The following is a 141,369-nucleotide window of genomic DNA, read 5'->3' as shown; positions in this document are numbered from 1 at the left end:
CCATCAGGTGCGGATTCTGTCCCAAGAAAGTGACAGAATCGCTGGTTCAAGCAGCGATTCACGGGTGAGACTGTGAGGCAGCCATTTGTAAGGAAGTACTGAGTCTGGGGACTAAGTGCAAGCTGAGGTCAAGGGTTACGGGCCACAGGGGTCCAGCAAGAAACAAAACTGCAGCGCAGTCTGTCGATGCAGCAGAACTTAGGAAGGGCTGGAGGGAGATGTTCTCACTCGCTGCTGAGATTGAAGTTCAAAAGCCATGAGGCAGAACCAGGCAGGGTGGGGCAGCTCATGGCTTCCGTGCATCTTAGCTGCTTAGACCCACTAATGTCATGCTCCCTTGTTTTCTCGAGACAGGATTTCCTGTAGCTCAGGCTGTCGTTGAACTTGGTATTGTAGCCACATGTGCCCTTGAACTTCTTTTGATCCTCCTGCCTCTACCTCTTAAGTGCTGGCATTATCGATGTGCATCACTATGAACCCAGAGAGTTCTGCATGCTGAATATGTACTCTACCAACTGAGCTGATAACATTAGTTTTGTGACAATTGAAGTATTTATGTGGGCCACAGGGTATCCCCAGCCTTTTCTTGGCTGCTCTTTAGAGAAAGGCTGGCTATAGCAGGAAAGGCTTCCCCAGAGCTGGGAGCACAGGCCTTCCTAATGATTGACAACAGTTCCTCCTACCGCTCCACGCACGGGATGAGCTTCATTTCCTCCTCTAGGGCCTCACGATGTTTTACACGGGACTCACCAGCCATTCATCTCTTTGTAGTCAGAGAGAGTGTGAATTATGTAGGACAGTATATGTTGAAATAAGTGAAAGGATTGTAGAAAGATGGCGTATGCAAATGTGAACCTGGAGGCCTGGGTGTTTTGAGTCCCTCAGACTCAGGCTCTGCACACCTGGTCTCCTGCTACTGTGAGATTTAGGGGGAAGGGAGGCTGTGACACCTTCAGGAGGTGGGGACCTCGCTGGCAGAAATCAGTCACCAGGGACCACTGTCATAAACTCCTCCGCTATGCCTTCCCTCCCATGGTGAACTAAAACCCTTCCAAAGTATAAGCCAGGGCCAGTAAGATGGCTCTGTGGCTAAAGGCACTTACAGGATAACTTGCTGACCTACTTCAATCTGTCCCTGGGGACATACATAGTGGAATGAGAGCACTGGACTCCCAAGAATTGTCCTTAGACCTGAGGCACACACACCAACACGAATAATTGGATAAATACATGTCAAAAAGTTATAAGCTCAAATAAATCTTAGTCGTCTGTGGTGGATAATTTGACTGTAGCACCATGGATGTAACTTGTATACTGCAGCTGTACAGAGGCTGATGAAAATGGAATCCTGGGAAGGAAACAGGCCCAAGACAGCCAGGCCCCCAGGGTAGAGGCCAGACCGGGCCTGGCAGAGAGCTGAGACAGCAGGACTGACCTATAGGCTCCACTTCCCCAGCATACTCAAGACCCCACAACACAGCTGTGGGACCCGGAGAGTGTGTAAGAAGGTGACTCCATGGAAGGCTTCCTCTGAGACTGTCAGTGCCTGAGAAGATGAAGGCCACTGCGTGGCAGATGAATCTGTAGGGAGCTGTAAGTCCAGGGCCCTGGTGACTTGTCTTGAGGGACCCCGTTGCAAATTGACAATGGACAAGAGTGGCAAAATTGATGGGGCTCGACTTGTATGACTCTTGGCCTGACCTTTTCCAAGCCTTCGATAAATCTGATCCATATTCTATTACCTTCGGATAAGCAGCCCCTGCCTGGCTACTGAGGTAGTGACAGTTAGTAAGCTGTCTGGATTACACTAGTCTGTCTTCTGGAGTCTTCCAGGTCATTCCCTGAAGAAAAATGAGAGCAGGGAAGATTCTTTGGCAGTACTTTTGGGAGGATTATTTTAGGCAAGAGACTTTGAGACCTTTCCAGACAGTCCAGATGAATCCTCTGAGGCCAGTTGAGTCAGCTCATGTGTATCTATGGGATCCAGGGGCACAGCTTGCCCATAAAGCAGCCCTCTGCCTAGCCTGATGCTGCCTTTACAGAGAAGAAAGAGGAACAGAGGGACAGTGGGCTTGGAGTCTTTGTCTGCTCTGCCACCAAGAGTGAGCAAAATGTTGTGCAGGTCACAGCATGGCTGACACAGTCTGTATTTATGTATGACCATACACTTGACTGCCACTGATGGTTGGATATGGGGGGTGGCAGCAGTTGAATTTGAGGACCTTCACCATCTCCATCAAGACCCCATCTTTCTAGGCCCCTCTGGTGTTAGGCGTCTCACCACTGTGTAATCCCAGAGGCCTAACTGGTCTCCTGTTCTGTGGTGTTGACTGATGAACAAGGAATCACAGGAAGCAGATGAGGGGCTGGGAGAGTCCAGAGCTTTGAGTAAGACTGGGGTCTGGGGCTAGAGAGATGGCTCAGTGGTTAAGAGCACTGACTGATCTTCCAGAGGTCCTGAGTTCAACTCCCAACAACCACATGGTAACTCACAACCATCTATAATGTGATCTGATGCCCTCTCTGGCCTGCAGGTGTACATGCAGGCAGAGCACTGTGTACATAATAAATAAATAAATCTTAAAAAAAAAAAAAAGACAGGGGTATGTTGGGGTGTGGCCTTGGAAAGCCATCCCTCTGCAAAACAAGGTCATGTCCTGTTTCAGCAATCTTCTTTCAAAGAGGGTTCTTTGGGAGGCAGGTCTCTGTCAGTTCGAGGCCAGCCTGGTCTACAAAGTGGAGTCCAGGACAGCCAAGGCTACACAGAGAAACCCTGCCTCAGGGGGGAAAAAAGAAGTTGCTGCTCTTGCAAAGGACATGGGTTCAGTTCCCAGCACCTATGACAACTAACAGCCACCAGTTCCAGGGGATCTGATGCATTTTTCTAGCCTCCTTGGGCATAGCACAAATCGCAAATGTACACACATACAAAACAAAGATAGTGGAGGTGGCACATATCTCTAATCCCAGTATTCAAAAGGAAGAAGCAGGCAGATTTCTGAGTTGGAGGCCAGCCTGGTTTATAGTGTGAGTTTCAAGACAGCCAGGGATACACAAAGAAACTGTGTTTCGAAACCAAAAAAAAAAAAAAGAAGAGGAGGAGGAGGAGGAGGAGGAAAAGGAGGAGGAGGAGGAGGAGTAAAAGAAGGAAGAGGAGGAACCAAACTAAACTAAAAAAAAAAAAAGGCAACTACCAAAGGAAACTAACATTACTCCTATTCTGTCAACCTTAGTTGACAGCTAGCACCGGCTTTTCTCTTATGACTCATTCTCTCATGCAGTTACCCCTGTATTCCAGGAAAGACAGGACTGGTACGTGACAAAGGAGGACACTAACCCCAACAACACCCCCAAGGAACAGCTGAGCCTCTGGGATGAGATCATCACCCAACAGCATCTCAAGATGGGAGCTGACCGTAGAGCAGGGGTGAACACCGAGAACACGATCATCTCACGGGAACCAGAATGTTCCATTCAAGTGATGAACAACTTCTCTAGAGCCCTTTGAAACATCAGAGCTGAGATGAGAGGTCAGATCACAGGCCTGGCTGGATGGCCTGTTGTCACCTGTGCAAACCCACTCCCTCCCTTTCCCTTTTCCATAAAAACCAGAAGTTCTGGCTAGCTCCTTGAAATAGCTTTCATGCATGCACAGGGTGTGTGTGTGTGTGTGTGTGTGTGTGTGTGTGTGTGTGTGTGTGTGTGTGTGTGTAACCGAAGCCCTTTGTCTGTTTTCCCAAACCTAATCACAAGTCCTGGTTAAAGGGACAAGAGAAAGGTCAAAAGCCCATCGTTTCCCAGCTCTGGTTTAGGTCTCTCACTGGCCAAGAGTCAAGAATTTCAACACAGCTGACCACACTGCTTGCAAAAGAATCTCTCAAACAAGATTATCAACTAAGCTGAGAGCGCTGAGATTAAAGGTATGTGCCACCACACCCAGCAAAAGGCTGGTTGTTTTACTTTTTTTTTTTTTTTTTAAAATACAAGGTTTCTCTGTGTAATAGACCTAGCTGCCCGGAACTCTTTGTAGACCAGACTGGCCTCGAATTCATAGTGATCCGCCTGCCTCTTCTGGGATTAAAAGGCGTGCGCCACCACACTTGGCCCTACATTTATCTATTTTGTATATGTGTGTAATTTCATGTGCGCACATGTGAATGTGGAGGTCAGAGTCAAGTCTCAATTGCTCTGCACTTTTTCAGAAATTTATTTTGTGTGTGTATGCCGTGTGTGATCTGCACGCACTCCAACATGGTCAGAGCTCACTGACCTGCTGAGGGAACGGAGGCAGATGTCAACAGACCAGCACAGCTTCTTCATGGTATCTGGAATGGAATTCAGACAGGAAGGTTTATCAGGGGCCGAGGGAAGTGAGGGTGCAGGGGAAGAGTGTTTAATGGGAGCAGGTTCTTTGGAGTGACAATCAAATCCTAGCGTGGATGGGTGGGGTAATGGGCACACACTAGTCTACATGTACTTAATAATGGTGGAAATTGAGAAGCTTGAGGCAGAATTTCAAGTTCCAGGTCAGCCTCCCCTACCCAAAAAAAAAAAAAAAAACAATGGAAAACAAAAGACAAACAAAAAACCAAGTGATGTGGCAGAAGACAAGGTGGCATACAGCCCTCACTGACACATAGCCATGAGTTTTACCCACACACATAAGTTTTCTTTTAACTTCTATTTACCTTTATGTGTATAAGTGTTTTTGCCTGCACGTGCATACACTGTATGTATGCCTGGTGCCTGTGGAGGGCAAAAGAGAGCACCAGATGCCCTGGGAGGGCTTAGGTAGTAAGCGGTTACATGGCTGCCATGGGTCCTCTGTAAAAGCAGTGAAGACTTAACCAGAGGCATCTTTCCCACTTGAGACATAGTCCCACTATGTATCCCAAGCTGGCTCCTGTCTCAGCATCTGAGTGCTGAGGTTACAAGTGTAGCTACAATACTGGCTTTTGGTGGAGGGGGCTGGTGGTCTCTAACAATGTAGCTCAGCTGGCAGAATGCTCTCGGAGTACACACACACACACACACACACACACACACACACACACACACACACACGAGAAGCCCTGGCTTTGGTCTTCAGTACTGCATAAAACTGGTACTAGTGGCACATGCCTATAATCCTTCCATCCAGGAAGTAGAAAGATCCAAAATTTCAACGTCATTCTTGGATACTTGATCAGCTCAAGGCCAGCCTGGGCTACATTCAAAGTGAGAGCATGTTTCAAAACATAAGAAAAAGGGGGAAAACCCACCCAACCTGAGCATCCCTCAGATTGTTGGTGCTTATCCGGCCTGTGTGATACACTTGCCACATTCCTTATGAAAACAAAGTGTGTTCTTGTCATGGAGAATTTGAAAACTCTCTAGGTACAGGGAGAGGGGGAAAAAAAGCAATCTACCGACACAAAATATTAGCCATCTTACCACCCAGAAATAAACAGCACTCACATTTTAATCAACAGAGTTCCCATTTTTTACATGGCATACTCATAAACACGACTTTACAATATGTAGTTTGTAATCTGGCATACAACTACTAGTATTATAAACATTTTCTTTTTTCTACAACAATTTGATAGAATTGTATAGGTTAGAGAAACCCTTCACAATTTTGCAGAAGAGATTTAGCCTTTGCTAACCTGGTATCCAGCATGTAGCCCAGGTTGGCCATGAATTCTTGGTAGTGCTTGTCTTAGCATCCTGAGTGCTGTGCTTACTAATGCATGCCACATTTGACTGAAGGACTGAGCTTTTTAACTCACTTTCTTTCCTGTACCCAAATAAGCATGGGTCAAACCTTCCCTTCTGCTCTCCCCAGTCTGCCTTAGTTGCTTCCCTCCTATCTGCTGCTCCCTCTGCACAGACCCTAGTTACTTCTGAAACTTCCCTGGAGGATGTTTTTTCCTTGTTGAGATAGGTGTTCACTATGTAGACTAGGCTGGCCTTGAACTCAGAGATCAGCCTACCCCTATTTCCTGAGTGCTGGGATCAAAGCCCATTGCTTTTTTTTTTTAACATTAATTTATTTAGGTATTTTATGTATATGAATGCTCTGTCTTCATGTACACCTCCAGGCCAGAAGAGGGAATTGGATCCCATTAAAGATGGTTGTGAGCCACCATGTGGATGCTAGGACTTGAACTCGGGTCCTCTGGAAGCAACCACTGCTCTCCAGCCTCACTTTTTAACTTTTTATTTTAATGAAGATAGCCTATCTATCTTTCCTTCTCTCCCTTTCTCTTTCTTCTGAGACAGGGTTTCTCTGTGTAGCCCTGGCTGTCCTAGAACTCACTCTGTAGACCAGGCTGGAACTTAGAGATCTGTTTGCCCCTGCCTTCCAAGTGCTGGGACTAAAGGTATGGGCCACCACCGTTTTGCCTAGAGAAAATTTCTTAACTGATTTTTACCTACTCTAAATTTATTCCCAATTGCACATTAGAAATTTAATAATCTTCAAAACTGTTTAAAAGTATTGGCAAGAAAAGTAGGAGTTACTTTTATCAAGAAACAGGATCTGGCCATGTGGCAGACACCACATTTTAAAATAGGGTAGCTTTTAGAGCACTTGGCACACACCGACCCCAGCTTTGACCACCAGCACTGTCACAAACGGCCAGATCCACGAAGAGGTAAGACCTAGTTAGTGTTTTGAGGGGGAGTGTTAGGAATCACTGCAAGCATTATTTTAAGATGAATGCCGTCTTTGTTATATGACTCTGGTTGGCATCAAATTCACAGGACACCTACACTTTCATTTCCAGAAAAAGGCAGACGCCAGCTAGCATGAAAGTGGTCGTCACGGACGGTGCTTGCCCCGCAGTCCTTGATGCTGTGAGATCCTGGTCCATCACATGACCATCTGAAAAGTAGAGATGCTTGGTCATTAAAGGAAGGCTCTCTAGCAGTGTACCCTGCTGCTGTCACTGCCTGAAGGCATGCCTGCCTACAAGATCCAGAACCCTGCTGGGCTCTAACTTGATGAGGACTGCGCGCGTGCGGGATCAGCAGCACCAGCTGTGTGATGCTCTTTCTTGCCTTCTTACATCCAGGCCACAGACAGACCCTGTGTACTCTCCATTCTAATGTTGGTGCAGACCTTGGCTAGGCTCTGGTAGGCTCCAGGAAGAAAATATGGCCCCCATTCATCTAATCATTCCAGCCTCATTTGCTAATATCTATTACCTATGCACAAGACCCAAGGTGCAGTGGTAAAGATACAGACCCTAAACTGGGGGGTGGGGGCTGGGGGAGGGGAGAGCAATAGGGTTCCATCTTGTACCAGGTGAAGCTATGCTTTCATTCGCTTTATGAACTTGCACATTCAATGATAAGAGTCCAGACACGCATTGCTCGAAAATAAAAACAAACAAACAAAACAAGAAAACCAGCCACACGGGGTGGGAACATCACTTGGCTCCCCTGTTCTCTATGTCCTGACCCCCTTGCCATTGCCGGTGCTGTGACCAACTACCATAGACTTTTAGGTTCGGGAAAACCAGTCATGGTGGCTCACGGTTTTAAACCTCAGCATTGGGGGCGGGGTGGGGCAGAACAGGCCAATCTCTTTGAGTTCCAGGCCAGCCAGGGTTACATGGTGAGACATTGTCTGAAAGGGAGACCAGTGAGGCCCAGGTGGCTGTTCAATCCGATGCTAGTGAGTGGTACATTCCTGTAATATCAGCACTGTGAAGGCTGAGGCAGGAGGGCTGATGGGAGACTATCAGCCTGATGGGGGCTTGAGGGAACTCTGCAGGTAGCACGACAGTTCAGGTCGAGGGAGCATCTATCACCATGTACCCCACGCATCCTAAAGATCCCTTGTACCAGGGAGCACCCACCAACAGCCTTGTATCCAAGGCCCCTCAAAGCTCATGCTTCAGGAACATTCATCAAGGGCCCCACATCTGAATGACCTGTGCCCCAGGGAGCACCCCCAGGGATCCCACATGGAAGAGAACACCTCCTAAGGACCTCGTATGTTTATGGTAGCATCCACCAATGTCCCTGAGTCACCATGACAATACATCTAAAGAAAACTCTTCCTAAGGACCAAGTGTCTGAGGGAGGACCCACCAAGGATCCCTCGGCTCTGTGCCCTCCGGAGCCCTGAGGCTATTTTAAAGCAAAGATCTGGCTGGCAGGTCCTGTCTGGCCAAGAAGGCTCTGGCAGAACAGGAGGTAGAAAGGGAGTCCCTTGGGCATCTAAAGGGCCTGACATGACTAAAGAGGGAGGGACGGTTCCTTACCACAGCCAGGTAGAAAGGTCTGAGGCAAACAGTAAAACTGGCCGTGCCAGCACCTGCACAGGGAACACCTCTTGGGTAGCCAGGTGCCATGGAGGACAGACCCACAGTGCCTGCGAAAGAAGAGACAACGCCGTCAGTAAGTGCCTTCCTCCCTTTCTCCTCCCCACCGCCCAGTCCTGTCCCCTGCAACCGCTTACTCTTTGCGTACATCACGTTCACAGTTGCGTCCGTAGAAGGAAGGAGGGCAGGCACAGAAGGACCCCAGGATGCAGGTCCCTCCATTCAGACAGCAAGTTTTATTAAGCACCTTGCCTGAAATGTAACAGAAGTCATGGAGCAGGGTGGAGGGCGGAAGCGCCCATTAGGAAAGGTCCCTCTAGCACTTGGGTCTTCCCCTCCCCTGAGTGCTCTGCAGAGCTGGTAGCATAAGACACTATACCTTTCAGGGAAATAACATTCATGTTCAGACAGTGATAGTTACGGGGCTCCAGCATGACTCAAGAGAAACTGAATTTCAGGGATGTGGCACACACACACACACACACACACACACACACACACACACACACACACACAACCTCTATGCTCCAGGCTAGCATAACCCACCCAGCTGCTAGCTCACACATTCACTCTCTTAGGTTAAGTGCTAAAGGGTTAAATTAGAAGTGTGTCGGGGGCCAGGATAGAGATGAAGGAAGACAAGCAAGTCTTACTGTTCTGTATACTCATGGAAGGCACAAACTGTCTTTCTCGAGCATGTACTGTAGGTTCTTCCCGGTCCAGAATGCTGTTTTCTCTAAGGTCCAGGCCTCTCGGAGACAGGGCAGACAGCTCTGGGTGGCCCAAGCCTATATATTATGTATTTCAGGCTACATATTGTTGGTTTTCATAAGAAAAAGTTCACTCGGCCTGGTGGCAATGGTGCACGCCAGTAATCCCAGGACTCAGGAGGCAGAGGCAGGAAGAGCTCTGTGAGTTTGAGGCCAGAAAAAGAAAAAAAGAAAAAAAGAAAAGGAAAAGGAAAAGTGCTCCCGTCTCAGCACTCAGGAGGTGGAGGAAGGATTCTGTGGTAGAGGCCAGAGAACCCCGGTTTCAAAGCACTAAGGGCTGAGGATACAGCTTAATGGCAGTGTGTTTAGTGTGCATGAAGTTTAATCCTGGCACAGAGGAGGTGGGCGTGTGGAGGGTAATCTGGGAGTCTGTCCAAAAGGTGCGAAGCCCAGGTCAAACCCCCAGTACCTCAGAAGCAACAGCAGTTGGTGCTCAAAAGGAAACAAACAAATTAGCCAGATTTGATAGTGAATTTGGGAGGTTGAAGGCCAGAGAATCAGGAGTTCAACGTCAACCTAGTCTATATTGTGAGTTCCTAGGCAGCCTGGCCTACAAGGCCTTTACCCCGCAAAAAAGCAAAACAAAAATGTGTATTGTGAGCTGGGTGTGGTGGCACACGCCTTTAATCTCAGCCCTTGGGAGGCAGAGGCTGGCGGATCTCTCTGGAGTTCAAGGCCAGCCTGGTCTACAAAGCAAGTCCAGGACAGCAAAGGCTACACAGAGAAATTCTGTCTCGACGCCCCGCCCCGAAAAAAAGTGTATGTGTGTGTACAAGGCCCACTGGGTGTGGTGGTAGCACTGGATTGGTGAAAGCAGAAGAGCAGGGGTCCCAGGACAGCATGGGCTCAGGGACCCCCAATTTAAAAAACCTGGACCCCTGAGGAGGTGGATCTCTGAGTACAAAACCAGCCTGGTCTACAGCGTGAGTTTCAGGGTAGTCAGGACTACACAGAGAAACCCTGCTTCTCTCCCCTCCCCCCCAACCCGGAAAAAACCAAAAGCCTTGAACCCCAAACAAAAGACAAAAACCCTTACCAGCCACGAGTCCAAATTCAAATGCGTTGGAAACGGCCACAAGGAAAACCACACTAGGAAAAGGAAATTGGACAACAGTTAGCAAAACAAAGCGAAGCTGGGGTCGCCAGCACAGACCACAGGGCACCAAGGAGAACGTGAGCACCTTCCTTCTGGTGCTGCCTTCATTAACAAAACGAACAGAAATTCCCTTAAAAAAAAAAAAGCCATTTGTTGATGACTCTATGGAGGAGGACCATTTGCAATTGTACAGAGCTGGGAAGCTGCAGATTAGCAGCCAAAAGAATCCTGGGTTATGTTTAAGGGCCATATGATGGCTGTTGAACCTCTCTCTGAATGTGACTTAATATCCTTTAGGCTGTCAAATAAAAACCACTGGAGGGCTGGAGAGATGGCTCAGAGGTTAAGAGCACTGGCTGTTTTTCCAAAGGTCCTGAGTTTATTTCCCAACAACCACATGGTGGCTCACAACCATTTATAATGAAATCTGGTGCCCTCTTCTGGTACGCAGGCACACATTTGGGCAGAATACTGTATAATAAATAAATCTTTAAAAAAACAAAACAAAGTAAAAACCACTGGAATGAAGCACTGTAGATCACTGGCTCCTGAAAAAAACTAAAGCTGGAACCTCCCTACCTGATTTCTTCACTGACACAATTAACGCATACATTCATACCTTTGTTCTGTGACTGCCAAGGGCTTCTTCTACGGCCACTCAGGGCAATAGAGTCCGTGTTCCTAAGCCATGGCCATTTGTACATGGCTCAGAATAAACTGTCTCTTAACTCTTTGCAACAAGGGCTGTGTTTTCCATTAATTATTTAAAACAAGTCCCCAACATCCAATATTTCATCATGTATATTTCTTAAGCTCCACCCTTAGAGAGACATTGTTTTAAATAGCCTTAAATTCTATTTTGCATAAGCTGCATTTTTCCATGGTACAGTGTGCACATATGAATTTTTAAATGGCTGGATGGGCTAGGGGTAGAGCGCTGTGCCTAGCATCCACCACCAGCACCACAGGAAAAGAACCTGTTCTGTTGAAATGAAATAATGTTAATATTACTTATGCAGGAGAAGAAAAGCAGTATTCTCTGGCAATCATTAGCACGACTGATGGACGTGATGGGTTAGCCAGGAAAAGTGGTTGCCTCTAAGCTTTACAACCTGAGTTGGATGCGCAGCCACGTAGCGATCTGCTCCCTGTGAGACATCTTTTCACCTCTATTCACAGGCACACTACACCCTTGTGCACACACATACACAAATTATGAATGTTAAAAAAAATTAACATTTTAAAAAGTCAACGGCAAAGCACTCGGGAGGCAGAGGGTTAGTTCAGGGCCAGCCTGGTCTACAAAGCGAGTCTAAGACAGCCAAGGCTACACAGAGAAACCCTGTCTCGAAAAACAAACAAAACAACAACAGCAAAATAGTATTAAATACAAAGTTCCATATTCTTCAGAAAAAGCAGTGGCGCTGCTGGCAGCGTTTTAAGGTTCAAACAAGATAGAATCAGTGAGAGGCGAGACATGATTTTCTGAAGAGTCAATCTCTAACTATTAAAAATTCAAGGGTAGTTCATACCTGGACGAGAAATACGCCATCTTCCACGCTTGGAAAAAAAAATGTTGGAGGAAAATAATATCAGCCAATGGCTTTAACTCATAAAGTAATTCTCAAAATACTCCAGCGGTTAATTTCACGAAGTAAAAATAGCAGATTAAGATATCCCAGGTGATAAGCGCGCCTGCCTGTCTAGGACGGTCTGTGAGAAGCTAACAGCCGAGATCTCTGTGCAGACTAGGGGGTGGGGCCTCTCCTTTCAATAGAAGGTTTGACCTTGAGAAAGGCCTTCTTAGGGACCGCCCTTCCTCCACCAGAAACCCTTGGGGTGATGGGGAGGACCCTTTGGTGGGCGGGAAGACTGGAGCCCCACGCCCCCCTTGCTAGGCCGAGCGGGGAGGCCTGGCGGAGAACTTGGCTAATTAGCGCTATCAGGTTAGATACAGCTTTTCTTTTCTTTTCTTTTCGTAGACCAGGCTGGACTTGAACTCACAGTGCACCCGTCTTTGCCTCCCAAGTGCTGGGATTAAGGCCTGCGCCAATACAGGTTTTCTTTTCTCTTGAAAAACGGAGTCGAAGAGTCAAATTATTCTACCAAGATGATGCAAACATGAAAATCATTAATTAGGAAAGTCTAAACACCATGTATAAATATGAAGATATCTGACACTTCATTATCAAAAACTTGTTGTTTGTTTGTTTGTTTGTTTTTCGAGACAAAAGTTTCTCTCTGTAGACCAGGCTGGCTTCGGACTCAGAGATCCACCTGCCTCAGCCTCCTGAGTGCTGGGATTAAAGACGAGCGCCGCCACGGCCCCGCCTCAATACCAATTTTTAACTCTAAAATTGCGTTCATCTTTTTCCAAGAACTTAGGGTGCTGGTGGCTGGGGAAGCGTGAGTGGTTAGAGAGGAGGCTCGGTCTGCCTGGAGGATTTGTTTGAGTGTAGGGCAAGGTCCAGGTCGGGAGCGGTTTGGGTCTCTGCAACAGCCGCAGCGTTAGAATTGCAAGCCCTGGTCGGGAGCCTGAGAGCGGGCACGGAGGCAAGTGTCTGCCTGAAGGTTAAGGCAGTGGCTTCCAACTCAGTTTTGTAGGTCACTTGCTGCTTCCGGGTTCAAACCAGCCCATTGTGCTAAGTGGACGAGCTGCCGTTTACTAGTTTCTTTTCTTTTTTTCTTTTTCTTTCTTTGTGTGTGTGTGTGTGTGTGTGTGTGTGTGTGTGTGTGTGTGTGTGTGTGTGTGTGTGTGTAGGGAGGGCCTTGACTTGCGTGTGGAGTTGTATCTTCCTGTTGTTGGATGCTGGTCTCTGGCACAGCCCACAGAGAGACAGACACAAAGCTATGCCTGACACTCCCTTCCTTGAAAGTGCTCCAGCCGAGCTCTTACTGCGGAGCGGCCTCGTCTCTGTTTCAGAGAAAGGGACTGAGGCGACTATTCTGGTGAGATGGTTCAGCGCAGAGCTGGAGGAAGGCCAGCCTTTCGGCCTGTTGCCCAAGGGCCTGTCCCATCGGAAACCTTTTGCCTCCAGCGGACAGAGGGGACACGTGTGTCCGTCCAGGGTGGAGTGGCACGGGAAAGGGCTTCAAGAACCCGAAACCGGATGCTCACTCTTAGGTAGTGAAACAAGGACCATCCATTATTATTTTAGATTTATCCTCATATTCCCCTGAGCTGTTAGGTATCATAAATTGGGGCAAGGGCTGGAGAGATGGCTCAGAGGTTAAGAGCACTGGTTGCTCTTTCAAAAGTCCTGAGTTCAATTCCCAGCAACCACATGGTGGCTCACAACCATTTATACTGAGATCTTGTGCCTTCTTCTGTCTGCAGGTGTACATGCAGGCAGAACACTATACATAATAAATAAATCTTTTAAAAAACTGGGGCAAGGCAGATGTGTGTGTTCCTGTGATATGTACACACACATATATATGTATGTATGTATATGTATATATTTTCACAATGTCTGATTCTAGGACTTGGGAGGTAGAAGCAGGAGGCTTTAAGTGAGTTCGAGGCCAGCCTGGGCTTCACAGTGAGGTTAAGGCCAGTCTGTGGCACAGGGCAAGGCCCTGTTTTTTGTTTCTTCTCACCCTTCCTTTGAGAAGGGGTCTCACTCAAAGTCAGGCTGGCCTGAAGCTCTCAGTTATCTTCCTGGGTCTGTTTCCCCTAATTCTGAGACTAGACCCATCCACCGTCAAGTGCAGCTAAGACCCAGACTCAGAACACAAGAGCAACAACCCTCCCCCCTGCCCCCCACTTTCGCCTTTGGCCTCAGTGAAGACCAAAACAGCAGGAGGTCCTGGGACTTCCGTGCACTCCCAATTCCTCTCTCTATCCCCCGCCACACTCCAGCTATTTCCAGCCAGGTCTCCAGGTCCTGAAACGCTGCCGGCATCTGTTATTTTCCCCGCAGGCTAGGGCTCCTTCATTAACAAGCTAATGGCTGTTTTCCCTGAGAAAGTGACAAACAGAAGTCATTCTGCATACCCCATTAGTCCCCTGTCGGGATTTGAGAGACCAGATTCCTGCATATAGACGGGAGACTAAAAGTGTGAGGAGGAGGAGGAGGAGGAGGAGGAGGACAAAGGGATTTGGAGGGGAACACCATTTGTTTCTGGGTGGCTTATGTTACTTTTCTACTATGTGGACATACCAAGAATTATTTTATCCTGGCGGGTACAGTTTTCTAGTGTCCTCCCTTACGTGTATCTCTTGGGGACACACTAGAAGGGTGTGTTTCGGTAAATAGTGAGCCCTGAAATTGCTTGCTTAATCCGTGAACGCTTCCAAAATGTTTTCCCAGCATCCCACCCAGTCCCTTTTCTTTCTCCTTTCACTGCGGAACTGTGTAAACTCCTCCTCTCCCTGGACTTGTCCACGCAAGCTGCAGCTAACGTCTGAAGCTTGGCCTCTGTTGATTCCTGATGTGGAAAATTTAGTGTTTTGTCATTTCGTTTGCCTATTCACTGTTACTGGGTGTTCGTATGGTCTGCCTGGTGGTTCTTACTGAACTCAGTTGGAATGTCCTTTGCTCTGGGAAGTCCTTCCGGCCACCTTTTCTCCCTATCCTGGCTTCCCGCTGGGGCCCTGAACTGTCGAGCTGATTGTGGTAGCCGCTGCCCCGCCCCAGAGTTTACCTTTGCTAACACAGCTTCAGGTCTGGTCTTTCACTTCCTGTCCCCTGAGTCCCACTAGGAGGTCCAAAGCCTGGTCTTCCAGCACTCTCGCCTTCTCTAGCCTTGATAGCAGTGTCTCTCTGAGCCAAGTAACCTGGGGAAACCGTCACACATGGGCCACCCTGTGGCAGACAGAAGCATTAAGACATAGCCCTAATGTGTAAAACAGGCGCTAGAGAGAGAGAGATCCGAGAAGCTAGCCAGGAAGACAGCATTCCCTCCCAAACCTGAACCTAGAAAAAGTAACAAAGAACGTCGCTCTCCTCCAAAAGTGAAGGAAAGAAACACCGATCTTGCTGGCATTGTTGACAGGCTGGGCGCCTTATTCTAAACAGTTTGCCATACACAAGACAAGATGATTTGGTGCAGTTGCTGGGAACTGTGTCAGAGGAGGGGTGGTTTGATTTACACTTTAGGTGTGTGTGTGTGTGTGTGTGTGTGTGTGTGTGTGTGTGATTTACAATTCTTTGTTTTTTCAGACTGGGTTTTTCTGTGTAGCCTTGGCTATTCTGAACTCGCTTTGTAGACAAGGCTGGCCTCAAACAATTCTATCATCTATCTATCTATCAATCAATCAATCAATCTATCTATCTATCTATATATCTATCTATTCATCTATTGTGTGTGCATTTAATATGTGTTTGCACATCCCTGGCATGTGTGTGGAAGGCAGAGGCCAACTTCAGGAGTTGGTTCCCTCTTTCCACAATGTGGGTCCTTAGACTTGTTATCTTAGCAAGCTCCTTTGGCCACTGAGCCACTTTACTCCCTCCAACTTTCTCAAGTCTTTTCCACAGATATTTCTTTTGCCAATCAAGTTGATTAGCTATTTACAGACCAGCCTTTTTAGGCTGAGCGCAGCCAAGCAGGCAGAAATTGCCCAGCGGGGCAGGCTCTGGCTTCCTTACCCCATCCTAGATAAGACAAGGCAGATACCAAGCCCCTGATGAAGGAAAGGGACAGTCATATCTTGAGTGCTCACAGACATTGCCAGAGGTAATTGGCCTCAGCAGACAGGCGGGCAGACAGGGCCCAGGAGACAATTGGGAAGGCAAGCTGGGCTGCCTGGGATTGTCACAAGCTCTAGAGAGGATGTCATTTACCAGGGAGCCTTAAGTGGATTTGTATTTTCCTTCTCACGGGTCTTTTTCATTCTCTCAGGGATTTAATTAAATACTGACCAGGATGGAGTTTGGTCAGGACTATTCCCCAGAGTGGCAATGAGACAGGTGTTGTAGGACCTTTTAAGGACAAACCAATAGGCCCTCCACAATTTTGTTGTGGCTTTCTTATTTTCCAAGAACTACAATTCTCGGCATTCCAGAAAGCTGCCTGGTCCTTGGGCAGGTGGGGTTAACATTGGGTCTTACATTTCCCCTTGAGTTGCATCCTGAGTCAAGTGCTCTTAACTGCTGGCCCATCTCTCTGCAGTTGCCTTCTTTGTGTCTCATTTGCTTGTTTGTTTATTAACGAATTTATTTATTGAGACAAGATGGTCTTAGCTTGATGAAGTAGAGGGTGACCTTGAAATTCTAACGCCGCTACTAACTTCCTGTCGGTGCTGGCACTTCAGGGGAGTGCCATGGCGCCGGTGATCCTGGTAAGTAGTTTGGTGGAACCAGGTTCACAGACCTGATCCTAGGTCACAATCATCCTGCAAGGGGCAATGCTTAGTGTTTTATCCCACTGCTAGTGGGCCAGATACCAGCGTGGTCAGGTCAGCTTTCAGGATACAGTGACATTCACCTGTCCTGCTCAGAGTGGTGAAAAGTGCTTCATTCTGATTCTGGCCTCCTTAAGTTGAATACGATGCAATCGTAAGGAGGTTTGGTACGGATCTGGAGGAAAACTACGCACATTCTATAAGAGCTTCCCACTGTTCAGCTGGCATCGCCCACTGCTCTCCCCATCCCTAACGTGGTCTGGTCAATCTCACTCCCTCAGCAGGGGTGTGGCCTCAAATGCCTTTAATCCCAGCACTCAGGAGGCAGAGGCAGGCGGATCGCTGTGAGTTTGAGGCCAGCCTGGTCTACAAAGTAAGTCCAAATAGCCAGGGCTGTTACACATAGAAACCCTGTCTCAAAAGCAAAACAAATAAAAAACAAAAACAAATAAAATCCCACTCCCTCTCCAACCCTGCCCTTTCAGAGGAAAGCCTGCACATTCCTGGCATTCCTGAGGACTGCCTCCCCGCCCCCCCCATCCCCAACCTGGAGCCACCAGCTCCCCAAGTCCGGCAGGTGGCAGACATGTCATCTTCCTTTGCCTACAATCCTTAAAAACCTCCACCCGCCATACTTGCCAGCCATAGCCAGGGTGCCACTTCCTCTGGCTGCTAAACTCGCCCAAGACCCTCAATTCTCAAATAAACCTGTCCTTTTTATACTTTTAATCTTGCTTGGATTGGCTTAGTTCATCAGCAGAGATAACCCACTACTCACTGTGTCTTGCCGGTGTAGCTCCTCTGACTTGTGGTAGTAAAGCAAGCTGAAACAACACACTGGCCTTATGCATGTGTAGATTTAAACTCTCTGGATGTCACTCAGCAAAGTACAGAACCAGTGAATTAATAGTAAGGTGTGGTTACATTTATTTATTTATTTATTTTAGACAGGGTTTCTCTGTGTATCCTTGGCTGTCCTGGAACTCGAGCTGTAGACCAGGCTGGCCTCAAACTCACAGAGATCCGCCTGCCTCTGCCTCCCAGAGTGCTGGGATTACAGGCGTGCGCCACCGTGCCGGGCTTGTGGTTAGTCAAGCTTTTTTTAGTTGGTGTTGCCAAAACACCTGACAAAAGTAGCTTAAGGAAAGGAGAGTGGCAGCAGGTGGTCATGTCACGTGCCCTGTCAGGAAGCGAAGACTGATAGACTTATGACTCATTCTTTTTTTTTTTTTCCCTTTTCTGTACATTGGTATTTTGCCTGGATTTCTGAGAGATTGAATCCACTGAAACTGGGGCTACAGATCCTTGTGAGGAGCCATGTGGACGCTGGGACTCGAACTTGGGTTCTCTGGTTCTCTGCCAGAACAACCGATGTTCATAACCACTGAGCCATCTCCCCAGCCGTCACTCATTCCTTTTTATGTAGTGCATGGGATGGTTCCACTCACACTGAGAATAGAGGTTTTCTTCTAGCTGGACGCCTTCATAGACACCCCCAGAAGAGGGTTTCTTAAGTCCTGTCAAGCTGACCATGATGAATGGTTCAGTGCCCAGAAGCTGTGGCTGCTGACTTGCATTGGTGCACCGCTCTTCAGGGGCGTGGCCAGTGACCTCTGAGGACCAACATCAGGTCAGGGTGTCCTGATCTTTAGCCTGCAGATGTGAAGCAACAAGCCAGGAGGCCTTGCCGTTTGCCTCCACACCAGCGGCAACCATTTGGTTATGGTCATTGAAATGGAAGGCAATGTTTACAACATTTTTTTTTTTCATTTTTCTGTACCTGCATCATAAAGGGAGGGAGGGCAGGTGAGTGACATCAGGGATTTTCCTGGAAGAAAGCTCTGCCAAGCATGAGGCCTATCTTCCGGTAAGAACCGCTGTCTCAGATGACCTGAATAAAGTTTTGGGTTATCTGGGTGTGCTTGTGGGTAGAACCCCTTTGGAAGGGGGGATAAGTATGGGTGTATCCTCACAGAGAGGCAGGAAGTTAGTCTGCGGACAGTGTTTCAGCAGAGGCTGTGAGCAGGCTGAACGCCTGAAAATAGTGGCTTTCAACCTTGCTAATGCCTTGGCCCTCTGATACAGTTTCTCATGTTGTGGTGACTCCTAACCATATGATTTTGTTGCTACCTCCTAACTGCAATTTTGCTACCGTTATCAATCATAATGTATATATGTCAGTGTTTTCCGATGGTCTTAGATGACCCCTAGGAAAGGGTCATTCTGCCTCCAAAGTGGTCTGGAACCACAGGCTGAGAAACCTTGCCTTAAAAGGTGCTGTTCTTTTCTACCCCAGCTGGGACTAGTCACAAGAAAGCTGTGTATCAGGGTATATTTTGGGATGTTTGTGGTTTTGAGGACACTTGTGGAAGGGAGTACCGTAGGGCACATGGGAGCTCAGAAGGTGTCTGTGTGTGTGTGTGTGTGTGTGTGTGTGTGTGTGTGTGTGTGTGTGTGTGTGTTCATGTTCCTTGACAGGGTCCTATATAGCCCATGCTGGCCTCACACTTCCTAAGTAGCTTAGGATAACCTTGAACCTCTGACTCTTCTGCCTCTATCTCCTAAGAGTTGGAGTTCCTGACATGTGTAAGTATTCTGTTTCAGTCTGCCTACCTGTGATGTCACTGCTTACCTGCCACGCAGGCATGGCCTTGCCCAGGGCCATATAAAAGACAGACCCTCCGCGTGTGTGTGTGTCTTTCTCTTTCTCCTCTTATTCTGTCTCTACTTTCTCTCTCTCTCTCTCTCTCTCCTTCTTCCTTTTTCTCTTTGGGGTACCCTTTCCCCCTTTCCTTCTCCCCCCATGCTCAAAGCAGCTACCCATAAGTGCTCCTATCCAGCCTCAGAAGTGGTGCCAGCGGGATCTGCATTGCTCCTCCTAGCTGGACCTGCATTGTTCCTCCTAGCTGGACCTGCATTGCCCTTCCCAGCTGCAGATGTTCTCAGACCCTGGACAGCAAATCAGCAGCCTGTTCTTCTGGAACCTGGCCAACATTTCAACCTTTTAACTCCATATCACGCCCTACTGTCAGCAGGAAGTAGTTAAGATGATTACTTCGCCCCTTATCCATTTGCAAAAGGCTGAAATGCTGTGCTCCAGGCCTGGGACAGCTCCAGGTTCCCCCAGCATTCCTCGGTCCCTATCTGTTGCAGGACATGGCTAACATAGCCTGCCCTCCACCTTCAACTTTCAGGGCACAGCTTTTCCTTCTCATCTACTATATAATTTGGACATTTTGTTGCTATTGGTTTTTTTCTATCTCTTTTCTCCATTACCTACATTTATGCACTTTAACTTGCCCTATATAAAAACAATCCAACATTCCTCATTTTTTAATTATAGGAAAAAGTAGAAATGTTAGGAGTCTGCTTCAGTCTGCCTACCTGTGATGTCACTGCTTACCTGCCATGGAGGCGTGGCCCTTCCCAGGGCCATATAAAAGACAGACCCTCCACGTGGCGTGGCTCTCTCTCTCTTTCTACTTTCATTCTGTCTCTACTTTCTCTCTCTCTGTCTCTCTCTCTGTCTCTCTGTCTCTCTCTCTCCTTCTTCCTTTCTCTCTCTGGGGTACCCTTTCCTCCTTTTCTTCTCCCCCCCATGCTCACTTAATAAACTCTAAAACATAATATCTTCCTGGGACCTTGTATTCTATCATCTGCCTCTACTTTTTATATATTACAGCATGCGCTACTGGGCTCACCTTGGAAGGCCTTTCTGGATCTGGCCAGGCCAGCGATGCAGTGATCTGTACAGAGGAGTTTAGAGCTGTACCAACAACTCTTTACATACATGCAAACATATTTTGTATTTTAAAGTACCTCTTGGCTGGGTGTCAGAAGCAACTTCCAAAACCTCCGACTATGAAAACACTGACCCTAGGGCTCTGCCCAGGTGTTAGGACCTGGCAGAGGTGCCCAGTCAGGTCTATGCAGTGAGGAGCTGTCCTCACTACCACCCGCAGAGTGTGCTAATTCCTGCTCCTCACCACGTGGTCATGAGCCAGCAATGTTGGCACCTGGTAAAAGCCTGTTAAAAGATATAGCTATCTGGCTCTGCAGTTGAGCCAGATGCTGGCAGCAGCTTGGTGTAAAGGTTAGCAGGTAAAACACAGGACATTCAGTTAGATGAAAATTTCAGATTAATGACTTTTTTTTTTAGGATAAGCATATTCTCAAAATAGTATTATTATCATAATGTTCAGGATTGAACCCAGGGCCTCATGCACACCAGGAAGTGCTGAGATTAAAGGGCTTGAGACTCCACACTCAGCTCTCAGGAGTTTTTGTTTGATTTTTGAGACGGTGTCTCCAAGTAGCCCAGGCTGGTCTTGAACTCCGTATGTAGCTGAGGAGGACCCTAAACTCTGGATCTCCCTGCATCCACCTTCCGAATGCTACGATTGTATGTGTGGGTCACCTTGCCTATTATTTGAGTTGGGTGGGGGATGTGGGACAGGGTGTTAATTGGCCTGGGTTGGCTTTGAACCATTCCTGGATGAGGATGACCTTGATCTCCTGACTCTCTGCCTCCCAAGTTCAGGTATTATGGCTTTGATGCGGGACTCCAGGTTCAAGCCTAGGGGTGTGAGGAGCCCTTGCTGTTATAACAGGTTGGATTCCTGGGAGCAGATTGGAGTTCCGTTACTTACAGGGTGTCATCCCCCTGTCTGCCACCAGAAAGTCTATTTTTCCCCACAACTATCGTGTTAAAGGATATACTGAGCAAGCAAGCAAACAGACAAACGTGTATAGACTTTCAGCGTATTGCTTCAAACTTTGCAAAGAACATTTACAAATTCTTGAACCCTTCCTAGGGCCTTTCTAATCCCGACTCTTGTTTGGCTCCTAGCCGTAGTCCCTCAGAATGCTCCCCGCCCCCGCCCCCCTCAACCGGGTTTTGTTCTGTTCGCCCTAGGTGTTCTGAGTTGGAAGAACCAGCCCTCTGTGGATGCCTGCGGGAGATCGTGCCTGCAGGGCTCAGTCTGTAAGCCTGCCGTGTCCGGATGCCAAGCCCTCCCCAACCAGATCTGTTTTGTCTCCTGCTAGTCTGAGTCACATAGAATAGATAGATAGTTTATCAGCACATGTCCTCCAGATCATATTATCCGCTTACAAATATAGCCTGTTAGCGCACACGCACGGTAGCCCTCCCGCCGGGGGTGTTGCTCTGAGGGTGTAAACAGTATCGAAAGCGGATTACAGCGTGGCGGCCGCGGCTGGCCGGGGACTGTCAGCGTCCACTCTCTGAGGGAAGGTGAGCGGCGGGTGGTCTCGGGCCCCAGGGGCGGAGGGGTGGGTGTGAGCTAGCAGGCGGGAGCGCCTGATGTGCGACTGCGCAGAAGCTGAGTCGGCCTGCTTGGTGGGGACTGGCTGCGGTGCCTAGGTTGTGCGCTTTGGCTGTTTACGACGTCACCAGGTGTGCGGTGAGCTCCAGCCAGCCACCATCTAAGCACACGGAGAGGACTGGGCTTTGATCGGGGCTTAGTTCAAGGACCACCACTGAGTCGGGTGACAGAGGTTGCTGGCGGGACAAGGTCCTCAGGAATCCTTCTAGTTCCTTCGAGAGGACCATCCGGGTGCCCAAGAATGAGCTCCAAAGTGCTGTCCAGGGAGCGATAAATCAACTTTGTTTGTGCCCTCTTCTGGTCCTTGAAAAATATGCTTGACATCTAACAAGGAGGGAGGGGGGGGGGAGAGGACGGGCGGGGGAGGGGGGAGTGGTCCTTCCTTTCGTAAAGCTTCGTGCGCCCTCTTGTGTGAGTGGAGCCGGGGTTGGGACTGGGTGGCAAAGTGATTGGAGACACAAAAGAGAATTGTCCTACACTGTAAACAGCGCAGGTGAGGTGGCTTCTCAGCTGGACAGACACCAGAGCCTGGGGCGTAGAAGTCGAGTGGGGGAAAAGCCCTTTAATGCCCACGGACCTCTCTCGTGGGTCAGTTTGGTTGCTGGTTTTGAGACAGTGTCTCAGGTGGCCCAGGGTGGGGTAGGAACCTAGAGTTACCGAGTGACACCTCTTCTCTCATCCCTTGTTAAAACCTTACATTTAAGTGACCACCAATGGTCTGTCTTCATTTTTCTTTAAGTAATAGGTACTTCCCTCCCCAAACCTTACTGATGTGGCAGGTCCCATCTTCAGCAGCCCTTGACCTACTGATCACAAGGCGCTCTCTCTCACCAAGCCTGGGAGCTGCGGTTGTATCTTGTTCACAGGAGAACCCCCAGTTCTGGCCAGTAAGCCAGGGGCAAGAGTCCAGCCTGGGCCATCTCTGACTCAGTCCCTGTCCCCTTAATCCTTTCTGTGCCCCTTTGTGTCTCCTGACTGGAGGTTCCAGCTTAACAAATTACCATGACAATAATCAAATGTCCCAAGGGAAACTCAACATCAGACAGCATAAAATGTGATGCAGTTCAGAATTCAGCTGAGATATAGCGGTAGCTATTCTGACCTCACTCTAAACGATAGCCTCTGCTTACCCTACTGCCCCATTGGGACCCTCATTCTGCCTTCCAGTGGTGGAGTACAACCCCCACCCCCCGATAGACAAAGGAAAGAGGCACAAGCATCTCTCCCTTGAGGATATTTTTATTTCTGCTACATAGTCACAGGGAGCTGGGTCCGCCTCTCTGTAGCACATAGGTGTTTCCTGGCACCTGAACCCTAACCCTAACCTCAACTCCATGCCATTCCCTCTCCCTCCTTTGCTCTTGGCATCACTATGGGGACTTTTTTTGCCTCTCCTGACTCCTCCAGATCTTTCCCATGATGCTCTGAGGTACCCCCTTAGCTTGGTACCAACTCCACACCTCCAGCCCCCTAAGCTCTCGCCAGGCCCAACTTATCATTTGACCAGGGAGAGGACTGGGTGACCTGAATGTTCCCTTCCTCTCTCTTGGCATATGACTTCTGAGTGGAGACCGGAGCCCTCGTGCCAGGGGACACATTTTTCCAGTCATGCCCTCTGGCTCCAGGGAGCCATTGCTTTTGTAAAGCAATTCTGACAGACTGGCTTGTTGGGGGAATATGGAAAGTTTGTCAAGTAAATTTGCACTTATGGTTGTGCCCCCTTCCACTCCCAACAGCAACCCACCTGGCAACTTGCCAGTTCTCCACACTGTCTGTGGGGGTGGGGGGATGGGGGTGAGGGTGGCGGTGGGGTTCATGGGGGCATGGGTTCTGTCCTTTTGTGGCTCCATGGCTGCTAGTTTGTTCAGCCTCAGATGTCTGACTCATGTGCTGAGCTGAGCTATATCTCTGTATGCAGATGTTTGGACATTCTCCCTGATAGCCTGGAGACTTGGGAGGCGTGGAAGGGACCTCATTCATCCTTTTGCTTTCTGGTGTCCATGGGCACTACACGTGCATTGTGCACAGATGTAGATACAGGCAAAACACTCAAACACATAAAACTAATAAAGTTTACAAATCTGATCTCTTAATATAGCCTTGTGTCAGGCCAGGTCGTGATGGTGCACGCCTTTAATCCCAGCACCCGGGAGGCAGAGGCAGGCAGATCACTGTGAGTTCGAGGCCAGCCTGGTCTACAGAGGGAGTCCAGGACAGCCAAGGCTACACAGAGAAACCCTGTCTCAAAAAAAAGATATATATATATACATACACACACACACACACACACACACACACACACACACATTTCCTTGTGTCATTTCTCACCCCCACTCTCCACCTCCACCTCAGGAAGCTTCTCTAGCTTTTCTGTCTAGGTGCATGTAGCTTTACTTTGACATTATGGTTGACACTTTGAAAGTTTTAATTTTAATTAAACATTTTTTTTATTATTGTTTTTATTGTTGTTGTTGTTGGTGGTGGTGTGTATGTATGTGTGCAGGTGACACATGTGTCTACCATGAGTGTGAAGGTCTGTTTTGGGGAGTTGGTATTGAGCCATGGACCCTTCAGGGTGGAAGAACAAAACGAGGAGTTTATGCTGTTCTTGTTTTTCATGGCTTTTTGCCCCCCAGCAGTAAGTTTCTAGTTCTTGAAATGTAGATCATTTCTCCTTGCCTTTGTCCTGTCTCCCTGTACCTGTCACACATCAAGAAACAGAAGAGGGTGAGGTGCCCACTCCTACCCATTCAATTATCTCCATGGAGGGATTGTACCAGTACCCAAGTCAGGTGGCTCACAAGCATCTGTAACTGACTCCATGGGAATCAGAAGCCTCTGGCCTCCTCTGGTACCTGTACTTATAGCCACTTATACACACACACATACACACACACACACACACATGTTTCAAAAACCCAGTCTTGTGCCTATGGGGCTGACATGGATACTCTTTTATAGGTAACTTTATGCTGCTCCCCAAATGGGACACAAAGTGGTCGTGTTTGACATCTCTGTTGTCAGAGCCTTGTGGGAAACTCGCGTCAAGAAGCACAAAGCATGGCAGAAGAAGGAGGCGGAAAGGCTGGAGAAGAGCGCTCTGGAGAAGTACATCTTGGTGCCTGTTACTGCCGCGTGGTGGGAGGGGCCTTCAGGCAGGCCGCTGTCTACTGAGGATGAGGATCTCTTTCCCTGGGACGTCACACTGTCAGGGCCATTTCGCCCATAGACTTCATAACCCTGTGCTGGTGCCATATAAGCACTTTAACAGTGACACCCAAAGTTGTGAGGACACCGTGCTAGACACAAGGAGAATAGAGAGGGCACAGACACACACACACACAAACACACACACAAAATCCTTCTACACTAAACACCGTAAAGGTCACTTAGCTGCCCTTCACTGAACTCCCTCACTAGCCCACCCAATGCTCCCGCTAAGCATTTTCTTCATGCATTTCAGCTTTTACCCGCTGAGCTGACGTCTAGGTGAGAGTCACTGTGTTCACTTACTTGAATTGAAATGATGCAATCTGACTATCAGAACTGTGAGTAAAAGAGTTCTGTACAAATGCTACACCAAGGGCCTGGAGAGATGGCCCAGCAGTTAGGAACCCTTACTGCTCTTGCAGAGGACCAGGGTGGAACTCAGCCACCTTTAGTTCCAGCTGCAGATGCTGTCTTTTCCTCTGTGGGCACCACATACACTTGGTCCACACACAGATGAGAAGGCTCCACACACGCTGTACACACACACACACACACACACACACACACCACACCACACCACACACATAGACACACCCATACCTCACACACATGCACATACACATGTACACACAGACATACACACAGGCACCATACCACATACCACACTACACCACAGACATACCTACACCTCACACACATGCACACACCGCACACACCACACACACACACATACACACACACACACACACACACACACACACACACCATCAAACTGAGGGGGGAAAAAGCTTGCCATATACAAGCATATATAAGCATGTCATATACACACATAAAGAATAAAATACCAAAAAATAACCCATAAAACCCACTAAGACTCAACTAATGGTGGAGCTTCAAAACCTCTATGGTGAGTGTGAGCAAACAGTCACATCGACACTGTTTGACATCCCTCTGACATCTCTGTGTGACCTCTTGTTGCTCTGCCTCCACCTGCCTAGTGCTGGCATTATAGGCTGTGTTTACCTACATCTGCAATTGTGGTATAGGAAAGATACAGGCCTTAAATGCTACCCCCTTATTATGTTGTTGGATCTGCCTTCAGATTCCATTTCAGAACCAAGAAAAGCCGAGGCAGGGGCATGCCTCATCAGGAAGAGGCCATTACTGCTCTGTCTCGCATAAGCAAATACATAAGTCATTTAGGTGGGAGGGTTACCTAAAGACCCCATCTAACTCAACTCATCTTTTTTAGTCATAGTGACAAGCGATGCACAGGAGGGTCTCAGATTTCTCAGCATCCCTGGTGGCAGGAAGGAAAGGTCAGGACAGGGCCTAGGGAGCCCACAATGGGAAACCAGGTTCCAGGGAACCAGAGGACTGAGGCTGCTTACTTCCCCAGGAAATAACTAGTCTTGGGTTTCCTGTCTTAGGATAAAGGAGGAGTGGGACTTTGTGGCTGAGTGCCGGAGGAAGGGTGTGCCGCAGGCCCAGTACTGCAGGAACGGCTTCGTAGACACCAGCACAAGGCTCCTGGAGAAGATAGAGAGGAATTCAGTCGCCACTCATAGAGTCAAGGACAGAGACAAACGGAGCAGCCCATTTGTGTTTGAACTTTCAGGGGCACAATGGAAGGTGAGTTGAGGTGTCTGTCTGTCCGTCTGTCTGTAGGACGTGGGCACTCAGGGTTGTGCTATACCTGAGGTTGAGCCTTAGCCTTGGCTAAATGAATGCTCCATTTGTATGCACTGAAGAAAATCTGTTCTTTTTGTAGTTCCGGGGATTGATTCCCTGGCTTCGTGTCTGAGCCACACCCCCAGCCCCCCTTGTGTGCATCAGGGCTGTGGTGAGAATTAACTAGGGGACTGTTCTGCGTGCTAGATCGGGTAGGTGCACAGACAGTGCCTAGTTACTGAGCTCAGGGCATCAAGCTTGGTCTCAAGTAGTGAGATCATCTTTCTGAACCAGGATGTGTACGTGCAAGTGCGTGTGCATGTGCGTGTGTGTGTGTGTGTGTGTGTGTGTGTGTGTGTGTGTGTGTGTGTGTGTACATGTAGAGATCAGAGGACAACTTTGGGGGATTGGCTCTCCTTCCCTAGTGTGGGTCCTGGGGATTGGACTCTGGTTGGTAGGCTGTGGCTTACTTGGTAAACCATTCCACTGGCCCTTCACTTTATTTTATTTCATTTGTTTTGCTTTTTTTCTTCCCTTTTCTTTTTTTTTTTTTAATGTTTTTTTGAGACAGGGTTTCTCTGTGTAGCCTTGGCTGTCCTGGACTCACTTTGCAGACCAGGCTGGCCTTGAACTCACATCGATCCACCCGCCTCTGCCTCCCAAGTGCTGGGATTAAAGGTGTGCGCCACCACGCCCAGCTTTTTTTTTTTTTTGAGACGGGGTTCTCTGTGTATCCTCTGCTGTTCTGGAACTCACTTTACCTCTGAGTGCTGGGACTAAAGGCATGTGCCATCACATCTGGCTGACTTTATTATTATTATTATTATTATTATTATTATTATTATTATTATTATTATTATTATTATTATTATATGTTGTTCGCAGAGTCTCACTATGTATCCTTGATCAGTCTGGACCTTGCAATGAAGACCAGGCTGGCCTCAAACTCAGAGAGACTCACTTGCCTCTACCTCCTGAGTTGTTTTTTGTTTTTTCTGAGACAGAGTTTATCTGTGTAGACTTGGCTGCCCTGGAATGGCTTTGTAGACCAGGCTGACCTCAAACTCATAGCGATCCACCTGCCTTTGCCTCTTCAGTGCTGGGATTAAAGGTGTGCACCACCATATCCGGCTTTCCCTTACGTATGTATGTATGTATGTATGTATGTATGTATGTATGTATGTATGTATTTATTTAATATGAATGCTTTATCTGCAGAAGAGGGCATCAGATCACATTATAGGTGATTGCTGGGAATTGAACTCAGGACCTCTGGAAGAGCAGCCAGGGCTCCTAGCCTCTGAGCCATCTCTCCAGCCCCTCTCCCACATTTTTAAACTCAATTTGTGTAGTTCTCAAGAGTGAAATTTGTAGATGACAATGTCTGTCATAATTTCAAAGTTTGTACATGCCAGAGTGGAATATATAGGGCAGATTTTATTTTTAGAAGATGTTTGAACCCCAGACCTCCAGACTTAAGGTTTCAGTGCCTTACCAACTTAGCCACCTGATGTCTCTCTTTTTTTTATTTTTTATTTTTTGGAAGATGTTAAAAATATGCTGTTAGGCCGGACGTGGTGGCGCACGCCTTTAATCCCAGCACTTGGGAGGCAGAGGCAGGCAGATCACTGTGAGTTCGAGGCCAGCCTGGTCTACAAAGTGAGTCCAGGACAGCCAAGGTTATACAGAGAGACCCTGTCTCAAAAAACCAAAACCAAACCAAACCAAACCAAAACAAAACAAAACAAAAATATGTTGTTGATAAATATTGGGAGATTGGTCGTCTGTGTTCACTAGGATTCATATATATAACATGTGTGTATATATAATATAACTGTGTTAACTATATGTATTATATATGATGTGTCTCTCTCTCTCTGTGTGTGTGTGTGTGTGTGTATTGCCTATACTTGTGGGAGCTCAGGGGAGTACATTCGGTGTGCTGCTTAGTTACTCTCCCCCTTATTCCGATGACTATATACACTAAATAGCATAGTTAGCTAGAGTCAGAGATAGGTTCTTACTAAATTGTCCAGGCTGGCCTTCAGCTTGTGATACGCCTGCCTCTGCCTCCCAAACAGCCGGACTTCCAGGCCTGCACATTAGGCCCGACTAGGACTTGATTTTAACATCACGCATCTGAAATAAGGCTGATCTGCTATTGAGAAATTAGTGACAGCCACCACCGGCTTCTACAGACATGGCTGTGGTTTTGCACACCCCCGCCCCCCCCATGACGCTCCCGCATGCCTTTTATACTTTGAATGAATCCTTGGCCTCTCAGGCTTGTGGGCGCTGAGGGGCTGCCTCTGAGGGATGCTGGTCCCTGTGTTTCAGGAGCTGCCGGATTCGCTGAAGGAGCAGACCCACCTCAAAGAGTGGCACATTCGCAGCACCCTCATTCAGAGCATTCCTCCGTTCATCAAGCTGTTTCAAGCGATGAGAATTTTGGATTTGCCAAAAAACCAAATCACGTGTCTTCCAGCTGAAATCGGTAGGTTCCTCGCCGGGAATCTTGGGCCGTTTCCATGGTGAGCAGACAGGTATCCGGCAGCCGACACAGGGCAAACACCCTGTTTCTTCCTCCCCCTGCTCCTGGGTGTCCCTCAGCTGTCTCCCTGGTTCCAGAGCCACTGGTTCACAGTGGCTTTGTCCCCTGTGGGAAATGAAGTACCACGGTTTAACTGCATGATTTAGCACCGAGAGAAATGTGACCGTTGCTTTGAAACCTGAAGTCAGGTGAGTGGGCAACGCTTTAAGAATTTTTTGTTGCCGGGCGTGGTGGCGCACGCCTATAATCCTAGCACTCGGGAGGCAGAGGCAGGTGGATCACAGTGAGTTCGAGGCCAGCCTGGTCTACAAAGCGGGTCCAGGACAGCCAAGGCTACACAGAGAAATCCTGTCTTGAAAAAAGAATTTTTTGTTGCTGGCTGTGGTGGTACATACCTGTAACCCCCACACTTGGGAGGCAGAGTAGAGACACAGTAATAACAAGACTATTGTAATGGTAGAATAAAATATATTGTGTCTGTCTAGTCGTCCACTGGCAAGGTTAGCTGAGCTTACATTGTTTTGATTGATCAGCATTTAATAATTTTTGATCACTTCATTGTCCGGTTGAATCTTCTTAGAATGAAGATTACGACGATCACTGATGTATTTTTTTCTCTTGGTGTCTGAGTTAGAACCCATGGCATCTGAGCTACACCAGGCCCAGGAAAGCTATGAATGTGGTCTAACACAAAATAAAACACTGCGCTTTAAAAAAAAAAGTATATATACATATAAAACTTCACTGCTTGAGTCTTGAACTTTGCAGATGACAATGTCATGTCACAACGTCAAAAGGCTGAACATTCCTGGTACAGCTGAATAGAGCTCCACTCTCAAGTGTCCTAGGACACTAGACTGGCAGTCATTGGACAGTTTTGTTCTACGGTACTCAGTGTGGCAAGACTACAAAGGTGCCCTGGTAAAATGATTCAACAGGCAGAGATATTTGCTGCCAAGCCTGCCAAGCGGCTTCAGTCCCTGGTACCCACGTTGTGGAAGGAGAGAACTGACCTCTGCACGCTGTCCTCTGACTTCCACATGCCCGCTGACCCTCCTGCCTCAGCCTCCCAAGGACTGAGCTAGCAAGCATGTGCCACCACAGCTGGGTTAGACACTGGTGTTTTAAAAGCTTCCCTATAAGACTTCCCCCATGTGCAGCCGCCAGGGTTGACGAACACTGACAGGGGAGGACAAAGGAGCTGCAACTGAGGGCAGCATGGGAAGCCAGTGTGTGGAGTTGGGGCCAAGCAATGCTTCTAGTTCCATAACTGTAGCATGGAGATCATAGTGTGCTTTGCTCTCTAGTGCTTATGAGGCTGGGTAAATCAATCAACACTAAAGTATTGGGCACCTAGTTCTGTTATTCAAAGGTGCTCATGTCTTATTGGTGCCACCTCCACTTGCCTCATTCCTGTGCAGAGCATAACAGTCAGCATTTTGCACAATGTATTCATTTATTTTCTTCTTCTTCTCCTCCTCTTCCTCCTCCTCCTCTTCCTCCTTCTTCTTCTTCTTCTTCTTCTTCTTCTTCTTCTTCTTCTTCTTCTTCTTCTTCTTCTTCTTCTTCTTCTTCCTCTTCCCCTGTTACTATAACAAAAGACCTGATACAAATAACTTAAAGAAAGAAAGGTTAGTTTTGGCTCCATGGAACAAGAAAATATAGTCTATGATGCGTTCCAGATCTTAAGATCAGCTCAGCATTAGAAAAATGTACAATTGGCAGTAGTAGGAGAGAAAGATCAGGGCTGGAGAGATGGCTCAGAGGTTAAGAGCACTGGCTGCTCTTCCAGAGGTCCTGAGTTCAATTCCCAGCAACCACGTGGCAGGAAATGTGAAGACTGTGGGGCTATTCTGCAAACGTAAGCAGTCATTTTTGGTTTACTAATTTAGAATTAGCTTAAGAATGATAAAGTATTTGCTTCCTTAGGATATTTATGATGTGATTTTTTTATTTTATTTATTTATTTATTTATTTATTTATTTTTAGTTTATTCTTGTGCTAGTTTCTAGGTTGGAGCTAGTTGCATATTTTTTCTTTTTTAAAATATTTATTTATTTATTATGTATACAGTGTTCTGCCTGCATGTACACCTGCAGGCCAGAAGAGGGCACCAGATCACATTATAGATGGTTGGGAGCCACCATGTGGTTGCTGGGAATTGAACTCTGGACTTCTGGAAGAGCAGTCAGTGCTCTTAACCTCTGAGCCATCTCTCCAGCCCCGCTGCATATATTCTCAAACAAGAATCAGAGCTAAGGTGCTGTAGAGATGACTGAACCGCTAAGTGCTTACTGCTCTTGCAGAGGACCCAGGTTTGACTCCCAGCACCCACACAGCATGGCAGCTCACAACTGCCTGTAGCCCCAGTTCCAGGGGGGAATCCGATGTCCTCTTCCGACCTGTTTGCATGTGGTGCACATAAATACACATACAAATAAAATAAAAATTAAAAAAGAATCAGAACTAGAATACGGTATTTTTTTTCCCCAATCATTCTGACAATTTCCTGCTCTCCTGGATGTGCTCACACCTCTCGTGACTTATATATTTGACTTATATATTCTTTGGGAAGCATGGCATGTCATAATGTAAAGAATGAAGATGTGAAAGTTGGATGGTACACTACACGCGATCTGTAAACTGTTCCCTTTGGTCATTTTTCACGCATACAGTACTTCGTGTGTTGCCTGTACCTAGCTCATTCCTGTTAGAGCCCATCAGCAGGTAGCAGCCGTTTCTGCCATCCCTTGGAGCTTCACCCATCTTCAAAATCATGGCCTATGATTCGACTCCTTATGGGGTGCGCACACTGTGGGTACCTGACTTGACCCTTCACACCTTGCAGTGGTTGAGTGAGGAATGTTCCCACAGCCTCTTGTATTTGACCGCTTGGTTCCTGCTGGTGACGCTGTTTGGGGGATGTGGAACCTTTAGGAAGCGGAGCTCTGCTGGAGGAAGGGTGCCAGTGGGGCGGCCTTTGAGAGGTGACAGCCTTGTTTCTCCTCCTGCAGGGAAAGGACTTGCGATCAGCTAGCTTCCTGCTTCTGCTTTCCATGTCATGCTTTTCTGCCATTATGGACTCTCCGTTTGGAACCAAAAACCAAAATAAACTTTTTTCTTTTGATTTTTAAACATTGATTATTTATTTATTTATTTTTGCCTGTCCTTGTGACTGTGCACCATGTGCACGCAGTGCCTGAAGAGGCCAGAAAAGGATGTTGGATGCCCTGGATATGGAGTTACAGTTGGTTATTAGCTGCCGTGTGCATGATGGGAGTTGAACCCAGCTCCTCTGGAAGAGCAGCAGCCAGTGCTCTTAATCACCAAGAGGTCCCTGCAGCCCCAAAGCATCCTCTCTCTAAGTCCCTTTTGGTCGCTGTATTTTATTGCAGCAACAGAGAAGCAACCAATACACACTTTAGTATGGTGTCACACAGGATGACTAGAGAGGTGAAACCCACCCAACAGCACGAACAGTGGAATGGCGTGACCCAAGCCTGGCATGTGTAAGACACTTAGTGATGTGAGCTAACTTTTTGTGTTGCCAGGGTGCTTAAAGAACCTGAAAGAACTCAATGTGAGTTTCAACCATCTGAAGAGCATCCCCCCGGAGCTGGGAGACTGTGAGAACCTCGAGAGACTGGACTGTTCTGGGAATCTGGACCTGATGGAGCTCCCCTTTGAAGTAAGACATGGAGTGCCCTGGACAGTGAGAAGCCTTTACTAAAGGCTCTAGCGCTTGTTTGTATGTTTTCTGGTTGCTAGGTTGCTCTTAGGCTTTAAATGAAGATTTAAGAGTTGTCAAACAAAACCAGATAACTTATACTATGCAATTTCAAAACATACTATAAAGTTACAGCATAAAATTCACATAAAGACAGACAGACAGACAGACAGAAGAATGGGACAGAACTGAGATTTCAGAGATAACCCTCTATAATATATTTATATATTGTAATATGTAGGCATATATATATATATACTTTTATTTTGAGGTTGAGTTTTACTATGTAGCCCTGGCTGTCTTGGGACTTGCTCTGTAGACCAGGCTGGCCTCAGACTCACAGAGATCTTCCTGCCTCTGCCACCTGAGTGCTGGGATTAAAGATGTGCACCACCATGCCCAACTATGTTATATTTACAATCAATTGATTTTTCACCTAAATCACCAAGATTATTTGATAGAGGAATGACAACAAACTCAATAGAAGGTCTTGGGGGAAATTAAGACCCTTGCCTAATTCTTAAATATATTTATTATTTAATAGATGTTAAATATGACATAAGTGTAGAATTTGAAAAACACCATAGATGAAAGAAACCAATCTTAAAAGAATGTTACATAAACTTTCCAAAAAGATAAACTTGTGGATTAAAAAGTAGATTCAGGATTTCCTCACGGTAAGGGTGAGAGCACAGAATAACAGTGGGAAGACGTAAATCTGAGCATAGGTGATAGATCCTGAAGGTGAGCTCTGGTCTTCTGTGTGTCTGAGAGGGGTGTGTTCTACGGCATGCAGACGACTGACAGCGCCGTCTTGAACCTGGGTGTGAAGGGGGTGACGCAGGATCAGATACAGAGTGTTCTCTGAAGGATTTGTCTAAGGATTGCTTATGCTTAAGGTCATGGGACCAAGACAGAACGACGACCTACCTCACTCTCCACTCTGAACATCTGAGTGAAGATAGAGTTCCGGGTCTGGGAATTAGAGCATGCGCAGTTATGAGCGGGGGGGGGGGGGGGGGGGGGCGGGGCGCTGGTGAGTCCTGGCTGCACCACTGCGGAGCGCGTTCACCGGGAGACCGGTGTTACCAGGCAGCGCTTCGTGAGAACTTCGCCAGCAGCAACCCTCTCCAGGGGCCTGCGGCAGTCCTTACCTCTGTTAGCACAAAATATTCCTTGAGTTTTATTTGGTGATTAAAGACTGTTCACGTTTCTCTGTTCTACTTTATCAGACGATCATTTAAAGTCACCTTTTCCATGAATACAGAATGAGTCTAAATGACTATTTTTAATGTTTGTACATTTCTGAAGTTCTATCTGCAGCACCACATCAGCCAGTCATAGCCATATGAAAAAAGATTTATCCCTTCATTTCCAGCTTTGTCTCAGTAACAAATCCTGAATAGTAAATAGGATCTTCACTCTAGATAAGAGACATCATCTATTAAATAGGCATAAAATAAAAATATATTGGGTGAAATTGAGATATTTCACTTCATCTGCTTTTAATAATATTTCTAAGGCCAGGGCTATTGCTTAGTAGGTGGAGCCCTTGTCTAGGGTGTGCAAAGCCCTGAGCAGGTTTGACCCCAGAACTTCATGAAAACTGAGTTTGGTGGCACAAGCCAGTAACCTCAGCACCTACGGGTAGTTGTGGGAGGATCAGGAAGTTCAAGAGTATCCTAAGCTACACAGAAAGCTCAAGACTCACCTGGGCCACATGAGACCCTGTCTAAAAAATATATATATATATATATATATGAATCACATAATTTCTATCCTTAGATTAAGGTCTTTGTCTAATGTATTAACATTTTCATAGGCCTTATAATAACAGGTACAAGGTGCTTGAGATGGCCAGAAGATATTATAGATTTCATCTTTAAAAAAAACAAAACAGAAATTGTTTATTTATATTTATTTATTTATTTATTTATTTATTGGTTTTTCGAGACAGGGTTTCTCTGTGTAGCCTTGGCTGTCCTGGACTCACTTTGTAGGCCAAGCTGGCCTTGAACTCACAGCGATCTACCAGCCTCTGCCTCCCAAGTTCTGGGATTAAAGGCGTGCGCCACCACACCCGGCTTGTTTATTTATTTTTAATGTATAAATGTTTTGCCTTTGTTTATTATATGTGTTGGGTTTGTGTATTATATGTGTGCAATTCCCATAAAAGCCAGAAGATGGCATCAGAACCCCTTGGAACTGGAGTTTGAGATGCTTGTGAGCTACCATGTGGTTGCTGGGAACAAAACTCAGGTCTTCCGCAAATCAGCAGGTTCTCTTAGCTGCCAAGGCCTAAATTTCATGTCTGTCTGTCTGTCTGTCTGTCTGTCTGTCTGCCTGCCTGCCTGCCTGCCTGCCTGCCTGCTCTACTTATGTGTAGAAATGGTTTTGTCTATATGTATCTATGTGTGCCACATGCATGCCTGGTGCCCTTGGAGGTCAGAAGAGAGCACCAGGTCCCCTGGAACTGGAGTTACAGATAGTTGCAAGTGTGGGTGTGACCAATTGTACCCCAGTCCTCTGTGAGAACAACACATGTTCAAAACCATTGAGCTATCTCTCTACATTTCATGCGGATTTCATCTCCTGAAACCTCTTTAGGCTGGATGGCTTCTTTGGCTCGCCTTTCAGCTCTCTGATTCTTCTGCTGATTTGAATCTGATGTTGAACTCTTCTGCTGGGTCTCCCCCACCTCCACTTACCCTCACCCTTACGCCCCCATCTCTCTGAGAGACTAGGTCTTCCTGTGTATCCTTTCTTGGCCTCAAACAACCTTAGCCTCTTGAGACTAGATTGTTTTGGGAGGAAGGGGAATTTCAAGACAGGGTTTCTCTGTGTTGCCCTGGGCTGACCTAGAACTCACAGAGATCTGCCTTCCTCTGCCTCCCGTGTACTGGGATTAAAGGAGTGCGCCACCACTGCCCCATCCTGAGATTGGATTTTTAGGTTAGCTGTTTTAGTCTTTAACTCTAGGATTTATTTGTAATTTCCATAATCGTTTGGGCCCTTCCGCATCAATCACTAGTTAAAAAAATGCCCTACAGGCTGATCTTTTTTTGGGGGTGGGATGTCTTCAAGACAGGGTTTCTCTCTGTAGCTCTGGCTGACCTAGACTTACTTTGTAGACCAGGCTGTCCTCGAGCTCACAGAAATGCGCCTGCCTCTGCCTCCCAAGTGCTGGGATTAAAGGCGTGCGCCACCACGCCCGGCTTCTACAGGCTGATCTTATGGAGACATTTTCTCAATTGAAATTCTCTCCTTTCCCATAACCCTTGCTTAAAAACCAACCAACCAACCAACCAACCAACCAGCCAACCAACCAACCAAAAAAGCATGTTATTCTCTTTTGTTATGAAGACAGCCTGTCTTAGTTAGGATTTCTGTTGCTGTGAAGAGACACCATGACCACAGCAACTCTTATGAAGGAAAATGTTTCACTGGGGCTGGCTCCTAGGTTCAGATGTTTAGCCCCTTGTCATCATGGCGGGAAGCATGGCAGCATGCAGGCAGACATGGCGCTGGGGAAGGAGCTGAGAGTTCTACGTCTGGGTTAGCAGGTAGCAACCCAGGAAGAGAGAGTAAGCCTGGAACTTCAAAGCTCACCCCTAGTGACACACACTTCCTTCAACAAGGCCACACCTATTCCAACGAGGCCAGACATCCTAATCCTTTCAAATAATGCTACTTCCCATGAGCCATTTTCATTCAAAATACCACACAAGCCTAGACTGGATTATAGGCACCCAGCAAGGCTCCCTGTTCATTCACTGTCACACGCTGTCTTCACATTCACTTCTCCGGATCCCAGGCAAGCACATAATCAGTGTGTCCCTTCTGTACAGTGTATTTGACAATATGAAGGTGGGGCTCATGTTAAACTAAATACGGGCAGAAGCCCAGTGCTTCTTCCTTCTGCTTTTCACTACCACTCTTTATTGGTGCAGTTAGCTCTGTGTTTCTAATCATTTTGAAAAACTGTGTTTTCAATTTCTTTATGAAATTATTTGTTTTGTGCCTGTGTGTGTGTGCCTGTGTGTACCTGTGTGTGTGTGTACGTGTGTGTGCCTGTGTGTGGGTGTATATGTGTACCTGTGTGTGTGTGTCTCTGTGTGTGGGTGCGTGTAGAAGTCAGAGGACAACTCTTGGAGGCTGGTTTCCTTTCCATAGTGTGAGCCCTGGGGATCCGAACTCATCATGCTGGGCTGCAAATGCTTGTATCCACCGAGCTTTCTTGGTGGCCTGCAAACGTGCTTTGAGAGGCAGCTCTAATTTTATTCACAGATTCTCAAATTACATACATTAGTAAAAAATAGCTTCTTTTATGTTTCACAACAGCTACCAAACATTCATAAACAATTCTAGGTATAAAATGTTTGTTCAGGTTTGTTCAAAATTCACAGATCTGCACTGAAGTAGAATATATCTCCCATGTGTTTGAGTTGGCATGTTGCAAATAAGACTTAAACTTTCCAGCTGGCCTTAGTGGCACACACCTTTAATCCCAGCAGAGGCAGGCTGATCTCTGTGAGACCAGCCTGCTCTACATAGTGACCTCCAGAACAGCCAGGGCTTTGTAGTGAGACCCTGTCTCAACAAACAAACAAACAAACAAACAACAACAACAACAGAAGAAGAAGACTTAAACTCTGTCTTCTGTAACTTTACACAAGCTGCTCCTCAATCTGGGAGACCCAATTTTCTGTGCCCCATGAAATCTTTTTGGACCCCTGACCATTTCCTCATACTGCTGGACACATTCCCTCTTTATTTCCTGAAAGTTGAGACTTGTCACAAGCTCTAACTACTTTGCTTATTTATGGAACTGCCAGCTCCCCAAGGGCAGCCATAGTATGTAGCTTATTTTAGCATCCCCAGCAGGAAGTACAGTGGATAGTAGGTGCTCCAAAACAGAGTGAGTCCGGTCTTTTTTTTTTTTTTTTTTTTTTTTTTTTTTGGTTTTTCGAGACAGGGTCTCTCTGTGTTAGCCTTGGCTGTCCTGGACTCACTTTGTAGACCAGGCTGGCCTCGAACTCACAGCGATCCACCCGCCTCTGCCTCCCGAGTGCTGGGATTAAAGGCATGCGCCACCACGCCCGGCGAGTCCGGTCTTTTATACATATATTCATGGATGCTTTTGAGGAAGAAACATTATTCTGAACATTATTAGTTGATCTTAATTCCCATTTTCACTAGGTGTATTAGTCACCTGCCTTTTTTTTTTTTTAAGATTTATTTATTATGTTTACAGTGTTCTGCCTGCATGCCAGAAGAGGGCACCAGATTTCACTATAGATGGTTATGAGCCACCATGTGGTTTCTGGGAATTGAACTCAGGACCTTGGGAAGAGCAGCCCATGCTCTTAACCTCTGAGCCATCTCTCCAGCCCTGGTTACTTGTCTTGATGCCATTTTAAAACACTTGACAAAAGCAACTCATGGGAGGAAGGCTTTACTTGGCTCACTCTTGGAGGGTACCGTCCATCGTAGCAGGAAAAGCCATGTCAGCAGGAGCTTGAGGTAGCCACTCAACACGGCATAGTCAAGAGAGTGATGGATGCTGCTGGTGCTTAGCTTGCTTTTCCATTTTTGTGCAGCCCTGGACCACAGCCTAGGGAATGGTGCTGCCCACGGTTAAGGTGGGTCTTCCAAACACAGTCAACTCAGTCTGCATAGTCCCTCCAGGATGCTCCCAGAGAGACTCATTTCCATGATGATTCTAAATCCTGTCATGTTAACAACCAGGGTAATTAGCATGTTCTCTTACTCTTTCCTAGTTGAGTAACTTGAAGCAAGTTACATTTGTAGATATCTCAGCAAACAAGTTCTCCAGCATCCCCATCTGTGTCCTGCGGATGTGTCGTCTGCAGTGGTTGGACATCAGCAGCAATAACCTGAGTGACCTGCCGCAAGATATAGACAGGTAGCTACTTGCACTCCAAGGTGAGGTATATAAACTGGTTACTAACACACTGAGACTGTTAGCACAGAGATGTGCTAGCACATAAATAGTCTTTGAAATCAACTAAATTTCCAGAGTTTGTTTCTAGGAAATGATTGAAAAAGCAATTTCCGTTGTGTGCCACACATACATGTATGTATGTATGTATGCATTTGAATGCATCTTCATTGTCTTGGCAAATTTGATTTCTTTCAGTCTTTATTTACCTATTTGTGTAATGACAGATTCTCCTGTTATAGTCCTGGCTGGCCTGGAACTCATTATACAGACCAGGTTGACCTTGAACTCACAAAGATCTGCCTGCCTCTGCCTCCAGGTGCTGGGATTAAAAGTATACGACACTACACCTGGCTTTTAAAAAAGCCTTTTCAGCCGGGCGTGATGGACACCTTTAATCCCAGCACTCGGGAGGCAGAGGCAGGCAGATCTCTGTGAGTTCGAGGCCAGCCTGGTCTACAAAGAGTTCAGGACTATTGTTATACAGAGAAACCCTATCTCAAAACACACCCGCCCTGGGTGGGGGGGGGAAAGCTTTTTCAAAATGGAGTGTTTGTGCATGCTTGGGAAGAGAGGTCAGAGGACCGCTTGTGGGAGCTGATTCTCTTCTGCCACACGGGGCCAGGAGATCAAATTCAGGCTGTTAGGCACCCTTACCTGCAGAGCTCTCTTACTGCACCTTCCTTGCCCCCCTTTTTTGGACACAGATCCTGCAAAGTAGCCCAGATTAGCCTCAAACTCATGATCTTCCCGCTTAGACCTCCTGAGTCCATGATACATACACATGTGCCACCACAAACAGCTTTGAAGAGATTTTTTTGTCTTGCTTATTTTTTGATTTTTGATATAGGGACATACACTGTAGCCTAGAAGGGCTCAGAACCCACAATGCTCCTGCCTCAGCTTCCTAAGTGCTAAAATGATTGATATGAGCCTCTTTTTTTTTGTTCGTTTGGTTTGGTTTTTTGAAACAGGGTCTCTCTGTGTAGCCTTTGCTGTCCCAGACTCACTCTGTAGACCAGGCTGACCCCACAGTGATCCACCTGCCTCTGCCTCCCAAATTCTGGGATTAAAAGCGTGCACCACCACCATGCCCAGATGAGCCTCTTTTATTTTATTCAAGACTTATTTATTTATGTGCATGAGCATTCAATTTGTATGTGTGCCTGCATGACAGAAGAGGGCATCACATCCCGTTATAGATGGTTGTGAGCTACCATGTGGTTGCTGAGAATTGGACTCCAGACTTCTGGAAGAGTAGTCAGTGCTCTTAACTGCTGAGCCATCTCTGTAGCCCTGGTAAGAGCTTCTTGAGTAGGCGTCAGTCTTTCATAGAATAACATGGTTAATTTTATTTCACAGAAATTGAAAAGAAAATTTATTATGTATAGAGAAGCATCACTCTTCTTTAGAAGAACATCAAATGAAAAAAAAATTTTTTTTAACTGTGCACAGACGTTTATTGAGGGAGGGGGCGTCAGTCCTTCCTGGCCGCCGCCTTCCTCATGGCTGCCAGCACGTTGCTAAGCTCCTCCCGCTTCCTCTTGGCCCGGATGTGCGTGCCCACCCGCTTCTTGATGAACTTGAGTGCGCGCTTGTCCTTGGACACCTTGAGCAGCTCCATGGCGCGCCGCTCGTAGGGCGTGAAGCCGCACACCTCCCTGATCATGTCCCAGACGAACTTGGTGTGCTTGGTGAGGCGCCCGCGGCGCCGGCTGTGCCTCGGCTTGCTGACGTTCTTCGTCACTTTGTGGCCCTTGTTGAGGCCCACGGCCATGGGGTAGCGCAGGGCCATGCCTGCTGCTCTCCGATGGCTGCCGCGACAGGAAGCGAGAAAAATTTTTATTACTATTCACTTACTATTTAAGGTGCATAATCTTTACATAGAATTGACATGTTAGTTATGTCATTAAATTACATCTGTGTAGCTATTTTGTTTTTTTTTTAGATAATTTATTTACCTTTATTTGCGTTATTGTGAAGATGTCAGATCCCTTGGAATTGGAGTTACAGACAGGTGTGAGCTGCCATGTGGGTGCTGGGAATTGAACCCAGGTCCTTTGGAAGAGCAGACAAGTGCATTTAACTACTAAGCCATCTCTCCAGCCCCTGCTATTTTGTTTTTAAAAGCAATTATTATGGTCTGAGGAGATGGCTCAGTGGGCAAAGTGTCTGGTGTGCGAGCATGAGGAAGCATGTTGGAGCCCTCACAGTCTTGCCCAACTGTGACCCTAGTGCTTGTGTGGGCAAAGACAGGAGGGGCCAGGGAGCTTGTAGCAGCCAGTCTAGCCAGCTGGTAATCACCAGATTTGGTGAGAGACCCTGCCTCAAAGATAAGATGGAGGGGGTTGGTGAGATGGCTCAGTCGTTAAGAGTCTTTCAGAGGACCCAAATTCAGTTCCCAGAAGCTGCATCAGATGGCTCACAGCCACCTGCAACTCCAGCTGGGGTTTGGGGGTGGGGGTTGGGGTTGGAGGTGGTGGGGGTGGTGGGGGATCTAACCTGACAGGCACCTGAACTCATATGTACACAAATACACACAAGTACACATAAGCATATGTAATTTGAAAAAAAATTAAAGATAAAGTGAAGGGGCTGGAGAGAAAGTTCGGTTATTATGAGTACTTAGTAGCAGGTGTGGTGGCACATGCTTTTAAGTTCCAGCAGTCTGGAGACAGAGGCAGGCAGATTTCTGTGAGTTCAAGGTCAGTCTGGCCTACATTTCAAGTTCCAGGACAGCCAGGACTACATAAAGAGACCTGGTCTTAAAAAGACAAAACCAAACCAAAACAAAACAAAAAAAGTTTGTACGTTTGTTTTTGGGTTTTGGTTTTTCAAGACAGGGTTTCTCTGTGTAGCCCTGGCTGTCCTGGATTTGGCTTTATAGGCCAGGCTGGCCTTGAACTTGATCTACCTGCCTCTGCCTCGAGAGTGCTGGGATTTAAGGTGTGTCCCACCATGTCCAGCTAAAAAAGAGTATTTAACTGCTCTTCTAGAGGACCTGAGCTCAGATCCCAGCACCCACCACACTGGGACGTTCACAACTGCCTGTAACTTTTGCTCCAGAAGATTCAACACTTTGGCCTTCTTTGGTACCTCACTCAGGTACATGTAATTAAAAAATAAAAAGAATTCTTTTTATTTATTTTTATTATTTATTTATTTATTTATTTTTTGAGACAGTGCTCTTCATATAGTCTTGGCTGTCCTGGTCTCGCTTTGTAGACCAGGATGGGCTCGAACACAGAGATCTACTTGCCTCTGCCTCCCAAGTGGTGGGATTAAAGGTGTGAGCCACCATGCCCGGCTTAAAAATAATTCTTAAACTGAGTGGTGGTGGCGCACGCCTTTAATCCCAGCACTCAGGAGGCGGAGGCAGGCAGATCACTGTGAGTTCGAGGCCAGTCTGGTCTACAAAGTGAGTCCAGGACAGCCAGGGTACACAAGAAGCCCTGTCTCAAAAAACAAAAGAAAACAAACAAACAAACAAAAACCACTGAAACATGCAAGCTAGTTTGATTCATTCATGCCACTGATGTTATTTAGCTTCTTACTGCGGGCCTGGAGAGTGGGCTGTGCTTAGTGGATGAAATACAGCCTGTATTTTCTTGGAGTTTACATTCTTATTTACATGGGAGCATAAGCAAACTGTATGAGTTACAGACCAGCGTGCAGTTTAGGTCTGAACGCCACTCCAGGGACATCTCTCTGCTCTTGGTCCCTGTGAGGAACGAATGGTGGCACTTCCTGGGCTAATGAGACCAAGCAAGACTTGCTTGTGTTTGAAATGGCAGAGGAATTTTGAGATATTTGTGGCATTACAGAAGACTTTGTAAATGAATGAAAACAAAAACAAAAACAAAAAACCCATAAAAACCAAGAACAATCTGGAGGGAAGGTCTTCAGACTAGAATAAACTAGAAAGCAAAATAAAACAAACTTAAAACACTTTTTTTTTTCATTATCTTTGTTCGGTGGCTTTCTCCCTACTTTAATATATAATATAATATAATATATTATTAATATATAGTATATAATACATATATAATGAGAGAAGAGTAAGTACATTGTATGAAAAGGAATGCATTGCTCAAATTTGTTTCTTTCTTTCTTTTCTTTCTTTTTTTTTTTTTTTTTTTTTTTGGTTTTTCGAGACAGGGTTTCTCTGTGTAGCCTTGACTGTCCTGGACTCACTTTGTAGTCCAGGCTGGCCCCTAACTCACAGTGATCCACCTGCCTCTGCCTCCCGAGTGCTGGGATTAAAGGCGTGCGCCACCAAGCCTGGCTCAAATTTGTTTCTTATTACAATAACCTTGGGACACGCAGGAGACACTTACAGGGAGTCTATTGAGTTTTGAAGCCCCATGGTGGCTTGTTCTTTGTTGTTCAAACTTGCTAAATCTGTGCCTTCAGTGGGTGATTACGTCAGCAAAAAGTAAAACGTGCACAGCTTTATGTATTTAAGAAATAATAACTTTATCTAAATGCGAAGAGTAAGCTCGTGGTTGTACGCATGCTTCGGTGGTAAATAAGCCGAGCAGGCTTTTCCTGCGGGAACGCACCGTAGTTTGCTGTGGAGTGGACTCTGGCCTGACCCCTTGCCTCTCCGCAGGCTGGAAGAGCTGCAGAGCTTCCTCCTGTATAAAAACAAGCTGACCTACCTTCCGCAAACCATGCTCAACCTCAAAAAACTCACCCTGCTGGTTGTCAGTGGAGATCACCTGGTGGAGCTCCCGACTGCCCTCTGCGATGCCTCCACGCCTTTAAAGTGAGTACACGGGAGCGGGGCGGGGGTGGGGTGTGTGTGGACACGACGACTCCCAGGACTGGCTCCCCGGGACACAGGCAAGGGCTCCAGGCTGCTGTCTTAGGAGCCTGGTTAGATGATTCTCATACGCCTGAGAATGCCCTGAGGAGGATAGGGCACCGAATTTAGGGAGCGAAAACACTACTTGCCAAACGGGCAGCATGCGGTGGAGACATAGGCGGGGCCTCTTCATGATTACATCCCTGTGGCCCTAAATAGGCCAGACGCTGTTCAAGGAATCTTCTCTGTTTGCCTCCTCTCTCTAACTCCCCTCAGTGAACCCTAAAACAAAGACAACCATCCATGCAAAGGGGATGCTGGCTGTAATCTGGGGTGAAGTCTTGCTCACTCCCACGTGGATAGAAAGATGGCAAGCAAGGAGACGGTCGGTACCCTCAGGACCCTCACGTATACCTTCATTTAGCATTGTGAGGAGACCAAAACCAAAATTCTTGGATGGTGTACTGTGAGCAAGATAAAGGAAAAACGGGATCCTGGCTGGCCGACCCGCGTCTTTCCATTTCTGTTAGACAGGGTCTCGTATGGCTCAGCCACAAACAATTACGTAGTCGAGGATGACCTTGAACTCCTCCTCCTCCTCCTCCTGCAGGCCTGCACTGCTTCTGTGACGCTGGCGATCAAAACCAGGGCGCAGTGCGAACTGAGCCACATCCCCAGACTCTGAGTAGTGATTAAAGAAAAAGAATGATGAGGTGCACGTGGCCAGTGAGAAAAAGAAAGAATGAGCAAATGCACCAATTAAAGAAACTGCTTTTTCCACAAGAACAATATCTTCACACTCTTTAAATACTGATTAAAAAAAAAATCAAAGAGTGATTAAATATTTCTCTCTCTCTCTCTCTCTCTCTCTCTCTCTCTCTCTCTCTCTCTCTCTCCAGGGCTTCTCTACATAACACTACTGTCCTAGAACTGATTATGTAGACCAGGGTGGCCTCAAACTCACAGAGATCCATCTACCTCTGCCTCCTATATTCTTATCTTTTTAAAAAGATGTACTTATTTTATTTTATGGGCGTGCTTTGCATGTAGAGCGCATGGGTACCCGGTGGCCTCATTGATCAGAGGATGGTGTTGGATCCCATGGAGCTATAGTTACAGGTGGTCGTGGGTGCTGGGACTCGAACCCAGTTCCTCCGGAAGAGCAGCCAGTGCTCTCAGTGACTGCTGAGACAGCTCTCCAGGCCACAGAAGAGGAGGAGCATGGCAGCTGAACACTCACAGTAAACATGTGCTACTTTCCACACTTTCCCCAACAGATTTATAAGCCTTATGGACAATCCTATTGATAAGACCCAATGTGAAGACAGAGAGGAAACAGTAGAAAGTGAACAGGATCGCCAGCATTTTGATAAAGAATTTATGAAAGCATATATTGAAGACCTTAAAGAAAGAGGTGAGTTGGGAAAACGTAAAGCTATCTGAAATATATTATATAAAACTCCAGCTGCTCATGAAATACATACATCAGTATAAGTCAAATTGACAAAAGATTGTTTGTAACTATTTGTGAACCAAAATGATGCATTTTCTTAGAATGGGAGACTTTTCCTTCTCATTTTTATTAGTTCTTTGAGAATTTCACACAATGTATTTTGATCATATTCACCCTCTCTTCACTCCTCTCAGGTCCACCCACATTCCCTACCCAATTTTGTTTTTTTTCTCTCTCTCTCTTTTAAAAAAGTCATCAAGGACTGGAGCAATGGCTCTGTGGTTAAGAGCACTGGCTGCTCTTCCAGAGGACCTGGGGTTTAATTCCTAGCACCCACAGAAGCTCACAACTGTCTCTAATCTGACACCTTCACACAGATATACATGCAATACACATGAAATAAAAATAAATACATTAAAAAAAAACTCATTAAGTGGAATGGAGAGATGGCTCAGTGGTTAAGAGCACTGGCTGCTCCTCCAGAGGACCTGGCTTCCGTTCCTAGCACCCACATGGCAGCTCACAACTGTCTGACTCCAGTTCCAAAGGACCCAAAGCCCTCAGAAAGACATACATGCAGGCAAAACACCAATGCACATAAAAATAAATAAATCTTTAAAAATGCTTATTTAGCTGGGTGCGGTGGTGCATGCTTTTAATCTCACCACTCAGGGAGGCAAAGGCAGGTGGATTGCTGTGAGTTCTAGGCCAGCCTGGTCTACAGAGCTAGTTCCAGGACAGCCAGGGCTACATAGAGAAACCCTGTCTTGAAAACAAAACAACAACAAAAACAAAAACAAAAACAAAAAAAACCCTCAAGTATAGTTGGTATTGCTTATATACTCTTAAATATGTGGCCTTCCACTGGAGCATGGTCAACCAACCCACCAGGGCCTTAAAGAAAACCGACTCTTCCATCCCCAGGAGCTCCCCTGTGTGCTCACCTCCCGTGTCCATTCTGGGTTTTTGCCTGGCTGGATCTTGCACTGGTCATCTGCCTGAAATGTGAGGTTTTCCAAGCATGCTTCATGCTTGGTACATATATCAGCTATACGCTAGAACACAGAGGGTGAGAAACACACAGTTAAACTGTGAGGGTTGTATTACCAACTATGTAACCTTTAGATTACAAAACCATGTATTGTAATTGTATGTGTACATGTGTGCCCGATGTCAGGGGTGGGGGCTGGGGGCTAGACTTGTGTGCTGAAGTGTGCATGAGTCGGGGTCAGGAGTCAGGCTTGTGGAGTCTGTTCCCTCCTTTTGCCTCTCTCACCACATTTGCATGGCTAAGTGCCTGTCCCCTGCGTTATCTCACCTCCCAGTAAGTGACCTTTGGATTATGTTGACAAAATAGCATTCTAAGCTAATAGGAAGATAAGATCCCATTTCAGAAGCCCACTTAAAAATTAAAAAATGTCAACTCATCCAAACCAAACGCCTGTATAAATGTCACACACACACACACACACACACACACACACACACACACACGGAAAACTCGGTTGGCCAGCCAAGGAAGGCGTCCACTCGAATTTGTTTTTCATAGCGTGTTGATGATCCTGGGGAGGTAGGTGGTCAGGTAACTCAGGGAGAGCTGGGACCTGCTTTGTTTCTTAGGTTCAAACTCAGAGTCTTGCATATTACAGACAAGTTCTCTACCGCCGTGCTACATCCGCAGCCCCCAAAGCGACTACCTCTTCTAGTTGGCACAGGCCACCTGTAGATGCAACTTGGTTGTGAAGGGAGAGACTGGAGCAGGGGAGGAGCTCTGGGGAGACTATTTCAGTAAGAGCAGGGTTGGTTTAGAAATAGCTTTCATCTCTCATACACCACCTGCTGTCTTCAGCCCCACATCCTTAACCATCATTTTCATCACTTTTTATTATTATTATATGGTCACATCTGCCATCCAGGTGCTGGGATTGAAGGCGTGTGCCACCGTCGTCCAGCACATTTTATCTGCCAAGCTTTTGTTACTATATGGTCATACGGTTTCCAGAGCCTATTGGCTGCCCACTGGTGATGGGTGCATCCTCTTCATACTTAAAGCACGAAGTGTCATTACTTTGTGTATCCATGCGAGACACTACATTGTGGCTATATTTCATTATAAGAACAAATGAATAAGGGCCTGGAGAGATGGCTCAGTGGCTAAGAGCACTGGTTGCTCTTCCAGAGGACCTGGGTTTGGTTCTCAGCACCCACCCAGTGGCTCACAAACTGACTCTAACTCCAGTCTCAGGAACTCAGACAACCACTTCTGATCTCTAGGAACACAGGGTATGTACATGGTGCACATACATACATACATACATACATACATACATACATACATACTGGCAAAATGCACAAATACATAAAATAAATTGATTAATTAAAAAGAGTGAATGAGGGGGCTGGTGAGATGGCTCAGAGGTTAGGAGCGCTGACTGCTCTTCCAGAGGTCCTGAGTTCAATTCCCAGCAACCACATGGTGGCTCACAACCATCTATAATGAGATCTGGTGCCCTCTTCTGGCTTACATGCAGGCAGAACACTGTATAAATGATAAATAAATATTTTTTTAAGTGAATGAATAAGCTAAAAATGTATTTCTTCTTTCTTGCAGAAGCAGTTCCTAGTTACACCACCAAAGTGTCATTTAGCCTTCAACTTTGATCCTATCCCCATGAAGACCACAAAATCTACTGCGCTCTGCTCTAAATCTTTGTGTATGTGTTACTTCTTGTGGCCTGTTCCTAAGGGCAAAGTCTAGAAGCTACCATCATCAGTGTTAAGAATAATTTCCAAGTTTCAAACATGGGAAGACTGATGAATTTGCTTATATATTAAGAGTATTAGACAAATTTGCACATACTGGTTCTATATAATGCACATTTAATATTTTAGGAAATATATATGTACATATATATATTATTTTTTTTTTAAATCACAACATATAGAACAAGCTTTGAAACTGGGTGCATTGTTTTCAAGAACCAAGGGCTGGAGTGCTGAAAATGAAAATGAGAGTTTACCACCTAGAAAATGTCTCAGTATTACTCTTCAAGTTTTATTGAGAATAATGCTCTTTGAGTTTAAGCAAGTTGCAATTTCCACATTTTAAATTGACTTCAGCAAGTATGCTTTTAGTTGTATTTTGAATCTCAGGAAAGCCTGAAGGTATGATTTGGGTCTCGAGGGTGGAAAGAAGGGGCCAGGAGTGCAGCGTGTGGGGCACTGGCCACTCAGACGGAGTGGGCCTGGGAAGGTCTGAATGACGCGCTTAGGGAGCCATCCTGCCCCGAGGGGTCACCTGTTGGTCCTCAGAACCGAGAGGCCCTCAGGGTGAGTGAGGAGTCCACACTCACGACCCCTAGCGCGGCTTCCCTATGGGAGCCACACAACGGGAGATCTCTGCTCATCGAGTGCAGCTGTGGGCTAGCAGGAGCCCTTGTGACGTCAGTCTCTTCAGGGCTCAGTTTCTTGTATCACGTTACACCGCTGGAAGAATTGTATAAAGCTGCTATTTTTATACCAGTGTCTTAGGCTAAAACAGACAGGAAGTAGCTGGTTGTCCTGAAGATAAGAGAGAAATACACTTGTGTGGCTTGTTTGTGTAAGTGGCCCCCTTCCTAGCGTAGGCCAGTGCAGCTCGCTTACAGCCTTTGCAGCGGGGAAAGCGTTCTGTATCTGTGTTGTTAGATGCTATAATGTCCAGGCATGGAACACCTAGTGTCAGATGAGCCTCAAAAACTACATTTTAAATGCAATGTATTTAAATGGCCACTTGTGGCTACCATACTATACAGCATGACCTAACCTGTTAGACTGGGACAGGAGGAGATTTTTTTTTTTAATGGTTCTTACTTTTTCTTACCTGAAGAACTGATCTCCTTTTAGAATCATATAATTGTAAGAGAGTAGCCACGTACACACAATTTTTAAATCTAAAATGTAAGGGTTGCTAGGGCTGGGAGATGGTGCAGTGGTTAAAGCTGTTGCTACCCAAATCTAAGGACCAGAGTGAGGATGCTGAGTAAACCAGGGGGCCTACCTGTAATTCCAGTCCTGGGAATTAGAAACAGGGCGTGCCCAGAGCAAACCGCCTAGCTATCAAGCCTACCGGAAGCTCCTGTTTTGAACAGAAGACCCTGCCTCAGTGAATACAGAGGAAAGATGATAGAGGGTGATTCGAACTCTGGCCTATCCACGCACACACAACACAGGTGCACCCCACACACATGCAAAACCATGCAACACATACATACACTCCCAGAAAATGGAAAGAAGAAAGATTAATATTGGTACCTTGGTATTTTGGTATTTTACCTAAGTCAGTAAAGTCCAAGCATTTTTATCCTTAATAAAATAGGTAGGTAGCATACTCAAGGCACATGGAGATGGCTCAGTAGAGGGTCACATTAACAAAAACAACCAAACAAACAAATAAAAAACAAATGGTGAGAAGTAGGCCGAGAGATGAAGAGCTGGAAAATGTCTTTATTCTCTAACAGTTAAAAATGTTTCAAGTTGATGAGTTCTCTTACTTGAATGGCTGTGGAAGTTTGTTTCATACTCAAGTTTTATAATCAAGATGTGAGAACTATACGTGAAAACGCAGAAGTGTAGAATTTTACACGAATAGACTGTTGATAGTTTAATGTCAGTTTTATCTCAATAAAATCAGCCTTTTATGTAAAAACCTCGTGCCTTGTGTGCGCGTTTGTGTGGAGCGCAGCGCTTGGTACGCGACATCGTCCTTACTTCACTGCCTTGTTTGTTACTATGACTGCTGTGAGGCAGTGCTTCTCACTGAGCCTGTAGATTACGGTTGTGGCCACACTGGCTGCCTGTCTTAGCTACCCTGTGCTGGAGGGACTGACTACATGACTTCACACCCTGCTTTTCACTACTGCTGGAGTTCCAAACTTGGGTCCTTGTTGTTGGGGCTCGGTCTGGTGCTGTGCGCTCAAGTGCTAAATACTGGTCTCCAATACCTGGTTGCCACCCAGATGAGTGCATTCTCCCGTACGCAGTGATGTTGTGTAGACCTTGCTCTCCAATTTCAAGTTCGTTCGTCAATAAAAATAACTAGAAGCCTGTAACTGGGCAGAAGAGAAGTAGGCGGAGCTTAGGTTCCTGAGCTTCCGGTCAGATGGGGACCACAAGGAAGGAGAGAGAAACAGGAGAAGACGCTAGAGAGGAAGAAGTCGCCATGGGTCAGTACGGACCATGAGCACGTGACCATGAGGGCTGGCCTGATGGACCAGAAGCAGCCCAGGCACGAACAATTATAGCAAGTAGCTTGGGGTGAGGAGCTGGGAAATAGCAAAATAGCTTAGAGGGTTGATATCTGTCCAGCGCTAGTGCTTTAAAGCTTATCATAAACATAAGGTTTCTGTCTCAATTATTTGGGAACTAGAGTCTAATAACTGTTCCACAACACCTTGTTTAATGGTCTCTCTCTCTCTCTCTCTCTCTCTCTCTCTCTCTCTCTCTCTCTCTCTCTCTCTCACACACACACACACACACACACACACACACACACACACACACACACACACCCCTCTGTGGTGCATTGTTTGGGAACCTAGGTGTTCACTTACTGCTTCTGTCTCAAACCCTCCCCAGACTGACAGTGGAGGGAGGGTCTATGCAAAACTTGCTGAGGAGATCACAGGTTGAAGACTTCCCAATGGTTCTGAATCCTCAACCCTCAACACTTTAGACTCTGTTCTTTTTACATTCTTTTATGATAGATCAAAACTGTATTTTTTTTTTAATGTAATCAAGTGAGAGTCACATAAGAAAACTATCTACTGCACATTGTGGCTCATATCTTGAGATTTATGCATTTGGGAGGCCAAAGCAGGAGGATTGCTCTAAGCCTGAAGCTAGCCTAGATTACCTAGTGAGTTCCAGACCAACTCCCGACTACATTTTGAGACCTCAAACCTGACCTAATGTGCCACCATGGGGAAAAAACAAAGAAAAGAAAATTAACCATTTAAAAAAAAAAGATGTATTTATTTGTGTATATGAGCACTCTATTGTATGTGTGCCTGCATGACAGAAGAGGGCATCAGACCTCATTACTGATGGTTGTGAGCCACCATGTGGGTGCTGGGAACCGAACTCAGGACCTGTGCAGGAGCAGCCAGTGCTCTCAACCACAGAGCCATCTACCCAGCCTGAGAGAAATTAACCATTTTATGAAGGAAAGCTCAGCGGTTTTTGGTGTCCTGATAGTGCTGAAGGACCACCACCATTTCCACCAAATTCCCAAACGTTTTCATCACCCTTCACAAACCCCACATTGCTTAACCGGTGGCTTTGTATTTTCCCCTTTCTCCAGTCCTGGGAGCCACCTCTGGGCTCTACTGGTTTTATTGATATTTCACATAAAGAGGATTATACAATGTGTGACGTTTTGGGGGATGTTGCAACTCTTCTTTGTTTTTCTACTCAGCATTATTTTTCTCAAGGCTCATAGGCCATATCGTATTACAAGTATCACAACAATAACAACAAATATTAGAAAGACAAAGCGCCGACAGCATGGACTCTCTGACATGCAGTTACAGAATTCCTTGCAGCACTCACCCCAGCACTTGCAGCAGCCCTCACAGCAATCTCCACAGCACTTGCAGCAGCCCTCACAGCAATCTCCACAGCACTTGCAGCAGCCCTCACAGCAAGCTTTGCAGTAGAAAGACTCACTTTGTGGGTGGCTGTGGCTGCTTATCTCTACTTGGCAAGTGGTGTTTGCGGGTGAGCGCCAAGAACTGTGACCAGCATATGAGGAGGAAGTGGGCATGGCTAATGAGGAAGGAGGTGGGGCAAACGAGGAGGAAGGGGGTGGGGCAAACGAGGAGGAATGGGGCAATGCCTTGGACCTGGGCTTCTTCTTTGCTACCTCTGCTGCTCTGCTGCTCTTGATGGGATAAGGCGTATCAGTGACATATTTGGGGGTAGGTGAGCTTACTAGTAACCACGGTTGGGTTGTCACTATTGGAACAGTTGATGGTTTGGAGGTGTGGCTAACCTTGGGGTCATCTTTGGTAGGGTGACTGGCTTTGGGGTTCACTGCTGATACTTGGGGCTTTTTTACGTTAGAGGAAGATAGAACATATGAGGAAGTAGGTGGGACAAATGAGGAGGAAGGAGGTGCGACAAATGAGTAGGAAGGGGGTGGGGCAAACGAGGAGGAATGGGGCAATGCCTTGGACCTGGGGTGGTTCTTTGCTACCTCTGCTGCTCTGCTGCTCTTGGTGGGATAAGGCGTATCAGTGACATATCTGGGCGTAGGTGAGCTTACTAGTGACAGTGACGATGGTTGGGTTGTCACTATTGGAACAGTTGATGGTCTGGAGGTGTGGCTAACCTTGGGGTCATCTTTGGTAGGGTGACTGGCTTTGGGGTTCCCTTCTGATGCTTGGAGCCTTTCCACCTTAGAGGAGGGCTGTGAGGAAGGCATGTTGCTGCAAGTGGCAGTGACCTTAGCCTCCCTAGTTGACTTAGAGGTGGGAGACAAAAGGGGTGCCGGTGGTTTTGAGGTTGGGCCCAAGCCACTCTGAGCACAAAAGCCCTGCAGACATGCCTCACAGTTATTGCTGTCATGTGGTCCTTCAAGGCTGGTGTCCCCAAGCAAAGGAACATTGTCCATTTGCTTAAACTCTTCTTTATAGCACTTCTTCAGGATCCGGAAGATCAGGTTGTTTAAGATCCTTGAGATGTTGTCCCATGTGAACTCCGGAGCTGCAAATGGAGGATCTGGGCACCGACTGCATCTCTGAGCAAAGGCCCTCATCTTCACGCGTCCCTTGCCTTTCTTCTCACACCAGTGCATGTGGAAGACCACCAGGACTCGGCCAGAGGCCCAACTGCGACAACACGTGGGACAATGGAACCTGTGGAGGGGAGAGCCGGAGTTCCAGCCAAGCTGTGGGCAGGTGCCAGAGGGAGAAGGCATCTCTCACCAGCGGTGAGAGAAATGAACAACCTCCTTTCTTTCACCTGCACTGTATCACCAACATGCCCTGTGATCATCAGCAGGTACCTACTGTGCGAACAGAAAATCACAAACCGTCTGACTCAGAAGGAACCTAGGGCATTTTATAAAGCCTGCGGGTACATCTCAGAGGCAAGGCACCCATTGGGAACTGACTCATCATGCCCCAGGACTTAGGGCTTGAAAGGCAGGACTGGAGCTCTGGTAACTGGGCCCCAACCCATTGTTTCTTTTAAAAAAAAAAATTTTTTTTTTTTTTTCGAGACAAGGTCTCTGTGTGTAGCCTTGGCTGTCCTGGATTCACTTTGTAGACCAGGCTGGCCTTGAAATCACAGTGATCTGCCTGCCTCTGCCTCCCGAGTGCTGGGATTAAAGGCGTGCGCCCCCATGCCTGGCTTGTTCAAATATCAATGTAAATGCATTCAAGGCTATACAGGCAACAGCCCCCAAGGACCTTGTGCTGAAATCAACAGGTGGATAAAAGTCAGTGCTGGGTAAGCCACCAAACAGATCAGGAGAGAGCTGCAGTCTCCTGCCTGCACAGGCAGCTTGCCTGCTTTTGGTTACTGGGGGTCCGATGCAATTGGATCCCCAGAGATCACGGCCTCCGGCTCTCTCTCCTCTTGTCATCTCTCTCCCCTAAAAGTCATTCTTTTTCTTACACACGCCAGAGAATTTCCCATTATTCCCCAAATTGCTTGCCTCCAGCAGGGCGCAGAATGATACCGCCTCAGCAGAGACCAGCTTTTCTTTCAACACTTGCCGGGAACAGTGAAGAAGCAATGTGTGTTATCAAGCGCATCGTGCAAAGCCAGAAGACCGCACTGTGACACAGACATTTGCTGCTCATCAAATAGCCCACGTACTGCCTCTCGATTCAGTCAGGTTGGGGCCAGGGGACCTGCTGGCCGCCGGGACTTCAGCTACAGATCTACTCTTCCCAAGGCTGGGAGCCCTCTTCCTCAGCCTAGGTGACCTTGGGAGCCATTGTTCAGCTAAATCCTGGTGGGTTTGTTGTTGTTGTTAATGTTTTTTTTTTTCCACAGTGGTTGACCCTAACTTTGCTTGAGACAGAGGCTTCTGCAGTGTGAGGACGGGGGTTGGGGAGGGAGACTGGGCAGGGTGAGTTAGCTCTCAGGCTGGTTCTAGGCACAGAACCTAGGAGTTTGTGTGTGCTAAGTCAATGTGCTATTGAGCTCCAGACCCAGCCCCTCTTTTCTACGTTTTGGATCTTAGCCTGCCCTCTTGGAGCAGATGCGGGGATGAATTTAGGCGGCAGCTCTGAGCCCCAGAAAATGCGCTGGCTGGGAGTTACTTTGGCTCAGTCTTGCTCACAGGCCTGGGCTGTCCTGAACAGCGTCTCAGCACTTTAGCTTTACTGCGTGACAGGCCAGAGTGCCAGATTCTTGAATAAACAGACTAAGGCTTTGTTCTGGAGTGTCCCAGGACATCACGTGGCTGGAAAAGGTCCACTCCCCTCACGGACGGCAGCAGGCGTGACAGCCCACAGGCCACTACCCTCTGTGCCCTTCTACCTCCAACCCTAGGCCTTGGGGGGCACCTACTTTCTCTCCTGGAAAAGAGAGGATGAAATGTTGGGTGGCCCTGAAAGTTCCATTTAAGAAAGAATTTGTCGCTGGGCGTGGTGGCGCATGCCTGTAATCCCAGCACTGGGGAGGCACAGGCAGGCGGATCGCTGTGAGTTCGAGGCTAGCCTGGCCTACAAAGTGAGTCCAGGACAGCCAAGGCTAACACAGAGAGACCTTGTCTCGAAAATCAAAAAAAAAAAAAAAAAAAAAAAAAAGAAAGAAAGAATTTGTCAGCTCATAATAAGGAAGGGCATGAGTGCTGTGAGCTGCTTTAGGGCCACACATTTCTGCCCCATCTCAGAGGGAGTCTCTTTAATGTGAATCTGTCTCGTCCCAGAGCTCCAAAAAGAGGGACTCTTTCAAAGCTGGGAGCAAATGCAGAGCCCCTTGAATAAATGACTGTCTCTCCCCGCCCCACATCCTCCTCACGCCCCACCTCCCAGCCTGAATTCTTAGTCTCTCAGGAATTTTCTCCTGTGTCCTTCAGTGTGCAAGTCTAGAGAGACGAGAAGACAGAGGCGTAAGAAACAAGCCAGGACTTTCCCACCGTGCCCCCTCTCACCTGGCAAAGGCCTTTTGCTGGTACTGTGTCCATCCTTGCTTCAGAACATTGGGAGAAAGGTCTTTGTCGGGTGTGAGGGTCCATGTGTGCCAGGGTTTCACCTCTTGGATCAGCTCCTGGAACACGTGTTGCCATACCTCTGTGTCTTCGTCCATCAGGGTTGCAGTGGCCTGCCCAGGCTGGGGCCAGGGCCTTGTCTGCCAGGGCAGGGTCTTCTGGTCCCGGACAGACCTGTGTGGCAAGAGGTGAGTTGTCCACTGCAGAGAGCGAGGGTTCAGGCTGGTAATCCCTGTGCAGACTTGAATTGGGACTGCAGTTCAGGTCCCCTCTGTCCCAGGGACAAAGGTCGGTTGAGTCTGTTCCCAAGTTCAGAGGTCGGCAGTGGACAAACAGAAGAAGCCGCAAAACTTGGAGCTTTGGTTTTTATGTCTCAATATGCCAGTGAGGAAGACAGCACTGGAGTCCAAATCAGGAACAAGCCGCCTCTGGCACCGATCCCCTCGAGTGGCGGAGGCCACACTAGCCTTTTCGGGTTCTAACATTTGAAAATCTTCATCTACTGAGCTGCCGAGCTGCTTGGGGCGAAAGGGGCCTCCCTGAGACTCCCACACTCTGTGAAGCAAGTCCTCATTCTCACCTTGTTCCTCGGGAGGATGCTGATCGGCAGACACCCAGCGATTCTGAGTGTCTACACCCCCCAAGACTCCATCTGCACATGCGCAGATATGGTGGGGTTTCCTATTATCCCGTCGGCCATTGACCTATCACCCTGAAAGCCCCTTAGCTTGGAAGAAAGGAAGGAAGCAAGGGGGAGGGGCTTCCTGTGACGTTTGGAAACAAAATTTCCCCCAGCTTCCCTTCACTGCCTCTGTGCCAAATCACAGCCACCTCGCGGCCAGACTCAGACCACGGTGGGCTCTTTCTTCCTGCCCTCGTTCAGTTTCTCAGCATTATTTTCTCAGTTATAAATTAACTACATTTGGGGAGATGGTTTCGTTTCTCCTTTCTGCCCCCCTTCCCTTTCAACCTTCCACTGCGCTGTGCCCATTTCAGCCTTCAACAGACAGGAGTTCTCCTTTGCGCTCAGTGGTGCCGTCCGTGTTCTGCACCTTTTTAGGCTTTTTCATAGAGGTCTCACGGTGTAAGACAACCCTTAGGGCTGCTGCTGACATGCTCCCAGGAGAAAGAAGGCCACCGTGTTTTTAATATAGAAAACGCAAGCGTTAGGGGAGCTTTGTTCGTGTCCCAGTTATAGTGTTGGCTGTGGACTCAGTGTTAGAAGAGTCAATAGCTGAGCCAGGCAGTGGAGGCAGAGGCAGGCGAATCGCTGTGAGTTCGAGGCCAGCCTGGTTTACAGAGTGAGCCCAGGACAGCCAAGGCTACATAGAGAAACCCTGTCTCAAGAAACAAAAAACAAAAACAAACAAAAAAAAAGTCAACTGAATACAGAGTAAAACAAAGGTTTAAAGCTAGGCTTGCATTAGCCTTTCCCTGGAAAACGGGCAGATGTCACAAGGATGACACAAGGGCTCTCATTGAGCAGGTGGCAATGGCTCTGTATTCAAGACAACATTTAGGGCCTTTGTGCACAGTGAGACTCAGCTCTGCCTTCCTTTGCCCACCTCGTGGCTCCTTTCCTCTCTTGCACTATAGAGGAGAGTTGAGTTGCTGGAACTAAACGCCCCCCTCTCTCCAGTTTTTGTTTAGAAAGTTACTAAAGCCTAGCTCAGCCAGGCAGCAGTCCTACATCCTGCAGGGTCCCCAGTGTCCCCCAAGACCAAAGTCCAAAGCTCTCGTCTTCCGGCAGCCCAGTCTTCTGAGCCCGTGGTTAGCAATGTGGACCTTTTCCAAGTGGCTTGAATTGTGACAGCCGACATGAGGCGTCTACCTGTGAATGTGTGTGGACAACATGAGTGTTTTCAGACGTGATCGAGGACCGGAGATAAGGCCTGCCGTGGAAGATACAGAATTTCCATGGCTATCAGGACACAATCCAGCCACAGGTGAAAGGCTGAGCTGCTTGTCACTCACAACCCAATCTAGATTAGGATGCCAGGTGAGCCCACGCAGGGTGCCCAGGGACAAAGGACAGCTAAGCGTAGCTGTAGCGCACAGCTTACCTGGGACAGTGGCACGAGGGTACCTGGGGTTGCATTAGCCTCTCCCGGGAAAAATGGGTGGCTGTCTAGACACCCCCATGTAGGGCAACAACCACAGGCCGAAGTAACCCTAGTTTAGCATGAGTTTATTGGGGTCACTTGCGGAAACATGGCTGAGGGAGGGCTAACAGGAGCCTGAGCAACCCCATAATTAATAAGTCGCTGAAAAATCTGACCTCAGCAGGGGTGACAGCTCCTCCATAGCTGAAGAGATGGCGCCCCCTTCCTTGCTTAATTTCCATCTCCTATGTACTATGTCACCCCCTCAGGTCATGCGTAGTTGGGGAAGAATTTTGCGCACCTGGGAGGGAACACAGACAGGAGTGGCTGGAATCTCCCACGAGGGTCTAATCTTTCCGAGTATGGGGGAGTGTCGGTCACAGTTGCTCCTATTAACGGCGATGGGTGTTGCCCTGGGAAATTGAAGTTTTTACAGCACTAGGCTTCCCGTGAACAGGCTCATTCGAACACTTTTGAGGGTTCTGCAGCATTGGGGTTATACTTCATTTGCCTTTAAATGTCTTGTACTGGGGATTGAGGCTGTCAGGGGCACGTGTACAGGGGTTCACAGTGTGGTGGGCGAGGAATGGTTGGAGTATAGACATGGCCGGATGTTGAAGACGAAAAACTGGCCAGGCCCTGGGCTAGGAACTCAAAGCTGCCTTGAGACACATTAGGCAAAACCGGATTACAAGACGGTTCTTGACTTACATAAGGTCCAAATCCAACAGCGGGCACCTTTACAACAGAGGCAGAGGGAGGTGTGACACAGAAGCACAGGAGAAGGCCTTTTGGGGACAGAAGCGGAGACTAGAGTTAGATTGTCACACACAAATGTCTGGAACCTAAGGAGGCAAGAGAAGTTTCTCCCTAAGGCCTCTGCATGGACGGAGGGATTGCAGACAGCCTGATTCTGTACTTCCGGCTTGCAGAACCGCGAGGATACATTTTTTATTGTCTTAAGTCATCTGGTTTGTGGTCTAGTTGTGACAGGTGACAGGAGCAATCGATACGGGCTCTCACACTCTATTTTATAAGGGATCATTTGTGTTTCATATTATTAAGAATTGTGCCCATTACACATCGTGATGGCTCAGCCTGGGCACCTGCCAAAGATCTGTTTGTTCTAAGTTAACCTTTGACTTGGCACTTCGGGAGGGACTCAAACAAAGCTCAGCGGCCTTGGGAGTGTATGAACACAGCTGCACAGAAAGAGATAGTAGTGCGGGAGATGTGTGGAGACCACAAGGAGGTAAAGGGGACCAGAGCCTCAGAGCCAGTTGACCCCTGCTGTAGAACTGATGATAAAGTCTGTTAGCTGGCGATGTGGGCATGGCAGGTCTAAGGGTGATGACCCTTTGCCGGATTGGATTGCCGGCTCTCGGTTTTCTGTTTATATTTGCATGGCAGCCCTATCACTGCAGAGATTCTCCTGCCTCTTCCCTGGGGGGTGGTCTGTGCTCTGCAGGCTCCTGTGTGAGTCAACAAGACATGATCAGGCAGTAGGTGGCCTGCGGGTTCCCAACACCTGCAAGCGTGCCTTCCTTCCAGAAGAGGGCAGGAGATCTCACTACAGATGGTTGTGAGCCACCATGTGGTTGCTGGGAACTGAACGCAGGACTTCTGGAAGAGCAGCCAGTGGTGCTCTTAACCTTTGAGACATCTCTCCGGCCCTTCACTCGGGTCTCTTAATCCATGTAGAGAGGCAGCAAAAACAACAACAACAACAACAACAACAAACCAAACCAAAAACCAAACAACAACAAAAAACCGGGGTCCACCATCTACAGCAGCGGTTTGCAACTTGTGGGTCGCCTAAGACCATTGGAAAACACAGGTATTTATATTACAATTCATAACAGTAGCAAAATTACAGTTGCGAAAGCTTATGGTTGGGAGTCAGCGCAACGTGAGGAACCATATTAAAGCTGGATCGTTAGGATGGCTGAGAACCACAGAGTTCTTTACGCTGAGACGTCCCCCTCTGAACTCCACGGCCGCTATCAACACTGCCCTCTCCTGGTCTACACTGGGAACTGCAGGAGCGCCTGTATAAGTGTTGCAGCACCGAAGGACGGCTTCCCCCAACGGAAGCCGTACAGTTCTGCTCCAAGAAGTTTCCTCGAAATCAGGAGGCAAGAAACACCACAGAGTCACACCACGCAGCAAAACTCACACAAGAGATTTATTGGGAGGAAAAAACCCAAGAGGGTGGCTGCTGCTGCTCAGGAGAGAAGCAGCAGGGAACCCAGCAGAAGGCGGCCCTTACGTAGAATTTCTTGGCGTGGGGGTGGGGGCTTTTCAGGGTTGTCTGGAAGTGGAGGGATTATGTTGCCTAATTTTTGAAGCTCAGTGATTGTTGGGTTTTCATCACCCTTTTTATCCTACAACCTGTTCCTCTCCAAGTTTCTTTAGTGCCCTCTACCGAGAAAGCTTAACAAGCTGTTCGCTGTAGTTTCACAAACACCAGCCACTTCAGTTCCAGGAGATCCCACCTCCAAGGACACCAGGAATGTACGTGATGCACAGACATACACTGAAGCAAACACTTATACACATTCAAACAAACAAACAAACAAACAAACAAAACACCTTTAAATGCTTTTATTGGCATATGTTAATTATACATAATAATTTATTTCATTATATTTTCATACATGGGAGGGGCGGTCACTTTTTCACTCTCCTTAGTTGTGTACCCTCTGCTGAGGCCACCAGGTTCCAACAGATAACTTCAAGCTCACAGCCACACGGGTGGTCCTGGGTAGCATAGGTGAGTCACGAAACAAAACAGGGAGACATGAACTCATGAGAGAGATTTGTGGGGGGGAAGGAAGGTGGACAGTGGTGTCCTCCTTGGGGCTGGAGAGATGGCTCAGAGGTTAAGATCACTGACTGTTCATCCAGAGGTCCTGAGTTCAATTCCCAGCAACCACATGGTGGCTCATAACCATCTATAATGTGATCTAATGCCCTTTTCTGTCATGCAGGCAAGCATTGTATACCGTGTGTGTGTGTGTGTGTGTGTGTGTGTGTGTGTGTGTGTGTGGTGTCCTGATGACATTAGCACTGTTCACGGATTGTGGTTGGGAGCTTGGAGCATATGCACCTCACCAATGGCTACAGGCCTGCAGAGCATGTCCAGAAAGGAGATATTCTAAACAGAGTGTGTCCTCCTCCCTTTGGCTGTCAGGCCACTGAAATAGGAATATTGAGCAGCTAAATTAACATACTTGTGGCTCTTAGCTTTTGGCTTGTCTTTTCTGTGGAATTTAACACTGGTTTAGGAGAGGTAGAGAAAAATTAGGAGTTTTTCTCTTCCTAGTTTGGACAAACTATTTGCAAATCCATTTTCCTTTATCAATCCTGTTTCCCAAAATTGCTTTTAAAATCTAAGGAAACGGGCTGGAGAGGTGGCTCAGAGCTTAAGAGTACTTGCTGTTCTTCCAAAGGTCCTGAGTTCAATTCCCAGCAACCACACGGTGGCTCACAACCATCTATAATGAGACCTGGTGCTTCCCTCTGGCCTGCAGTCATTACATGCAGGAGAATATTGTATATATAATCAATAAATAAATCTTTAAAAAAAATCTAAGGAAACACCAGGTGGTGGTGGCTCATGCCTTTAATGCCAGGACTATATATATATGTGTGTGTGTGTGTGTGTGTTTACATATACGTACATATGTATGTGCATATACATATGTGTGTATACATATATACACACACACACACATGCACACACACGTATATATCAGGTTTGGCAGCAAGCGCCTTCACTCATGGCCAGCATAGATGTATAATTTAGTATATACACATATATTCCTTTTCTCTGTCTGCTGAGAGAAACATGAGTAGAGGACAGGAGCCTGGAGGGTGCTGCTCAAACATAAACACTTGGGTTCAGCTCCCAGAATCCATGTAACATTGGGGCTGGAGAGATCACTCAGGAGTTAAGAGGCTCTTCCAGAGGTACCTGGGTTCAATTCCCAGCACCCATGTGGCAGCTCACAGCTGACTGGAACTCCAGCCCCAGGGGATCTGACACCCTCTTCTGGTTTCCCTGGACACCAGGCCCACATGGGCTACACAGACACTTATACACCTAAAAATAAAATAAAACAAAATAAAAAAAAGCCAAGTGCAGCAGGGCCCGTCTGTAACCCCAGGGCTGGGGAAACCCAAACAGGCAGAAGCCTGAAGCTCATTGGCCAATCAGCTTAACCTAATGGACAAGCTCCACGGCCAGCAGTGACCCTGTTTCAAACAATCAGATGGAAGAGGGAGGGGACCAAGGAACACAGTGGAAGTCAGCTTCTGGCCTCTACATCCATGTGCACGTATGTACACACACACCTGCACATACAAGCACAAGCACACCCATTAACAAGTAACACACACACACACACCGAAGAAACAGCATTCCAAATAACATATCTGATATCCCTTCTAAGAGGTGAGCCTTGGGTTAGCCCCTACCTCTTTCCTTCCGTGTGGGCTAGCCTCACTTCATAGTGAGTTCCAGGACAGCCATGGCTGTGCAGAGAGATCCCATCTCAAAACAAACAAACGAAGGGATAGAGTACAGAACCAAAAAAAAAAAAAAAAGGGGGGGGGGAAGCCCAATGATGAAGGCTGCATCTCCTACATAGGAGGCACACACCCTCTGATAAGATGTTAAGTGGGAGGGGCTACATCTCTGTGGTTGTCTTTCCTGAAACCTCCCATCTCTGTCTGATTGGCAGATAAACAGAAGACAAATCCTTTACTGGTCTGGAGAGAATTCCCAAAGATGGCTGACGTCATGAGCCATAGCGAACCACGCAGCACACGGAGAGGACTTTGTCGACAGAACACTGGAATGCGGTGTGGCTTGCTGGACGCCATCCTAGAACAGAAAGGGGATTTTAATGGAAAAATTGATGCAATCCAAATAAAGCCTGGAGTTTAGTTTAGTAGCCAGCATGCTTAAAAAAAACTCTTTTGCCGAGCATGGTGGCGCAGGCCTTTAATCTCAGCACTCAGGAGGCAGAGGCAGGTGGATTGTTGTGAGTTCAAGGCCAGCCTGGTCTACAAAGTGAGTCCAGGACAGCCAAGGCTACACAGAGAAACCCTGTCTTGAAAAACCAACAAAACAGCCGGGCATGGTGGCGCACACCTTTAATCCCAGCACTCGGGAGGCAGAGGCGGGCGGATCGCTGAGAGTTCGAGGCCAGCCTGTCTACAAAGTGAGTCCAGGACAGCCAAGGCTAACACAGAGAGACCCTGTCTCAAAAAACAAAACAAAACAAAACAAAAAAAAAAAAAAAAAAGAAAAACCAACAAAACAAAACTTTTAAAAGATTTATTATTTTTACTTTCTGCATATAAATGTTTTACCTGCAGGTGTGTCTCTGTACCACCTGTGTGCCCATCACCTCCAGGTGGTGCTGAGTGCCACGTGGATCCTCTGCAGGAACAAGTGCTCTTCACCACTCCAGCCCACGGCTTGTTTCGTTTTAACCAGTAGATCTTAGTAACAGGTCTTTTGGAGATTCCAGGATGAGTGAATGTATGGGGGACCTCCTAATTAACTTTGCAATGTTTCTGGAAAACTATGCCAGAACCAAATGTTTGCTTTAAACACTAGTGTTTGCAGCTGAGTGTGGCGGCACACACCTTTGATTCCAGTCCTCAGGAGGCAGGATCAGGCCAATCTCTCTGAGTTTGAGGCCAGCCAGAGCTACAAGGTGAGACTTTGTCTCAATAAGCAAACAAAACAAAACAAAACCCAAACCCGGGTGTTTGAGAGCTGAGGAGCTGGCTTTCCTGAACATAAGTCTCTGTAAATTGAGAGAAATAGTCGCTGTGGGTGGGGGGGGGGGTGTCTCACCAAGTCAACAGGTAACAGCTGCGCGCATGGTGCCATCAGTGGGAAGAGCAACGGGAACACAGAGGTTACAATCTCTCACCTCTAGAGGGCGCCTTGGTCCTGCCCATGGGGCTGAGATGGGCTCCCTCGTTCCCCTGGCGAACTTGGCAGGACTTGTGGCTATTGGCTTAGAAGTTACCCTCATCACCGAGCCGTCCCTAGGGCCTTTCAGTTCGTGATTCTAGGTCTGGGGCAAGGCGAGCTCGCCGTGAGAAGCCAAGCCCTGACATTCCTTTCCTTCCAAAGCTGGTTCCGATTTCTTCGTCTCATCTTTCTGGTTTCTCCAACTCAGGATGGTCACAGGCCTTAGAAGAGTCTGAGGCAAGTTCTCGGGGGTGGGGGGTGGGGGTGGGGAGAACGACGTTGGCTCTTGCGGGTCCTCATCCTGTATTCTTTCCAAGGGAAGGGCACGAGTGGTCAGGTGACTTTCTGAAATCGTTTCTGCTGCACTTCATTCTGTGACCTCGGTTCTCTCTCTGGGTGAAGCGAGTGTGTCGTGTAGGCCAAGGAAGCTCCTCACACAGGTGGGCCACAGCCCAGGCCCTGATCGGCCTCAGCAGCCAGGCCAGGCCTAGGTGGTGGGCCCGGCTATGCCTTGGTTTCTATAACTGACAGGTGGGAGCTATAGTCAGTGTCCCACCACCTGCCAGCATTACCTGAGCAAAGCCTGAGCCCCGAGCCTTACAACACAACACTGTGGGTATGCCTAAGGACCTGCAGGCCACAGTGGAGCCAGCCAACGTGAGCAGGCTCTGTGAAGATGAGGGCTTTGGCAAGGGGAGAGTTTGCTTTGAGGCTTCTAGGGCTGAGGCACGTGCTGCTGTGCAGCTGTGAGGAAGCCTGCCGTTTTTCTCTAGGGGCCATGCTGGGCCCTCTCCCTGTCCCTTCCTCCCTAGCCTGACCTCAGTGACCCCAGCGGTGCTGGGACTGGTGTTAAGGGAGCACATTGTCGGCCCTTGATGCTAGCAGCTGTGAGCACGATGGCTTGACGTTGCCGCTACAGGGGTGGTTCTTTTTCACTGGTCTCCCTGAGGCCTCAGGAGAGCCTCCCACATACATAGTGGGCCTGAGGAGGACAAGGTCTGGGGTCCAGCCAGTGTGTGTGTGTGTGTGTGTGTGTGTGTGTGTGTGTGGTGTAGTGTGTGAGTGTGAGTGTGCATGTGGTATGTGTGTGGTGTGTGGTGTGTGTGTGTGTGTGTGATGTATGTGTTATGGGATGGTATGGGAGTATGTGTGTGCGTGTCACTCCTCAGGAGCCATGTACCTTAGTTTTTGCATGCTGTGTGTCTGGCTTTTCAACATGGCAAGCACCAGCGATAACAAGCACATCTTATTTCCAGCCACTCGCCTCAGAGCCTCCTAGCCAGGCAGTCCCCTGAGCTCTTGACTACTAAGTTTCCCGGTTCCCAGAGCTCCGGCGTGGACTCCGGACTGTGTCCTGGCTGTCCCACACTTCAGACACTTTCCTTCTGGGAAGAAGAGAGACTCATTTCTCTAGTCAACATGCAGAGGCTAGCTATGCCACCGGACTGCTGGCTCCAGAGACCCGAGAGAAAAGATTGCCAGGCAGGGGATATCACTCAGGGGCCAGGCTTGTGAATCCTGTGACCCTTTGGGAAAGTGGACATCTGTGCCCAGGGCAATAATGAGGAGGTATAAGAAGAGACTGACTGGGTGGCCTCAGCTCTCAGCAGGCACCGAGCATGTTTGACTTTTATTTTTCTTCATTTATTCCTCCCCTGGGGGCCTTTGATGTTCTTGCCTTATCAAGCGCAGCTAATTTTGACCAGTGACTGCACTGGCAGCATAGCATGCTGCGGCCCCAGATCAGAGGGGCTGAGTTCTAGGACGGGAGGAGGGCGGAACATTCTGGGCTCTTCCTGGCGCTGCCTCCTCAGCAGAGACACACGGGTTTTCAGGATGGGGGCGTGGAGAGGAGAGCACCATCCGGCTTGGGTGGCTTTGTACCTCGCTTGCAGCCTAGATGAGATTACGGCGATGGTCACAGGACTTCCTTCTTGGGGAGGCTGAGAGAGAAGGCTCTTACGAGGCAAGGCTCAGAGGGTGCTCTCCCAAACATCCTTGTTCCTTCTCTGCTTCCTTCTCTCTCAGGCTCCCATCCCGTGGTGACTTGGCTGGCCACAGACATTGGGTGCCCCTCCCGCTGTTCCTTCACCTGCCATCCCTTCCCTCTTTAGCCGTCAGCAAGCTTGGCATTGGAGGGAAGGGCTCCCGTATCAGGGAAAGCTTTGTGGGTTCCAGAAGGCGAGGGGACACGAGGAGAGGAGAGTTCCTGAGGCAGAGGTCTTCCCTCTGCTGACCTTTTCAAGCAAATCCTTATATCCTTGTGCGCTAAACATCTAAAACCACATCAACATTCCTATTGATAGATGAATGACCACAGACTGAGCAATAGTTATGCAATAATCTCCCAAGTCAAGAAAAACAGACACGAACAAAGCAAAACAGCATCATTACCAGCCCCCAGCTCGACTTCTGCCCACCCCTGTCAATCGGTTTCCTGCTTCTCCTTCCCAGGGACGTGGTGTTAAAGGAGCCAGGAGTCTGCAAAACTGTGCCCCTTTGACCTTCCCTCACTTGCATTCCTGTGGCTTCTGAGGCTCCTGAATTTATTGTATCTGTATGGTGGGAAAAATATGCAATTGTTTATCTGTTCCTAGTTCAGTGGCCTCCTGTGCTGTGTTGGTAGTTGGCAATCAGCCAGAGTGGGGAGTTTTCACACCACAGGAATCGGCAAATGCTACAAATTGATTGGTTTTTTTTTTCATTGACTATCTGGTGTTGTATTTCAGAAAGCAATGGAGCAAATAACAGGGCTTAAATTTCTAAGTGTGCCATTTCTTTATTTGTGCCATGGTGAAATGACAAAAATGTGTTGTGTGACTCAGGAGAGACTCTCTTCAGGGCAAGCCATGTGTCCAGTGAGTGATGTTCTGATGTGTGTGCACTTGTTCTTAAAATACAAATTTTGAGTCAGGTGGTAGTGGTGAACGCCTTTAATCCCAGAACTCTGGAGGCAGAGGCAGGTGAATCTCTTGAGTTTGAGGCCAGCCTGGTCTATAGAGAAACCCTGTCTTGAAGCAAAACAAAACAAAACAACAACAACAACAAAAATAATTTAAAAATGCATTTAAATCAGCCCTTTCATTGAATTTTTATTTTATTTCATTTATTCATTTATTTGCTTGGTTGATTTTTTTTTTTTTTTTGAGACGGTTTTTCTCTGTTGTGACAGAGCCTGGCTATCCAGGAATTCACTCTGTAGACCAGGCTGTCTTCGAACTCACACACCTCTGACTGCATCTGCCTCCAAGTGCTGGGTTTAAAATCATATATCACTGTGCCCAGCTGTTGTTTTTTGAGATAGGATCTCATTATGTAGCCCGGGTTAGCCTAGAATTCATGATTCCTGCCTCAACCTCCACTACATTACAAGCAAACACTACCATACTCAGCTAAAACAATACTATTAAAATTAAATTATGAGTGGCTTAATAAGAATCTACCAGTCAGGGCTGGAGAGATGGCTCAGAGGTTAAGGGCACTGACTGCTCCTCCAGAGGTCCTGAGTTCAATTCCCAGAAACCACATGGTGGCTCACAACCATCTATAATGAGATCTGGTGCCCTCTTCTGGCCTGCACGTGTACATGCAGGCAGTGTACTGAATAGATAATAATAAATAAATGAATCTTTAAAAAAAAAAAAAACCTACCAGTCGGCAGGGCAGTGATGGCACACAACTTTAATCCCAGCACTCGAGAGGCAGAGGCAGGAGGATCCCTGGGTTCAAATGCAGCCTGGTCTACAGAGTGAGTTCCAGGAAAACCAGGGTGCATGGAGAAACCCTGTCTTGAAAAACAAAACAAAAGAACCTAGCAGCCAACCACTGCTCACAGCATAGCCACCCCTCTCCCCACTCACTGCATCTTTTGTGAGGTTTCATGCAAACAGGCTCTTTCTAGTTCATTTATGGACTGGGACAGATTTTAGTAGTTCACACAACAGGTGGCTTTTTCCCCCCTGTGGTAGTTTTCCTTTCTGTTTCAGGTTTCCTGGTATCTGCAGCCTTTTCCCCCAAAGGCTTCTCCTCTTGACATCTAACTCTCCACAGGCTTCTTGCTTGTAGCTTCCTTGCATGCAACCCCCTCACCTGATTTGTTTTCCAGCCTCAGGTAGCCTTGTGTCCTGCGCGTAGTCTTTGCCTGCGGACTGAGCTTCGACAGGATTCCCAGGTGGCTCTGCGGATCCTTATTCTGTACTCTAAGGAGGAGAGGTGCTTGGAGGCCTCTTTGCATCTCCTGGCTTCTCTTTCCTTTTCTTGGTTTTTCGAGACAAGGTCTCTCTGCATAGCCTTGGCTGTCCCAGACTCACTTTGTAGACCAGGCTGGCCTCGAACTCACAGAGATCCGCCTGCCTCTGCCTCCCAGAGTACTGGGATTAAAGGCATGCACCACCACGCTGGCTTGGGCTTCTGAGGGTTCTGCTAAGGCCTCATTCTCATCTTGTGTACGGGAGGGTTGCAGTTTACTCTCGAGGGAAGCAGCCTCAGATGCTCAGCTTGCTTCTCCAAAGCAGAGAACTGCCAGAAAGTTTCGGACGGCCTTGGTACCGCTGTCATTATTACAGACTGTGCAGAGCCCCTGTGCTGGACCAGAGGGTAGTTTCTCATTTTGTCCTTTCCAGCTGTCATGCAACGAGAGGCGGGGCCCTCTTGGTGTTATCTTAAGCAGCAGCACAACCCCTTTGGTCTTCTTGTGACCTTCATCTCCAACCCACCAAGGGCAGTTCAGAAACTTTCTCAGCACCATGACCTTTTGACATGACCAAAGCTGGTGATGTAGAGACAGCCACAGCAGAGTCCATGGCACGTCGCTTTAGGCTTACGTTCACTTTGTGTTGTCAAAGACGGCAGATTTTTTCTTAAGGAAAGCATGCAGCCTACCAGACACATATTTCCAAAGGTTCCCTGGCCAGAAGAGTGAGTTCCACCACTGCAGACTTTAAGAACTTGAGCCACACCTCTGCCAGCCCCTTAGGACTCAGCATTGGTCAGAGGACCTTCTAATTCACTGATGGCGACGGCATAGGGCTGTCTGTTTTGTTGGTGGTGGTTGTTTATGAGACAGGGCTTGGGTGGCCTGTGCAGCAAAGGAGAACTTTGAGCTTATGATCCTTCTGCCTCTACTTCTGAGTGCTGAGATTCAAGGCACCTGCACACACCCAGTTTCTGTTGTTGCTGGGCTTTGTGCACGCTAGACAAGAACAGTTGCAATGGGGCCACATCTCTAGCCCCGTTGGTGAGTTTCATCTTATTTCTGATGTATGTGACTGTATGTGCTCATGCGTGTATATGTATACCAGTGTGCCTTGTGTGTGTGAAGGCCAGAAGTCAACCTTGCATGGTATTTTCCAGGAGATGGCCACCTTGGTTTTTGAGACAGGTCTCTCACTGGGACCTGTGACTTGCTTGCTTAGGCTGGCTAGCCACGAAGTCCTAGAAATCTGTCTGTCCCCTTAGATCTGGGGAGCACAAACATGGTCCACATGCTCAGAAGCTTGTTTGTTTGTTTGTTGTTTTCATCAGTTTCTTATCATCAAGCCAACTGTGCTATCTACTCAGGGTGCCATTGTCAAAGTTCTAAAACACTTCGGCTGTACTTTGTATCCCATCTCACAATCAGCAGTTGGGAATCAGGGTGACAGTTAACAGAAAAACATTCTACGAGTGTGCTCCTTGCAGAGATGTGGCCCCAGCAGGTTAGCAGTTTCCGAAGAGAGAGGTCATAAAGTGCCCTTACCCATCTCCAGGAGGGGACTGGACTGAGATGGCCCTGAAGGTTGGTGTGGGGGAAAAGGAACATCAGATACTACTCCAGGGACAGCTGTGAGCATCATCAGGACAGGACAGGGCAGGACAGGACAGGATAGTGAAGCCCATTAATAAAAAATGGGCACTGCCACTGGCAAATGAGTCCCGCTGCTCAGGGCATCAGTGTTCTGCTCCAGCCTGCAGTAGGACCCTAAGAATTAGTAAGCATGCTGAGACTGAGACTGGCCGGCCTTAAGAGCCTTGGGCTATGTGCCAGAAGACTTATTTCCCAGTCGTGATAGTGTGGACTCACAGACAAATCTACTCCTGTGTACATCCTTTCTCTAGAGTTGTCAGTGCCAGAGGCTGAGCTCTGACAGCCCTAAGAAGCAAGTCTCTCTCACTCTTCCTCAATAGGCCAATGAAAGTGACAACAGTGAAAAGCAGAAAGCAGAGATTCAGTTAGTGTGGCCACATCAGGACAAGGAACAGGGAGGTCCAGGGACTCCCTGTTGTAGTTTTGTTTGTTTGTTTCTTTCTTTCCTGTGGTAAGATACTCCAGTGAAACACAGTTGAAGGGTTTGTTTCTGCTTACAATTCCAGGTCATAGTTCATTGTTCTGGGGAGGTCAAGATAGCTAGTGCATGGTCAAAAGTAGAAAGAAATGGAAACATGTATGTTCACTTGCTTGCTCGTGCCCAACTCAATGGTTGGGACTCCCTACCTAGGGAATGACGCCACCCATAGTGGGCTGGGTAGTCTTACATAAGTTATCTCAATTAAGACAAACCCATTCCACAGACATGCCCACAAGCCACTCCAATGTAGGGATTGCAGACGATGGCTCATCGAGACTCTTCCCAGGTGATTCTAGGCTATGTCAAGCTGACAGTTAAAGCTAAAATCTCCTTCCTCAAACCCATCTTCAGGGTCCTGATATGAAGTTCAAATTCAAACAGAAGGCAAGAGCCGTCCTGGCCAAGGTATGGTCTTGCCCAGCAGCACCTGTCTCAGTTCCAATTTCTCATGAAAGATGCTCTGAGAAGCTGTCGGAATTATATGAAATCTCTTGCTGAGACGCAAGTCTCTCTCTGGTACCAGGCAGAGGCACCAGGTTTCAGTTCCAGTATGGGATCCTGGGGAAAGTTCTACATTCTGGGTTGGGTTGGGGTCATTGTTCCAGTGGTCTGACAGCCAAAGGGAGACTTATAAGACTCACTTTAAAATATCTTTATTCTGCCAGGATGCTAATAGCATGGCTTCTGTTTCAACTTTTCTATAAATTACAACACTGCAGGGCTGGAGAGATGGCTCAGAGGTTAAGAGCACTGGCTGCTCTTCTGAAGGTCCTGAGTTCAATTCCTAGCAACCACATGATGGCTCACAACCATCCATAATGAGATCGGGTGCCCTCTTCTGGCATTCAGGGGTACATGCAGACACAATACCATATACATAATAAGTAAATCTTAACAACAACAACAACAACAACAACAACAACAACAACAACAACACTGCCCTAGGCAAGGCAGGGACAGACTTGAAGTCTCTCTCCTCTCCCCATTTCTGGCCATGGGCAAATCAATTGCCTCATCTATGTCTGCTTCTGGGCTTCTTAGTAATATGGCAATCAAAGTTTTGTTTCATGCTCCAATGCTCAGGCCTGTTCTTTTGTTCACTGACACCTGCAGACAGTGCAGAGCGCCCTGTAGAACAATGATGAAAAGCCTTCTAAGACCTGTGCATAAAGCCTTCTAAGATTCCTTGCAGCCAGGATGTCAGTTTCCTCCATATCTTCTTACATAAACAATAACCACTCACAAGCTTGGCTCGTGAAATCCCCAGAGGCAAGCTCATTGCCAGATTTGGCCCACAAGGAGAAAAGCCACAGCCAGGATCTGAGTCTACATTGCAAGGAAGGGACCGTGCACAGAAAAGGAGGTGAGCCACAAAGGAGGTGGAGCTTAAGACTTAAGTGGGACGTCGACCACACATGCTATTCCCACAGGCATGGTGGCTGTAGTCAGTAAGGTCAGAGTTGATGTGAGAGCCATCCGCGGACATGATACAGACTGCCTGTGACCACCCATCCTATATAAATAGGCTTCTGCTTTGTTCTAGAGAGAAAGGGGACCCTTGGTTGAAAGAGGATTCAGCTACAGTTTCAGATTTCTCCTTTGGCTTCTTTCTGTGTGTATGTGTGCATCGCGTACATGTAGAGGCCAAAGGTCAACCTCAACTGTCACTCGTCAGGTGCTGTCCACCTCGCTCTTTGAGGCACAGTCTCTCACCAAACCTAGGGTTAATTCAGTCTGCCGTTGAGCTCCACAGATCCTCTTGTCTCTGCCTCCCCAGGGCTGGGATCACAGTGTGCCAGCATGCCCGGTGCTGGGGATCAAACTAGGTCCTAATGTTCACACTGGAGGTACTTTACCACCTGAGCTTTCCTCCCAGCCTCTTTTCTCATTGACTTCTAAGGTGTTAAGGTCTATCGGTCTGTGTCCGGAATGGAACTTCTGGTCGACCTCTTCTCCAATCTGTCAATCATATCTCGTTGTCTTCACTTCAGTCAGTGCAACTCTAATCCTTTCAGTTTCACAGGCCAAACACCATGCCGCCTCTTCTTCATACCCCACATTCCTTTCTAATGTAAGCAAGTCCCACAGACTCCACTTTAAAAAAAAATATATCTCGCAATGGAGCTGGAAAGATGGCTCAGAGGTTAAGAGCATTGTCTGTTCTTCCAGGCATCCTGAGTTCAATTCCCAGCAACCACGGGGTGGCTCATAACCACCTATGATGAGATTTACTGTCCTCTTCTGGCAGGCAGGAACACATGCAGGGACAATGTTGTATACATCATAAATATACATCTTTGAGACGAATCAAGACAAAAATATGTCTAGCATTCAGATTGTCCCACCACCTCTCCACTGCCACGTCCTAGTGTAAAACCCTTCTTTTTTTTTCTTCTCAGATTGTTGCCTAAACTTCTACAGTTGTCTCTCTGTTCCCTTTTGACTCTCCTCTGAGACCATTCTGTGACAATTCTCATCTTTTTCAGAGTAAAAGCAGAAGGTGTCCCACTTACACACGTGGTTTCGTGCGTACTGACACCTATAATCTTCCACTCGGTCCCTTGGCTCCTTTGTGAGGTTGTTGGAAGATGCCCGGTGGGCAATGTAGGAGGTTTCCTCCCTGGTGAGGAGCAGGCTGCTGAAGGTAGGAGGCGACAGCCCTCCCTGCTCTACATTCAGGCGTCATCCCTTACACCTCTTCTGTTGCTGTGGGGGAAGGGATGTCCTCTTCATCACCTGTGGTGGGAAGTGTATGCTTTCTTGTCTGTTGCCCTTGAAGGCAGGAGCTGTGTCTGACTCACGGTGGTGCCCCAATACCTGTCGGAGACCTGCCTCACTTACTTATTCATCTGGTGTATCATGTGTGTTCATGTGTGGGCTGGTGCATTTATGTGGCATGTGGAGGCTAGAGGTCGGCCTCAGATGTTGTTTCCCAGACACTGTCCACTTTATTTTTGGAGACAATGTTTTTTAATCTTTCACTGGTCTGGAGCTTGCCAAGTAGGCCAGGCTGGCCAGCCAGTGAGTCCACCTGTCTCCGTCTCCCCAGTGCTGTGATTGCAAACATGCTGCCATGCAGACTCTTTCTTCTTTCCGGATGGATCTGGAGATTGAACTCAGGTCTCCATGCTCGCAAGGCCAGCGCCTTACCGACTGAGCCGTCTCATCAGACTAAGATGCTTTTCATGGAAGAGTACCCCGGCCCCTCGGCGTGCAAGTCAGGGAGCCCAAAGAGAGCAGCACAGGACAGGTTGCCTCTTCTGGTCTTAAAGACACCATTTGCAAAATAGATCAAAGGCAATATTCTTCTCTGGAGAGTCTTGGATTGTTATTGGTTAAGTTACTTCAGAGGAATTAACCTCAAGACATAATATTTCCAAATATCCTGGAAATTGCTCACTTTCTTGACCCTTTCCTCTGTGTCCAAATAGGCACCAGGTTCTGCTTTCCCTACCAAGTCCCCAACCAGTTCCTCATTGTGCAGGCCACTTCCTTCCCTCTGGCTTCCACGTGGCTTCAGCAAGGGTCTCCTTCCACAACGAATCAAGTGGGCCTGCCTGGCATTTTCATAGCAACTGCTTTCGGGATTGTGACCCATCTGGAGCCCGTGGGAAGCGGACCTCTTTGTAGATCCTTGGGCCTTTACATGGTCTGATTCACAGCAGAGCTCAGAAACATCTAGAAACAATTATCATGGGTAATGAGTATCTGCTGAGGTTTCAAAATACTGTTTGCTTTTATGCTGAACTCTGTGAGTCACTCACTAAAAATGTTCATTGACCCAGGCGTGGTGGTGCACGCCTTTAATCCCAGCACTCAGGAGGCAGAGGCAGGCAGATCTCTATGAGTTCAAGGCCAGCCTGTCTAGGACAGCCAAGGGTACACAGAGAAACCCCGTCTTGGAAAAAAAAAAATGCATTGAGAGTCCAGCTGTCGTCTTGGACATAGTCAGTGGCCTGTCCTTTTGGGATACTTGGGATTTTCCTTCAGATATAACAGTCGGAATCATGTAGCTCTCAGATAACACAGCACTGACTGGTAGCCTGGGAAGTCATGGTGAAGGGTAGCCAGGTCTTGGGGGAGGAGAAAAGCTTAGGAATTGTATGATTAGATGTTTGTTCTTGGACCTGCAGAGGGGTCTGTGGAGTTTTTATTTCCTGGAGTAGCATTCTATGCCATTATAAACCGAGGGGTGTGGACTCTGAGAACGGACTCCAACCCTCTGCAAGAACAGTCCAGGCAGTGTGTGCTGCACTGGGGAAGCCTCTGAAACATCAATGCTGTCACCGAAACAAAGTCTACATGGAGAGAGGCCTCAGGCACCCACAGTCCAGTGAAAGCTGGCGTTCAGCTGTCCTCTCAGATATGGTTCTTAAACAACCAATCAGCATGTGTTTCCTGAAGCCTCGCTGGCTTCACAGACAGCAGGGTGCCATGCATCAGCACGGGATGACTTAAAATGGGAGTGCAAACATAAGATGATCTTGCTTACGGAATACTGAGTTTTCATAAAATAGTGAGGGAGTGAAGGAGACCAGACACAAGTCCAAAAATAAAGCCACTGAAGATGTGGACTATAGCCCCGAAGACCTTTAATAGTTCTTACACATCTAGTATACTTCTTGCTACTAAACATAAAAGGAAAAACCCCAAAGAAGTAGTTTAAGAAATTTTTGTAAACAGCACTTAGTAAAATTTACCCCAGTAAAGCTGCTTTATAGTCTGGTTTCAACAACAGCAGCAGCAGCAACAACAACAAAATATCCATTGAGCAGACCCATAGTCTGAGTGCTGTTCTAGCACATTCACATTTGCTTCATTAAATCCTAACTACTCCTGTCACTGACCCTGTGTGTGTGTGTGTGTGTGTGTGTGTGTGTGTGTGTGTGTATATATATATATATATATACACATATATGTTTGTATATAATATATAATATATACATGTATATAATATATATGTGAACAATTTAAGAGATAGAGGCCACGAATTTGAGAGAGAGCTAGGGAGGTACATGGGAAGGGTTGAAGAAGGAAAAGAGGAAATACTATAATTTATTCATTTATTGTTTTGGTTTTTTGGGACAGGGTCTCTCTGTGTAGCCTTGGCTATCCTAGATTTGCTTTGTAGACCAGGCTGGCCTCAAACTCACAACGATCTGCCTGCCTCTGCCTCCAAAGTGCTGGGATCAAAGGCGTGCGCCACCACCCCTGGCCTATAATTTATATATTTAAATATATTTTAATTTCAAAACTAAAAAATTACACATTATTGACCCAGACCTAGAAGGTAAGCTGAGAATCAGTATTCGTCTCTCTCTGTGACCTGTTGCCTCATGACCCTGCCAACCCTGTCTTTCCTGCCATGATGGACTGAGCCCAAGTAAAGTCTTCCTTAAGTTGCTTTGGTCACACACTTTGTCAGAGCCATGAGAAAAGCCACCAGCACCTACTGGTCCCTCAGTACAACTTTATGGAGTTGGGTACAGTGGCACGTGGCACAGTGGCACACCCACTCACTGTGCAGTTTGTTTCTCCTGGTGCAGTGGGCACAACAGTTTTCAGCACAGAGAGGGCTGTTGGTCTAAAGGAGGAGACAGGAGGCTGTTCCTCAAGGACCAATCGGAAGAGAGTAAGGGAGGGTCTTGTATCTTCCAGGAGGAGCTGCACTGGAGGAGGCAGGGGCCAGGGAGAATTGTCAGAAGCTGAGGCAGGAGGCCCGGCTATCTCACAACCACGGAGTGGAAAGGAAGAAAGAGGAAGAATTGGGGTGCCCTTGAACCCCATGCACATACTTGATGGGCAGAGAGAAGGGGTTAGTGCAAACACAGGCTTAGCCTGGAATCTGAGGTCACAGGACCAGCCCTGCCTAACTAGAGAGAAGAGGCCTGAGGGAGAGGCAGGGGCTGAAGAGAGGGAGAAGGAGGACGGACAAGTAGAGAGCTCTTTGTTTGCAAATAGGAAAACATTTGGCAACAGTTATTTGTTCAGAGCCATTGCTTTCCTGGTCTCTCCCATCCCCAACACCTTCAGCTTCCTCAGCCTCGCTGACGACATATGCTACAGCACACGCTGCTGGAGAAGTCAGCTCTCTTTGGAAGACGGCCATCCAGTCAGTTAGCCTTTGAGTCTTTTCCAAGGTCGTTTGCAAGTTAGTCTGTTGTGGACAAAGACTTTGGTCAGGAGTCAGGTTTACTCAGTTGGGAGAAAAACCTGAGATGCTCTGTTGGGTATGGTGGCTACGTGGACCTTAGGCCTGGAGAGGGAGAGGCAGGAAGATTATCATTTTACGGTCATCTTTATCAACAGAGTGGGTTTGAGGCTAGCATGGACTACATAAGATTCTGTCTAATTAAGACAAAAAAAAAAAAAAAAAAAAAAAAAAGGAAAGAAAAGGAAAGAGGGTCTTTTGTGTCAGTGGATGAGATCTCAAGGTCAGGGTCAAGATTGGGAGGAAGTCTGTCTTGGTGCTTCAGCCTCTTCCACAGGTCAGCTCCTCTTCAACTCTGTGGAGATGTGAGACTTTCTTGAAGCTGTTTCAGGGTGGGATGCTCATGGGATGCTGAGGTTGGGAGAACCAATGTGCTGCCTGTCCATCTCTTTCTCATCCTTGCTATGAGTTAGAGTTACAACCAGAGGATTTTAGAGGCTTCTTCTCAGCCTCACAGGCCTCAGGTTAACAAGGCCACGGTGAGGTCCTGGGATACAAAGATGGGTCAAGTCCCAGACTTTTTCTCTCTTGGCACCAGGAGGTTAGGGGACATGGCTGGCAGTTACAAAGTAGAGCAACCACACCTACTGACTTATGAGGACGCTGGAAGGACGGGGAGCTAGAGCTAGAGAAAGAAGCTGAGATGATGGGGAGAAGGAAGAGAGAAGAAGCAATAGAGGCAGAGACACACAAAGGAAGATGGAGGCAAGAACTAGGATGAGAGTAGAAAAGAAGGTGCTGGGCCAGCTGTGATGCCGGGAAAACATGTCAGCACCAGGTTTCAATTACACTGACTTCATGGTATGGGTACCACTGGTGTTAACTTCTGATGTTTGGGGGTACATCTTACTTTCATTCTTGTTGTGGTAAAATATTCTGACAACAGCTCAGGGGCTCACACCCCCTCTCCCAGGCTATAGTCCATCATCTCAAGACAGTCAAGGCAGGAACTTCAAGCATTACATCCACAGTCAAGAGCTGAGAGCATAAGCTCGTGGATCCTTGCCCCTTCTGTTCTTACATTACCTAGGGTTCCTGCGTAGTGTCTGGTGCCGCCCACGGTGAGCCGGGGTTTCCCATGTCAAGTAAAACCCATCAGAGGCCTGCCCACAGGCCAGCCTGATCTAGGGTGCCTGAGGCCTGGGCAAGCAGAGGGACTGGCCAGGTCTAGGGTGTTGATTAGGGTGTGTCTGGTTCAGACCCAGACATCCAACCTCACCTCTCGTTTTCTAGTCATTTCTCTCTCCCCGCAGGCCTTCCTGCCTTCCTGACTCTTTGGTGAAGAAGTAAATGAACAGGGTGAGGAGGTTTGAAGGAGCAGCAACAGCCTGGGGACTAGTGAGGGGACTAGCCAGCCATCTTTAGCCTGGAGAACCTGGCATGAGGAACTGGGCTGGCTGCACCGTTACATGGAGGAACCTTGGCCCCTTGCCTTTCTTTGCCCACCTTGGGTTTCTTAGTTAAGAGCCCACCCAACCCTGTCCTTGTGGAGTTCAGAAAGAGGCCCAGAGACCACTCTCCACCCTGCGCCACCCACCCCCCCACCCACCCCCTGCGCTGTCTCTAAACACAAATCTCAGCCCCACTCCTGGCCGAAGGAGTGAGAAGAGACAGGCGCCTTGGGCTCTGGTGCTTCCTGCCTGGGGCTTTCCCTGCTCCGGGCTAATTACTCTGGGCCAGCTGTGGCCACCTTCCAGGCTCCACTTAGTTGGCACCTTCCTTTCCGGAAGACTGTCTCCTGGGCCTGGTCCACTGCACATTCTCCATTTGAATAGCCCTATGATTGTGTTTGCAGGGTTCAGATGTCATCAGAGACGTGGGGTGCTCCCTGGAAGGAGGAGCTGAGAACTGAGAAAGGGGGGTGGGGTGGGAACGGTGTGGGGAGCCTGAGACATTCCTGCTGCCCCTTGGATTAGTGGGGATTGTGCACAGCGAGAGTCTTTGAAACAGTCCCTGGGAGGGTTGGTCTCTGTAAGGGCAGAGCCCAGAGCAGCAGAGGGACCTGACTATGAGGTGTGGTGAGTGAACAAGGAGGAAGAGGAAGAAAAATTCTCTGCCAAGCAGACAGAAGTTCTTTGTGGGTCCTCTGCGAATTGGGCAATATTTGGCAACAAGACATGTTGGTTAATAAAGTCAGTGTTTTTCTGCCCATGCCCTTCAGCTTAGCTTCCTGCTGATAATGGTGGCACTTTGTCCACCCAGAGCCATGTGCAGGCTCCTCGGGGCTGTTGGCTTTACTCCAGAGGGTCAACATGGGGACAGAAGCTAAAGGGTTCTCTAGAAGTCATTCTGTGATGGGATCTCAGGAGCCCTTGGTGTTAGCAGAGATCTAAGGAGCTGTTTTCCATCTCTTCCTCCTTCTCGTCCACCCTAGACCTCTTTCTTCAGGGCATCAGTAAAGGGCTCCATCCATTATCAAGGAATCAGGTGCCTTGGTGGGGACGGGGCGTCGTTCTGTCAAATGTGCCATGCACTGGCTGTGGGACACACGAACTGGCCTGAGTCAACATCTGGACAGCTGGGCTACTGAGTCTCCTCATGGTTCTCTCATAAGATCAAGAGCAACCGCCAGTGTGGGGAAGGGTCCAAGCAGGACCCGGTCTGCAAGAAAGCTGAGACTCCCAGGGGCCCCTGGCTCAGCGTCATGGACAGGCAAGAGTACAGCTGTGCTTCTGATGAGATCCTGGGGTCTGTCAGCTTTGGCTCTCACCCACTGTGTGACCAGGGGTAACCCTTAGTCATTTATTTTGAGTGGGAGCAGTGATCATCAGGACACAGAGCTGTTGTTAGAGTCGCTTGGGGCTAAAAGCACCCCAAACGCTTAAGGAGACAATTATCTCACTGATGGAGGTAGCATTGCCAGTGACAGGCAAATTTACCTACACTGGTATGGGCACCATGTACCATCCAGGAATGGTGAACACAGGCAATTCTGAGCTGACACACTGGCATGTGAGAAGCAAACACCCCCGACTGTGGCCTCTGTGAGCATCCAGAGTTTGTACATCCACTGGGTCTGATGTCCAGCTATGGTTGGTTAACTCATCACAATGTCTGTACATACTTAAAAAGATCCCTACCAAGATAAGCAATTTCACACCTCTGGCAGGGACACAAACCAAAGCTGGTTTTATTTCCTGTCAGCTAAGTGGATGCATGGATGTCCTGAGTGGATACCATGGGATGACCTTTTATCTTTTCGCCTGTCTGTCTGGAGCTGGTTCTGCCCAGATGTCACACTTTCCCATGTATGCCTGTTAAAATGAACACCAGCTTGTAGCAGGGCTGTGGTGGCACATGCCTTTAATCCCAGCACTTAGGAGGCAGAGGCAGGGAGATCTCTGTGAGTTCAAGGCCAGCCTTGCTCTACATAGCGAGTTCCAGGACAGCCAGAGCTACACAGTGAGATCCTATCTCAAAAATCAAAACAAAATAAAAAGCAAACCCCCGCACTTGCTGATGTGTGATGGCCTGCACTCTCTGCTCACGGATTCGCCCATTGCCTCAGCACGTGGGGACCTACACTGTCTTTCCCTGAAGGCTCTCTGCTTCCAGCACACTTCAGATGCCTCATAGATCGGGGTTGGATTAGTGGATAAGTAAATGAATCCTTGTACACAGACTCCGCAAGGGTTAGCCAGCCTTTTCCTTCACTGGGCTCCAAAACCTTCGGGTTGTAACCAGGAGCCTCGGAGCTACTCTCTTCACTCATTCCTTCAGCTGAAGCCTATGTGTGTACAGAGCCAGATAGCCAGAGAACCTGAAAAAAAAATCTTTTTTTTTTTTTTTTTGGTGGCGAGCCTGCTGGGAAGTGGTAAGAAACATGAGCTGCATGACGAAGCCATAACACTCACTCATAGGACTCTAAGTCAACATCACAGAGACGCCTGCATACCCATGTTATAGGTGCACCATTTATAACAACCAGGAAATGAAATTGGCCTAGATTCCATCAACAGATGAATAGAAAAAAGAAAATGCAGCGTATACAACACAATGGAATTTTATTCAGCTGTGAGGAAAAATGAATTGTGGCATTTGCAGGAAAGTGGATGGAACAGGAAATCATTATGTTAAGCAAAATAATCCAGCCTCAGAAAGACAAAAACCATATGTTGTCTGGTGTAGAATCTAAGCTTAAATTTATATACATGTGTGTGTGTGTGTGGTGTGGGTATATCTGTCTCTTTCTCTCTCTCTCTCTCTCTCTCTCTCTCTCTCTCTCTCTCTCTCTCTCTCCCTCTCTCTCTCTCTCTCTCTCTCTCTCTCTCTCTTTCCCTCCCTCTCTCTCTCTCTCCCTCTCTCTCTCTCTCTCTCTCTCTCCCCCTCCCTCTCTCTCTCCCTCCCCCCCCTCTCTGTGTCTCTCTGCGTATGTGGTATGTGTATGTTTGTGTGTCTGTGTGTGTTCTATGTGTCTGTCTTTGTGTGTGGGGGGGTATGTATGTCTGTATGTGGTGTGTGTGTGGTAATGTGTATGTCTGTGTGTGTGCTGTGTGTGTCTCTGTGTGCATAGAGTATATGTCTCTCTTCTCTGTGTGTGTCTGTATGTGGTGTGTGTGTGTGTGTGTGTGTGTGTGTGTGTGTGTGTGTGTGTGTGTGTGATGGAACTAGAAAGAGAATCCTGAGAGGGAGGAAAAGCTCTTAAGGGAGAGCAAAAGGTAGACAGAGACATGCCGTGAGAGCAGGACGAAGAACTATTTGGAGGGGGAAGGGGGCTGACCAGGGCTGCAGGCCATGAGGGAAGGCAGCAGGGAGAAGGAGGAGGAAGAACAAATCTCGCTCCCTGCAGTAGCTGCTTTCCAGCAGGCAGTGTCACATGTGACCTCTTCGCCTCAACATCTGGAGCTCCAGAAAGGGAAGATCCCAAACCACACAGACTCTAAAATGCCCTGTTGCTTCAGAAAGTTCAGCCCTCAAGGTCCCAGCATTAGGGGCTGGAGAGATGGCTCAGTGGTTAAGAGCACTGGCTGCTTTTCCAGAATACCTAAGTTTGATTCCCAGCACCAACATGGTGGTTCACAGCCATCTGAAACTCCAGTGCCAAGAATTCTGACGCCATCTCTGGCCTCTGTGGACACTGTATGCACATGGTGGACAAAACACTTAGACACATAAAGTAGTAGTAATAATAATAATAGTACTAACTACTACTACTACTAATAATAGTAAGATCCCAACATTATGACCAGTTTTACCTCAACCTTGGCACTTACTTCAATGTTTTTGGTTGTGCCTTTTGACTCAGTAGAAGCTGGAGGTGCAACCATTCTCATCAGGCGTGTTTCTCAGCTTCACAGGCAAGTGAGCTTGCCCGGGGTGTATGCAAAAAATGGACGAACATGGCTTTGAAGGGCCCTTCTGAATAGGAACTTACCCCCGGCACAATGACCACTGCTGGTCTATTGAGGCTAAGTGGAGGCCTGGGCTCTACAGTCCCAGCAAACAGTGACAACAGTGGGTTCACATTCCTAGTTATTCTCATAAAGTGGTAAGGGGTAATTATTAACAGAGAGAACAAGTGTTTTCTTATGTTTTTGGCTGTGAGCCTAGCCTTTAATGGCTGAGCCATCTCTCCAGCCCAACAAATGTTTTCTTTACCACAAATAGAGCATTAAAAAAAAATGCAGTCTATAATTTTTATTTACCACTTAAGGAAAAGAGTTAAATTAAGATGGCTTAAGTTTGCATAAGTATCATTTCATAGCCGGGAGTGGTGGTGCACGCCTTTCATCCCAGCACTTGGGAGGCAGAGGCAGGTGGATCACTGTGAGTTCGAGGCCAGCCTAGTCTACAAAGTGAGTCCAGGACACCCAAGGCTAGCACAGAGAGACTCTGTCTCGGGGAAAAAAAATATTGTTTCACACCGTTAGAATTCAAACAGGAAGAAAGGAAGAAAGAAGTAGTCAAACCAAGCAGACCCTCAGGTTGCTGTTGATGCTGCAGGAGTCCTGGAGGAGTCTTTCCTATATTTTTCTTAGGTTTCTGTCTTATCTCCCAAGTTAATAAGAACTCCAAACGGGAACTTTTATGTCTGAGGAACAGAGCTTAATACAAATGTACTCAGTGTACCTAACACTTAAAAAAAGAGAAGAGATTTAATGTTAAAGGAGAAGTCTTTGTATTGACCGACTAATGTCTGCTGCAGAGATGTGTTGTGTTTAACTACAAACCTGTCCACATTAGTCATTAACCAAGGCAAAGCCCCACAGACTTGCCCGCAGGCCATTCGTACCCAGGCGTTTTCCTCAATTAAGATTCTCTCTTGCCTGATATGCTGAGGTTTGTGACAAGATGACAAAAACCAACCAGTACCTCTTCCAACCCACCCTCTTCTAATTGGCTCTCAGAGATGTAGGTTGTGATATTTCTTAACTCTTTTATAATCACGAAAAGGCTGGACCCACTCAGGTGCATTGCACCGGAGAGTTAGCCAACTGGGTGTTTCTTCATCATTTTTGAAATGGCTTCATTGCAATTATTGATGAAAACAACTTTTGATGTTGCGTTATATTGTTTCCAAACAAAAGACCCTGCATCTGTCACCCCAAACCCCAGCTGGGAGTCTAGCACCAAACCCAGGCTCCGCTTTTGAGCCAGGCAAACAGGAATCCTGATCTGACTTCATGCTTGTGTCTCCTTGACTCACACCCAGGCATGGAAGGCCTCACATGCTGGGCCTGTTTCTTAGGGCTGAGTGTCCCTGCAGGTTAACCCTTGCCAGCGCTGGCTCACTGGGGTACCTTGTGCTCCAGAAAAATGCTCCTTAATGCCAGTGACCAAAGTGTTGTCCATGCCCGCCTCTGGAGAAAAAGCACACAAGAGAGGAATCCTGTGTGACTCGGGGCTTCCTTCAGCCTAACACCTCACGTCTTCATATGTAAAATCTTGAACTAAGTTCACATCTGTACAGATAGGGCTACCATGTTCCCCCTGAAAGCCCAGACTGCCCCCACTGTATGTACGGGCACCCTGCTTGAGGTGATCATTCCCCAAAGGACACATGTATGCTTCCAGTGGGAGTATGGCATGCTGCTATGCTGAGGACCCCAGATCCTGAGCCTGTGTCCGTCATGGGGACGTATTTACAAGCTGTGCTCTCAGAAGCAGTATTCTAGCTTTTGAATTTAAAAGTGGTTCAGCAGTTAAGGGCGCATACTGCTCTTGCAGAGGACTAGACTGCAGTTCCCAGCACTGGGTTTCGAGGCTCACGGCTGCCTGTAACTCTAGCTCCAGCTCCAGGGATGCGTATCTGAACCTCTGACTCCATAGTTACCCACATGTATGTGCACATACACTACCACCACCCCTCGATACACACACACACAGGCACGCACACACACACACACACACACACACACACACACACAATTTAAAATGTATATTTAAAATGGTTTCCCCATTATATGACACTTAAGATAGTCATTAAAATGAAGTTGAAATTCTCTCAACTCCACCCCATACCTAGCCCCCCACACAGATACAGAGATAGACACAGATATACATACACTCATACAGAGAGGCGGGGGGCGGGGGGAGAGGAAGAAGAAGGAAGGGAGGGATGAAGGAAAGAAGTCAAATGCCAGGGCCCCCCTCCTCACTAGGAAACGAAGGGACACAGGCCAGCACTTTGTGGCATTCCTTTCTGAGGTCCTAGGCTGTCTTCGGGGGCTGTGTTGTGGGTTTCAAGTCTGGGCCCCACGGGGAGCCTGTGTGCAAGCCTGGGCTGACTCCACTGTCCCTGCAGCTGCTGCTGTGGCCAGGACTGGGCGCCTGGCTCTCCTTTAAAAGCCACCACTTCTTGTCGAGCTAAGGAGGGAGGTCATTTGCCTGTTCCATGTGGCTTAAGTGTCACAGGTCAAGGCAATCCACAAATAAAGACCCCTGTCCTGTATCCCACCTCTAGAAGGCACTGGAAACGGAGAAAGGATAAGAACCATGGGCACTGTGACTCTGTCGCAATGACCCCACAGAAGCTGGGTGGGGATTGAGGAAATCACTAGGTGTCATCTTGAACCAGCAGAGTCCCTGGAGGAGGAGGGACTGGAGTCCCTGTTTCCTCCTTCCTGGCTCCAGGAACCTGGTCTCTAAGATCTAGCTCGCCTGGCTAAGGGGAGTGGGGATGAAAGGCAGGCCTATTGGGCAATAGGGCGGAGCCAGTCCTGTGAGGTCACCCAGCATAGATAAAGGGCTCCAGAGAGGGTGCAGAAGCCAGGTTTGTCCTCTGGGTCCCCCAAGACCACAGGCATGCGGCTGCTCATCCCTGCCTTGCTGTTTCTTGAGGCCCTTGGTGAGTGCAGGTGCCTGAGGGTGTCACCTGCTGGGAAGGTGGGCATCAAATGTGCTGTTCTGCTCTTTAGGGAGGAACATAAGGCTCAGAGAGGGCGAGCCATTTGCTTAAGACACACAGGGCACCTGAGTTTAGCCTCTAACTTTTGCAAGGGCTGTGCGACTATGCATTGCCTTTCTGACCCTTGATTTCTTCATTGTAAAAATGACGTGGTATGAGAAGGGGCACACTCAGAGGTCTGAGTCTTCAAGGAGTACGTGTCTGCCGCAGCGGCACCCAGTCCCATCAGGAGATACCTGGCTGCGGAGGGGATGCCCACTTCCTTCAGGGAACGCCGGCTGAAGACCATGTTCAGGGGTTACAGAGGGCTGGGGAGGGAGTGAGCTCTGAACTCAGCACTGGTATTTTGCGGTTGGGAAACTAGGGAGCTTGGCATAGCATTTGGCTGTTTGGTCACCTTGGTTCTGCCTCACGGGAGCAGGGGGAACACCCTGCTTGGCTTCTTGCCTTGCTTCTTCATTCCTTGGTTTGAGATGTGTTTCCTCTCTTTGTGGTTCCCTTTCACCTCCTGAGAGCACCCATTACCCAGGTATCCCGCCTCCCTATTCCTGCCCCTCTCTGTTCCCAGTGTTGTCCCCTCATCACATAGAGACCATCTTTTCCCTCACAGATTCCCTGGCCGCACCTTCTCCGCTTAGTTACCAGCTGTCAGTCCACTCTGCCCTTTCCTCAGGCAGCATTCCCGTCCCCATCCATCCTCCCCCCCCAACCCCCCATGAGACTCAGCTTCATTGCCTCCAAAGTAGGCTTCTTTGTACCTATGCTGGGGACCCTCCACGGTCCGACCTTACTCCCTCTCCGTCTGCAGCTGCACCCCATACCTAACCCAGGTGTCTTATACAGGCAGGCTAGCCCAGTGGTCAGCGGTTCTGGGGCACAACTGCCTAGGTTCAAGTTCTAGAGCCAACACTACTGAGCTGAGAAGTCACATAAGCCTATGAAGCTAGCCAATGCCTGGAGGTATTGGGGGTATTGGCAGAAATTACACTGAAGGGTGGATGAGGCGACTCAGTGGGTAAAGGTGCTTGCCACCAAGCCTGACTACCTGAGTTCTATTCCCAGGACTCACACAGTGGACCACCAGTTGACTTTCTGTCTACAGATGTATCTTTTCTGGTCAAGTGTGGTGCCACCTTTGATTATAGCACTTGGGAGGCAGAGGCAGAGGCAGAGACAGGTGGATCTCCATGAGTTTGAAGCCAGCCTGGCCTGCATAGTAAATTTCAGGACAGCCAAGACTATACATATATAGAGAGAGACCTTGTCTTAAAAAAAAAAAAAGCCTTTAATGGAGTCATCCAATATTTTGTCTTGTACTGGACTTCCTACACCTAGAACAAACGAGGCTTAGTCATACTCTAGCATAAATGTACTTCTTTCCTTATTATAGTTAAATATTCCATTGAATGGATGTACCACATCTTGTTCAGCCATTTGCTGGTTACCTATTTAGGTAGTTATGTATTTTTTGTTTCGTTTTGTTTTTACTAGTCTAAACAATGCTGCTATGAATCTTAATGCCAAATATTTATGTAAATCTATGTTTTCATTTCTATGTGCAACTGCCAACCTGTTTCCCAAAGTGGCTACATCATTTTATGGTTTCGGCAATGCATGCAGTATCCCGTGCTTGCAACATTAAGGTCCAGTTTGCATATAAGTAAAATACGAGCCACGTCCCTTCCCTGCTCCCCTGCCAGGCTCATCTAGGGCAAGGCAGGTGGAAGTCAATAAAGGGACCTTTGGTGTGGATTGCCTTTTGTGGAGTAGGAAACACATTAGTCGTAAGAAGGAAAACCATCTAGAGGTTCTGTCACCTCTAGCTTGTGGAATCTCGGGCCTCTGGTGGGGACAGAGTCCCACGTGGTCCAGCAGCTTAGCGACTAGAGTAGAATATGACCATTTAACATGCAGGCAAGGAGGACAGTGGCCGTGGGCAGTCTATAGAACCCCAGCAGACAGCAAGCGGGGGGGGGGGGGCGGATCTTCCCCATGATATTGCTGGACTCCTAGCTCCTTTCTCTCTTTCCCCCAGGGCTTGGTCTGGCTAAGACAACAACTGTTCGTTGGTGTGCCGTGTCAAAATCTGAGGCACAAAAATGTTCCGTGTGGCGGAACATGATGAAAAACGTGGGTGGCCAACCCCTCAGCTGTGTCATGAGATCTTCCACTAGTCAGTGCATCAAGGCCATTGTGGTAAGCTAATCCCCCAACGCAAATGAAGGAAAGAAAGGGAGAGGCCTTGAATCCAGTGGGGAGGTCTCATCTCTGTTCCCTCCGCTTTGCTTCCTGGGTGTCTGTCAGTTGGGAGCTGTCCTCTTGTGCAGGAACTGATGTCTCTTGCTAGTGAAAGAAAGATAAACTAACGTTGAGAGTCTTCCAGTCGGGTAACCTGGGTCTTATTTCACACTGTTCACAAGAACTATTAAAAAACAAGGCCTAAGCAGCCAACATGATGACTGTGTATTGTCTCTAAACTCTTGAGGAATAAGCCTGGCACAGCCATAGGTGCCACATGCCAACTGTTGGGCAGGGATGGCCAAAACTCTAGACATTAAAAAGACTTGTACTCAGCTGGGCGTGGTGGCGCACGCCTTTAATCCCAGCACTCGGGAGGCAGAGGCAGGCGGATCGCTGTGAGTTCGAGGCCAGCCTGGTCTACAAAATGAGTCCAGGACAGCCAAGGCTACACAGAGAAACCCTGTCTGGAAAAAAAAAAAAAGCTAGATGTAGTGGCTTTCGCACATGGTCCCAGTGTCCAGGAAGTAGACAGGGCCTCCTGTCATAAGAACAAACAAACTGGTGAGCTCCAGGTTTAGAAAACAGCTTGTCTCAAAATGTGAGGTGGAAGGAGATGGAGGAAGACACCAGACGTCAAGCTCTGGCTTCCGCACGTTCATGTCCTCTCATGTGTGAGCACACATCCCCAAGACTAAAAATGCATATGAGTCCAAAATAGGGGGTAAAGTATATAGAACAAACAACGTTAAATACAAAAGACTGTGACAGGGTGACTAAGAGTGACTGAAGTAAACAGGCCTATATAGGGGACACACACACCTTCAGGAGTTAAAGCCCCTGGGGGTGCTTACCGCTCACAGCAAATGACCCCGCCCTGTGCCGTCATCTTCTCGTGTGGACATACATAAGACGAACTCATTCTGAGGCCCTGAAAATCTTTTCTCCTGAAGCGTGTCGGGTCCGTTTTCTTTCAGACAAACAAAGCTGATGCCATGACTCTCGACGGTGGCTCGATGTTCAATGCAGGAATGCCCCCCTACAAACTGCGACCTATGGCGTCTGAAGTCTATGGGACCAAAGAACGTGAGTTCTCCCTGGGGACCCTGAGACCTCGTGGCCGTATTGGGGCTGTGGCTCTGTGGAGTGGGAATGGGTGAACTCAGAGGCGTGCCTCGTGACAAGATCCTCCTGATGCAGAGGGCCCCTTCCTACAGGGCCTTCCTCCTCTTCCTCTCAGCCCTCTCCAATCCTTCTGCTCATTTGCAGAACCCCGGACTCACTATTACGCCGTGGCGGTCGCAAAGAAAAACAGTAACTTTCAACTGAACCAACTGAAAGGCTTGAAGTCCTGCCACACGGGCATTGGCAGGAGTGCTGGGTGGAACATCCCGATAGGGACACTTCGCCCGTTCCTGAGTTGGGATGGGCCCCCTGCATCCCTTGAGGAAGGTAAAATGGCTCGGGGAGGGGATCCTGAGCAGTCTCGGGTGGGAGTTGCTAGTCTTATAGACACAGGCCACTTTGGGATGGATGTCCATATAGGGTGAGTCCGAGATTCAACGGGTGGGGGTGGGGTGGGGGCGCAGCGTGGGGGAGGGGAAGCTGGCCAACTAGAAGCAGGGGCCACAACGCGAAGAGCTCTGGGAAAAGTTGCGCGTCTGAGTTCCCAAGCCCACTTCAGCGCTGTCCTGTCCTGCGCTGGAGGAAGGGGCTCTCCATCCAGAGCACTGCTGGGTGGCAGGACCGCAGTGGCTGGTACTGGCTCATACTCTGTGGTCTACTTCTCTGTGTTTGACAGCGGTGTCCAAGTTCTTCTCGAAGAGCTGTGTCCCAGGTGCCAACAAAGACAGCTTCCCCAACCTGTGTAGCTTGTGTAAGGGGACAGGAGCAAGCCACTGTGCCTCTTCCTCCGAGGAACCGTATTCTGGCTACGCAGGTGCCTTCAGGTGAGTGATACTGTTCTCTTCTCCCCAGTCACCCAGGGCTGCATAACCTCAGGCCAAGGGGCCGTTAATGCACAGCCTGCTGGGTAAGGGAGATGCGGTCCTACTGCTGTGCAGATTGAGAACCTGAGTCCTAAGAAGTGGCAGGCCTTTCCACTACCTGGTCCTCTCTAGCCCCAGGAGGCCAACAAGATCCCAAGCTCAGTACTACTTAGATGGTAGCCAACCTGGTTATGCCCTTTCTGATCACTTCAACTCTGACTTTGTTCTTCTGTTGTCTTGGGTTCTCCAACTAAATTACTTTTCCCTCCCATTTGGATGGGGCCGACACTGTGGCCCGGCCATTTTGTCCAGTTCAGGCCTTTCTCTAGAATAGGAGAGTGCGACCTCTGCCCTCTGCCTGACTTACTCGTTCATCCTCCCCATCTTTGCCAAGCCTCAGCACCTCCTCTCCAGCCTCTTCCTGGAGCTCAGGCACTTTTGCAGACTGACTTCCCTACCTCCTTGCTGGCCCAAGCACGTTTGCACACTCAGTCTGGAGAGAAAGGGCCACATGGTCGGGGACACCGTGTCTTTAACTGCTTTCTTCTCATTTCACAGGTGCCTGAGAGACGACGCTGGAGATGTGGCTTTTGTCAGAGGAAGCACAATATTTGGTAAGGGCATGGGAGAAGCTTCCGGAGCAGCCGTTTTTTATTTCCTTTCATCATAATTCTGCTATTCTAATCATCAGATTTCTCAGTCTCCAGCCACACTATTATCAAGTTGCCTACTGGATCTAGCTCTTATTTTTGGTTTTCCTGGAAAAAAAATCCACTTTAAAATTATTATTATTATTATTATTATTATTATTATTGGTTTCAGGACAGGGTTTCTCTTTGTAATAGCCCTGGCTGTCCTGGACTTGCTTTGTAGATCAGGTTGTCCTCGAACTCACGAAGATCTGCCTGCCTCTGCCTCCCAAGTGCCAGAGTTAAACGCATGTGCCACCACACCCAGCCCTAAAATTAATTTTTATTTTATGTGCATGGGTGTTTGCCTGCATGTATGTCTGTGTACCACATGCATGCCTGGTGCCCAAGGAGGCCAGAAGAGGGTGTCAGATTCCTTGGAACTGGAGTTACAAATGGTTGTGAGCCACTATGTAGTTGCTGGGAATCGAACCCAGGTCCTCTGGAAGAGCAGCCAGTGCTCTTAACTGCTGAGCCATCTCTCCAACCCCAACCTCGTGCTCTTGAAATCTTCCACTCCTACTTCCATTCTTTCCCCTCATAGATGCTCTCACCAAAGAGCTTGTCAAGTGTTTTCCAAAATGTACCCGACTTTGCAAAATAACCCTCTCTGGCTTGTGTCTCTGGATTCTAAGTTCACACAAGTTTTACTGAGTACTAGAAGCGATGCTGGCCCAAGGTTTCCCAGTCAGCCTCGAGGGTCAGAGGTTGATCTATTGTTTTAAAATATAGGGAACTCAGTGGTTCTGACAGTAGAGGAATGATCTGTGGGACACGTCCACCATATTTAACCTTTCTATCCCACCTTGCTTTCTTTTTCACACTCTTTGAGCTATATCCCTAGCACCTCTCATTTTTCTCTTTTTACTTAGAACACACACACACACACACACACACACACACACACACACACACACACATCATCTATCTACTTATCTAGCTATCATCTATTTATCTATCATCATCATCTACCTCTATCTATCTATCTATCATCTTTATTTGTGTTTGTGTCTGTGTGTTTCTCTGTGTGTATGCACAAGTGTGTGTGTGTACATGCACATGTGTGTGTAGGCAGAAACCAGAGGAAGACCTCACAACTTTTCTTCTATTGCTCTCCATTTATTTATGTTTTTTTAGACAGGGTCACTCACTGAACCATACTCTTGCCTTTTTAATTAGTCTGGGTGGCCAGGGAGCTCCGGGACCCCCTTGTCTCTGCCTCCCCAGCACCGGGATTAAAATGCACACACCAGCCCTCCCACCCCCATCTTTTTTTAAAACATGAGTTCTGAGGGATCAGGCTCACATCATCACACTTGTGGAACAAGCACTTTAATGACCGAGCCATCTCCTCAGGTCTGGCCCAAAATTTTTGTCACTTTTACTCTTCCTAGAGCTATGGGTGAGGTAACTTTCCTTGTCTTCTCCCCATCCCCACCCCCAGTCACTTTCTCTTTCTGTTTTTTTGGCACGAGGTCTCATGTAGCTCAGGCTGGCCTGAAACATGCTATGTAGACAAGGCTGGCCTCGAACTCCCAATCTACCTCTTAAGTATTCAGATTGAGAGTATACCAGGACAATGACTTCTTGGGCCTGTCTCATTGCAAGGGCCTTTTTGTCAGAGGCTGTGGAGACCTTGAAGGATCTCGTTCTGGTATCCTTGAATCATGGTAGAGTCTTCAGAGTTCAGGGCTCGAAGAGCAACACAGCCAGTCAGAAGCTCTGATCTCAGCACCGTCTGGCCACGTCTCCTTACCTTTCTGAGTGTTCAGGAGCAGCTCAGCCTTTTTGATTCCATTTTGTCAACTCTGTGGTCAGAAGCCACAGCTCATGGTCACAGCTAAGTGTCAGCTCCTCTTTCCACCTTTCCCTTCCTCCCAGAGGAGCTACCAGATAAAGCAGAAAGGGACCAGTACAAGCTGCTCTGCCCAGACAACACCTGGAAGTCAGTGGAAGAGTACAAGGAGTGCCACCTGGCCCGGGTCCCTTCACACGCTGTTGTGGGCCGAAGTAAGAATGGCAAGGAAGATGCCATCTGGAAGCTTCTCAGCCAATCACAGGTGCACAGCCTCCCTCGCCTGCTTAAGTTCATGGTTGGGGAGGGCCTCGCTTTCCCTAACTGCTTAAGGACTGTGGGCCCTGACTCTCCTCTGGACAGCACAGTCCCTGGAACCTTCTCTGGTGTCAGCTCCTGGCAGGCTCTCCTGGGCTCCAGCAGAAGCAGGGGTGGGGACAAGATGGTAGTCGTAGGTCCCCAAGTACCTTGGGACAAAGCAGTCTTCCAGGGAGTAAGCTGTATAGTTGAGCTTGTGCCTCTGCAATGGGGGTAGTCCCTGTGAGAAAGGGTACCAACTGAGGCCCCTGCCCCACTAGAATTATCCCCACGTCCCAGGTAGCCCTTTCCACATTGGGTTTTGGCTCCTTTCTGCCCATTATTGATGGTGACCGTAATTTTATTTTTCTCTAAACAGGAAAACTTTGGAAAAGACAGCACATCAGAATTCCAGCTCTTTGCCTCCCCTGCGGGGCAGAAGGATCTGCTGTTCAAGGACTCTGCCATCCGACTTGTGAGGGTCCCCCGTGAAGTAGACGTTGGGCTCTACCTGACCTACAAATACACGACATCCATCCGGAGCCTGAGTCAAAGTATGTGGAGCCTAGGCAGGAAGCCAAGGGTACCCAGGGCAGGCAGTAAACTGTGGGTGAGCTCTAATCTGCCATGGCTTCTGGACTGACAACACAGACAGGTGTCTTCTGTCAATCAAGTCGAGGCCATAGTGAGAAGTATCTCCAAAAAAAAAAAATATCCTAGACACTGGATTACTGTTTCCTTATTCCTCTACATATGCAGGGATCCAGGCCTCTTACTAAGTGAGAACAGAGACATGAACCAAGAGAGCCAGAATCTGAGGAAATTATTCTCTCTCTCTCTCTTTCTCTCTCTCTCTCTCTCTCTCTCTCTCTCTCTCTCTCTCTCTCTCTCTCTCTCTCTCTCACACACACACACACACACACACACACACACACCCCAGCTGTTGGGGTATACATTAGTTTCTGTGTCATTTAGCTTTTATTCTGAGGGATGGAATTTAGGCACATGGTTACGCTAAGGACTGATGGGTGGACAGAGGGAAGCCCTCCAAAAGAACAGAAGTGAGAAACAGAAAACCTTCATTAAGGCCTGACCCAGGTGGGGAGCTGGGATGCGGAGAAGGGAAGAATGTGTGTCACACAGATTCTTCTGCCTTAGAAGGTCCCCAAGGAGCACAGGGGTGGGGCTGAGGCAGTGTCTCAGCGTGCCTCCCCGTCGTCCTTCCCCACAGAGCAGCAGGATGTGATAGCCACGCGTGCTCGGGTCACATGGTGTGCAGTTGGCAGTGAGGAGAAGCGCAAGTGTGACCAGTGGAGCAGCGCCAGCAATGGCAGGATTACCTGTGCGTCCTTCCCCGCTACGGAAGACTGCCTTCTCTCAATCCTGGTAGGGAGCCGGTGTCGCATGTGGTGTGGGCAGTGGGCTTCTTGGAGGGCACAGGCCATGGTCATCAGCTCACGGTAAGGTTGGTCCCCCAAGAGGCCACTGTGAAGAAGGAACACCCGAAGATGGGGGGATTGGGACCACTCGTGCACGTGTGTTGCACGGAGGGAGCACCCTTCTAGGTCTGAAGAACAATTTGTTGTGGAATTCCCACCCTTTTCATTAAAAGAGTAATTTAGGGTTATTAGGTTAATTTGGAAAATATGGAATGGTTTCGCCTCTTCTCTCTCTCTCTCTCTCTCTCTCTCTCTCTCTCTCTCTCTCTCACACACACACACACACACATACACACACACACACACACACACACACACACACACACACACACACATGAACCATCTATATGTAGCTTCCTACAAAAATATCTACAATGAGAGTTTTGAAATTCCCCATTCCCAGGTTCCTCTGTACCTGGAGCTTAGGGCAATTCTGGTCTGTATGGGTTACATACTTTTGATTCCTTTAAAAAATAAACAGTGTATCTTGAATACTTCCCCCTCCCCCATCTCTACGTAATCTTGGGAAACATTTTTAAAGTGTTTTATGTGTATGTGTAAGTGTCTGAGTATCAACACGGGAACCACGTGCATGCAGCATCCTCAGAGGCCTGAGAGGATGTCAGATCTCCTGCAACTGGAGTTAGAGACAGTTGTGAGCTGCCATGTTGGTGCTGGAACTAAACTCAGTTCTCTGGAAGAGCAAGGGGCCTCTTAAGTGCTGAGCCAAATCTCTAGTCCATTATTTTTAATGTATTTGTAAAAAAAAAAAAAAGAAGAAGAAGATGATGACTTGGCAAAGGAGCATTGCAGTCTTGATAAATCCATGTTTCTATATTGGGTTGTGGCTTACTCATTCTAATCACCAGTCAATTTGATACCCAACTTGTGGGTACCACTTTGTGTGTTGTGCTAATAAGCAGAAGTTAGCTGAGAGCTGCTGTCCTCAGTGTCTTCTGTGAATGAGGCTGGTTCAGAAAGGAGTCTCGGGAGTGCTCGGGTACAGGAAGGGTTCTGTTCAGAAGACAGAGAGTTAGTGTCTCAGGTGTGTGGGCGACAGCACAAAGGCATGGGATGGTGTAGGACCAGTCGTGCGGCATTTCCTTGGGGGTGTTCAGTTCAAGCAACGTGTATCTTGAAGCCACCCCTGAGAGCTGCGATGACAGCAGGACAGATGACAGCTCTCCGTAGTATGGGTGACCACCTCTCTCTCTGTCTCTCTGCAGAAGGGGGATGCTGATGCCATGAGCCTGGATGGAGGGTACATCTACATTGCGGGCAAGTGCGGTTTAGTCCCTGTCCTGGCGGAGAACCAGAGTAAGTGGCGTTGGTGTCCTTTCTGGGTCATTCCATTTGAGGTTGGCATGGGAGTGGGGAGGTGTGTGACCACTTCACCACCTCATCCCCCTCAAATTGACAGATCGTGGGTAGTTTACTTCTTGATTAAAACAAAAACATGTTTGGGATGGTGAGACAACTCAGCTTACAAAGGTATTTGCTGCCAAGCCTGATGACCTAAGTGTGATGCTCAAGACCCACAAGACCCACATGGTGAGAGCAAACGACTCCCACAAATTGTGTTCTGACCGCCACACACACATGGTGGCGCATGCTTTTAATCCCAGCACTTGGGAGGCAGAGGCAGGTGGATCTCTGTGAGTTCGAGGCCAGCCTGGTCTACAAAGTGAGTCTAGGACAGCCAAGGCTACATAGAGAGACCCTGTCTTGAAAAACAACAACAACAACAACAACAACAAAAGAATTGTATGTTCAATGTTTGTGTGTTTTGCTCAGCATTGTTTTTGTGATATTCACCTCCACAAACCTGTGGCTGTTGATTGCTCAGCCTCATAGCTGCACAAGATTCTGTTGTGTGGCTGGGTGTGGTGGCGCACACCTTTAATCCCAGCATTTGGGAGGCAGAGGCAGGTGAATCACTGTGAGTTCGAGGCCAGCCTGGTCTATAAAGTGAATCTAGGACTGCCAAGGTTACACAGAGAAACCCTGTCTTGAAGAACAAAAACAAAAAGAAAACAAAAACAAACAAACAAAAACGATTCTGTTGTGTGACTCTACCATAACTCTTCACCATCGTCCCTGTGGATGGGCATTTGAGTAACTCCTATCTGGTGGTTATCGTGTATAGTGCTGCTATGGCTACCCATGCCCTTGTCTGTGGTGAAAAGGTATGCTTACTTCTGCTGCCTTGAAATACCGAGGCATCTTCTTTGAGTTTGACCTCGCATTGTGGGGGTTGAAAAGTCTGTGGCCTCCTAGTAAATCTGAGTCAGTCAATGATGTTTTTTGTTTGCCTTTTCTCTTCAGAATCCTCTAAAAGCAATGGCTCTAGTTGTGTGGACAGACCAACGGAAGGTAAGTCACGGTCAAAAGCAAGCCACTGCTCAGGAAGAGGCCGTGGAAACCTGACCCTGGAAGCTGTTATGTACAGATACAAACAATTTGTGCGGGAATAATTATAATTATTGTTTGCATGGACCTTCACACTTGGCGGGGAGCTTCCATATGTTCACTCTTAGAGCAGGGTCATGTGGAAAGAGAAACATTGCTCCCCCATTCTGTAGGTTCAAGGGAACAGTGGCTCAAAGAGTTTTCAGGACCCTGGATCTCACTCAGTGGTAGTTGATGTTGGTGCCAATCCTGGATTTGAACCAGGACTTCTAGCCTCACCAAGCCCAGGGCTCTGTACACTAGCCTCAGCTGTTCTTGGGAGCTGGAGCTTGTTAAGCTTTGGAAGCCTTGGTATTTGTCCTCATTGTGGGGGCCAGGTACCTTTGAAAGGAGGATGGTGATCACGTTAACTCCCTCACCATGCGGGGCTGGTTGAACGAAGCTCTGGGGGTGTGTACCCCCAGCATTCATGCAGCAGCTGTCCTCACGGTCACCACAGCACTTGCCTGATGCAACTGCAGGTAGTGATTTTTGCATTGTTGAGGCCACTCCAGTGTGCGGAGTCTGTTGCCCACAGGTAAAGGTTTATAATTCAGCAACACTATGTGGCTGGTTGAGGACAGCCTCCTGTAGTCACGGACGGAAAGGATCAATTTTCATACTATTTCATAACTCAGATCGCTCTCCCCTTGATACAGAACAACTTTCTTTTTGTTTCTCTTTCTCTTCTTTCTTGTCTTTGTTTCCTTCCTTCCGTCCTTTCTTTCCTTTCTGTCTCTCATCTTCCTAACAATGGCCAGTGATCCAGAACGATGTAAACCTGTTATGGTTTTGGCTTGGGTTGGAGACGCTGTACTGGAACCTGTGTGTGCCCTGAGGCTAAGATTGTCTCTCTGTCCCCTGTTGCACAAGGGTACCTTGCCGTAGCGGCAGTTAGAAAGGAAGATGCTGGCTTCACCTGGAGTTCTCTGCGAGGCAAGAAGTCCTGCCACACTGCCGTGGGCAGGACCGCGGGCTGGAACATTCCCATCGGCCTGCTCGTCAACCAGACCAACTCCTGCAAATTTGGTAAGCCTCTGGGAGGGTCTCAGGGGAGGGCATCCTGGGCCAGAGAGCGAGTACTTGAGCTTGTGAAACCTTAGGGAAGGGAGCAGGTAAGAGGTGTGCTGCCTTGCCTGTAGCTTGCACGTCTATTTTAGAAATATTAGGTTGTCCTTGTGGTCACCTCATGGAGCCATGGACGCACAGGATGTTTCCTACAAAGCGTTTCCTAAGCTTCCCCTGCTCTCCTCCACCCCCATGGACATCTAGATCTCAACATCATTTAGTTTGAAAATTAACATATGCTCAACCGTATGAGTCAGCAGCGAGCTAAATTGTTAACAACTGGATGTGAGTCTGGTAAGATAGCTTGAGTTTTCTAATGTAGGCAAGAATGCAATAAAACAGACATTTTCAATTTTTTTTTTTAGTGTGTATTTTAAAACCTGTGTATTTAAAAACCTATGCATTTAAAGAATGCTTCCAGAGAGTTGGAACCCAGCACGCCGAAAGACAAGCCATTACACCTCCTTAGTACCATGGGTGCACCAGCCACGGGGCATACAAGCCAGAGGGGCGCACCAGCTACAGGGGTGCACCAGCCACGGGGCATACTAGCCAGAGGGGCGCACCAGCCAGAGGGGTACATCAGCCACGAGGCATACCAGCTACAGGGGCACACCAGCCACGGGGCACACCTTCTTTCTGTTGAGAAGCTGGGTGCCCAGAGTTTCTATTTCTGATTTAAAAATAGTAAGAAGTCAGCTTGTGAAACAGGAGACCAGCTGGCTCTGCTGCGGAGGGCGCCCATGTGTTCTTCAGCAGAGCTCCTGCTACAAGGCTGCGGTGACCAGCCGTCTGCGCAGGTGTAACTCTCCTGCAGCAGGATATCCCGTCCACGCCTCCAGTCTGAGGCTTCTCTGACTCCCAGTGGGTCTTTGGTTGGTGGTGGGATGTCCTTCCGTAGGATGAGTGTCCTGTTCTGTGCTGTCTACATACTGAACCGAAACCAAGCTATGTCATCTGCTGCGTAAAGACTCTGGTTGGAAGCACTAACTTACCTTCGCCCCTCTGTCCAGATGAATTCTTTAGCCAAAGTTGCGCCCCTGGGGCCGACCCCAAATCCAATCTCTGTGCCCTGTGTGTTGGTGACGAGAAGGGTGAGAATAAGTGTGCTGCCAACAGCAAAGAGAGATACCACGGCTACACCGGGGCTTTCAGGTGAGTCTGGGACAGAGCGCCACCAGCATAGGGCCTCGGCCCTCGTTCTCCACACGGCCCTATAGTTCTAGGGAGCTAGGTGTGGCCTGTCATAGGAAAGTCGAGAATCAAATGGGAATCAGGCGCAAGAGCCCTCTATTATAGCAGGACCCCAGAGAGTGGAGGCTGGGCTGCAGGACCACGGGGCTCAGCTTCACTGCCCAGCCAGCAACCCACACTGAGCCTCGCTGTTCTCACCCTCAGAGGCAGCAGGGAGAGAGTGCTTTAGTATTTTGTGGGGACAATTCTTGTAACCACCACCCTCTCCCCTCCCTCAGGTCACCATGGTGTCTTACGTTTTTACTTTTCTCCTTGACTTTGGCCTTAAAGGGGCTGGAGAGATGGCTCAGCGGCTAAGTGCTTGCTGCTTCACGCAGAAGACCTGAGTTCAGTTCCCAGGACCCCTATCAGGTGGCTCACAGCTCCATGGGTATCCAATGCCCTCCTCCGGCCTCCAGGGGTACCCCACACACGAGAGCACATGTGTGTACACACAGACACATGAATAAAAAAATTAAATAGGTCCTTTTCTTTTTTTTTTTTTAGCACCACATCACAGTGCTACGTTCAAACAGTAATATGAAAACGCAACAAAAAATTAGCTTCCAGATTTTATGCATTTTTTTACATCTCATACACCTTCCCCAGATTTGCAACACGGTATTATGTCTCTGGAAATTTCGGCACCTCCTTGTTCCTGTTTATACTAAATGACACTGGTCTTTCCTCTGCTTAGTTATATCTAGAATCTAGACTGGGGGTATATAACAAAATAGCGAAAGCTGGAGCCAGGAGTCTTGTTCTCTCTTTTTTCTTTCTTTTTAAAAAATATATCTTATTTATGTATTTATTTTTAAAAAATTTGAGACAAGGTTTCTCTGTGTAGTCTTGACTGTCCTGGACTCACTTTGTTTTGTTTTGTTTGTTTGGTTGGTTGGTTTTTTGAGACAGGGTTTCTCTGTGTAGCCTGGGCTGACCTGGGCTCACTTTGTAGACCAAGCTGGCCTTGAACTCACAGAGATCCACCTGCCTCTGCCTCCCAAGTGCTGGGATTAAAGGCGTGCGCCACCACGCCCGGCTTCTCTCTTATATCTTTATCTAAAGTTTACTTAGTGCTCCTCCTTCAGTTAGGCTGTACTGCTCAGCCATCGTTTTCCCGATTGCGAAGTCTCGCGTTGTTACCTTCCCTTTCTCTCTCCTAACTTTATGGATTGAAAGATAAAAATCTCACTGGCGCCATCTTATTAGGGCTTCAGGAGGAGAAAAGACACACAGATGCTTGCAATCTAACATGTTAAATAATATATTTCCGGAAGTAGTTTCAACTTTTGCATGTTTACTGTCATGTTTTAGTTTTTGAAATGCATAATACAAATATTTATGAAAATTCTAATGGTTTCTCCTTTGTGGTATGTTTATTTCGGGAAATATTTTAGGTGTCTGGCTGAGAAGGCAGGAAGTGTCGCATTTTTAAAGGACTCCACTGTCTTGCAGAACACTGATGGTATGTGGGGACACTTCACTTCCTCCTCCAAAGCAATCGTTAGCATCATAACTATTTTCAGACTTTTGACTGAAAGAATTCCAAGAGCTTTTAAATTTGTTTTTATTTTTGAGACAGGCTCTTATTTTATAACTCAACTTGGAACTTGCTATGCACTTCACACGGGCCTTGAACTCATGGAAGTCTTCCTGCCTTGGCAAACTGAGTTCTAGAAAGTATAGGCATGAACCACTCCAACTGGTGAATTGCAAAGTCTGCCCTGTAGGAGGCAGCATGGGGACATCTGTAGTGTCAGGGTGATTTTGAAGCAATTCACACACACATATACACACATACACACACTCACATAGACATACACACATACATGCACATACATACATTCACCCAGATGTACACACATATACACATATATACGTACATACACACAGACATGCATGCATATACACAGACATACACACATATACATGTACACACATTCATACACACACACACTCACACAGACGTACACACATACATGCATTCACACAGATGTACACACACATATACACATTCATACACATATACATTCACACAGACATACATGTATACATAGACACACAGACATACACACACACTACTAGCCATAGGTAGCAAGTGCATATTTGAAAAAAACTCACTGTCTGTCTGTCTGTATCAGATGAAACAACTACAGATGGTAATAATAACTGAATCCATGTGAATAAAAATTCCTTTTGAAAAAGGGAAGTAGGAGCTTCCCTTCAGCTCCATGTAAAATCTTGGCCTGGAAATTCCTTGAGAGTCAGTGAGTAAAAATCTGCAGGGACACGCAGGTTATAAAGAAAATGTACCAGCCAAGGTTTGAACAAGGGTCCCGCTTCTGGTCCCTAGATTGGGAAAACTAGGCCTTCAACTCTTGCCAGGCACTTGCTGCTGCTCCACGTCCCTCCTTAGGCCTCCACACCTCTGCCTCTGAAGGTGACTTGCTGTTTTGTTCAGGAAACTGTCAATCCAGCCCCTTCTTCCCTTTCCTTCCTCCTGTCTGCTGTCTCTGGGTGGGCATGCATGTCCTAGTGGACCACTGAGCCTGAAATTCTGAGTGTTAAGGAGAGGAAATCCAGGAGGTTGGCCGAGGTGTTTCCTAAGGAGAGGAATGCAGGGGGATGGCGAGGTGTTTCCTAAGGAAGGAGAGACGTTCACAAGCTTGGATGATGAGCCTGTGCTTGCACACTCAGGCATGGCTACACTTAAACCTGGAACTTACGGCAGCCTGTGTGATAGTCAGGGATCAGACTGATGTCAAATCTAATTCTAAGGTTCTTGGGTACTTAATATCTATATTTATTTGAATTAAGTAGACATATTTGATAAACCCATGGAATCCTCCAATTTTTTTCTACATTGCAATGAAATGGGAGGGAAAAGATTATCGATATTTGAAAGTCTGAGCTTGGAAATGTTTTATAATTGGAAACTTTTCAGTATCACATGATATCTGACATGTGGGAAATCCTGTACTTGACCTTATCTGATGAGTCACAGCCAGACTGCAGTCACTCCGGAAGCATTGTGCAATGTCACCTCTAGGTGACATCTGTAACTTGCATATGAAAAATGGAATATTTAATTTTGCATTGTCACCCCCACTATACACACACACACACACACACACACACACACACACACACACACCCCGATGCTCTAAAATTTGAACAAATTCCAAAACAATCTAGTCCCAAACGTTTAAACAAAGGATACCAGACTTGTTTTCTTTTTTTTTTGGAACCAACTGGTAACTATGGCATAGATGGGGTTATTTTGTAAAAGGGAAGTTATTTTGTCTGGGAAGATACATCCGTGGATGCAATGCATGTTACGCAAGTATTAGGCTCCACATTCTGATCCCCAGCACCCATGTAAGGAGGCAGATGAGTTGTCATGTGGCAGCTCTGGGGATGGCAGGAGTGGACATAGGTGGACCCTGGGCCTTCTAGCCAGCCCGTCTAGCTGAACCAATGAGCTCTGTGTTCAGTGGAGGACTGCGTCTCAAAACATGAGCGAAGACGTGATTGAGGAAGATATCCAGTATCACCCTCTAGCCTCCCTCACAGGCAAGCACACCTGCACATGTGTGCACACACATATAACATACACCCTACACGCTACACACACTATACAACACACACACACACTACACAACACACATATACACACTTAGAACATTTAACAACTTGATTGGGATATAACTTGAGTATTTGAGAATCCACCATTGTCTGTGTACAGTTGAGTGGGCTCTAGCACACTCAGAATAGTACAACCACCCACACAATCCAGCTCCCCAACACACTCATTTGAACAACATGAAGAACCCCTTGCACCTGTTGGTGTCCCACCATCTTTGCTCCTTCAACATCTACTTCCTGTTCTCGTGACTTTGCCTGTTCTCATAAATGCAGTCGTCACTTGTGGCCTTTTTGTTGCTGGCTCCTTTCATCGTAGCATCCTGATGTTGAGCATCAGCTTTGTCACCACATATATGAGCTTAGCCCCCTTTGTTGTTGAGTAAGATTCTCCTATATGGCTAAGCCCTCATCTTGGCCTATCTGTCGCCTGAATAGCTTGTGCAGGATAAAGTTTCCTTTTGTCTCCTGCATATCAGCACAGCCCCCTGTGGGCTTTTCAAAATCGGCAGACCAATACGGAAAAGATGCCTTAGCCGGGCAGATTAGCCGTGGCTAATGACACCCGTCCCTCACCAGGAAAGAACACTGAAGAATGGGCTAGGAACTTAAAGCTGGAGAACTTTGAGCTGCTGTGCCTCGATGACACCCGGAGGCCTGTGACTGAGGCTAAGAACTGCCACCTGGCCGTCGCCCCAAACCATGCTGTGGTATCTCGGACAGACAAGGTGGAACTCCTTCAGGAGGTGTTGCTTAAGCAACAGGTATGGGCTCCCCAGGGCCCCCAGCATGCTTTTCACCGCATAGGCTCCTGTCAGGAGGCAGTTCATCCACTCAAGCCTTTCTTTCTAGCCCCTCTGCTTGAGTGACAGGAATAGCATTTGCTTCCTGCACTGAGTCTTTCTTAGGGACCATCTAAGACCTCTGCCTAGACTCTCGGCTCCTGGATGTGAACTTGTGTCATGGCCCAGAGGCAGTTCTGACCTTTTCCCCCTCCGCTGCTGCCTCTCAGGGTTCAGATTAGAGAGTGGGCAAATGCTTGCTCAGTGCGCAGGACAAAGGCTGGAAAGCAGCAAACCCAGAGATGCCCCATGTGTAGGAGACGCGAGGTCCTTCTGCTTACAGAGAAGCCCTAGGGAGATTGGGGACTTATTAAACACGCAGTGTTGTCTCTTCGACAACAGTGTGTATCTCTATACACAACCTGTTTTCCGCTAAGATCGCTAGGAACCAATGTGGTTAACAGCCTGGTGACTCCTCTCCTGTGCTGTCTGTATGGCCAGGCCACTCCAGCTCCCTCAGTCTCTACAACTACCCTCCCTCAGACCCTTATCAGGAGCATTTGTTTCCCCTGAGCCTGCTTTTTCAGTTCATCTACAAATCCTACCTTTATGGAAGATGTTGCTTGCACTTACAAGAGTTTTGATGTAATTGTGTTTCAGTCTTTGTTGCACACACGGGACCGTGTTAGTTATCACCAGGACCCTCCCCTCCCCAAATTTTACTGTGCTTAAATCTGCCTGAAATAAACTACTCGGTGTCAGATTTTTGAATGTTGATATGACACTGGCTGTTGAGTTGTGTTGAGCAGGACTTCCTTCTTACCTCGTGTGGATTATGGTCATGGTGTTTGTAGGACCCCTCCCCCACCCCACCCCCCACATCCATGGATTTAGGGCACACTGTGTCCTGGCGTTCCCTGTTCTAGTCTCTATTTTGCTATCACCACATGCTGGCTCTGGCTTCGCTTTTGAGGCCAACAGTCCTGGGCACGGAGAAGGGAACACAGCTGAGAGAGACTGACTGTCTTCCAACGGCCCGGTTCATAGAAACATGGCAGTCTTCCCACTCAAATTGTCCCTCTGGACAGCTGGAATGCTAGAATGTTCTAGAGGGTCTGCTTTCAGAGAAGATCTCAAAAATCTTCATCTGACCTCTAATCACCAGCAAGAAGTTCTATAGGAAGAGATAACAGATTTAGTAGGAGGGATCTGGGAGGCCAGGCCAGAAGTGGCAGAGCCTGCGCCCCGGCTGGAGTGGCCATCTCCCAGGAGCATGGGCAGGGAAGAGTCATCCCAGGAAGGGAAGGAAACGCTGCTGCTTTTTGTTTGCAATTCTGAGGAAGGAGCCGCGCTGTTGCCATCCGCGTGCTCCCTTCTTCTTTGACCACTCACAGACTGTCGACTCTTTTGGTGCAGGCTGAGTTTGGAAGAACTGGGCAGAGGTGTCCAGAAGACTTCTGCATGTTCCAGTCTGAAACCAAAAACCTTCTGTTCAATGACAACACGGAGTGTCTGGCCCACCTCAACAGCAAGACAACCTTCGAGAAGTTTCTGGGAAAGGAGTATGTCACAGCCACAGAGCGTCTGAAGCAGTGTTCAAGCTCCCGTGAGTAGGGTCTAGATGCAATTAATGAGAATGGACATGGGAGAAGGTCAAGGTTTAGAGGTCAAAGTTCACAAAGAAATGCAAATTCCTTAAAATTTTACAATGTAGAGCCAAAGAGATGGCCTAGGGGGTAAGAGAACTGACTGCTTTTCCAAATGACACAGGTTCAGTCCCAAACTCCTGCCCTCCTGGCAGCTTAAAACTCTCTGTAATTTTAGTTCCAGGGGACCCAACACTCTCTTCTGGCCTCTGTGGGCACAAGGCATGCATGTGGTGGTCAGACGTACACACAGGCAGAGCATGCATACACATGACAAAATAAATTCAAATGTAGGAAAACATACTGATAATTAAATTCTGGAAAGCCGTTTAGAAGAGTAGCTGAAGATGTCTCTCAGTAGAGTGTTTGCCTTGCATGCATAAAGCCCTGGCTTCAGTCTCTGCATGGCAGAAATTGGGTGTAGTGGTGCACACCTGTAATCCCAGTACTTGAGAGGTAGAGGCAGGAGGACCAGATGTGCAAAGTCATCCTTGGCTGCATGTGGAGATCGCAACCAGCACGGAGTACATGAAACCTCATCTCAAAAAAAATTCAAATACATTATATTATACATACACACACATACACACATATATATGTATCTATATACACACAGATTGCTGAAAGGCTTTCAGTGATCTTCAAGCTTCAGCATGCATTGGCTCCCTGTGTGCAGTGGCCTCTTGAACTCCTGCATCTGGTCCCCTCTCTGAGAGACAGAGGCTTGGCAGATGCTGTGGTCCAGGAGTAGGAACAAGCCCAGAATCTCTTTGTCAGTTGTTCTCAACTTAGGATGATTTTGTCTGTAACGATTAAAAAAAAAAATATGCCAGGCAACAGATATGACATGGAGAAGTTTATTATAGTGGGGGGTGGGGTGGGGAGGAAGGGGGGACCACCCAAGAGAATGAGTGAGAAAGACAGAGACCAAGACAGAGAGACAGAGAGAGACAAACAGAGACAGAGACAGAAGAAGAGAGAAGAAAGAGGTAAGAGAGCGAGAGAGGAGAAAGGTAAGAGAGTGAGAGATGAGGTGGGTTTGTCCTTTTATACACTGGGTAGCTAGCTGGCCTACCTAGTGTCAGGAAGGTAATGACGTCATAGGCTGCTAGGCAGACCAGGCAATATGCTAACATCGTCCCCAAAGGAGATTATTTAGCCATGCCTAGAAACATTCTGCCAGGCACCAGAGGTTGGGGTTGTTAGTCAGCAATGCACAGGATACCCCACACTACACATAAGAAGGGTTATCAGGCCCCACCACCCGCTGCTGATCGGTCCGGGGTGAGGAGCCGTATTCTGTACTGAGCGGCTTCTCAGGCTGCAGGTGTTGCAGATGTGGTCCACACTCGCTGACTTAGGGCTATTGATGGATCATGTGAACCGATAGAACTGATGCAGAAGCCATGTGCTTGAGGACAGAGCTGTCTGCCCATGCTGTCCCCAGCTCATGGCACAGAGACTCGCACGGGCAGGAGCCCAGTGATAATGTTTGCAGAGGAAGAGTAGGCACGTTTGTCAGCCTGTGTGGCACATGGTTCCGGAGTCAGAGGACTAGTATCTCATGAACCCGAACAGTGTGAACTGACTCACTTAGCAGTGGAGTCAAGCTCCCCTCAGGTCAGGGCGGGAGGATGTCCGTGTGTTCCCAGGAAGCCAGAGTTGCTAGAAGAGGCAACAGGAAACACATGGATGGACAAGACAAGCCCTGACTCCCAGTGGTGGGGCAAGGACTTGGAAACTGTTTTTGAAACCTCCTTGATTTATATAGATTTGAAAAAAAAAAAGTCTGTTTCTGAACGACCTGCTTTCTGTATCCCACAGCCATCCTGGAAGCCTGTGCTTTCCTTACTCAGTGAAAACACCAAGCGAACAGCCAAGCCTTCCCAGCAAGCCTCATCCAGGACCCACGATGTCCTGGGCCTTATAACTCCCCGCTGTCACTTTAGGTAGAAATAAAATGAGAAATAGTGCTGATGTTCTTGTCATGTGAAGTGCTGCTCATTGCGCCTTGACTTTTACACTGAAATTGTGTGTCTGACCAAATGCCTGCACATTTGGACTTCCTGTTGGCATTTTCAGGTCCAGCCCTTCCTTTGTCCTGAAGTTCTGGGCATAGGGCCCATTGATCTGGAATCTGGGGACAAGCCAAGTGACTATTTCTTTCCCAAGGGGATCTGGTTTATTCACATAGAGGTCATGGTACATATGCATATGTGTGTCCCAGATCGTGTGTGCTGTGTGTGTGCATGTATACCTCAGCATATATTTGAATATAGGACTGTGTGTACTTCTCACACTAATGCTCATGAACGTGTGTGCGCATGCATGTGAAAAGCCAGAGGACAATCTTGAGTATCACTGCTCAGGCACTGTCCATCCTTTTTTTTTTTTTGGAAAGAGGGTACCCTAATTTGCTTTCTATTGCTGTGATAAACACCATGATCAAAAACAACTTGAGGAGGAGAGGGTTTATTTCACCTTGCTGCTTACAGTCCATTGTGAAAGGAAACCAGGGCAGGAACCTAGAGGCAGAACTGAAGCAGACACCGTGGAGGAATGCTGCTTACTAGCTTGCTCGCCACAGCTTACTCAGCTGCCTTCCATCCTGTCTTCCTTCCTTCCTTCCTTCTTTCTTTCTCTCTCTCTCTCTTTCTTTCTTTCTTTCTTCCTTTCTTCTCTTTTTGGTTTTTCAAAACAAGGTTTCTCTGTGTAACCCTGGCTGTCCTGTAGACCAGGCTGGTCTCAAATTCCTGCATCCCAAGTGCTAGGATTACAAGGCATGCGCCACCACAACCTGGCTCAGCTTGTTTTCATATAGCACCCAGGATGACCTACACAGGGGAGTCACTGCCCACAGTGGGCTGGGACCTCCCACATCAATCATTAATCAAGAAAGTACCCCCACAGACTTGCCTAACAGGCAATCTTATAGAGGCATTTTCTCAATTAAGGCTCCTTCATCCTAAATGACTTCAGCTTGTGTCAAGTTCACAAAAGAACTAGGCAACACACAGGGTCTCTACACTGGCCTGAATAAGCTAGGTAGGCTGGTGGTATGCTCAAGTCTTGCCTGTCTCTGCCTCCCCAGCAGTAGATTACAGGTATGCGTCACCATGCTTGGCTTTTAAAATGCAGGTTCTGGGACCGAAGTCAAGCCCTTATGCTTGCAAGGCAAACACTTTACTGACTAAGCTATTTTCCCAGCCACCTAGTCGCCTACCCATTTATTTATTCCAATGAGCTCTTCAAAGCACAGACAATGCTCCTACAATTCCGCTCCATCATGCACTTGTGCACCGTTCATTATTAACAAAAAATGGACAACTCTATCGCACATTTTTTTTTAATTTGCTATGTTGAATTAAGACCAGATATGTTGTCCCCCTTCAATAGCCTGAGAAATCTATTCCCTGAGAAACATCTGATGATAGAGTTTAATGCTTGCAAATGTAAAACATAACAATTGAACAACAAGAACCTTCTTGAATAAATGAGACACGAAAGTGAAATAAAAGATCCATCAGTGAAGCTGGGCAGTGGTGGCGCACGCCTTTAATCCCAGCACTCGGGAGGCAGAGGCAGGTGGATCTCTGTGAGTTCCAGGCCAGCCTGGTCTACAGAGTGAGTTCCAGGCCAGCCAGGGCTACGTAGTGAGAACCTGTCTCAAAACAAAACAAACAAACAAACAAACAAACAACAACTAAGCAACAACAAGAGCCTTCATCGAAATCCCTTTCCCTGGTTGAAATGAAATCTAGCATCATGGAGCCAACCACCCCCTAGGTCTGAACAACCAAGGCTGCCTCCCTCTTTGCATCTGTGTCCACCAGGGGCCAGTGATGTCTCTGCATTTGTCCCCCTGGTCTGAACCCAGGATGAAATAGAAACCTTCATTTGGGGTCTGGACATGAAGGAGAAATGGAGGAGCCAGGCAATGTCTCTAAGTTTCTATATGATCCCCATTATTTCAATGCCAAATAAAGCCACTTGGCACAGTGTTAGTGAGACGGTCCAGCAGGACACCGCATCCCCCTTCATTTCTTCATCAGAAGCAGAACCTTTAGCTATTTCAGTTTCAAGGTTCTTCTTCTCTGGCCTGTTGTGGCTTGACTGTGAAGTGTCCTCCATAGGTTCATGTGTTTAAAGACATGGCTTCCCCAGCCTCGGAGCTCTTTTGGAAGGTTGTAGTTTTTCGGAAGTAGAGTCTTCGCTGGAGGAAGTGGGATGCTGTGGCTTTATAGCCTGGTCCCACATAGCTCAGGCCAACAGGCCAACATCCTGCTTGATTTCTGCTTTCTGATCTTACAAGAGTTGGGGTGGAGTCCTGGCTGCTCACCGCTGCTACCGTGGAACAGCCTGCGCCATTTCTACTCCTCCAGGATGGACTCCAACTACAACCCAGAATAAGCCCTTCTTCCCGAAGTTGCATCCCCCCCCCCCCCAGGTATTTAGTCGTAGCCACAGGGAAAGTAACCAAGGGGCTGGTGAGATGGCTCAGCTGCTAAGAGTGTCTTCTGTTTTTCTAGGGCTTCCAAATTTGGTTCCCAGCATCTGTAACTTCAGTTCCAGGGGATCTGACACCTGTCTGGCTTCCATGGACACCTACACACATGTCCACAGACAGACACACACACATAAAGAAAAAGGAAGTTTAAATGTTGTATATTATTTTTAAGTTTTTTTTTATGTGTATGAATGTTTTTCATGCATTTATGTCTCTGTGAAGCACATGCATGCCTAATGTCCTTGGAGGCTAGAAGAGAGTGTCTGATCCTCTGGAACTGGAGTTACAGATGTTATGAACCACCATGTGGATTCTGAAAATTGAACCTGGGTCCTCTGTAAGAGCTACAAATGCTCTTAACCACTAAGCTATCTCTCCAATTCCAACTGAGCTGGAGTGATGGCTCAGTACCTATGCTGGACAATTCATAGCCACAGGAAGTGCCAGCTCCAGAAGGATTCAACGCCCTGGCCTCAGCACTCACCTGCATAGAAGACATTATCGAATCGACAGCTTCAGGTGAGGGCATGAGCACCACCCTACTCCTTAACAATGAAAGTGATAGTACTTTCAGTGCCACGCCCCCAAATAGATTCTTACTAGTGTCTCAACAGAAGGGACCAGGGTTAATACCAGAAGCCGTGTCTGAATAATTGGGTGGAGCCAGTATGTCTGTCAGGGAAACCTTTCTGGAGACTTCCTCACAGTCAGGCCCAGAGGTGTGTCTATGCCGTGTTTCTAAGTCCAGACACACTGATGATGAAGACTAAGTGCCACAGAGCGGGTTCTGCTCCGCATGATGCTGTCATTTCCTCACATCTGTATCCTCAGGGAAGGCTCTGAGCTTTGGATTCCACACAGCCTATATGTAGCACAGCCTATATGTAGAATCAGCTTCTATTTCCCCCCATGACAGGGCCTCAAGGCTTTTTCCAAAATGGTGTCATGGTGCAATGAACCCAAGTCCTGCCTTTCCTGATGGAGCTTCCCAAGGCTCTGTGCAGTCCCTGGGAAGGGCTCACGTCCTCTGTCTCTTGGCGGAAGAATTGCCACCAGTCAGAAATGTAACTTGACGTTTATGTCAGATCTTTGCCTTCAGAAACCCAGAACAAAACATCTTCTTGGTCTATGATTTTACCTCAGGCCCCTTGTCTTAAAATTTCAAGAGCTTAATTAGGTTATCTGCACAGCAGAAAAACAATCAAACAAGCAAAGAACTCAAAAAATCCCTTAGCCTCCACTTCCTCTTTGTTGAGCCCAGAGCGTTATTTCCTGGTGGCATGCGCACATTGGAAAATACTCAATGGTCCAGATACAGCGTCTCTCTACCATCCATGGACCGGGGTGGGGGATAGGGGGTTGGGAGTTGGGGAAGGGGGGCGGGGGGCGGGGGGGAAGGACAAGGCAGAGTCCAGCCCAGAGCCACAGTGTGAGAACACATCCACTGTCCTCCACGGAGTGAGCTGGAAGAATCCAGGACAGCCTGCCCCAGCCCGCCCTTCCTTACCCTTCTACCTCCAGTTCACGGAACTTTCTGAAGAAAGCCAAAAATGGCCAGGCAGGCTTCTGCTCTGTTGTGAAGCAGACCTTGTGAGAGAAAACCATCATCCTGAGATGGAAGGAACCTCCTAAGAGTGGCAAGTCTTCAAGCCAACTGAGCCGCTGCTGGCAGGGCTGGCTGCACAGGAAGAGCCAGGCCTCTGAATGCCCTGTCACCCATGGTAGAGCGAGGGGCCAAGTGTTTCCAGGTTCTTGGCCTCTTAGCCAAAGAGCTGAAATAAACATTTATATAAATTTGCGAACGTTGCAAGGAAACTTCATTTAAGGCAAAGCAACAGAAAAGACCAGAATACACTTGCAAGGACCAACAAGCCTCATGAGTGAAGACACTCAAGGGTCCCAATTATTATTGGGATTTCCTCTTACTGGATTCTAGAGAAGGAAGAAGTTGGTGACCAGCGGAGTACTGTGGGTGGCTCTCTGTCTTGACTGATAGGTTAAGTTGTATAATCATATTTCTACTGTGTGTGTTTCTTCCTCAAATGCAAGTGACTCTAATCACGCGCATGGCTAATTATACACAGGAATAAGATGATAAATAGATGGGCTGCTTAGCTTCGGTCAACTAACACGAACCTAGACACACCCGGGAAGAAGCTATCTCTGTTGAGGAGTTGTCTCCATCAGCCTGGCCTGTGAGAGTGTGCAAGGGGTATGCTCTCAGTTGCTAATTGATCCAGGAGGGTCCAGCCCACTGTGGACCATACCATGCCTGGGCAGGTGAGCCAGAGCTGTACAAGCAAGGTTCCGAGCAAGCAGGGAGCAGCGAGGCAGCAAGTAGTTCCAGATTCCTGCGTTGGCTTCTCTTCATGATGGCCTCTAACCAGTAAGCCACCCTTTCCTTCCCGTCTTGCTTTGGGTCAGGATGTTTTACCACAGCAACAGAAAAGCAAAGCAAAAATAACAAAGGAGATCCTCCGTGAAAGTTCACTTGAGGACACAGTTTTGCTTTACTGCACATGTGCTCAAAACCAGTTTCAGGCTTGGTGAAACTGCCCTTCAACTAGGGTGCATGAGGAATACTTTTGAATAGAAATGGTCAGAGTTTGATAGAGAAGATGAACATCATCCTGTTTTTCAGAGCGGGGTGTAGGTCTAGTCAGATGAAGATGCGGCCTGAGGTTGTTAGGTGCGCTGTTCAGAGAAAGGCATGTGCGTGTAGCATGTGCAGGTAAAGGAGCCAAGACCGTTATTAGAAACTAGGCATGTGTAACCCAAACCAGGCGGAGTCCTGGGTTACAGCACTATTCCCTAAGCTTCTCTACCTCACCCCACACAAGGCAGGAACAGTGTCACCATGCTGGGGAAAATTATGGGATGTCTCACAGGGCCATTTCAGAGAGGTGAGAGAGCTCTGTCTTCAGAGGTATCCTTGCTACCTGGAATTGTTGTTAACTTCAGAATGAGGGAGTCCCGAGAACTCCCTAGCAAGCCGTATTCAGGCTTGCAGCAGAGAGGAGCTAGGACAACAGTGATGGGCAGAGCTGCGTCCTAACATGGACTGCCCCACTACACGGTCTTGCTTTATACTCAAACCAAAATTTTGTATTAAGGTCCGTAGAGACAAAGGAGGACACTGGGTCCCTTGGCTCTCCCAATGTGGCCAGATCAGACAAGTCAAACCCCACCCCCCCACCCTTGCTTTTTACCTTACCAATATTTGCTTGTTTAGTTGACTTGTTGGGGACAGATGACCAAGCCTGGTTTGTTTGGAGTCTGTCAGGACTCAGGTTCTGATCCTAATAAACCTGGTAACATGGTGACACCCCCACCCAAGTCTACATTTGGGGTCTGACATAAGGTTCTGGTTTAAATAGAGGGCAAGAGCTCTGCAGACTCAAGTAGTCCTGGTCAAGGTGTGGTCCCACACAGGGTCATTGTCTCCAGTCCAGTCTCTGCTATGAGATGGTCTAACAAGTGGTCAGGACCGTGTGAAACCTCTTCCCAGAGGACAGGTTCCCCATCCAGCTCTTCCTTCTCCATCATGAGAGTCCTGGGCAGATTCCAATGCCCTCCTTTGTTTTAGTAGTCTGATATCTGCTGGGGAAATTTATGGGATGTCTCACAGGGCCATTTCAGAGAGGTGAGAGAGCTCTGTCTTCAGAGGTGTCCTTGCTACCTGGAATTGTTGTTAACTTCAAAATGAGGGAGTCCCGAGAACTCCCTAGCAAGCCGTATTCAGGCTTGCAGCAGAGAGGAGCTAGGGGATGGAGGCACACAGGCTTCATTCTTCCCAGGATGGCCACACCCTTTCCTGGGAATGTGCAGCCTTTCCCTAGGCAGTGTGGTCTGGAGAGCTGGAAGGCTGGATTTCAGTGCCCAAACACAGGGAGATGTTTTTTGTAGGGCTGCCATGGTACGATGCCCTTGTCCTTACCTACTGCAGTATTCTACAGTGATGAGCCTTCCTCACAGAGCGAGCCATCCAGCAGTTTCTTTCACAGGCAAATAACTCGCAAGCAAAACAGAAGCACTATCAATTTTTTTTTTTTAAATTACACCAGCCATTTTCTGTTTGCTTTTTTACTGTTAGTTTTTATTATTATTATTATTACGGTATTTGTGGGAGAATAGAAAAGCTAATGTTATCTTAATTTAAAAAAATGTGTATGTGTGTGTGCACACACATGTGCATGTGTGCCAAAGTACACATATAGAGGTCTGATCAGGGACCATTATTTGCTTGTTTAATTGACTTGTTGGGGACAGATGACCAAGCCTGGTTTGTTAAGGGTCTGTCAGGGCTCAGGCTCTGATCCTAGCTTGTGAGAGTTAGCTCTCTCCTTCCGCCCTGTGGATCCCGGAGACCCAGCTTGGGTCATGAGGCTTGATGGTGAGCACCTTTACTGTCTGAGTCATCTCACTGGTCCTCAAATTTGAGCACAGGTCAGAGGTTGGAGGAGGAGTTAGTCTACTTGTTCTAACCCAGAAGAAAGGCCTTCTTAGATTCAGGTTTGGAGTATGCCACACCCACTTTCGATTCTCAGCAACTGTCCCGCCATACATCTCCCGTTAGAGTGTCTAGATCTTTCCACTTTCTGACTTTTCATTCTGGAAATTCTGACAAGGCTGTGCTTTGACTTCATCCCTATCAGTGGGTAGCAGAGAGCGCTGCTACTTCCTCCCAGACTCCTGCTTAACATAGAAGTGGTTGGAGAGTCCAGACCCACTTCCTTAAATCTGTGAAGAGATGATAATCTTGCATCGTCCAAACCTCCTTGCATATCTACTGGGACGCTCTCCTCCCTGAACCCCTTGCAGCTGTGCTCCCTGTGAGGCGCCTTCCCTATTCTCCTCCCAGTCAGGGGTACTTGGGAACGCTATTTGACCATGTGACGGAAGCCTGAGCAGCAGAGGATGCTAAGCTGAGCCCCAGACAGCTGGCACTAACACACTGGAGTGCCTCAGAGGCTTTTAAAAACCAGCCATGTTGGGAGTACAGTTGATGCACTGTAGACCACAGCGTAAGTGAAAACAACACTGCCTTCCAGACAGCAAATGTAGCCACCAGGCTCCTCTGTGTCCTTGTATCTTTAGTAATGTATCCCATACTCTTCCTGTGGAAACAACCTTAATATCCACTGACTTCAGCCGTGAAGGGTTAGTCTGTGTTTTCTAAAAATTTACCTAAATAAAAATTAACACATTGGAAATTTTTTAAAATGTAACTGAGCAGAATTCATCTTTTGCTCAGCCTTTTGGGACTTCATGCAGGAAGCTGTGTCATTGTGTAGTCTGCTACTGTCGACAGTTTATGACTGCATAAATACAGCTTTCATGAAGGTCCATGTATTAGTGCACGTACAGGCACACTTTAATTTTTGTCTTTCTTGTACAGGCAATTAGAAGTCGAACAACTGGTCACTATATATTTAGCTTTAAAAGAAATGTCCATCTTTTTTTTCAAACTGGTTGTTTCATTTTAATATTCCCACTAGCAGTGTACAAGAATTCCAATTTTAGTTACTTGGAGACAAACTTAAAACGCCACCATCAGGTTTGTTTGCTTAGGTTTTTTTTTTCTTCCCTTTTTAAAATCTTCTTTTAGCTGTACGGTGTGTGTACTCAGGTGTCTGTGCAAGCATTTGTGTATGCATGCGTGCGTGTGCATGGGCGCACATGTGGGAGTCAGCGGACAACTTTTCTGTGGGGCGCTGCTGGAGAGGTTGAAGACTGGCATATCCAGATAGCCAACTGAGCTCAGTCTGTCATGACAAACTCCCTTCTCAACGGGGTTCTCTCTTCCCCTGATCTAGGCCCCCCAGATCTTCTAAGGAACATCACACTGCCCCAAGGAAAGGTTACAGGCCTGGGGGATTCCTGGAATACCCACACCCTGCTGAGGAGATTCTCGCCTTAGGCAAATGAGCTTTAACTGTACCTATACATTCTTCCCCCACCCACAGGATCATTAAGTACTGTGTTTTCCTTCTTGTGATAGGACCCCGTTAACTGCGTGCAAATGAGGTATTGTACCACTGCATGTAGATTAAGTATCCTGGCTCCTCTAGCCCAATCGAATCAGACACATTCACTCACAAACCCCTCCCCACTGCCCAAGGTTTATAAATAAAGACTGTCTGGCATGCTTTCTTGTGTGCTCTTGCTATTCCTCCGCCATGACCTCTGAGACTCCATTTACTCTGGGGAAAAACGGCCGCTGGATGCCCAGGCCCTGACTGCCAGTTAAGCGCCTTCTGCCAGTGAAGCACCAGAAGAGCTTGCTGGGCCTGTGTCTCGGCAGACCTGCCTTCTGGCTGGTCTTAGGCTTCTACCCAATCCCTCTGCCGTGCTTAGCCTAGCACAAAAGGTTGTAGCGCTTTGGAATCCTCACGAGCTCCAGATTCTCCACTGCCATCTGATACCAGGAATTTCATTCTAAAAGAACTGAACTATATAGCACCTGGTGGAAACTCATTTTCCACCTCCCCTGGTGAGACCAGAGCCCTGGCCTATACCACAGGCCTTGCCCTAAAGGGCTCTAGCCGTTCCTGAGATAGAAATGCAATGGGACCTTTGACCTCAAGGTTCCTCTGTTCTTATCCGGAATCAAGCAGCACCTGGGCCAGCCTGCTGGTCCCTGAGTTAGCTCTCTCCTCCCGCCTTCATGTGGCTTCCAGGGGTTGAACTCGATTCCTCAGGCACACACAGGAAGTGCCTTCACTCCCTGTGGCACCTTGCTGGCCTTCTTTTCGTTTTTCCTTCTTCCTGCCCTCGGAGGAATCCTTCCAGTAAATGCTCTAGTTATACTCTTTGCCTTCTCGTGCTTGCTCCCAACTTACTTTGAGGCCCATAGGCCCATCATAGCCCTAAAAGAAAGAGCTGTGGCCACAAGCCCTTGGCCAATGTGGAGTGTGGAGTTCAGCTCTGAGCACTAGAGCCAGGAAGAAGGGCCACGCATCGATCTCGGTGCTCACTGTAACCTTGGGCAAGGAGCTGGCCTCCTGCTGACTGGCAGGCAGAAGCTTGGTCTGTGTAACTTTGGCATCTAAAGGAAGTGGGGAATTATTTACAGTCACAGGCTAATGAGGCCTGAGGTATGTGTTACATTTCAAAGGTCACAGCGTTCATTTAACCCAACATTTCTAAGCAAACTTTTACATCTACTCTTGTTAAGTTTCCTAAGACACCATAGCATTCATGATACAGTTAGAGGCAACTGAAATCTTAGAGGACTTACAGGCTGAAAAAAAATCAAGGAAACTTGGGCACAGTGAGCCTAGTGGGTTCCACAGGACCCTTTGCTTTCTTTTGGTTTCTACAGCCTCTCTGGAGCCATTTCTTCTCGTGACCTGCAGGAGTATGTGCCTGGGAAATTGTTTCCATGCTAGCATTTGCTTCTAATTTAGAATTTAACCAAATTAGGGTTTAGAGATTTTTTTTTTGAGACAGGATCTAATGGACCCAGGCTGGCCTTGAACTCACTATGTAGCCAAGGATGGCTTTGAACTTATGATCTTTCTGCATGCACCTCTTGAGTTTCGCTGAAATTAAGATGTGCACTACTAGCCATGCCTGTAATCCTAGCACTCAGGGAGGCAGAGGCAGGTGGATCTCTGTGAGTTCGAGGCCAGCCTGGTCTACAAAGTGAGTCCAGGACAGCTAATGCAAAGAAACCCTGTCTTGAAAAAGTCCTCCCAACCCCCCCCAAAAGTGCACCACTGGTGGTGGCACATGCTACCTTTAATCCTAGCACTTGGGAGGCAGAGACAGGCACAGCTCTGAATTCAAGGCTAGCCTGGACTACAAAGAGAGTTCCAGGATAGCCAGGGCTACGCAAAGAAACTTTGTCTCCAAAACAAAACAAAAACACTGGGCTTTAAAAGTACATATTCATTGCACATATTTTGTTAAACAACAAAAAAATTGAGGCTGGGAGAGGTCTTGCTGTGTTGCCCAAGGTCTCCTTGCATTTGTGGGATTCCTCCTGCCTTAGTCTCCCAGAATGCTGGGATCACAGACACACGCCATCACCCCCGGGTGACAATTATTGAAAGCTTGGCACACTAAGATAACTCCTGGGATCTGAGGAGGCAAGTAATCTCTGGGTTTACAGTTCAGCTCTATCATTTTATAGTTATATAACTCTGGGCAGAGTCCCGAGCTTCAGCTTCCTTCTCAGAGATATGGGACTCACACCATCCACACTGTGGACAAGCACTACGGAGGAGGAGTGGAGTTCACCCTTATAAATAGCTTAGTTCTGCACCAGAGACGAATCCCACGCTTAGTAGTAAATATTCATTAGCCAGTCCCCTTTTTTCTTATATTCTATTTTTATACAAACAAGTAAAAAAGTACATAAAACAATGCGAAGAGACAAGGAGATTAATGTTTACGTATCCTGCCTTTGATGCAAACCACTGTACAGTTCAATGGGCTCGTGATGACCTCGCCTTGGCACAGCTTGCCGAGAGGTCCCACCACTTTGAAATGGGATATTATTGCACCGTGGGAACAGGCTGTAGACATATCTCGTAAAGGCCTTGTCAAGAAACAAGTAGAGGAGAGGGTTGATGCAGCAGTGGATGATGGCGATGAGCTGTGTGGCCTGAATACTCGCCACCAGGCGGAAGCTGCCTTTTTCATCCTGCAGGAACAAGTGTTCCTGGAAAGCCGAGAGGAAAAGCACAATATTGTAAGGTGTCCACATCAAAAGGAACGCAGCCATTATGACAAAAGCAAGCTTGCGGAGATTGCACTGCCTCTCCCTGGCCCTCTGAGCTCTCCTCGTTTGCCAACAGAAGAATAAAAACAACAGCAGAGGAAGAACAGTCACCAACAGGTTCATCTTTAAAGTCAGCAAACGCTTCCAGAATGTCTCTTCGATTGGCAAGAAGTGAGCTTTGCCAAAGGCACAGCTGTGTTTCTGTCTTTCCGTCTGAGGCTTATAAAAGACAGATTCGGGCAAAGAGAGCGCAGCAGCCGTGCCCCATGCCAGGACACTTGTAATGACAGCACCAGGCACTGTCGTGAAGGTGGACGACAGCCTCCCTTGGGAAAACACCACGTATCCTTGCACAAGGAGAAGAACGTTGAAGAGTATCTCGCTGTATAAGCCAGTAGAGTGGAGTCCAACAAGAACGCGACAAGTCTCGCTGCCAGGGCTTTCCCCGTGGGCAGCAGTGTGTGCCCAGAACGGCAGGGGAAGCAGGAAAGCCAAGTTTGAAACCGCCAGGTTTAGAAAGTAGATGTTCCCCACGTTCTTGAGTCCTTTGTATTTTACCAGGATAAACACAGCCAACGCGTTGTCCAGGAGACCCACCGCAAACACTGCACAGCAGAACTGGAGCACCTGCTGGGCAGAGAGGAACTCCGGCGTGAGGACCTGGTCCAGCTCATGGTTGTCCAGGTCATCCTGGATGAGGACATCATAGTCATCCTCCGGGGCCACTGTGTAATTATCCATCTCGGACTGCCCTGTGAGGGAAACCAGAAGTTATGTTTCCCCTCCATCCTACAACAAAAGACTGAAAGTAAGTATATCCCCGCTCCCTCAGAGTGGCGGGTAATGTGACATACATGCTGCTGGACACAAATGAGCCAGAGACCGCTGTGGTCATTTAAAGTTCTTTTGGCTGAAATGAGGCTCTAAGTGGGAGACAGGGTCTAGGAAAACGAAGAGTTAGAAACAACCAGAGCTGGCTTAACCTGGAGAAGCTGGTGCCCTTCCTCCTTCCCAGATATTAAAAAAAAAAAGTGTCCTTACCTTGCTCACCCGCCTGAAACAACGTCCTTGGGGCAGGCTGCTTGGTCTTTTCCTCTCAAGGGATATAAACAGATGTTTGCAAAAGTGAAACTGCACTGGGCAAGCACGTGGACAAACTGGTGAGAAAGATAACTTAAGCACTTGACTGAGTTCCCAAGGGTGGGGAAGGGTGCAGCCCCACTATCTACCATCCAGGGCACTGTGGGAACACAGGGGTCAGGGAAACACCACTTCCTTCTGAACAGACTGGCCTTGACCCCAAGGAGCCGGAGACAGCACTGTTTACCCCTCCGCGGCTCGCCTTTTCCAGGCGCAGCTGTCACGGGCCAGCTGGAACCAAGTTCTGAAAGTCTTTCTCAGGAGCCTCTGTCAGCCTCAGAGAAACTGAGAAGCTGTTTTCGTCTCTCCCTCTCCCAGAGTCCCATGTTTGATTTCTCGGTACCTCTTAGCCAGCTGTCCCTCCAGGCAGCCTGGGATAACGACGCTAAACCAAGCCTGCTTCCAGTGATAATAAGAGTGTGAGGTCAGAGGCTGAAGCGGACGCCCCGCCCCGCCCCGTCTCGCCCCGCCCCGCCCCCCACCTCGGCTTCTGACATAAGTTCTTTCGAGTAGATATCAGCTTCCAGAGAACAAACGTGTTCATGCTTACCGAAATCCAGACTGATGGTGCTGACCCTTAACAGCAGTGCCAGCAGCACTAGTGACAAGCCACTCTACTGAGGAAGTATCCCAGGGAGGAACTAATGACCTGCAGGGAGAAACATAGTGAGCGGAGGGTGGGTGGTGGTTTTCCTCCTCCTCCTCTTCCTCCTCTTTCTTCTCCTCCTCCTCCTCTTCCTTTTCCTCCTTTTCCTCCTCTCCCCTCCTCTTCCCTCCTTCACCCCTCCTCCTCCCCCCCTCCTCCTTCATTTCCATCTTTAAGAAGCGTTTTTTTTTCTGGGTACAGTGCTATAAGGTAATTTGGGGAACATGAAAGCTAGGGTGACAGCAGTAGGAAAGGAGATTGGGGACACAACGGTCCAGAAAAGGAGTGTTGCTAAATGTAAGTCAGATGTGATGTGGACATTCCTACTTAGGAAAGCAAAGAGTGTCACAAGCAGCTGGAAGGAAGCAGTTAGTGTCGGGACCCTTGGCATAGCTGACCCTGCTCAGGGAAAGCCCCAGGGGAAAATCCTGTGGAAAGACATGTGGGACTTGACCAGGTGGGAGACATTTCGAGGAAGTAAAGCTTAGCTTCCCGAGGAGGATGAGGGTGCAGAAAGGAAAGCCACAGTTGCCTGGCTTTGCAGTGGCGGGGAGGGGGCACTTTGAAGAGGGGTATCCTCAGAAGAAGAACTTCAAGGAACTAGGGGGAAGTGTGTATGAACTGCCCACAGGCCAACGGCTCCGTGCAGCTGTGACTGACCTAGTCTGGGGACCAGTTGATGCTTCTGATTAAGGCACATCCTTTGCATTATCAGCAGTGTGTCTGATGCACGTGACACAGAAAGTGGTACCTAGAAAAAAATAGAAATAGGTAATGAAGAAACCAGTAAGAGAACACAGAAAGAAAAGAGCCCAAATAAACACGATTGAGCACTACGCTCCTAGCATCTCGGCAGCCGGGACAGAAAGGGAAGCACAGGTTGATGCACTGAGAATCTGGGATGGAGGGGCTCCCCAGTAAGGCCTCTCCTCCCTAGTGGAGAGCATCTGTGAATGAGTAGGAACCTCCAGGTTCTAGGATGCTCTGTCTACTGATGGATACGGCTGCAGCCCGGGGTCATGCAATCTCTGAGATCTCCAAGATCTCTGCCTTCTGCAGCTACATGTCCTGGAGCCACACCATGACACCTGGCCTGTGAGTGAGCAGGCTAAGTGACAGGGGCCAGATTCACAAACAGACACGCTGCTCCTTAGATGGGTGTGTGCGTGTGCGTGTGTGTGTGTGTAGGAGGCATCCTATACACTTTGTATGCTTTGTGTCACACAGTGACAGGAAATTAAACTCTCTTGAGGAAAAGGACTGGTCTGTAAATCCAGGCTCACTCCAGCTTGCCGTCCGTGTGGCCTTCCCTGTCAGTACTGTCTTATTTGCGTTTGAGTCCCAGCATTCTGCCTGTTCACACTCAGGCCATAGGATTTTTTTTTCAAATTAGCATACAAAATAGCTGTTTCATTATAACATACTCATACACGTGTCACTGTTCTTTCTTATCTGTCCCCAGCCCCACTGCTCTGCCTATTTCCCCAAACTGTCCCTTCTGCTTTCATGTCACATGTGCCGCTCACATTCCATCACCCTTTTTCTTGTTCTCTGCCTAAGATCTTTTACTCCTCCTCATGGCCTCCTTCATCACACACACACACACACACACATGCACACACATGCACACACGCGCACACACACACACATATACACACGCACACACACACGCGCGCACACACACACACGCGCGCACACACACACATGCACAGACATGCACACACACACACACATACACACACGCACACACGCACACATGCACACACATGCACACACACACACACACATGCACACACACACACCAAATGCACACTCACGCACACACTTAGGTCTGGATTCCACATATAAGAGAAAATAGGAAATATCTGTCTTTCTGAGCTTGGCTTATTTCCCTTTACATCATGATTTCCGGTTTCATGGTCCTGCAAGTCTGATAGTTTTCATTTTCATTTCTGGCTGAAAGTATCTCTGACACAGATGACGCCAGCAGATGACGCAGAGTCATGTGGGTATCTACCCAAGATTGCTTCAGCTGGGTTACTTGGTAGTTCTGTTTTTACTTTTGTTGTTGTTGTTTGTCTTTGAGGAACTTCCACTCTGATATCCATTTTTCCCCCCACACTACTGGGGATTGAGTCTAGAACCACATGCACCCTGAGCTACACTCCCCCCCCCCACCCCCGTGCCGCACTGATTACCGTCTCGGCCATACCAAAGCACGGTCCCACCAGAAGTGTATGGTTCCTCTTTCCTCACATCCTCACCAGCATTTCTTGGCGCTGCCTCTTTAAAGCTATGGGAAAGAAGAAAGTATACCTCTGACCCAGAGGTCTTAGGAAAGCCTCGTTATCTCAGAGCACACTGAGCGTTATCACCATGACACCTTGAGACAGCTAGCTTCAAGAAGGAAGACAAGCTTAGTTTGACTTCCAGAAGTTTCGGCTCATGGCTACTCAGCTGTTGCCTGGGGACTGTGATGACGCAGGGCATTGTGGGAGCACATGGCAGAGAAAGCTATTCAGCTAATGTTATCTGGGAAGTAAAGAGAGGGGAAAGGGTTAGGATATTTCCTTCAAGCACAATCTTCAGTCATCCTACTTCCTTCTGTTAGGTTCTACCTTCCAAAGGTCCTGCCACATCTCAAAGTACCAACGGGACCAAGCCCTTTTTGCACACAAGCCTTGAGGTGGCCTTTCCCGAAACTACAGCATCTGTCCTTGTGAAACCAAAGCTCCTTCTCTAGCTTTGCTGTGGGGCTTACAGCCTTAGCGCTGAAGGTCTGAGTTTCTCCTGATCCCTGGAACTCAACCCTGCTATTAGTCCTAGACACCGTCACATGGACTCTCCCCGACATGTACATCACCCATTCATCCAACAAACATGTCTGGGGTGCCTAGCATGTGCCCAGCCCTGCTCTGGATGCAGGAGATAAAATCAGCAAACAAGCCAGGAGGTCACGCTTTTAATCCCAGCACTCGGAAGGCAGAGGCAGGCGGATCTCTGTGAGTTCGAGGCCAGCCTGGTCTACAGAGTGAATTCCAGGACACCCAGAGCTGCTACACGGAGAAACCCTGTCTCAAAAAAGAAAAAACAAAACAAAACAAAACAAATCAACAAACCAAAGAGGCAGAAATCTTGATCTTTGGAAAGCTCATATTCAACAGATAAAAACAAAACAAGTAGAGGGCAGAAGAGAAGGCTCAGAGGCTAAGAGCACCATCTGCTCTTCCAAAGGTCCTGAGTGCAATTCCCAGCAACCACATAGTGGCTCATGGCCATCTGTTATGAGATCTGGTGCCTTCTTGAGGTGGGCAGGCATACATGCAGACAGAATATCGTATAAATAATAAGTAAATATTTTTTTAAAAAGAGTTTAAAAAACAAAACAAGTAAATTGTATTGCTAGTTGGTAGCCAAGAGGGTCAACAGGGAAAAGTAAAGTAAGGACAGATACAAGGATTGGGTAAGTTAATAATGAGAGACAGCCAGAATGAGAGGGTGGGCGAGGAAGCCGCAAAGGACTGGGTCCCATAAACAACACCCATTGTGTTATATTTTCTTGTTACCACGTTCTTTTTTTATTGTTGGTGGTGGTTTTTTTGAGACAGATTTTCTCTGTGTAGCCCTGGTTGTCCTGGACTCACTTTGTAGACCAGGCTGGCCTCGAACTCAGAGCGATCTGCCTGCCTCTGCCTCCCAAGTGCTGAGATTAAAGGCGTGTGCCACCATGCCTGGCTTTTGTTTCTTTTTTTGTTACAATGTTCTTACTTGAGAGGAAGCAATGTTTTTACCAAAGATGCAGAGACATTTCTCACAGTGTATTGACTCTCTATTTAAATAAGTAAATGTGTATACATATGTCATTTAAAAATATTTATATATTAACTATTAATGTAATATTTATTATGAATCATTAAGTTTTGTTTCTATATTATTAATTATTTAATTACTACTGATTATTTAATTAGTGACTAAGTTATACTAAATTATACAGCTAATATGTTAATAATTTGATGATATAGTAATATATTAATTACATAATATTAATTACATAATTAATATCCAATACTTGGTTATTAAAATTAATTATTCAATTAATTCAATGAGAACATTGTTACTGATAGTTTATTATTAATTATTATTATAATATTATGTATCACATACATATATTTATAGACAAGGTCTCTCACTGTGTAGCCCTGTCTGACCTAGACCTTGCTAGATAGACCAAACTCTGCCTAAATTCACAGAGATCTGACTGCTTCTGCTGGTGCTGGGATTAAAGACATGTGCCACCACTCTAGGGATGCAGTGCACTAGCCATCCCTAGAGAAGGACCCTGGACGTCTTCCAAGTCTCTGTCTTTGGATGCTCCATGTCATCCTGGAGGCAATGGGTGCTCCCTGCGTCGCCGTTCTTGTGTTTTTTAGGACTTTCCACACTCCCTTCAGTAGCCCTTGCCCTCAGTAAGAAAGCCTTTACATATGACGTCTCACTGGAGAGACAGCTCAGCAGTTAAGAGCACGGTCTGCTCTCCCAGACGTCCCAAGTTCAATTCCCAGTGACCATATTGTGGCTCACAACCATCTCTACTGGGATCTGATGCCCTCTTCTGGGCTGCAGGTGTACATGCAGATAGAGCACCCATATGCATAAAATGATGCCTCTCTTGTTCAAATTGCTGCTGGGGTTTCTAATTGACACATTAGATTCAGCTTGATGACCAGATGGGACGTGGTGGGAAGATGCACACTGGAGGTGCTACTTTTCAAGGATCTATCTTGATAATGAGAGATGGATATTAGTTACTTAGAAATAGGGTCATTTTATCTATTCCTCTCAAATATATGCTTCCTCACATCTATCTATCCCCTATCTATCTATCTATCTATCTATCTATCTATCTATCTATCATCTATCTATCATCTATATTATCTACCACCTATGCATCTATTATGTATCTATCATTCATCGCCTATTTATGTAACTATCATTTTCCTACCTACTTTTCTACCCACCACTGAGCAACAGACTGGAAGAGTAAACAGTCACGTTTTGTAATTTCAGGGTCATTTGTCTGTGCCCCAGAGATGGTCCAAGACAAGGGAAAGTTCTGGAACTCAAAGTCATGGCATTTTCTTGTCCATTGACGTGTGTGTGACCGACTTTCTGTGAAAGAGAACACTGAGATCAGGAGGCAGACTCTGGATTGGGTTGCGAGGGATCCAGAGCTTCGAGATGCAGACGTTTTGCGTTGAGAGCGTGTTGTGGAGGGGCCTCCACCAGACCTGTCTACAGGGCACAGAATGAGGCAGCACCAGGAAGAGGAAGAAGTGGACACAGTGTGGTAACAAGCGAAGGCTCAGCTGGTCCTCCATGAGATGTGGAGCTGGTATGGCTCCTGAGAGCTGTCCTGAACTTTGGTGAGCAGACCAGGCTCCTGAAAATTCCATATCAGCCATTGTCCTCAGCTATATCTCCTGGGAGGTGGCCCTGCCTGGAAGACAGACCAGGTCCTGCCGAGGGCATCTGGGCAGGTCTCCCAGCACCCTCTGCGACCCTGAAGGGCTCTAGCCTGCCTAAAAAGTGTGTTTACCCAAAGTAACAAGAGATGGAAATGAAAATTTCCAAACCCACAGTGTTGTAATGATTCCGGGGAACCCACCCAGGGGCTTGAGCACATTAAAAGAGGAAGTCACATGTTCCGTGAGGCCACACTGCTCGTTGTTAACCTGGCTACTCGGTTGGCTACTCATCTACTGTCATCTGAGTGCAGGGAAAGGTCAGAGAGAAACCAAGGCCTCCCTCCCAGCCCCACCCCTCCATCTCTCCCTGCTTCCCTAGCAAGTTAGTCACTCTGCAGTTCTCACAGGGTTGGCATTGGTAGCGCAAGCAGATGCCAGGCTCTCGCCGCCCAGCCAGCCAAGCTAATCAGGAAGTCCAAGTCGGTGAGGGATCCTGTCTCAAAAAGTAAAGTGGAGAGTGTGGTGAGGAGCCACACCAAGGTCGACCTCTGCTTTCTACATATACTGACAAACATGTACAAAATGCACACACACACACACACACACACACACACACACACACACACACACACACACACATGCATTCTCGTTTAAAAATATTTTCTGGGAGCTGGGAATATAGTTTAATGGCAGAATCCTTGTCTAGAATGCATGAGGCTCTAGGTTCTATTCCCAACAACACACACACACACACACACACACACACACACACACATACATACACACACACACATACACACACACATACACACACACATACACACACACATACACACACACATACACACACACACACACACATACACACACACACATACACACACACAGAGGGGGGTTAGGGAGATGGAAAGAGAGAGATCTTTTAATAAAATGTGACCCATTTTAATTACACAAGGCAAGGTTTCGGGAGGGCCTTCTCTGCAGAGCCTGGGTGGCTGTCCTGGGTCCTGCCCAAGCCCCTGTGAGCCAAGCTGAGTGATCATGCTTCCTTCTTGCCAGCCCCATCCTGTGATAGTCCCTGACACTCTTCAGAGGCTGAACTACCACTCCTGTCCCAGGACCAACAGCCTCTAAGGATACAATTTGAGTCATCTTGTACCTGCCCAGCCAGAATCCACAGCCTGTGTCTCCATCTTGTCAAATGACTTTCCAGGGGCTACAACCCCTGGAAAGGATGCTGCGAAGGGGCTCTCATCCCATTGAGCCAGGACCTCCAAACCACAGAGGCCGGGACTTGGGGACTAAAGGGATGCTTTGCATGAGAAAGAAGAATCTGCATCCTTGTGCCCTGATGCCACAAGTAAAAAAGGACAAACTAGGCAGGGATGAGTCTTTTGGCTGGAGCTGTTTTGGCTGCCTGTATCTTTTCATTTGTTTTGTTTTGTTGTTGTTTTTTTGGTTTTTGGTTTTTGTTTTTTTGAGACAGGGTTTCCCTGTGTAGCCTTGGCTGTCCTGGACTCGATTTTGTAGACCAGGCTGGCCTCGAGCTCACAGATATCCAACTGCCTCTGGAACTCACAGAGACCTGCCTGCCTCTGCCTCCCGAGTGCTGGGATTAAAAGGTGTGCGTTGCACTGCCACCGCCACCGCCAGCCAGCTGTTTGCCCATATCTTATTTCCCGTCTCTGCAGCATTTGATATTTCTGATGCTTCTGCTTCTTCCTAGAACTCTCTTCTCCATGAAGGCATAGCTCTGCTTTTTATGGCACATCTTGGTCTTTTTGTGTGTACTCTCTCCCTCTCTCTCCCTCCCTCCCTCCCTCCCTCTCTCTCTCTCTCTGTGTGTGTGTGTGTGTGTGTGTGTGTGTGTGTGTTGTCAAGTATTCCTGTGGAAGCCAGAGGACAACCTTGGGTAATGTTCTTTATAAGCTGTCACCATTTTCTTTTTGAAACAGGTTTTCTTTTTCTTTTTCTTTTTCTTTTTTGGCCTGGAGCTTGCCAAGTGGGGTCTGCCTGTCTGTCCCTTCCTAGCATTGAACCTATGGGGGACCTTCTCATTCAAACCATTATATGGGGTAACCTGAACTTGTGTTGCCAGACCATGGTCACTCATATTTGACACTAGAATAAACTGCCTCTTCTTATCCCCTTTGGGATGAAGATTGAGAGTTTATGTCAACACTATACGCCATTCCCAGTGACATTCCTGTAATTTCTGTGGCATCAAAGACCATAGCCTAGCCAGCATGTTGGCCATGCCTGTAACCCCAGCACTCGGGAGGAAGAGGCAGGTGGATCTCTGTGAGTTCAAGGCCAGCCTGGTCTATAAAGTGAGTCCAGGACAGCCAAGGCCACACAGAGAAACCTTGGCTCAAAAAACAAAACAACAACAAAGAAAATAGACCACAGCCTTCAAACAATAGCTTAAAATAGGCTAGTACTGCCATGATCTAAGGACACTTCAGCCTATAGAGAACATTCAAGTACCCTGTGGACATACAAAGAGTCCAGAATCTTCCATGAGTCTGGATTCAGCTGCCGAGATCTGAACCAGTTCACCTTCATGAAACTATAGCAAGTCAAAGGCACTGCTGTGAGGTTCCCAACCATGGCTGTATGGACATCCTGGGCTGAATAAAGTCTCACTAAAGGATGTGATGGCTAATCTCTTTTGTTTTTGTTTTTTGAGACAAGGTTTCTCTGTATAATAGCCCTGGTTTTCCTGGAGCTCTCTTTGTAGATCGGGCTGGCCTCCAACTTTGTAAACTGCCTCTGCCTCCTAAGTGCTGGGATTAAAGGCATGTGCCACAGTGCCCGGCTGTGATGGGTAATCTCAATTTTCAATTTATTGGTTAGATTAAGAGAGGTACCTAGTAGATTAGTCAACCACACATTGGAGAGCACTTCAGGACAGGGTTAACAAGAGGAAGGGGGCACCCTGAATGAGGGCAGCACCATCCCCTAGGCTTCTGTCCTCAATAGAGTAAAGGGGTAAAAAAGGTGGAATGCCACCTAAATCAGGAATGCTTTCTCTCTCTGCTCTCTGGCTGCCGTGACATAAGCCACTCACTTTCACCTTCTCATCCTGGCTTCTGGTTAATTTTTTAATGCTTTTTAAAAAAAGATTTATTTATTATTATATATACAGTGTTCTGTCTACATGTACCAGAAGAGGGCGTCAGATTACATTACAGATGGTTGTGAGCCACCATGTGGTTGCTGGGAATTGAACTCAGGACCTAGGGAAGAACAGTCAGTGCTCTTAACCACTGAGCCATCTCTCCAGCCCCTTGTCCTAGCTTTAGAAACCATGAACTGAAATAAACATTTCCTCTCTTTCGTTGTTTGCTGAGGTATTTTCTTAGTGTGTCTAGAGGTCTCCGAGATTGCTGTGCACACTACAGGGTTGTTGGATTGTACCCCTGGCCTTCACCACAAGTTGCTACCCCTCAGCTGTGACAGCCAAAATGTCCCCAGACATGACTGGATGTTCTCCTGGGCTATCTTCTCCTCATGGAGAACCTGCTAGGTTAGAAAAATGAACTGGAGAAAGGGTGGGGGTTCAGTGGAGCTTACTTGTGAAGATAAAGGGGCTTCCCCCACTTATAAAACAGAGGAGCAAGGAGTGGGTTGTATGACTCAAAGTTCTGTTTGGGTTGGTACTACTATGAGATTCTGGATGAATCCCTTTTGGGCTCAGGTTCTCTCTGAGGCACATCTGTTCCCTGAAGGCTTTGAAGCGTTCTTTTGTTTTGGCAGGGCTAGTCTGAGCTATAGCAAAAGCCGATTTGGTTAGCTCGGCACTGGGTTGGGATGACTTCCTAGTGCCCCGGAGGGATGCCTCATCTGTTTGGGATTGCTTCTTTCTGGCTCCTGGCTTTAGGCCCTTAAGTCATTTCTGACTACAGGAACTTGTGACTTGTCACTGCCAAACCCAGATATAGTAACTTCTCAATAAGCCTTTCCTGAATGAATAATTTTGAAAGCAAATCTCTGACAATACCGCATCAAAGAAGAAAGGCTAAAGCCTACGTGTCACCTGCACAAGAATGAGCCGGATTTATCTAAAAGAGCCTTGGTTTCTGCTAAACCCAAATCCAAGAGTCTATTCTAAGAAGCAGAGGAAGCTTCCTGAATAAAGGCCGTGCTCTCTCTATTGAACGATGAAACAAATACGACAACAAAAAGGAGTAAGGAACATTAGTGTTAATCAATCTTTTCAGGACTCTCACAGGGAAACTGTTTCTTGGCACCTACTGACTCAGAACAGCACACAAAGCAACAGCTGCACATTAGCTCTATGCCCACGTGCTGTTTCCAGCATCTTGGGGAGTGGGTTCCTTTAACATGTGCTGCTTTTAGTGCACGTTCTTAGAACTGGAACACACGGAGACAGGGAGGAGGGAGAGAAGGAGAGAGAGAGAGAGAGAGAGAGAGAGAGAGAGAGAGAGAGAGAGAGAGAGAGAGAGAGAGAGAGAGGGAGGGAGAGGGAGAACAAAAGCAAGCCAAGCTGGGTGTGGTGGTTCAACACCTTTAATCCCAGCACTCGGGAGACAGAGGCAGGTGGATCGAGTTTGAGGCCAGCCTGGTCTACAAAGTGAGTCCAGGACAGCCAAGGCTACACAGAGAAACCCTGTCTCAAAACAAACAAGTAGTTACTAACTACACTGAGGAGGACCACTGTTGAAGGAATCACATGGTCCAAAGAGGGCACAGCACAAGACTGCACTTTAGAATTTTGTCAAGAGGGCACACTCTTCAAAAACACACAGATTGAGACTGAGCTGAAGAAAACAAAGAACTTTGATGTGAGCCAGAGATGGTTCATAGAACTAATTGGTTCTAAGGAAAGATTTATTTGTTTTTAGTATTTTATGTGCATTGAGTGCTTTGCAGAAGTGTGTCTATGTACCAAATGCATGCAGTACCCATAGCGACCAGAAGAGGGCAACATATCCCCTTGGATCCTCACACAGTTGTGAGCCTCTGTGTTCAGGCTTGGAACAGAACCCCAACCCTGATCCTCTGGAGGGTCAGCAAGTTTTCTTTCTTTTTTTTTTTTTCCTCCTTTATTAATTTATTCTTGTTACACCTCAATGGTTATCCCATCCCTTGCATCCTCCCATTCTTCCCTCCCTCCCAATTTCCCCTTATTCCCCTCCCCTATGACTGTTTCTGAGGGGGATTACCTCCCCCTCTATATGATCATAGGGTATCAAGTCTCTTCTTGGTAACCTGCTGTCCTTCCTCTGATTGCCACCAGGTCTCCCCGTCCAGGGGACATGGTCAAAGGTGAGGCACCAGAGTATGTGAGAAAGTAATATCCCACTCTCCACTCTACTGTGGAGAGTGTTCTGTTCAGCAAGTTTTCTTAAGCACTGCTCCATCTCTCCAGCTCCAGAGTTCCCCCGCCCCCCTACACACACACTAACCCTTCTCTGCATGATATGTAGTATGCTCAGCTCAGCGACTAGGTGTATACTTGTGAGATACACAGGAAATCCTCCGCTGCTCTCTGAACTGGAGAATGACCAACGGGCTAGCTGCAGAGCACTCGGCGATGCACCGGAAACCATTTGCGCCAGCTCATGAGAACAGATGATGAGGGACATTTTTCCAAGTTCAATGATCAGGGTGCACCTTTGTAGCTTGAAATCAACCATCGTGTGGAGGCCTCTTCATCCTCCGCAAGCCAATGTGGCTGTCAAACACCAACTGGCACACTCCTGGGCATCTAACCATTTACGACACTAACTGGGAAAGTGAGGTCTGGGCTTGCGGTGGCTGGACTATGGTTTATTGTCTTCAAACCTCACGCTGAAATGTAAATAAAGCTCATTATGAGCTACTAAGAGATAGGATGAGCAGGTGCCCTTAAAAGCTGGTTAGGTCTTTACTCTCAAGAATGGTCTTTAAGCGCCGGGCGTGGTGGCGCATGCCTTTAATCCCAGCACTCGGGAGGCAGAGGCAGGCGGATCGCTGTGAGTTCGAGGCCAGCCTGGTCTACAAAGTGAGTCCAGGATGGCCAAGGCTACATAGAGAAACCCTGTCTCGAAAAACCAAAAAAAAAAAAAAAAAAAAAAGAATGGTCTTTAACTGAAGGCAGACAAGGAGGCAAACATCTGTAACACAAGGACTGGGGAGTGTAAGGATGGAAAATCATGTGTCTGAGGCTAGCCTGGGCTACACGGCAAGTTCAAGGCTGTCCTGGGCATTAAAAAAATGCTAACTCATTCTGCTTTTAGTGCATTCATGAGATAATGAATTATCTCAAGACTCTGTGATCTATAAAAGCACTTATGCTAAGTCACGGCATGCTCTGCATATTTTTTTTTTTTTTTTGCCATGCACTTCCCCACACCACTTCATTTTCCAGCCTTCTTTGTTCTGCTCTGCTTCTCAAAGCTGACTCTGATAAACCTTGTCAACCACAGTCCCGGCCAGGCAGTGGTGGCACACGCCTTTAATCCCAGCACTTGGGAGGCAGAGGCAGGTGCATCTCTGTGAGTTCAAGGCCAGCCTGCATTACAGAACAAGTTCCAGGACAGCCAGAGCTGTTAGACAGAGAAACCCTGCCTCAAAAAAAAAAAAAAACAAAAAATAAAAAATAAAAATAAAATAAAATAAACCACAGTCCCCCCAATCTCTTAGAACTACCCTTCCTATGCAATGCAATAAATTTACCCAATAGACAGACACTCAGGAGGTGAGAGGGAGTCCCCCATGGTGAGTATGGGGTCCCAAGAGCCCAGACACAGGAGAAGCAGAAGAGGAGAAAACAAATCCACATTTCTGGTAGAAGGGACACAGTGGAATCAACCTGCCACCTGCTGGCTGACTGGTTCCTCAGAGAACAGTGTTCTCGGAGGGATTGACACAGTACCCACTTGCTGTTAGGTACCCCTGACTTCCTGCCTTGGTCATGGGGAGTCCATGTCGACAGCTTCTATGAACCCTCTGTAATGCAACCATTACGACCCCTCTGCTCATAAGTTTATTGGGCAGACGTTGGGTGGCCGGAAAATGAAGTCGACTGACAGCCATGGGATGCCATTTTGTCCACCTGGGTGCTGAGACCTCTGCAGATGGTGTTCTTATGCCGGCATAAGTGAGAATCCACACGGAGGCCACAGTCTTCTCTTCCTGTTCTGAGAGGCCCAGCCCCCCCACCTCCTCCCAGTCTTCCTTGTCATTTCATCCCCAGATCCTGATCCTGGATCTTCTAAGGCCCTGATCATCCAGCAAGGCGAATCCCCATAGATCCCACTTTCCTGCCAGCTCTTTTTTTTTTTTTTTAATTTTTTAATTTTTAAGTATTTATTTATTATGTATACAGTATTCTGCCTGCATGTACACCTGCATGCCAGAAGAGGGCACCAGATCTCATTGTGGATGGTTGTGAGGCACCATGTGGTTGCTGGGATTTGAACTCAGGACCTCAGGAAGAGCAGTCAGTGCTCTTAACCGCTGAGCCATCTCTCCAGCCCCTCCTGCCAGCTCTTGACGCAGATCAAGATGCAGTGAAGTGATCTCACCAGTCTCCTGCCCTCAGGTGAGCTGTCTTTCACGGCTGTGCCTCAGAGACAGCCTGAGTGGGGTGGGCTGTGGTAGCACAGCTGGTCACTCCCGCTGTGGAGCAAACCCATCAGTAAAACCATGTCAAGTGTTTTCTTCCTCAGCCAACTGGTCCAGGGAGGATTTGGAGGTGGATAGGACCAAAATGTGCAGTAAACATGCATGGGGCTCACAAAGAATAAATTTTAAGTAGTTTGTAAAATTCACATTAAAACCCCAATCATTAATGTGATGGTGTAAGGAAGCAAGGCCTTTTGGGGGAGTGACCATGGTGCCCTTGGAAATGGGATTAGTGTCCTCTTAAAAGCCAGAGAGCTACCATGTGCTTTCCATTGTATGAGGGCACAGCTAGGAAGCACTGTCTATGACCCAAGTAGAGGGCCCTCATCACACACTGAGTCTGCTGGGACTTTGGTCTGGGATGTTAATCTTCAGAACTGTGAGAAAGAAGCTCATGTCTCTCGCAAGCCACTGAATCCATGGGGCGTTGTCTGCGACCAATGGACTGAAATGTGGACCATGTGACAAGCCATAAATAAGTTTTAAATGAGCAAAATCACTTAGCATGTGTTTCATAAGAAATACACAAAGAATCAATATGAGTGACCTAACTAGACCATCCTCAAATTGCTGGAAACGAATAAATAAATAAACTGGATTGGTCACTGTTCTGTCACTGTGATAAAACGCCATGACCAAGGGCCAGGCTTGGTGGCGCACGCCTTTAATCCCAGCACTCGGGAGGCAGAGGCAGGCGGATCACTGTGACTTCGAGGTCAGCCTGGTCTACAAAGCCAGTTCTGGACAGCTACAGCTACACAGAGAAACCCTGTCTCGAAAAAACAAAACAAAACAAAACAAAAACAAACAAACCAAAACCCCCAACTTTTTATTGATTCTTTGTGAGTTTCACATCATGTACCCCAGTCCCACTCACCTTCCCATCCCCCTTTGCTCTTGCAATCTCCCCCTCAAAATATCGCGCGCGCGCGCACACACACACACACACACACACACACACACACACACACACACGACAAAGCATAGAAAAACATCTCATTATGGAAGCTGTAATATGTCACAGTGTGCCCCACAGTATAGTCCTCTGTCCATTGAAACTGTGCATTGCAATGACTCACTGGTCTGGTTCGAGGTCTCTGGCTTCTGTGACACCATCAATATTGGATCCTCATCCGGACTCCTCCCAGTTATCCTGCTGTTGCCCTGTGCCATGGACATCCTGCAGCTTTGGATCAGAAGGACTGGCCCTCTCATGCATCCCAATCATTCACAGATGATATAGATTTTGGGGTGGTCCAATTCAGAGCCCTGGATGTGGGCCTGGGTGGCGGCTGAGCTGGTCAGTCCACTAGCACCCTTATTTGCACCACCAGGGCAAGCTCTCCAGCACCAATGCCACCATCAGCAGGAAGCAGGGTCAGCTCTCTTGCTCTTATGTCCTCTGGATGGTCACCAGCACCCATGCCTCCAGGGCTAGTACCATTGAGCGACCCAGTCAAAGTGCGGGGCTTACCTGTGCCTTCCCCATCAGGGCCAGCTCCCCTTTATTGCCCAGGTGAATCTCAGGGCACGCTCTCCTGAGTACTACAGCCAGTGAAGGGGCAAGGCTAGCTCTCCTTCAGGGCCAGCTCTCGGGACTGTCCAAGGTGGTGAGGGGAAAAGAGAGGAGGGCATCACCCCCCACACCCACACCACCTCATGGCAGGTGAGTGGCAGGGCCAGTTCTTCCTCACTCTCGACCTTGGGGCTGGCTCACCTGAACCCTTCAACCAGGGACAGCCCTACTGTGCTGCCCAGGTTGAAGTGCAGAGACCAGTTCCCTAGTACTGCAGCCCGCGAGGGACAACACCAGCTCACCTGCTCTTATTCACCCCAGGGTCAGCTCACCAGACTGTCGTAGGTGGTGAGGGGGGTGATGGCGTCACCCCTACCCCCAACCCCCCCCACCCCTGCACCCATGCCACCTCACAGCAAATGAGTGTCTGGGTCAACTCTCATCTTCCAGGCTGGCTCACCGGCGCCTCCACCACCAGGGTCAGCTCTGTGTTGCTGTCCACGGAAGTACAGGGCCCACTCTCCTGAGTGCTGCAGCTGGCGAGGGACAGGGCTGGCTGTCCCGCACTTATAACCCTGTGGGCAGATTTCCCAGCTACCAGAGTCAATTCTCTCACTCTCACCCAGCTCGCCCACACCCCGACACCATGGCCAGTGAATGGTTTTTTGTTGTTTTTTGATCTCTCTCTCTCTCTCTCTTTTTTTAAATCATACAAGGGGTATAAAGGAAAAATTTCAATCTGGTGAGAGATGGTTGAAGGAACCCAATAGCAGGCATCGGGATTTATAATGAGATGCTTTAAAATATTCCACTAGGACAAGCCAAGGGCATCCACTATCCTCCCTAGAAACGTATATTCTTTAAGGTGCACAGTTTGGTGCTTTGATACACACTGTGAAGTTATCATTGCAATTGAACTAGTGATTTTTAAAAATCCTCACAAAATGGCCTTTTGTTTGTTTGTTTGTCTGTTTTTGTTTTTGTTTTTGAGACAGGGTTTCTCTGTGTGCAGCCCAGCTGAGAGGATAGATTTTAATTGTTCTCACCGTAAAAGAAAAGGGCAGCTGGGCTTTGATTGGACATATTCCCAGTACTCCCAGTGCTCAGGAGGCAGAGACAGGTAGATATTGACACGCAGGATTAATTTTGGAACAGGATACAGCAACAGCCATGCCATGCCAGGTATATGAGATAAAGACACAGCAATGACAGCAGGAAAAGACACCTCAGCAGCAGGAAGCCACCTAGACACAAAGTCTCTCTGGCCTTCTCTACTCACCTAAAGCAGCCCATGCGAAAACCAGTGGGGCTGCCTCCAGGACGCTCACTTGCTTGCTTTTGCCAATCCTGCACAGCTTGTGGCAAGTTCAAAGCCAGCCTGGTCTACAGCGCAAGTTCCAGGACTGCCAGAGCTACATAATGAGACTGTGTCTAGAAAACAAAACAAACAGAGCCAGGTGTGGTGGCCCACACCTTTAATCCCAGCACTTGGGGAGGCAGAGGCAGGGGGATCACTGTGAGTTCAAGGCCAGCCTGTTCTACAAAGTGAGTCCAAGACAGCCAAGGCTACACAGAGAAACCCTGTCTCAAAAAACCAAAAAAAGAAAAGAAAGAAAAAAAAGCCAAACCAACCAAACCAACCGTCTTCTTAGCAAATCTCAAGTAGATCATATAGTGTGATCAGGTCTAGTGATCATGGCCAAGGTTGGTCTGTAGCATCATCCTGAAGTGTTAGTGATCATGGGGTAGGTTGGTGTTTTTGTTTTGTTTTGTTTGCTTTTGTTTTTGTTCGGTTTGGTTTGGATTTTTGAGACAAGGTTTCTCTGTGTAACAGCCCTGGCTGTCCTGGATTCGCTTTGTAGATCAGGCTGACCTCAAATTCACAGCGATCGGCCTGCCTCTGCCTCCCGAGTGCTGGAATTAAAGGCTTCTGCCACCACACCTCTTGTGTTGGTTTGAATGAGAATGTCCCCCATAGGCTCAGGCATTTTGACATTAGTTCCCAGTTGGTGGCTGTTTCTGGGGGAGGTTATTGGGAGGCGCAACCTTGCTGGAGGAAGTACTGGCATCTGAACCGGAGAGTTCATAGCCCGGCCCCACTTCCAGTTTGCTTAGTGTTGTTGTTGAAGATGTGACCCACCATCCTCCTACTCCTGCTAATGTGAAGACTAAAGTTATGTTTTAACTTTAAATTACTGTGCTTAAGAGAGCTATAAAACAAAAAATGCCTCTAACCTGTAAACTCCTTTGCCCAAGGACAGATAACTTCCTGGAATGCTGGGGGGCTGTTGTTCATGTAAGATAACAGACCACACATTTTTACTTCTGAGACAAAAGTTGGTTGCCGAAGCTGCACGGGATGTGCCTGGTCACAGGTAGGAGGGAGGTACATAGGCAGGAAATATGGTATGTTTACCTCAACTGGACAAAGGCAGGAAATACATAGCCTTTTGAGTTTTTTCTCTTATAAGCACCAGGCTAATGTAATATGTGGCTACTCTCTGGGAATTTGGGTGTGGACTTGGCCAGTGTTCATTGTCCTGGCCAGTCTGATTTAATAAAGCTTGCTTCAAATTTGGCTAAAAATCCATGGTAGTGGTCTTATTGTTGCCCAGTAGGATTAACACTACAGTGACCGCTGGTTGCAGCAATACCTGTCTGCCATGTGGGGTAGCAGACCTTATCCCTCTGCAGCTGTAAGCCAGAATGAAGTCCTATAGTTTCTTTTGATCGTGGTGTTTAATCGAAGCAATAGAAAAGTAACTGATATAGTTCACTTAACTTGTTTTGTGATTGGAGGGTAACAATATGTGATTCTGGGATCCCATTTTTTAAAAAAGAGATTTATTTATTTATTATTTATTTATTTTTATTTATTACACAGGTTCTGTACTACATGTATGCCTGCATGCCAGAAGAGAGACCAGATCTCATTATAGACGGTTCTGAGCTACCATGTGGTTGCTGGGAATTGAACTCAGGACCTCTGGAAGAGCTGCCAGTGTTCTTAACCACTGAGCCACCTCTCCAGCCCCTGGGATTCCGTTGTTAAAATAAAACATACACTTGTAAAAGATAGATTTTTAAATGTAAAGCGTTTCCTATCAGTCCTGCTGCCCCTACAGCATAGGTGTATTCTGAATGTTCTAGGATAACCAGTTGCCGTGGTAATATGGTGTCCTATGTCCTGTCTTCCACATCGTCTGTCACTCTGTGAGCAGAAGTGTTTGCATCTGAGGTGTTGTCAGGTTGACCTAGAGTCGCACAAGACAGGACAGCTCAGCTGCTGCTGCGTGGGCATGTTCAGATTGACCTTCTGAGTGTCGTCCGAACTTCAAATGGATTCGTTCAATTTTGCTCAACCCATTCCCTCATGTTTTATTCATTCCCCTACAATCCAATTTCTATACTCATCTTTCCATGGACCATAAAGGTCACCGGAATCAAGCTCAGGTTGTCAGGCTTGGCATCAAATGCCCTTACACTGGTACTGTGTGGAGAGTGAGAGAGAGAGAGAGAGAAAGCGGGGTGTGTGTGTGTGGCATTCAAGTATTCCAAACTGGCTTTGAACTTATTATGTAGCCAAGAATGAGCTGGATTTGTTTGTTGTTTTTCAAGACAAGGCTTCCCTGTGTAGTCTTGGCTGTCCTGGACTCACTTTACAGACCAGGTTAGCATTGAACTCACAGGGATCCCCCTGCGGCTGCCTCCCAAGTGCTGGGATTAAAGGTGTGTGCCACCAAGCCCGGCTTTGACCTGGAATTTTTGATCCCCCTGCTTCCACCTCCCAGGCAGTGGGATTCCAGGTGTGAACCCATCCTGACTGGTCTGTGCAATGCTGAGGGTAAACCCATGGCTCTCTCTGCATGCTAGGTAACTATTCTATCAAGTGAGCTTAGCTGGGGGAATAATCTGATGTATTTGGGTGCTAATTACTGCTTGCTGTCTCTGTGACCCACCTTTTGATTAGTAAAAAGCCATCCCACTTGGGCAGGGCAAAGGAGGTAGATGGGGTTGGGAGAGAGAGGAAATTTGGGGAGAGGAAGAGAGACCACCAGGAGGGGAAGAAGAAAGACCGACCAGAGGAGGAGAAGAAGGCCGCCATGGGTTAGATGAAGAAGAAGAAGCACATGGCTGGCGTGGATGGGGAATTCGCCCCAGATGAAGAACATTAACAACTATTTGGGATTATGGACGAGAAGTAGCTTAATAGAAATTGGTAGAAACAGATGGCATGGGATTGAGGCAGGTATCACACACCTGCCCCACTGTGGGTAGTAGTTTAGAGGATTAATGTCTGCCCTGCCCCAGGTTAACTGAGCCTTGCTCTCTTCATGTTCTTGGCTGATTTTTCTGATTCATAAAGAATCAGAAAAGAAGCCCTCCATTTTGTGTTTCTCTTTCATATATTTTAGGTCATCATTTGCTTTAGGGCTAGCTCGAATTTGAAATCTGAAATATTTTCATTTCTGCCCTCGCTGTTTAGTGAGCATGTTTAGAAACTACGTTCAAATGTCCAAAAGCCTGAGTTAAAAATTCTGATGGATTCCCCTGTAACGGGGGGGGGGGGGGGGGCGTTAGCTTTGAAGCTTCACATGATGCCAAGAGCAGAAGTCGGAAGTGGCTTCAAAGCAAGGTCCTTTCCTTGTCTCCTCAGCTTATGTTGCTATGAGAGAGGAGTAAAGAGAAGAACCGTGGGCATCTAGTCCGCTGGGCTGAGAAGTGTGAGGCCGTGTGAGACCAACGAAGAGGCACCTTCATGGCTACTGCACAGTGCTGTCGGCGCAGATGGCGCTCTGGGATTCTGAGGTTTAAAGCATCTGGGACCAGCTCCTTTCTGGAGCATATTCCTCATTGGGATGTAGATGTGGTTCTGTATGAAACTTTCTCTGGTCCAGATGTTGAATTATCAGCCTGGAAATAGACGGTCCATATTTGTCCTTCCCATCCAAGGAACACAAGGATGAAGGAAGAATACCAGAAAACAAACTGCCTCCTTAAAATGTTGTGTGTGTGTGTGGGGGGGGCATGTGACAAAATTGGGGTAACTTTCTAGATTCCGAAGACCAATGTGAAGCTAGAGATAAATTTCCTCAGCAAAGATGTGGGTAAGAAGGTCTAGATGAGGCTCAAGACCTTTCAGCAGGATGTCGCACTCGAGGTAAGGGATTGTCCAGTCTGTTGTTTGCCCATGTTAAGATGACCTCAGCTCAGAGCCCTGTATCCTCTCAAACCCAAGTCTCTCCAAAGACCTTGTGCGTTTGTGTCAAACACCCCAATCATGGCTGGTTGGTATCTGTCTGACTGAAAAATGAAAATGCCCAGTGAGCAGAGCACTGAGAGTGGCGTGGCTGTGTGCCGGTGAGATGGTAAAGCCTCTTGTCTCCAAGGCCGAAGACCTGAGTTAATCCTTGGGCCCCACGTGGTGGGAGGAGAGAACCAGCTCCTACACGGTTTCCTTTGGCTTCCAAGCATGCGCTGTGGCATGCGCATACAATCCATAAACGTAATAGAAAAGAAATGTGCAGGTACAATTGCCCCGTCTCTGCCCTTGCCAAATCGGAAACAATGACGCGTTCGGGAAGGCATTGCAAGTTGGCACTGTCTTCTGTTTCCTCTCCTCAGTTTATGAGGATGAAGAAAGGAGCTGAGGGCTGAATGTTTACGTCGACACCAGAGATAAACCTTCCCATGCAGGACTGAGGAAACATTTTCAGAGCAAAGGGAACTCGGTAGTTTACAGTAGACTTTGTTCTCATTTCCTTGAGCCACTGTGCTTCTGCCAGAGCATCAGCAGTGAGCAGCCTTGTCTTTGTGCTGGAGCTCAGAGAACCCCAAAGGACTGGCTGGCTTTGTGAGTCAACTTGACACAAATTAGAGTCATCGGAGAAGAGGGAGCCTCAGTTGAGAAAACGCCTCCATGAGATCCAGCTGGAGAGCTGACCCATCCCTGGGCTAAGCAGCGCCCTTCCATAGCCTGTGTCACTCCTGCCTCTCGGTTCCTGCCTCGTTTGACTTCCTTCGATGATGGACTATGATCTGGAAGTGTAAGCAGAATAGACCTTTTCCTCCCCAACTTGCTTTTCGGTCATGGTCTTTTTGTTGGGTCAATAGAAACCCCAACTAAGACACAAAATGAGTTCGTGTTGCTGGACTCAGAGAAATGCAGGATCTCGGACTTCTGAGAGCTGGCTACTGTCATGATAAACCAAGAGCACTGGTGCTAGGGGTCTGTGAACTGTTGGTACCAGGAGATATTCAGTACCGCTGCTGGTTACAGCACAGGGCACAATAGTTGTCTGTCTGCAAGGCACAAAGACTAAGTGAGGTGGCATCAAAGCAGCCCTGGCCCATGACTGGGAGAAGCATACTCTAAGAGCCAGTGTTGGGCCCAGATAAGCCTGAGCACCAGAAAACAGAGCATCAGCCAGCTGTCCTCACCGGCCCTTCCCTGAGCCTTTCTAAAGTCCTGAGTAATGAGGAAGAAGGAGTCCAGGCCACTGCAGTGATGCTTCCGAGAGCACGGGGCCTGGCTCCCCCAAGACCTCTCTTATGCCCTGCCCTGCCTCAGAGAAGGGATGGGCCTCTATACAAACTGGCTTAATGTGCCAGTTTGTCTCTCCTCGGCCCTTGCTGACCTGCCTGGACTCTAGATACTTCAGCAGTCCTGGACAGCGAGCCTCAGCTGAGAAGTGAAAAATGTTTTGATTTATTTTTAGAGTCAGCTTACACAGAGCCACTGGCAGAGCTCAGGAAATGGTGTCAGCTCGGAGACGCCCCTACCCTTCCTTTCTGAGGCAATCTCAGCGGTTTACACTGATAACCCAGGACTTCCCTTTGCCTCGTTATGGGAAGATGAGTAAAGTCAGGAGCCTAGAACATCAAGGAGATCTAACCACTCCTTGCCACCGACACCAAAGGCAGAGAAATAGCTCCTTCCTCAGGTCTTCCTAAGTCCCTCAGTTAGGATGTGCTCTGTCACCAGGTGCTCAGAGGAGAATGGAAAGAAAACACCAAGGTTGTTTCCTGACATTTCTGCAAAAGGAGGCTGTTTTAGTCCCCGGTCTATTGCTGTGAAGAGACCCCATGACTAAGACACTTTATAAAAGAAGCATGGAATTGGGGCTTGTTTACAGTTTCTGAGAAAGAGACATGGCAGCAGGCAGGCAGGAAGGCAGGCAGGCATGGCGCTAGAGCAGTAGAGCCTTTATCTCATTAGCAAGATGGAAGGAGAGGGAGAGGAGAGGAGAGAAGAGGAGAGAGAGAGAGAGAGAGAGAGAGAGAGAGAGAGAGAGAGAGAGAGAGAGAGAAAGAGAGAGAGCGCACTAGGCTGGACCTGGTGTGCCTTTTGAAACCTCAACGCCCACCTCAGTGATGTGCCTCTTCTGGCAAGGCCACACTTCCTAATCCTTCCTAAATAGTTCACCAATTGGGTATCAAACATTCAGATATATGAGCCGGTGGGGGCCTTTCTCACTCAAACCACCACAGAGGCCTTCTCACATGGAGGGACAGCTGATAGGAGTTGGCAAACAGTTACAGCACACAGGCAGAGTAAGCTGAAGGAAGAAACGACCGTAGTCTGAAGATGGGCAGTTTTTTCTTAGGCTTGTTAACCAGCTAGTCTAATGGAATCAGTGAGACCCAGGTTCAGTGAAAGGCACTGTCTTAAAAACTAAGGTTGGATGGGCAGGAGCCCGAGCCACGGCTCAGCTATTAAGAGTGCATGCTGTTCTTCCAAAGGACCAGAGTTCAGTTCACAGCACTCACGTCCAGTGAGCTCACAATTGCCTGTATCTCCAGCTCCAGGGGGTCCAGTGGTCTTTTCTGGCCTCCATGGGTTCACACACACACACACACACACACACACACACACACACACACACACAGTAAAAATGAACTTTTTAAAAAATGATGGTGAGGTCAGCTAGATGGCTCAACAGGTAAAGGTGCATGCCACCAATCATGAACCTAAGTTTGATCCCTCGGATCCATGTAGCAGGGAAGAGCAAATTCCAGAAGGTGT

At 47.7% G+C, this 141,369-nt stretch overlaps 6 protein-coding genes and 1 long non-coding RNA gene across 11 annotated transcripts; 3 read left to right on the top strand and 4 right to left on the bottom strand.

Moving 5' to 3' along the window:
• Positions 1-6,628: 6,628 nt before the first annotated feature.
• Positions 6,629-11,733, bottom strand: CRIPTO (cripto, EGF-CFC family member; the record flags this gene model as incomplete). Its single annotated transcript, XM_084753391.1, has 6 exons — positions 6,629-6,868; positions 8,256-8,365; positions 8,453-8,567; positions 8,969-9,064; positions 10,116-10,174; positions 11,714-11,733. 6 exons carry the CDS (start codon positions 11,731-11,733, stop codon positions 6,753-6,755), a joined length of 516 nt encoding a protein of 171 aa, XP_084609517.1. The 3' UTR covers positions 6,629-6,752.
• A 9,827-nt stretch (positions 11,734-21,560) lies between these two features.
• LRRC2 (leucine rich repeat containing 2) lies at positions 21,561-50,692 on the top strand. 2 transcript variants are annotated; one of them, XM_084753254.1, is made up of 9 exons: positions 21,561-21,784; positions 24,837-24,983; positions 26,516-26,717; positions 29,094-29,250; positions 32,859-32,995; positions 38,815-38,960; positions 43,609-43,764; positions 45,081-45,217; positions 47,868-50,692. In XM_084753254.1, the coding sequence occupies exons 2-9, from the start codon at positions 24,859-24,861 to the stop codon at positions 47,915-47,917; spliced, it is 1,110 nt and encodes a 369-aa protein (XP_084609380.1). In that variant the 5' UTR covers positions 21,561-21,784; positions 24,837-24,858; the 3' UTR covers positions 47,918-50,692. The 2 variants fall into 2 exon arrangements, with proteins under 2 accessions (XP_084609380.1, XP_084609379.1); XM_084753253.1 differs by having other exon boundaries at positions 24,837-24,993.
• LOC311581202 (large ribosomal subunit protein eL36-like) lies at positions 40,447-40,851 on the bottom strand. Its single transcript, XM_084753256.1, has one exon. The coding sequence runs from the start codon at positions 40,789-40,791 to the stop codon at positions 40,474-40,476; it is 318 nt and encodes a 105-aa protein (XP_084609382.1). The 5' UTR covers positions 40,792-40,851; the 3' UTR covers positions 40,447-40,473.
• A 9-nt stretch (positions 50,693-50,701) lies between the features above and the next one.
• Positions 50,702-56,294, bottom strand: RTP3 (receptor transporter protein 3). Its single transcript, XM_084753252.1, has 2 exons — positions 55,404-56,294; positions 50,702-53,151 (listed from the first exon to the last, which is right to left on the bottom strand). Exons 1-2 carry the CDS (start codon positions 55,556-55,558, stop codon positions 51,729-51,731), a joined length of 1,578 nt encoding a protein of 525 aa, XP_084609378.1. The 5' UTR covers positions 55,559-56,294; the 3' UTR covers positions 50,702-51,728.
• LOC311581203 lies at positions 52,453-62,460 on the top strand. 2 transcript variants are annotated; one of them, XR_014773694.1, is made up of 4 exons: positions 52,453-52,549; positions 53,086-53,296; positions 53,961-54,257; positions 62,308-62,460. It is a non-coding gene; the product is annotated as an uncharacterized lncRNA (long non-coding RNA). The 2 variants fall into 2 exon arrangements; XR_014773695.1 differs by lacking the exon at positions 62,308-62,460 and having other exon boundaries at positions 53,961-55,382.
• A 1,160-nt stretch (positions 62,461-63,620) lies between these two features.
• LTF (lactotransferrin) lies at positions 63,621-105,636 on the top strand. 2 transcript variants are annotated; one of them, XM_084754238.1, is made up of 17 exons: positions 63,621-63,794; positions 86,477-86,637; positions 87,657-87,765; positions 87,949-88,131; positions 88,481-88,628; positions 89,226-89,281; positions 91,238-91,416; positions 91,828-92,002; positions 92,680-92,834; positions 94,114-94,204; positions 95,213-95,260; positions 96,209-96,364; positions 97,417-97,558; positions 99,034-99,101; positions 101,858-102,042; positions 103,477-103,666; positions 105,531-105,636. In XM_084754238.1, exons 2-17 carry the CDS (start codon positions 86,560-86,562, stop codon positions 105,563-105,565), a joined length of 1,998 nt encoding a protein of 665 aa, XP_084610364.1. In that variant the 5' UTR covers positions 63,621-63,794; positions 86,477-86,559; the 3' UTR covers positions 105,566-105,636. The 2 variants fall into 2 exon arrangements, with proteins under 2 accessions (XP_084610364.1, XP_084610363.1); XM_084754237.1 differs by lacking the exon at positions 63,621-63,794 and adding an exon at positions 84,267-84,381.
• A 10,455-nt stretch (positions 105,637-116,091) lies between these two features.
• On the bottom strand, positions 116,092-118,506 carry CCRL2 (C-C motif chemokine receptor like 2). Of its 2 annotated transcripts, XM_084752072.1 has the most exons (3): positions 117,983-118,506; positions 117,796-117,882; positions 116,092-117,693 (listed from the first exon to the last, which is right to left on the bottom strand). In XM_084752072.1, exon 3 carries the CDS (start codon positions 117,680-117,682, stop codon positions 116,609-116,611), a length of 1,074 nt encoding a protein of 357 aa, XP_084608198.1. In that variant the 5' UTR covers positions 117,683-117,693; positions 117,796-117,882; positions 117,983-118,506; the 3' UTR covers positions 116,092-116,608. The 2 variants fall into 2 exon arrangements, with proteins under 2 accessions (XP_084608198.1, XP_084608197.1); XM_084752071.1 differs by lacking the exon at positions 117,796-117,882.
• Positions 118,507-141,369: the final 22,863 nt, after the last annotated feature.

Source organism: Acomys minous, assembly GCF_964271855.1.
Source record: "Acomys minous genome assembly, chromosome: 13".
Classification (NCBI taxonomy): domain Eukaryota; kingdom Metazoa; phylum Chordata; class Mammalia; order Rodentia; family Muridae; genus Acomys; species Acomys minous.
The sequence above is the reverse complement of the archived record's forward strand: the minus strand, read 5'-3'. Positions and strand labels throughout refer to the sequence as shown.

What these genes read in the sequence shown, in the direction of transcription:
- LRRC2 (XM_084753253.1), top strand. Translation starts at nt 24,845, where the DNA reads ATGCTGCTCCCCAAATGGGACACAAAGTGGTCGTGTTTGACATCTCTG. An exon ending in GTGTCTTCCAGCTGAAATCG is followed by an intron (nt 29,251 to 32,858) that starts GTAGGTTCCTCG and finishes TTGTGTTGCCAG; the next exon opens with GGTGCTTAAAGAACCTGAAA. An exon ending in CTGCCGCAAGATATAGACAG is followed by an intron (nt 38,961 to 43,608) that starts GTAGCTACTTGC and finishes GCCTCTCCGCAG; the next exon opens with GCTGGAAGAGCTGCAGAGCT.
- LOC311581202 (XM_084753256.1), bottom strand. Translation starts at nt 40,791, where the DNA reads ATGGCCCTGCGCTACCCCATGGCCGTGGGCCTCAACAAGGGCCACAAA.
- RTP3 (XM_084753252.1), bottom strand. Translation starts at nt 55,558, where the DNA reads ATGGACGAAGACACAGAGGTATGGCAACACGTGTTCCAGGAGCTGATC. An exon ending in CAGCAAAAGGCCTTTGCCAG is followed by an intron (nt 53,152 to 55,403) that starts GTGAGAGGGGGC and finishes TCCCCTCCACAG; the next exon opens with GTTCCATTGTCCCACGTGTT.
- LTF (XM_084754237.1), top strand. Translation starts at nt 84,339, where the DNA reads ATGCGGCTGCTCATCCCTGCCTTGCTGTTTCTTGAGGCCCTTG. An exon ending in GGCTACGCAGGTGCCTTCAG is followed by an intron (nt 88,629 to 89,225) that starts GTGAGTGATACT and finishes CTCATTTCACAG; the next exon opens with GTGCCTGAGAGACGACGCTG. An exon ending in AGCTTCTCAGCCAATCACAG is followed by an intron (nt 91,417 to 91,827) that starts GTGCACAGCCTC and finishes TTCTCTAAACAG; the next exon opens with GAAAACTTTGGAAAAGACAG.
- CCRL2 (XM_084752072.1), bottom strand. Translation starts at nt 117,682, where the DNA reads ATGGATAATTACACAGTGGCCCCGGAGGATGACTATGATGTCCTCATC.